Source organism: Hyaena hyaena, unplaced genomic scaffold (assembly GCF_003009895.1).
Source record: "Hyaena hyaena isolate Hyena2069 unplaced genomic scaffold, ASM300989v1 scaffold_224, whole genome shotgun sequence".
Taxonomy (NCBI): domain Eukaryota; kingdom Metazoa; phylum Chordata; class Mammalia; order Carnivora; family Hyaenidae; genus Hyaena; species Hyaena hyaena.
In genome coordinates, this window is record NW_024080854.1 from 424,007 (window position 1) to 567,678 (window position 143,672).

General features: G+C 43.6%; 3 protein-coding genes and 1 long non-coding RNA gene across 16 annotated transcripts; 2 read left to right on the top strand and 2 right to left on the bottom strand.

Annotated features, from left to right (window-relative positions):
- Positions 1-23,723: 23,723 nt before the first annotated feature.
- RAB1A (RAB1A, member RAS oncogene family) lies at positions 23,724-53,494 on the top strand. The gene is given in 7 exon segments (XM_039243145.1): positions 23,724-23,967; positions 41,088-41,160; positions 45,640-45,735; positions 49,604-49,699; positions 51,215-51,346; positions 51,825-52,008; positions 52,011-53,494. Coding segments are annotated over 7 exon segments (648 nt in total). The 5' UTR covers positions 23,724-23,944; the 3' UTR covers positions 52,055-53,494.
- On the bottom strand, positions 43,212-80,476 carry CEP68 (centrosomal protein 68). Of its 12 annotated transcripts, none has more exons than XR_005530352.1 (10): positions 80,356-80,476; positions 68,613-69,015; positions 67,397-67,486; positions 65,470-66,996; positions 63,412-63,534; positions 60,945-61,041; positions 57,510-57,682; positions 56,764-56,935; positions 56,547-56,616; positions 43,212-43,227 (listed from the first exon to the last, which is right to left on the bottom strand). XR_005530352.1 is itself a non-coding variant. In XM_039243141.1 (9 exons), the coding sequence occupies exons 2-8, from the start codon at positions 68,970-68,972 to the stop codon at positions 56,593-56,595; spliced, it is 2,394 nt and encodes a 797-aa protein (XP_039099072.1). In that variant the 5' UTR covers positions 68,973-69,015; positions 80,356-80,476; the 3' UTR covers positions 55,172-55,211; positions 56,547-56,592. The 12 variants fall into 12 exon arrangements, 4 of the variants coding, with proteins under 4 accessions (XP_039099072.1, XP_039099074.1, XP_039099071.1 ...); XR_005530351.1 differs by lacking the exon at positions 43,212-43,227 and adding an exon at positions 55,192-55,211; XM_039243141.1 differs by lacking the exons at positions 43,212-43,227; positions 56,764-56,935 and adding an exon at positions 55,172-55,211.
- A 29,358-nt stretch (positions 80,477-109,834) lies between these two features.
- SLC1A4 (solute carrier family 1 member 4) lies at positions 109,835-133,285 on the bottom strand. The gene is made up of 8 exons (XM_039243157.1): positions 132,452-133,285; positions 123,456-123,498; positions 120,969-121,031; positions 119,580-119,746; positions 116,672-116,905; positions 115,292-115,486; positions 114,851-114,985; positions 109,835-112,689 (listed from the first exon to the last, which is right to left on the bottom strand). The coding sequence occupies exons 1-8, from the start codon at positions 132,976-132,978 to the stop codon at positions 112,455-112,457; spliced, it is 1,599 nt and encodes a 532-aa protein (XP_039099088.1). The 5' UTR covers positions 132,979-133,285; the 3' UTR covers positions 109,835-112,454.
- A 210-nt stretch (positions 133,286-133,495) lies between these two features.
- Positions 133,496-137,069, top strand: LOC120239072. Of its 2 annotated transcripts, none has more exons than XR_005530360.1 (3): positions 133,496-133,773; positions 135,639-135,693; positions 136,626-137,069. It is a non-coding gene; the product is annotated as an uncharacterized LOC120239072 (long non-coding RNA). The 2 variants fall into 2 exon arrangements; XR_005530359.1 differs by lacking the exon at positions 133,496-133,773 and adding an exon at positions 133,783-133,957.
- Positions 137,070-143,672: the final 6,603 nt, after the last annotated feature.

Genomic DNA, 143,672 nt, shown 5'->3' on the forward strand with positions numbered 1-143,672 from the left:
TTTAATGTTAAAGAATGTAAGAAGGAATTCCCGCTTTTATATGGTTTTTCACTTATAAGAGACCTATTTTTTGTGAAATTGGGCAATATGAGATTTTGCCTTCCTAAGTTAGCCTTGTAGGGTGACGCTACTCAAGGTGGGACACATTGACAGGGACCATAGGCAAACTTATTTTGTCCATCCATGAAAACACACGCACAGAAATCAAGAGTAAGCATCTAGGAAGTTTCATAGCAAAGCAAGCATAATTATTTTTCTAATACTTTATTTCCATTTAGCAAAAGCCTCAGTTCATGTTGGATTGGAAATGAAAAACCCTCGTGCTTCACCACAGTTTGAGAAGTGCTGTCATAGGGAATTCTTTCAGCACTATACGCTCTTCTCTATAGCCTTCATACACTTTTCTTAAGCAACAGAATAGTACTGTTGTATCCTTCTTAGCTGCTCTGCTTCAAGTATGAGGACACAGGATAGCCAGTGTCTTCATCTGCAAACATCAGCGCTTTGATGGAAAATCAATTTCCATTCCTTCTGCCCTTCTAGTCTTCTGAAACCTTTCCAAACAGGACTCATTCCCTCCCAATCTTATGCAACATCAAAAGTGTCCCCCTTGTAAGGTGTTTGTGATGCTCTGGTTGGGTTCCTGTGTTTAGAGGGGTGTTACGGAAAATCTCTCTGTGCCTCCACATCCTTCCCTTCCATTCCAGAAGGGGTTGTGCTATTATCATCACTGCATTAGAGACAGAGTTAGGTCAGGTGGTAATAGGCTACGCAGTGACCTTCCTTCTTCATAGCTGACCCTCGACTGTGAAGGAAACGGAGCTGACTTAGGCACACTCCCAGTTTCTTTACTCTCCTGGCCCGTGGGTCCTTCTCCACACTTACAAGCACACTTGGGAACCTCTCAAACCTCCAGACCTCATCTGTCAGGCATTATAGCACTGATTAAACCCATTAGTTTTAGAGTCCATTTTATATACCTGCATCTCCTTTTTGGAGGTGTATATGTGTATCAGGGGGCAGAGGGACCAGGCAAACAATTTATTAAACACTTTCAAACATAGATTTAGCAAGTGCTAATTTTATCATCTTTTGTATGTAATTTTGGCATATAATTGTATTTAAAGAACTAACATATTAAGTCCTCTCCAGTGTCAATTTGCTTCCCTCCCTTCTCTGATTTATCTACTATCAAGTGATTGTCAGGTACACTTTCTGTCTGATTTTTTTTTTTAATGTTTTATTTATTTCTAGGAGAGAGACAGACAGCATGAGTAGGGGAGAGTCAGAGAGAGAGGGAGATACAGAATCTGAAATAGGCTCCAGGCTCTGAGCTGGCAGTCAGCACAGAGCCTGACGCAGGGCTTGAACCCACGAACCGCGAGATCATGACCTAAGCGAAAGTCGGATGCTTAACCGACTAAGCCACCCAGGCGCCCCTCTTTCTGTCTGTTTTTATTTATTTACCATTTTACCATTTTATTTATTTTAATAAACACTTATATAGCATGTACAGTTATCCACTGCTGCATTACAAATCACCCTAAAAATTCCTGTCTCAAAGTAACATCAAAAATTGTATTATTATCTCTCATGGTTCTGTGAGTTGACTGGGCTCAGCAAGGTGTCTCTCTCATAAGGTTGCAGTCAGGTGGTGGCTGGGGCTAGAGTCATCTTGGCTTCCTTACTCACTGGCCTGCCTGGAGGCAAATGCTGGCTGCTGGCTAAGAGCTCATCTGGGGCCACCAGCTGGAACACCTGCATGTGGCCTCTTCATGCAGCTTGGGCTTCTTTACAGCATGGTGGCTGGATTCTAGGAGAGATTGTTCTGATCTACCTTCAGAAGTCACATGGCATTATTTCAGTAATAGTCATAGACCCACCCAGATCCAAAAAGAGGAAACATAGACTCCCTCTTCTTCCTGATGGGAGAAATGTGAATATCACATTGTCGGAAGATCATTTAGTATGCAAAACATTGTTCTGGCCATCTTGGAAAATACAACCTACCACAAGCACTTATTATGTGCCAGGTACTATTATTCTAAGTGTTTTTCAAATAGTATACATCCATAATCAAGATGTGATGCTATCTTATATGTTTTTAATCTCAGGTTATGATCTCTCGGTCCTTGAGTTCGAGCCCAGCATCGGGCTCTGTGCCAACAGCTCAGAGCCTGGAGTCTGCTTTGGATTCTGTGTGTATGTCTCTCTCTCACCCCCTCCCTGCTCACTCTCAGTCTCTCTTTTGTCTCAAAAATAAATGAACATTAAAAAAAAAATTTTTTTTAAAGAAAGATAAAAAAGAAATAACAGAAGAAAACAAAGCTGCTTGGTCAGAAAAGAATAGGGAAACCAGTAAGGGTTATATTGATAGTCCTCAAATATAGGAAAAGCAAATTATGTTGGAAGGGGACTTGATTCATTGTCACCCCAGAGAACAGATTTACTTAGTGATTCCATTTCTGAGAGCTGGTCAAGCCGACGTGAATGGCCAGGTTTCAAGAACACGGTGGAGTACTGGCAACCTTGGTGGGGGAGGGTCAAGGATGGGCTTTGAGGTCCTAGAGAGTGATCCTCCTAGAGATGTTTGCAAGCTGTTGGTGGAAGTGCTGGTTCCTTGGGAGCAGAGTTCTTAGCTTTTTGTCTCAAAAGGGTATGACCTAGATATGACAGGCTGGATGAAGATCTTCCCCAGGGTTTATCTAACCAGTTTTAGGGTTTTGTTTTACTAGTGGGAGATGCTGAGTACTTGTTGATGGGGATATTAGAGGGGATGGAGGGGAGAGGAGGGGACAGACTGTAGAAAAAAACTGAGAACTGGTCGGTCAAGGTGGGAATGGTTAGGGAGAAAAAACAGAGATATCTAATGGGAACTTCTGGCTGTTAGGCTTAGTCTGCCCATGAAAATATCAGTAAATGGCACGTTGAGAATAATTTTTTAGGTATATGCGTGAGGAAATAAGTTCTTTGCCTGGTCTCAAGATGGAGCAAAGGGCCAGAGTAAGGTCTACCCAGTAAGCACTTTCGAGTTTCACATACATATGCACAATAAGAATATTTGCATTTGGCCTCCAAGCATCCATAAGTACCCAATCACAATGAGCTGATATTGATTCTTCCAGAAATGACTTCATTTTGAAAGAAGACCTTTAGAAAGTAAGCAATGCAAAACCCCATAGATGCCTCATTAGTCTTGGAATTTCAATCATTGGCTAGCATAGACAGATGGATGATTAATGTTGAGGAACTTCCTGGTTCCTCTCACATTGTACCACTATAGAAAACAGCCTCGAATCATAGAAATTGAGAGGCTAACCTTCTGCATTGCAAAGATTCAAACCAGAAACACAGAACTCCCTTTTTCGTGACTAGGGACCAGAATTAGCGACTAACTTCTAATAAATGGAGTATCAGGAAAAAGTAATAATCTTGTGATGGAGAAATCTGGCAGACACCACCTTCACCAACTGATCAAATTGACATCACCAGTAATAAGTCATGTTAATATTATGTGTCCCCTGATATGATAAGAAGGGCACATCTTTACTAATGTTCCCCCAAATCTGTAACCACAATCTAATCATGAGAAAACATCAGACATCCCAAAATGGAGAGGAATTCTACAAAACACTTCACCACTACTCTCCAAAAGTGTCAAGTTCATGAAAAAACAGGAAGAGACTAAGAAGCTGTCAAGATTGTGGAAAACATGATGAGTAAATGCAACGTGACTTCCTGAATTAGATCCTGGAACAGAACATGGATGTTAGTAGAAAAACTGGTAAAATCCAAATAAAAACTATAGTTTAGTATTGTACCAATGTTAGTTTCTGAGTTTTGATAAATGTGGCATGATCATGTACAATGTTATTAGGGAAAGGTATGTGGGAACTCTCTGTACTATATTTGAATTTTCTATAAATTTGAAATGATTTCAAGGTGAAAGTTAAAAAATACAATTTCAGTGAAAAAAGCACTAAAGCACAGAGAAGTTAACTGATGTTCAGGATCACACAACAGATAAGTTGTTTATCTGAAATTCAAGTGTAGATCTCTAGACCCAAACCTAAAATTATTTATCCTAAAAGGAGTCTCCATAAGGTGACCCTAACCCTGGGGTCCATCATTCTCTTGCTCATCTTGGTGAATGTATTTATGAATTAAATTTCTCTGGACTTTCTGAGTAGGACCTAGATAAAATTTTTATAACGACCGTCTTTTCTGTAATACAAGCCCATTCTCTGCAAGCCCATTCTCCCCTTGTAGGAAGCAACCATTTCAAACTTTTCCACTTCTTAATCTTCCACCCCAATCACTTTCTTCCTCACTCCTCAGACAGCCAGTCTACTTCACAGCAAGAGCAGAAGTTATCAGAGAACTCTCACAAGTTCCTATGAGCAAACCTACAAACCCACCTGCTTCCACACCTACCTACCTTTCTTCATCCCCTACCATTTCACCACAAGAGGTTGCCCCAAACTGTCTCCAATTGTACCCTGGATTTTTCCAACTGCTACTGCCTCAGGGGCCTCTACCTATCTGTCTCATCCTGTCTACTAACATTTTTAGACATCTTTTCCCAGCTTCAATCTAAAAACTGTATTTCCTCAGTACTATACCGCTTAGATATTTAGCTTGTCCTTCACAAATTTCCTGAGAGAGTCATCTAACTTGTTTTTTTCTTCATCTCCCTCTGCACTATTCTTTCCCCCATTTGATTTCTCTGAGCATTTAACACTATGAACCACAGTTTCCTTTTTTTTTTTTTTTTTCTTTTGGTTCACCCGTCTATAGTGTGCAGTTCAATGGCTTTTCGTATGTGAACAATTAGTTTTACATTTTCATCATCTCACAAAGAGACCTTGTGCTCTTTAGGTGTTATTCTCCTTTCTCCTCATCCTCCCTTACTAACCCTAGGCAACCATTAATATACCGTCTGTCTCTATGGATTTGCCTATCCTGGACTTTTGTATGAATAAAATCACCTAATATGTGGACTTTTACGATTGGCTTCTTTCACTTAGCATAATGTTTTTAAGGTTCATCCAAGTTATACCATGTATCAGTATTTCATTCCTTTTTGTGAATGCATAGTATCCCATTATATGGATATACCACAGTTTGTTTATCCATTCATCAGTTGATGAGCATTTGGGTTGTATCCACCTTTTAGCTATCATGAATAATGCTGCTATAAACATTTGTGTGCAAGTTTTACTGTGGACATATGTTTTCATTTTTCTTGGATCATTTTTCTTGGATATATACGTAGGAGTGGAATAGCTGGGTTAAGTGGCAGCTCTATGTTTAATCACTTGAAAAACCGCATGCTGTTTTCCAAAGCAGCTGCTCCATTTTATACTCCCACCAGCACTTTATAAGAGTTCTGATTTCTTCACATCCTTGTCAGCACTTATAATTATCTGACTTTTTGATCCAGCCATCTTGGTGGGTATGAAGTGGTTTCTCATTGGGACACACCATTCTTCTTGAAAATAAGTAATGCCTTGAGAATGAAAATACAATTTTCTAAAAAGTTTAGAACTCATGACTCTTTTTAAAAGATTTTTTTAATTTATTTTTTAGAAAGAGAGACAGAACATGAATGGGGGAGGGGCAGAGAGAGAGAGAGGGAGACAGACTCTGAAGCAGGCTCCAGGCTCTGAGCTGTCTGCATAGAGCCTGAGGCGGGGCTCGAACCCACGAACTGTGAAATCATGACCTGAGCCGAAGCCAGACGCTTAACCAACTGAGCCACCCAGGCAACCTAAAACTCTTGACTCTTATACAAATCTGAAATGAAAATGGGTCAATATTTAATCAAATAGGGGCACCTGCATGGCTTAGATGGTTGAGCACCTGATTATTGATTTCGGCTCAGGTCCTGATCTCAGGGTTGTGAGATTGAGCTCCATGTTGGGCTCTGTACTGAGCATGGAGCCTGCTTGAGATTCTCTCTCTTCTCTCTCTGCCCCTCCCTCACTTGTGCACATGAGCTCTCTCTCTAAAAAAATTTTTTTTAATTAATCAAATTATTAATTGGGAAAGCAGTTAGATGGCAAAGCTGGTTCAAAGAACATTTTGAGAAACCAGGGTTTATATAATCCTTAAAAAAAAAGAATCTTAGGGGTGTCTGGGTGGCTCAGTCAGTTGGGCGATGGACTTCGGCTCAGGTCATGACCTCACAGTTCATGGGTTCAAGCCCCGCATCAGACTCTGTGCTGACAACTAGCTCAGAGCCTGGAGCCTGTTTCAGATTCTATGTCTCCCTCTCTCTCTGACCCTCCCCTGCTCTCTCTCTCTCTCTCTCTCTTCCTCTCTCTCTCTCTCTCTCTCACACACACATACAAATAAATAAAAACGTTAAAAATTTTTAAAAAAAGAATCTTAATTAAGATTGCTAGGTTAGAGACAAAATTGGTTAATGTCCTACAGGATAACAAACCATAACTTTTTGAAGTTACCAAGTAGCATGCTGGGGCTGGTTCATACCACCTTATTATTACACATTCAGGAACTTTTCAAGCCAGTCTCTCTTCCTCCAGCCAGTTAACCAGCTTATCACTGATGCTACCATTTTCACCAGAAAAATATTATTCAAATCTCTACCAGGCACAAATGAATATGTTGGTAAGTAATTTTACAGTCTCAACCTTTAATTAATAATAAAGAGCAGGAGCACCTGGGTAGCTCAGTCAGTTAAGTGTTTGACTCTTGATTTCAGCTCAGGTCATGATCCCAGGGATGTGGAATCGAGCCCCATGGTGGGCTCCACACTGAGCGTGGAGCCTGCTTGAGATTCTCTGTCTCCCTCTGCCCCTCCCCCCTACTCACTCTCTCTCTAAAATTAAAAATAAAAATAAAAAAACAATAAAGAGCAAAGTCAAACAATGGTATATTCTCTTTGAAAACAGAATCACCCTTGGGTGGGCCTGTTAAATAGTGCTTGGCTGTAACATTTAAAGGTCGTGCAGTCACTATCTTCACCTTATTTCTAAGTTTTGGACAATTTTTCTTAATTCTTTTCAATCTTCTTTGTGGGTTTCTTTTCCTCTAGCTTCCCTTAAATAGTGGTGTTCTCTAAGGTTTTATCTTTAGGGATTTTCCTAGGCTTCCTCACTTTTCACTCCTTCCCATCTTTCTCCTTTACTGCCTAATTCACTACTATTCATCCTTCAAACTGTCTCTCAAGTAAGCCTTCCCAGACTCCCCAGGTAAGATCAGCTTTCCCTCTTTCAGAGAGCTTACCATAATTTTAGTAATCAATTCATTGTGCAATTAGTTGTTTAATGTTTATCTCTTCCACTAAACCATGAGCTCCATGACAGCACGGAACTTGACTATCTGTTTCACTTCTGTAATTCTCAAGGTCTATAATTACTTGTTGAATAAATGAATGAGTGAGTGCATGAACAGAAAAATAAACAGATGGCTACGTGGCGGTCTCATCATCCCTTTCCATGGCTTCAGTTTTCAGTGTATTGGTGACTGAAAAAAAATGCATATTATCAATTCTCTTTCTCTTTGGAAACTGAATGATAAAATAATATTGAGGGCAAGTCTCTCGTTATATTCTAAACACAAGTGCTAGATCATCAGAACTCCATGTAGATGTTTTGAAAATGCCAAATGTCAGGGCACCTGGGTGGCTCAGTTGGTTGAGCATCCAACTCTTGATTTTGGCTCAGGTCACGATCCCTGCATTGTGAGATCAAGCCCCATGATGGGCTCTGCACTGAGCATGGAGCCTGCTTGAGATTCTCTCTCTTTCCCTCAGCTCCTCTCTTCCCACAGTTGCTCTCACACACACTCTCTCGAAAATAAAGAAAGAGAGAGAAAGAGAAGAAAATATCAAATGTCAACAAAAGGGGCACACGATTCAGCTATTGCTTGATCTAGGATATAGGACTTACTGTCTGTCCGCAAAGTGTTGGGAGACAATTCTCCATGGGTCTCTCATGTTTCTTCAGGTCTTGTGAGCAGAGGCACCAAGTCTTTTGTTCTGTACTGTCTTTTCAAAGGTGGTATAGCCCAGGAAGATGGAGACAGTGTCTTTTTCCAGTTTTGTTTGCTATGCAATGTAATAATATCTCCCTCTAGAACAAAAGTTGAGCAATGGGTTGCTTGCTGTTCATTATACAAAACTGAAGTTTCCTAATCTTGGGGCTCCTCTCCTGGAATGCAACTAGCTGCATGTGCAGGTATCACCTGGCCACCTGGAGAAACTGGAGTCAGGGAACTAACATGAAAAAATAATAGTTCTCTGGCTACTGCTATTGCTGTGGTTAATAAACTGTTCTTTGTCAGTAACCCAGGAGATTTGTCTTTGGTTAGCATCCACAAAAGTGTGGCAGACTAACTTGTTAGCTTGCAAGTGGGATAAAAGTCTCAAATCCTTCATGGTTCTTGACACAAAGCAGTCATTTATAGACATTCATATTAATTGTTCAGTGATTGGGGAACAAATGTTTTAAGCATCTTATCTTAGCTTTCACTATATCTCTCTTGGGCCTGTTGATCTACCGATCACACCTTATATCCTCGCTACTATGCTTAGAGGGCATGATGCTGTCTCTATTCATTATAATGACTGTAGTAATCTTAAACAACCACTTTACACTAGCCAGCATGACTCCAATCATCCTCTTAGTATGCGCTGCCTGCGAATATAGTTGATTATCACTTATATATAGGTGCTTTGGAGTGTTTTACTTATGACTTAGAAAATTGATTGGGAGTCTGGGGTTGATGTTATACTTTTCTCCCTTTTTATACTACAAAAATAGGCTCCCAGTTTGGTTTTCACACATAGTTTCTACTCTTCAGAGAGCATTTCTGATATTGCATGGGAGAGGCCTGTGCATTTTGTCCATACTTATTGGCATGTGATTTTTGAAGTACCTTAACTAATTCTCTCAAGTGTGAGCTTACCATGGCCAAGTACTACCTCAAAGGCAAGAGTCATGCTTGTTACTCTTTTGCATCCTTCCCCTCCTCCTTGTAAGGTTTGGTAAAGTATCATCCAAATATCATCACTCTTCAAATATGGTAGATTGTACTTCCCTAACATTGCTGTGATGGTATCTTCTACCCCACCCGCATTGCTCTTTGCAATGTTAACTTGTCACTCCCTCATCAAGACGTGGCATCTATTTCTGCATCCCCTTGAATCTGGGAAGGCCCTGTGACTGCTCTGACCAATAGAATATGGTGGAAGTAACACAGGGGGGTCCTTGGCTTAGTCCTTACTAGTCCAGCAGCTCCTCCTCCTGCTTCTTGGAGTACTTGCTCTTCGGCTGTTTCTGGTCATGACTCAGCCTTCCTGTTGTGAGATGCAGGGACCAAGTGGAGAAACCACATGCAGGGGCTCTGGCTGATAGCCTCAACTATGGTCCTGACCAACATTTAGCATCAACTGCCAGCCAAGTAAGTGAGCCATCTTGGATGTCTAACTGAGTGGAGCCTTCAGGTGACCACAGTCCCAGGTGACTCCCGACTGCAATCACATGAGAGGCATCAAGGAAAGACTGTTGAGTTGAACCCAATCAACCCATGGCAGATAATAGTAAATTGCACACAGTGATAGAGAACCAGAGCAAAGGGGCCCCTGAATAAGAATTTCATTTGACCATGTGGCTCTAAACCCATCCTGGAATGCTTACAATCAACAGAAAGCAAGTTTCACTCAAGATTTACTATGGCAGCCTGTACCCAGGAGACAGTTTTGAAGTATTCTTATGATAAATGAATGATTGTATATAAAACAAATCACTATAAAGCAGAGGTCCTAACCCCAAGGCTTTTAAAAAATTATCAATTTGCTCACTTATAAATGAAACACTGGAAAATAACTCTAATTTAAATTTATCTAGCCTCTTGGGCATGGCCAAATCTTCAGGCCAGAATCAAAATAACCTGCTTGACCACAAGTTTGAGCACAAGGAGGAGGATATTCTAGAACTGGTTTTGTGATTGTTGGGCAACAATTTGAATCTGATGCTGTATAGAAGCCTAGAATGGAGGCTCATTCATCACCCTTTTTAAAGCTTTGAGAATGTTAGATTTTAATACTGGGGATATTGCTTTCAGATCTCAGAGCATTAAGTGTTTGGTTTTTTTTGGTTTTTTTTTTGTTTGTTTTTGTGGATTTTTTGGTCTCAAAAATAAAAAATCACTCTGAAGCATGGCAATGAACAGCAATCTCTTGCCCTCTCCTAGCCAATTAGTTTACACTGCCTCTTTCCTCTCACTCCTTATGCTCCCGCCCTGCAAATCTTTCAGCAAGTCCTCTTATACCATATTCCGTTCTGGCATGGGACCTTAGCACATACTATCTTATCTTCCTACCCCCACCTCTCCATTCATCTTGCTGAATTCATTATTTTGCCTGAGTTCAAACACAAATTCCTCAAAAATGTTTTTTTCTGACCTTTGCAGAGTAGGTGAGGTGCCCCAGCCATGTGTATAACACAACATAGCATCCCATCCATCACAGATTATTTGCAATTATAATTACATGTCCTTAATTGTGTAGTTACCTTATTTCTTTGAAGGGACATATTTTTCACACGTTGATGGCACTAAGTAGTTTACTCTACGCTTTAACTTGACTTTAGTCTTCTATTGTTATCATCGACATGACTCTACCATTCCAGGCAACTCTTAACCAGGAAGATTAAAGTTACAAATGACTTAATTGTTGATTCCAGGGCCTGCATGAAAGGCTCATCTACTCTTCAAAATAAAGCATCAAATGACAATTCCTATTTCAAAACTCATTGAGCTCCTTGCCTCAATTGCTGTGTCTACCAACCGTAAACTCTTATAAGATGATCCTTATCCAGTGCTTACCAAGATTTCCATCTCTCCCCAGCGAAAGACCCACCTTAAACCAGACAAAGTTCAATAAATAGCTCAGTTTTGCCCTTAACCTTCTTTGAGATGCTACAAAGCCTATCTAGATCATGCTTTCCCTTACCTAGGGAAGCAATAAACTGAGTTTTGTCATATCAACACATTGCTTTAATGATATTTTTGGAGAGGAATTTTTGACGGTGACATGGATTTGATGGTGCATATTTAATGTGGTAGCACTTCTTTTTTTCCCTGAAAAACTGTTATTAAATCCATGATGAAAATCAACTGTGCCTTAGATTTGAGGAAATACAGTAGTTAACATATATCTCTTATGAGAATTTACATTCTTCATAAGGGCATAGACCTGGTCAAGTTTTTTTTCATTGGTTTATCTTCATGTCAGAGCATAATATGTGCTTAATACATAATTATTGAATGAATGAGTGGATGACAGACCAAGATGGATTTCATGGAGTTCAAGGACAACTCTTACTGATGAGACATCCTGGCTGAAAATCTTGGGACAAAATGAGTCAGAGAAGATAGTGCCACTTTCTCACACTTCCACTCTAACCCAATTCCAGAGAACATCACACAACTAGAAGGGTTTTACAAGGAGCTCTGATAGTGACCTCATGTTGTCATACAGATGCTTATATACTGGTTCATGATTTTGATTTGCCCAGCCTAGTTATGTAACATGCAATCAGGTGAAATAGAAGTTGTCCACAGGGTTGCCATTGTTTGAGAAGTGAATGAAAATGAGCTCCTTGTGGCCCATAATATGTCAGTGTGGCTTGGCTAATTGAAGAGTGAGGGAGAGCAGAATATGCCACCCCAAAATATGTCACTTTCGCATAAGGATTATTTTGAGCTGAAGACAATTGAGAAGAAGCAGTTCTAAGAAAAACTCTCTCCTCCCCTATTTGCCTAAAAGCAAGATATAAATTTGTAAAGATGTACCCCTCTTTTTTTTCTATCTGTAAGGACAGGAGTTAATCATCAGAGACACCTCTAGACCCTTATTAGCCCAGAGATGACACCAGAGAAATCTATGTAACAAACTTTACTAACTAACCTTTGTCTTCCATTTGCTCCCTTCTCTACACTTTTCCTTTGTCTACACTTCTCTAGAAATTTATTATCCTTATGTTAAAATGCTGTATGAGCCAAGTTATTATTTATTTATTTATTTATTTATTTATTTAGAAAGAGAGAGAGAAAACACACATGCGTGAGCAAGGTAGGAGCAATGGGCAAGGAAGAGAGAATCCCAAGCAGGCTCTGTGAGATCATGACCTGAACTGAAATCAAGAATTGGATGCTCAACTCTCTGAGTCACCCAGGCACCCATGTAAGAGTCAATTTCTAAACACCCGTCTGACTTCTTCATCTCTGAGTGCTTCCGTGTGTACGCACGATGCACATGTTAATAAAGCTTCTTTTTTTTCTCTTGTTAATCTGTTTTTTGTCAGTTTAACTTACAGGGTCTAGCCAATGAACTTAAGATGAATAGAGGAAAAAATATGCTCTCCTAAAGTACCATCAACTGGAACTTGACTGATCCTGTGAAGATGAAACCATTATACTCACAGGTGGTGCCTTGGCAGCAGCCCTAGGACATAAGAGCCATTACTGAAGTTTGTCAATCAGTAGTGTGCCTGATACAAGCCCATCACTGTTTTGTTTTGGGGTTTTGTTTGTCTTTATTTTTTTAATGTTTACTTATTTAATGTTTGCTTGTTTGTTTGTTTGTTTAGAATCCCAAGCACCTCTGACAGCACAGAGCCCTGTGAGGGGCTAGATCTCTGAAACCATGATGAGATCATGAGCTGAGCCAAAATCAAGAGCCAGATCCTCAACCAACTGAGCCACCCAGGTTCCCCTTTTTGTTTTGAGAGAGAAAAAGAGAGAGAAAGAGAGAAAGAATCTTAGGCAGGCTCTATGCTCAGTGCAAAGCCCAATGTGGGACTCAATCCCATACCCCTGGCATCATGACTTGAGCCTAAATCAAGAGTTGGATGCTCAACCAACTGAGCCAGCCAGACATCCCAAGCCCATCACTGTTATACACATATTAGAATATTAAGGACCAGGGACTCCTGGGTGGCTCAGTTGGTTAAGTGTCCGACTTCAGATCAGGTCATGATCTTGGGGTCCATGAGTCTGAGACCTGCGTTGGGCTCTGTGCTGATAGCTCAGAGCCTGGAGCCTGTTTGGGATTCTATGTCTCCCTCTCGCTCTGCCCCACCACTGCTCACACTCTATCTCTCCCTCTGTCAAAAATAAACATTAAAAAATTATTTAAAAAAGGAATATAAGTTATCAGTAGACTGTGACTTGTTTTTCTATAAGGCTTATTTAAAAAAAATTTTTTTTTACATTTATTTATTGAGAAACAGAGAGAGACAGAGCATGAGCATGGAGTGGCAGAGAGAGACAAGACACAGAATCTGAAGCAGGATCCAGGCTCTGAGCTGTCAGCACAGAGCCTGAAGCAGGGCTCAAACTCACAAGTGGTGAGATCATACCGGAGCTGAAGTCATACATTCAACCGACTGAGCCACCCAGGCGCCCCTCTATAGGGCTTATTTACAAGCTCCACTCACCCAACATTAACTCAGTACTTAAAATATCTTGGACACTATGTAAAGTGCATTCAAATATGAATATTTTTGAAGAGCACTTTAAAATCTTTGTGCTGGAATGCTGGCTGGTTCAGTTGGTAGAGCATGTAATTCTTGATCTTGGGCTTGTGAGTTCAAGTCCCATGTTGGGTGCAGAAATTACTTAAAAAAAGAAAAAAAAAAGAAAAAGCAAAGCCTTATCCTGAGTATATTCTATTATGGAGCAAGATGACTGATGACTGTGTGCTAAATATAATTAACTATTAAAATATATTTTTTGATTTGAGGGCACCAGGATGGCTTAGTTAGTTAAGTGTCCAACTCTTGAATTTGGTTTAGGTCATGATCCTAGGGTCATAGGATCGGGCCCCACATGGGGTTCCACATTGCGTGTGAAGCCTGCGTAAGTTTCTCTCTCTGTCTCTCTGTCTCTCTCCCTCTGCCCCTCTCCCCTACACATGCCCTCTCTCTCTAAAATAAAAAAAAGTAAAAAAATATATGTTTGTTGATTTTATAAACAAACACTAGATATTTATAGAGAATTTGTTATGGGCTAAGCCCTGGAGGCACAATGTAAAAATGTTCTCAAGATGCATAATGGAAAAGTAACAACACTTATGCCAGCAGAGTGTTGAGGGTCCCAGCAGTGTATGATGGAAGTTCAGAGGTGAGAGGGATCGTTTCCTGGGTGGTCAGGAGAGAGTTCATGGAGATAAAGGAGATTTTAAAATGTACCCTGAGAATGGGCAAGACTTGGAGGAAGAAGAAAAAAAGCAGGTGTAGTTCAGGACAAGATGCCAGAAAGGGAGACAATTTTGAGGCCTCTTCCATAGCAGACATTCTCACAAACATCACCTTCTTTTATTCATCTTAAAAAATACGGGGGACAGGATGACAATGAGGTCTCTCCTCTCAAGGACATAAGTATTACAGTTGGAACAATCAGAAAACAATACAAGATGATAGGGAAGAAAAACACTGGACTGAATATAGTCAAGTGTGGTTCAGCTCTGGCTTGCTGGAGGGATTTCTGGGAGAGATTAGCCTTCAGTAACTAAATCCAAAAGCCCATCTTATTGAGATCAGGAAGGTAGGTGAGAGCTGGGGAAGGTCAAGTTGTGACAGGTGAGCTCTGAAGCAGGTTCAGATTGGCGCACTGAGCCCTTAGTCACTGGTGTTACACTTATCTGTAATGGTTCTGAGACCTACTTAGGGAATTTTTTTTAATCTGATTTTATTTGGCATACCTGTGGCCCCGCCCTGCCATTTGGAGAACATTGTGGTGGCCTTGGCAGCACCTTGATCTGAAAAATATTCCAAATTGGTGACAACTCCATGGGAGATAGAAGTCAGAGAACTAGGTGTGCAGAAAGAAGTTCTTTTTGGAGTATCAAAGGCCTGGAGTTCGATATCTCTGGCAGGCATAGCACATTTTAGCCAATCCTTTCCTTTACCCTTTTTCCTGCTGACCATGCCTGATGGACAGGAGTTTCTTCTCTATTAGGCTTTAACACATTGTTCTTCCTTCTGGGAAGTTGGGCTGAGATTTATTTTTGGCTGAGAATAAAAGAAAAAGATTTAAGTAATCCTAGAGCTTACAAATGAGGCAATTCTTTCCTGAGGACCCAATCAATGAATATGTTGGATATTTCTTAGGTATAAAGCACTGTGCTAAGTGCTGGTGAGGAGGGATATAGAGTTGATAAAGTGTGGTCCCTGCCCTCAAGGAGCTGTCTAGCTGGGAAAATAAAACATATACATACGAAATTATAGCTAAGGGCACCAGGGAGGGTTTCAGTCACCTGAGCTCCTAACTCTTGATTTTGGCTCCGGTCATGATCTCACAGTCATGAGATTGAGCCCTGCATTGGGCTCTACACTGAGCATGAAACCTGCTTCAGATTCTTTCTCTCCCTCTCCCTCCATACCCCCTACCCCGTGTGCATGTATGTACGTGTGCAATCTCTCTTTCTCTCAAAAGAAAATTATAATAGTATGTGTGCTGTCTAATAGAACCTTCTGTAATGATGGAAATGTTCTTTAATGTGTATTGTCTTATATGGTAGCCACTAGCCTCTTGTGGCTGTTTAGTACTTGAAATGTGGATAATGCAAATGAAGAACTGACCTGGATTTTTAACTTAATTTTAACTCATTTAAATAGCCATATGTGGATCATGGCTTCTGAATTGGACAGCTTTGTATGAGGCATTACATGAGCACTAACAAAAGAGCTAACTAAGGTAGATAAGAGAGGATGAAGATCGTCTATTTCAGGTTGATGTAGACAGGGAAGGCTTTCCAGAAAGGAGGGTGATTACAGTTGGTCCTTAGGAATATGTAGCATTCTGAGAGAAGAATATGTAGAAGATAGCACTAGATTCTGGGAACTTTCCCAGCACTGTTGGGGATACCAGAGAGTAAATATTGAACAGAGTAGAGTCCTATTTTGGTTTTCATTCAACTACTGTGTTAAGAAGATGGTTGGATTTGATGAGGCAATTATCTCTCGTTAGTGTCCTGTGACACTTCTTCTCCTGGGGTTTGAGCAAATAATCTGAAGTGCATGGGAAGAGCACTAGAATGGGAGTCAGGAGACATGGTGCTACTCCTGCTGTGTCATTAACTCACACACTAGCTTAAGGTTTGTTTTCGTTTTTGTTTTTGTTTTTATTTTTTTTGTCTAAAAAGAATCAAGGGTTCTTTACTAAATGTTCTCCAAGGTTCTGTTTCGTGCCAGTGCTCTCTCATTCCCATCATAATTTAGTGAAACAGAATGGTGCAGTCCAATGTCACCCAACTTAGTCTTGCTTTGGGTGGAGAATGGGACTCCTTGTGGGGGGTGGAGGGTATAAGGATGCAAGAGTCTACATCCTCTATACCCTTCTGTTTTGGAAGAACAAAGCAGAGGTAAAGGAGTGGTAATCTCACTTCTGAAGTATCTCTCACCCCTAAGGTAATAAGTGGGGAACGGTGGAATAGAAGAGGGAAGCACCTTAGATTGAAGTGGGGACGAGTTTAATGTGTATTGAGAGAATACATTTGGGGTAAGATTGGGAATGGAAAGGGGGTGTCTGGAAGAAGGGGGTGGTGTTAATTGGGAAGTTCACATCCTGGAAACATTTTCCAACTTTACAATTCCCTCTAAGATTTTTCACCATTTCTGCCTGCAGATCAAATGTGGTACGTTAGAGCCATTGACATAAAGGAATATAGGAATATTTCTTACACAATCACTAGACATCTAAAATACAGGATTCTGTCTTGACAAAGACTCTCTTTTACCAAACTCTAGTCAGGATCTTCTGAGCCCTCTTCTCAAACAGGCCTTAACCTTGGCTTTAAAAAGTGACTAACTCTCAGCATAAATGATTTTATCAGCTCCTATGCACTAAGTGAGGTGAACAAACACCAGGTTAGTTTCTAACAGCTGGAGGCCACATCTTTGAGAGAACCCAAGCCTGCCTGAGAGAGCTCAGTGCTACCTGAAGAATTCATTGTTTGTTCGAGCCAAAACACGGTGGCAGCCGTGACCGGCAGAGAAGTCCCCAAACCCCCTTTTAGAGTAGTTACTTTAGAAAGCTTGCAATTATAAATCCTTCCTTGCTTCCTGCCTCTTTGAAATGCAAACATTCAAGGAGATAACTTTCACTCTCAGCCCAGTGGGCACTCAGCACCTCGCTCTAACTTGCACTGCTACTTCCTGTCATAAAGATGCAAAAAGTTTGTCTTCTGGATAAGAGCCAGTTAACAAACCCAGACAGCCTAGACTCATGGACTAACCCTGCACACCTCTCAGTGCCTTTTCCTTAGCACATGCTGGCTTTAAAAGGTCTAGCTCTTATTTTAGTGATGGTGAGTTCAATTCACACTGGGCCTTCTTCAACTATTGCAATAGTTGTTATTGATGAAATCTATTCTTCTTACCACTTTAACTAGTGTCTAGTTTGTCTTTTTTGTTTTTTTTATAAGTCTGTACATTACTCAGTGCTCATGATGATGTGTACTCTTTAATCTCCATCACCTATTTCACCCATCCCCCAACCCCCTCCACTCTGGTAATCATTAATTTGTTCTCTATAGTTAGGAGTCTTGGGGACACCTGGGTGGCTTAGTCAGTTAAGTGTCTGAATATTGATTTTGGCTCAGGTCATACTCTCACAGTTTGTGGGATCAGGCCTGCATTGGACTCCATGTTGAGAGCATGGAAGCTGTTTGGAATTCTCCCCCCCCCCCTGCCCCTTTCTCACTAGCCCGCATGGGCGTGCTGTCTCTCTCTCTCTCTCTCAAAAATAAATTAACTTAAAAATATTCTTCAGAAAAGAGTCTGTTTCTTGGTTTCTCTCTCTCTTCCTTCCTTCTGCTCATTTGTTTCTTGAATTTCATTTGTGAGTGAGATCGTTTGGTATTTGTCTTTCTCTGGCTGACTTATTTTGCTGAGCATTATACTCTCTAGCTCCATTAATGTTGTTGCAAATGGGAAGCTTTCATTCTTTATATGGCTGAATAATATTCCATTGTATATTTATACCATCCCTTCTCTGCTCTTCTCCTCTCTTTTCTTATTTTAGGTAGGCTTCATGCCCAGCATGGAGCCCAATGGAGGGCTTGAACTCAATGCTCTGAGATCAAGACCTGAGCTGAGACCAAGAGTCAGATGCTTAACTGACAGAGACACCCAGGTGCCCCGATATACCACCTCTTCTTTATCTATTCATCTATCGATGGATAGTTGGGCTACTTCCGTAGTTTGGCTCTTGTAAATAATGCTGCAATAAACATAGGAATGCATGTATCCATTTAAATTAGTGTTTTGTATTTTTTGGGTAAATGTCCAGCAGTGGAATTACCAGATCATATGGTAATTCTATTTTTAATTGTTTGAGGAACCGCCATACTGTTTTCCACAGTGGCTGTACCAGTTAGCATTCCCACCAACAGTGCAAGAGGACTCCTTTTTCTCCACATCCTCACCAACATTTGTTTCTCCTGTTTTTTATTTTAACCATTCTGACAGGTGTGAGGTGATATCTCATTGAGGTTTTGATTCACATTTCCTTGATGATCAGTGATGTTAAGCATCTTTACATGCGTTTGTTGACTACCTGGATATCTTCTCTGGAGAAATGTCTGTTCATGTCTTTTCTCCATTTTTTTAATCGGATTGTTTGTTTTTTGGGTGTTGAGTTGTATCAGTTCTTTATATATTTTGGAAACTAACCCTTTATCAGATATATCATTTGCAAATACCTCTCCCATTCTATAGGTTGCCTTTTAGTTTTGTTGATTGTTTCCTTCACGGCGGAGAAGTTTTTTTATTTTGATTAGTCCCAAAAGTTTATTTTTGCTTTTGTTTCCCTTGCCTTAGGAGACATATCTAGAAAAATGTTGCTCACAGCCAAGGTAAGAGAAATTACTGCCTGTGCTCTCTTATAGGATTTTTATAGTTTCATATCTCATATTTAGGTCCTTAATCCATTTTGAGTTTATTTTTGTGTATGGTAAAAGAAAGTAGTCCAGTTTCATTCTGTCCAGTTTTCCCAACACCATTTGTTGAAGAGACTGTTTTTTTTCCCATTGGATACTCTTTCTTGCTTTGTTGAAGATTAACTGTGGGCTTATTTCTGGATTTCTATTCTGTTCCATTGAACTATGTGTTTACTTTTATACCAGAACCATATTGTTTTAATTACTGCTGCTTTGTGGGGCACTTGGCTTGCTCAGTCAGAAAAGCATGCGACTGTTGATCTCAAGGTTGTACATTCGAGCCCCATGCTGGGTGTAGAGATTACTTAAAAATACAATCTTAAAAGATATTACTTCAATTTTGTAATATAACTTGAAGTCTGGAATTGTGATTCCTCCAGCTTTGTTTTTCTTTTTTAAGATTGCTATGGCTAGGGGCAGCTGGTTGGCTCAGTCGGTAGAGCTTGTGATTCTTTTTTTTTAAACGTTTTTTCTTTATTTCTGAGAGAGAGAGAGAGAGAGAGAGGGACAGCGTGAGCAGGGGAGGATCAGAGAGAGAGGGAGATACAGAATCTGAAATAGGCTCCAGGCTCTGAGCTGGCAGTCAACACAGAGCCTGATGCGGGGCTCAAGCCCACGAACTGTGAGATCACCACCTGAGCTGAAGTCAGCCGCCCAACCGACTGAGCCACCCAGGTGCCCCTAGAGCATGTGATTCTTAAGCTTGTGAGTTCAAGCTCCACATTAAGTGTGGAGCCTACTTAAAATAAAAATAAAATAAAACATAATTCTATTTAAAAAATGCCTTAAAAAAGATTGCTTTGGCTATTCAGGGCCTTTTGTGGCTTCATACAAATTTCAGGGTTGCTCTAGTTATGTGAAAAATGTTGGTATTTTGATAAGGATTGCATTAAATCTGTAGATTGCTTTGGACAGTATGGACATTTTAACAATATTTCTTCTTCCAACCCAGGAGCATAGGATGTCTCTCCATTTCTTTGCATCATCTTGAATTTCATTCATCAGTGTTTTATAGTTTTCACTTAGATCTTTCACTTCTTTGGTTAAGTTTATTCCTAGATATTTTATTATTTTTGCTGCAATTGTAAATGGGATTAGTTTTTTCATTTCACTTTCTGCTGCTTCATTATTGGTGTATAGAAATGCAATATATTTCTGTAGATTGATTTTGGATCCTGTGACTATACTGAATTCACTTACATTTCTCGTAGTTTTTTTTGGTGGAGACTTTAGTGTTTTCTGGTTTTGTCTTTCTTTGACAATCTTCTCTGTGTGTGCGTGTGTGTGTGTTTGCTGATTCAGAAGGGAACAATTTCTGGTCGTTCTAGCACTTCTACGCCAGGGCAGCTTTAACTCTGCCCTCAAACTGCATAGCACTGCCCATCTTCCCCCTGCACCCCTCTCCAAGGCCCCTCTCTTCTGCTCTCTGGCTTTTACGGGGCCTTGGTTTCCATGCTGGCAGGTAAACTGGATGTCTCTGAGTCACTTTTAGCTCCTCTGCTTCCTCCACACCTTCAGGTTCAAGTCTCCTCTCTGGAATCTCTTCTCCTTTCCATTTTGGATGCAATTTGACCTAGGTCAGGATAAATCATCTCTTGCCTAAGTGAATCTAATTACCTTTTAACTAATCCCCCTATCTCCAGTCTCCACAGAACTCCAAAGTGCTCCTTTAAGAACACTGAGCTGGGAAAAAAAAAAGAAAGAAAGAAAGAAAAAAGAAATAATAAACAAATAAATAAATAAACTACTGAACTGATTACCTCACTTTCCTTCTCAGAACTTTTCTTGGCTCTCTCCATGACCTACCGAGCAAAGTTGAAACTCCTTAGCAGCCATTTGGGCCCTCCCTTTCTTGCCTTAACCTAGAAATCTCCTCCCTTTCCTACCATGGAAACTGTGATCTCTATTTCTTGAACATGTGCATCTTCACACTTCTAGGGTTATGCTCACATTCTTTTGTCATTCTGGGATAAATGGCTCCCTCTCCCCCATTTCTGCCACTGACCAATATTCTATTTTTTTACAGACCTAATTTAAATATCACCTCCTTCATGAAAGCATTCCTGATAGTCTGAGTCAGAGTAGTTTCCTTCCTCTGTACTTTCAGCCCAGATCATTTTTTGAAAGTCAGGTTCTTAAGTGAGACATAATTTATACACAGCAAACTTCACCCCTTTTAAAGTGTATAGTTCTATGAGTTTTGACAAGCATATATAGTTGAGTAACTTATCATTATAGAGTATTTTAGTGAAAGCCCAAAGATTCCTGTGTCTGTTTAGAGACAATTCGCTCCACCCAGTCCTAGATCCTGACAATCACTGGTCTTTTTTTTTTTTTTTTTTTTTTTGTCCCTGTACACCTCCTATCATTTAAATAGCATTTCCCCCTATAGGCTTCATTTGTGTATACATCTTTCTTTCACTGGGTTGTAATCTCCTTGCAGACGGAGAGCTGCAATCATTCACCTTTGCGTTGCTCGTGGCTCCAAGCACAAGTTCCAAACACATTCATTTTGTGCCAGGTCACAAATACTTGATAAATGAAAAAGGGAAGAAAAGGGAAAGAAAGGGAGGAAAGAAAGAAAAAAGAAAGGAGGCAAAGAATGAGCCAAAGAATAAATGGACAAATAGGCCTAGGAGAATTCTGATTCAGCACTGGGGCAGCTGACAGGGGACACTCTAGCTTAATGAATTATTCTGATTTATTAATCCGAGCTACAAAAGCAGTTACTCTTAAACACCTAAACATAAAATACATTGAATTTCGAATCAGCAAGATGGACACTCAACGTTTGGGAAGAAGTCTCAATGTAAGTGACCTAAGTTTTGTTACTGGGTGGGAAACAACCACCCCCCAATCCCAGGCTCTGATCTTGTATATCACACCATCATAACAAAGATACGAGACATTTTGCTCTTAGTGTACAGCACATGCACTTAAAACTTCCAGGGGAGTTAAAGAAAGGAGAAAGGTAATGTTGAGTAACCCATAGTCATAGTGTTATATGTTTTATACTATTTTATTTATTTCTCACAACTACTCTCTCACTGAAGTTAAAAGTAATCAGGACGTAACTCGTTGTTGGGAAAGGAAATAGATAATCAAAGGAAGTTTGGGGCTGTACTTCCAAGGGGAGGGACAGGTTAAAAACTGTTTTTAGTTCAGGATAAATTCTTCCGAGTTTTTCTTCTGTGAAATCACAATAAGCAAGAAAGGACAAGAGTCCAAGGTAATAAACTTTTTTTTTTTTTTTTGAGGTCTATCATTGATCCATTCAGAGTACTTCTGCTGGTGTGGTGACCAGGTTAATTTCTGAAGCCAGTATGATGTGAAGGAATCTAATGCGCTATTTGATGAGGTTGTCAGCTAAGGTACATGGTAGAATTTGGGGGTTAAGGGCTTTAGTTAGTAGGTGGCGTAATAATAAGAACTGCCTTCTTTCTGTATTTGTGGTGTCATGGAAATTTAAAATGATTTTGCAATCACTCTTGGGAGATAATTTTCTCGGTTCTTAGAACAAGTTGGAAGATAAACTTTGGACAATGTATTATACTATGCCCTTTGCAATTAAATAACCCAAGATAATGTGTTAAAGTTTAGCGGAGATTTAAATTCCTGAGCCGATTAAAGAGAGCTAAGACCATTAGGTTTTAAAGATGTTAATATTACTCCCAGAGTTTCTAGGCATTATGTAGTGATGAACTGCATGTTCATTTTTCAATCCTGCAGAACAGCTCAGCATTAAATAACAAGTAAAATTACAGTTCAACCTGAAGCCCTGGACCAGGGCAGGAAGACCTTGAATTTCTGGCTGACTTTGGGCTGCATCGCGTCCACGAAAAGTGGAACCATTGAAAATTGTGGGTTCGTAATGGACTGCTGCTTCAGGAAGATAAATCTGGTTGCGTGCGCAAATGGTCTGGGACAGAAAAGAGATAGAGGCAGTCCACTTGGAGGCTACCGTAATAGCCAGGCTAAGGAGATCAGAGCCGGGGTGTAAAGGAAATGGTAAGAAATGAAAAAAGAAAATAGTAGTGTCTGCAACCAACACTAGACGATGACCAGACCCTGTAAGGTTGGGTGAATGAGGAAGTGAACTGAAAGAACTGCCCGAAGTTGTGAACAGAGGCCCCTCAACTCCTCTTCCGTCGTTAGCGCGGACGTCCTGGGATCAGCTGGAAAGCTCCAGCCTCAGGCTGGTCAGGCCAGCAAAAGGCGCATAGGCGGAAGGACCGGCCAGGCGTGTCCTTCAGCCTGCCCGCCTTCGCTGCCTCCGCTCTGAAGCAGTCCCTCTGCTTCCTACGCCTCTCTCCTCACCCTTGGGAGTCCCCAGACCACCCCCAACCCTCATCCTCCAGCAGTAGGCGGCACCGCCCTCTGTCCCTCCCCTCCCCCTCCCCCTTGGGGCGCTGACTCGCCCGGCTGCCACGTCTCACTGATGACATCACCAGGGCCGCTCGGTCTTAGCCAATCCGCTAGGGGGAGTCCGAGCGAAGTCCTAGCCAGCGAGTCAGCGGGGCGGAGACCAGGGAGGGGCAAAGGGGGGGAGGTGAGAGAGTGGGGAATGGGGCGAGCGACAAGATCTTATGTACGCATGCGCCGGAGGCGCGGCTCTTCGCGGGAAGTTGAGTCCTGGTTGCCACACCGCACCATCAGTGTCCAGCTCCGGCTGTGGTATTCGAACTCTCTTTCCCGGCGTGCCACGCGGTGCGGCCACCCTCTGGGCTATGTAAAGATCCCTCGGTCTAAGGCTTTCCTATTTCCTGGTTCGCCGGCGGCCATTTTGGTGGAAGCGATAGCTGAGTGGCGGCGGCTGCTGATTGTGTTCTTAGGGGACGGAGTGGGGGAAGACGTTTGCTCTCCCGGAACAGCCTATCTCATTCCTTTCCCTCGATTACCCGTGGCGCGGAGAGTCAGGGCGGCGGCTGCAGCAGCAAGGGCGGCGGTGGCGGCGGCGGCAGCTGCAGTGACATGTCCAGCATGAATCCCGAATAGTGAGTGCAGGAGAGCACCGGTCGGCTGGGTCCGTGGGCCTGCTTGGAAAAGCTTAAGAGGGGCGAGGAGGACTGAGGCGGGAGTGAGGGCCTCGGCCAGGGTGAGGTGAGGGTGGTAAGGCAGGAGATGCTGGTGGCCCGGAGTGCGGCCCCATTGTCTGACGGAGGAGGGGCGGCCGCGGGGAGGGGTCGGGCCGGAGGGGTGAGCCGCCCGGGCCTGGGCCGTGTCTGGTTGGAGGCCCTGAGTGCCGGGCCGGTGCGGAGGAACAGTCTGTTGGGGGGGGGTTGGGGCGTTGGGGAGTCGGTGGTGGGGCGGTGAGAACGGGTAGTTTCTCGCAGAGGCAGTGACTTTTGAAGGAAGACTTATTTTTAAGGGGAGAGGATAGGGTGGGAGAGCTCTCCTAGAGGGCACTGTCTGACCCTGCGTCCGCATTCTGCGGAGCTGTCAGAATCGTCAGGGTGGAAACCAGCTTTACTTGTAAATCTTGAGCTTGTTGGCTCTATTCTTTCACCCTCCCGGCCAGGTTGCAGGTAATATGGATGCTTTTCAGGACTGCGTGGGATTGAGGGGTATGAGTAGATGGTGAGAAGAGATTTTTAAATTTTTCGTTTTTTTTTTTTTTTTTTTAAAGTTACTCCCTGTAGTCCTTCAGGAACTCGCGAGGCCTATTGCCTTTTTTTTTTTTTGAGGACACTAAAGTCATTTTGTCTTGTGTAGGTCGAGGGAAAAAACCAGAACTAAGACGTAGGAACATTTTTCTGATGTTATCAAACTAAAGGAAGACTGCTGTCAAGTTGAAAGAGAAACGAATGGGCTCTATGATCTGTAGGTTTTGGATTACCTACTTGAATGCTGGAAGATAGGGAATGAGGTTCCATGACGTGTCATGAAAAGTTAATGCATTTCTTTTTCTTGCTTACTTAAGTCACCACAGCATATGTGACACACCTGGCACCTTTCCTGGGAACTGGTGTTCACTTTTCCTGGGAAGACTTCATTGGGCTCTCCTTAATGGTCCTTAAAAAAAAATTCTCCAGTTTACATATATAAGTTAATGAATGATTGAAGGAGATTTAATTGGTATTCCTCTTAAGCATTAGAAGGCTTTGGGAGATACAGGGAAATTTTTTTTTAAGCAAAAATCAGTACTTTAAAAGTTGACTTTATTTGCTGCTTTGGTTGGTTACTGCTAAACAGTTCCCCTAAAAGGTCCACCCATCAGTTTAGCTGACTGTCATGTGTGTGTCACATGATTCTTGCAAAATGCATTCTGACTTCAGGTTTTGTAATGCGGTGGTTTGATGCTGAAATGTCCCCTTTTGCGCTAAGCAGAAGCCATACTATTTCATTAAAATTTTATATACTTTAAGAAGTTGAGGATCGTGCTCCTGCAGTGCTGTGTGTGCTATGTTGGCAGTTTTTAATTTCTTTATCAAAGACTCCTAGGACAAAGTTGGTTTTGCACTTAGGGAGAGTTGAACTTGAGGTTCCTAATTTGGTGGTTTTCCTGGCAACAGTAAAAGTATATGGATTTGCCACTTTACGGAGACTTGTAAACCTCGTCTCTTTGGGGAGTTTCTTCTATTTGCAGCATTATTTAGTATTCTGAACAGATTTTGAAGATTAGTTCAACAGAACCATGACAAATTTAGTTTCTGAATTGTTTCTCCTTTTATAAAATAGAATAGTAGGAGTCAGCATTCCTTATCAGGGTTGTCATGAGATTCAGGTGTATACAAAAGAAGAGCTCTCCAGGTGGTGTGTGTCATTATCATGTATGACATTCTAGTAGTGCTAGGATTCAAAAGTGTAATCCTTACCCTTAATTAGTTTATAATGGAATATAGAAAATAGTTTGGTAAAGACCGGTAGAGTTCATTTCAGGTATGCAGCATGGATATGAGCAACAAGAGTTCAAAGGAGGGTGGAGGGTGGTGGTTGGCCAGTTGGTTCAGGAAAAGTTTATAGAAAAGAGGCTTGTGAGGGAATTATTAGCAGTAGATTGAGAGAAACAGTAGGGAGTGTGGAGGATTTTTCAAGGGGAAAGAAGGAAAAATGGTTACTAAATGGCAGTGATAGTATTTCTTAAGTAAATGCCAAACCATCCGTTAGAATAATGACCTCAACAGAATCAATCAAACCCAGAAATTTTCTGCTATCGAGTATGCCAGCACCTGGCCATTTATACGTATATTCTAGACTGTGTCTAATAAAATAGCAGTTGGGAAAACCTTTGGAAGAGCATTAGTGAAAATTACTTGGGGAGGAGGTGATGGGTAGTTTATTAGGGAAGATCACAAGGGCAGCCAGCAAGCAGATTTTTAACAGTGTGACTTCAGCAGTTTTTTCTTGTTGTTCTTAATGAAGTTACCATCTTAAAAGTAGTGAAAAATTGGGGCGCCTGGGTGGCTCAGTCGGTTGAGCGTCTGACTTCAGCTCAGGTCATGATCTTAGTTTGTGGGTTTGGGCCCTATGTCGGGCTCTGTGCTGGCAGCTAGCTTAGAGACTGGAACCTGTCTTTGGATTCTATGTCTCTCTCTCTGACCCTCCCCTGCTTACGCTGTCTCTCTCTCTCAGAAATAAATTAAAAAAAAAAAAAAAAGTAGTGAAAAGTTGGAAAAGAGAACAAAAGAAATTCTTACAAGTCCATTTACTTTAATACCTGTTCTAAACTTTTAAATCTTATATTTTTTCTTAAATTAAAACTTTTAATAGGTGAGTGCCTTTCATAATTCTATGTCTTAACAGCTAACATAGCCATATGTGTTAGGTATAATAATAAACATTATAATACATGTGTATTATGGCATACACATATGCTGATGTGAAGGGGTAGTATACTAGATAATGTTTAAAAGTGCTCTCTAAATACTCCTTGTTTTTGGTTTATAATCTACTAATTTATCTTACTCCTTTTAGAAACTTTTAAAATCTGCCTCATGGGTGCCACTGAATTTGGTAAACTGAAAATGGATTCTTGATAAAAAAAAGGTTGGTTCTGTCAGAAGGAACAGGATTTTAGATTATTGGTCGACATAAGATTACCTGTTGGTAGCTTTTTAAATGCTTTTACTTTATGATCTTTAAGTTGTAAGCTTGGTTTGGGAGGAGGAGAATAAGAAATACAGCAGCCAAAGATTAAATTTTAAGCTGTCCCTTTGACTACTTTCTATGTTATTTGGCTAATATGGGAGAAATGGCAACCCTGAGTTATCTTTATGGCAGAAATTAAGGGTAATGACTGATTTGTGAATTTCAAGTACAGACAAAAAGAAAGCGAGGAAGTGGAATCTGAATTGTGGAAACAGTAGGTGGAAAAGATCTTTTTCAGGAGATCTGAAGTAAGATTTTCTGAATTAGGTGGTGAAGCAGGCCGTGATTATTTCAGCACACTGGTTAAGAAATACTTGGCATTATTGTCATACCAGAAACCTTTTTTCTAATCCATTAGCTTTGGTGGATTTTTTAGTGTCAAGAAAATCATTTTGGCTACTTCATCTATAAGGAGTGTGTTAATAAAGTGTGTTTACTTATGGATATACCAGTTAACTACAGTAGGAAGGACTATAGATGTCTACTTGGATCACCTATAGTTCTTTAATGCAGAAAGATTTTATAGTAAATGCCTTGTTTTTGTTTTGTTCTATTCTAATACGGCTTAGGAGTGATGTTTGAGATCATGGCTCAGGATTTAATCAGTTTTTCAAACTTTGCTCTTCTAATAGACTAATAGACTTAAGGAACATTTGCCTTCTTTCTTTCTTTTATTTATTTTTGCCAGCACTGTCTTTTAACATAAGCGTTTGAAAGTAAAAGAAAATCAGTTTTGTTATCTGACAGTAATAAGTATGTCATAATTGGCTTTCATATACTTTTTTTTATTAGAAAAGAAACATAAATCAACTCAAAGTAAGTTGACTTCTTGTTGGTTGTCTTGAGTTTTGGGTGGTGTTGATAGTGGCTTGAAAAATTCAGAAAAGTTCGAAGAAAAATAATCCGTATTCTCACCATCCAAAATGTTTTCTTAATTTCTGTAGAGAATCAGCATATGTGATTTTTTGGGGGAGTATAAGTTTCTGGGAGCTATATAGAAATCTAATCCCTACAGAATGAATCTTAAGAGTTATCTGAATATGTGATCTTGTCATGTCATTTGAAAAGTACTGAAATTTGGCATTAAAAATTTTTTTCATAATTAAGTTAAAATGAGAATTGTTGACAGCTTCTTAGATATTCCAAATAAGAATTTTAAAGTTTAAAATATTAAAAGATGCAAGAGCTTCAGAATCAAGTGTTCTCTTGAAAACTCTTCAGTTGACTTTTAAAGAGAATTTTGCTTTCTGAGTAATTTTATTTCTTGGATATTTCAGTCTTTTTTATTCTGGAAGTAATCTTAGTAATTTATCTGTGTGCTACCATTTTGTTATATTCACATCCTACTAGCAATCCTTTGTGTATGTGTGTTTTCTTTCCTTGGCAACTTTTGACTATACGTTTATGATAGTTTTACTATTTGCCATTGTAGTAAAGTTTCATTTTTGATATTTAAGAATGGCTTTTTTTTTTTTTTTGCTAATGTTATGTATTCTTGTCTCTTTCTAATATATGAAAATGTTTAAGGTCAAGTAAAATGCTTTTTAAGGTTTCTGAGATTTAAGGTTTGGTAAGAAATACTTTGAGTGTTTTAAGATGAAAATAAACTAAAAATGGGTATAGGATGCCAATGCATTGGGTATTTTGGATGTGTAGCTTATCTTTTTACCACTGTCTGAGCTCAACTCTGGAGGTTTAGTAAGAGTTGGGCAAAATGCCTGCCCCCCCCCTTTTTTTTAATCTTTCAAGGAGAGAGGAGTGGTCAGACTATTCCACTGTTTTCCTGTAGAAGGTGAAGCTGAGATTGCTTTTTTGATGTCTAGAATAGTATTTAAGGAAGAACACCTAGGTCTTGGCTTTTCCTTGGAACTGCTCTGTGAGTGTTTCTGATAATAAAAGGGTAATGTGGGGGTGATATTTGGAAAAAAAAATAGTAGTCCTAGGAGCGAGAGAGAACAAGTATTGGTCTATTAACTAACTGACTTAAATATTTAAAGAAATGGGGTACAAAGGAGAAGTTGGAAATGAAGTTTTCCTTGGTAGTTTTGTGACTGGTTGGTTCAGGTGCTGGGAACACTCTGCTTTATTAAATCCGTGGTTGTGATAGGTTCCGATTAGGTTTACACTGTTCCCTGTTGGTAGATTTCCTAATTCTAACAGGTAGTGATCATGTAAGTGCCTTTGCTTATAAGGGTGGGCCATTTTTTGGGAATATCTTTTTTTTTTTTTCATAGTAGCTACTATCGAGTGAGTACTTACTATGTGCTAGCCACTTGGCTTAAGGTCTTTACACAGGGCATTTTATGCAGTCTGTGTTTCAAACTAGTGAGCTTTAGGGGTGAATCTGAATAAATTATGTAATTGAGGTTTTCTGTGAACAGTGATAGATTCAACTTGTCTGAATATATTTCCTTTGAAGAACAATAGTACTTAAATGAAATTATTTGTCTTTTTCACTGTGCCTGTAGATATTTTCCAATAACTTGATTTAGGGTACTTTTTGTTTTAAGTTCTTAGTTTAATTCCAGTTACGTATAGTATTATATTAGTTTCAGGTGTACAATATAGTAATTCAGCACTTCCATACATCACCTGGTGCTCATCACGACAAATTCACTCCTTGATCGCCACCCCCCCCATAGTTATGTAAACCATGCCCCATCATCCTCCCATCTGGTAACCATCAGTTCTCTCTAATTGAGACCCCTGTTTCTTGATTTTGTCTCTCTCATTTTTCTCTCTGCTTGTTTTGTTTCTTACGTTCCAAATATGAGTGAAGTAAGGTATTTGTCTTTCTCTGACTTATTTTCCTTAGCATTATATGCTTTAGCTCCATCCATGTTGTTACAAATGGCAAGATTTTATTCTTTTTTATGTCTGAATAATATTCCATTGTGCATATATACAACACATCTTTTTTGTCCATGGATCAATTGATGGACACTTGGACTGCTTTCATATCTTGGCTCTGGTAGATAGTGTTGGTATAAACATAGGGATGCATGTATCCATTTGAACTAGTGTTCTTGTCTTCTTTGGGTAAATACAGGGCAGTTTTTCTTAGCTCATTTATGGTCCTGTACCCTAGGAGCATTTGATGAACTCTGTGGACCTGCTCCCTTTGGGCATACAGGCTTATAACGTTTTGCATAAAAGTGCATGCTGTTTATACTCACTTTAGCTTAAAATGTGGTATTTTTTTTTATTAATATTTTTATTTATTTCTAGGAGAGAGAGAGAGACAGCATGAGCAGGGGAGGGTCAGAGAGAGAGGGAGACACAGACTCCGAAATAGGCTCCAGGCTCTGAGCTGGCAGTCAGCACAAAGCCCGACGCGGGGCTCGAACCCACGAACTGCGAGATCATGACCCAAGCGAAAGTCGGACGCTTAACCGACTAAGCCACCCAGGCGCCCCTAAAATCTGGTATTCTGAACTAATTATTTTAAAATGTGAGATTTGTTTGGGCATGCTTTATTTTGATGAACTATTGTGGTTTTTTTCCTTTTTTTTTTTTTTTTTAAATGCTACCTTTCTGTTTCTCATTAAGTTACTAATATATGAATTGTTTCTGAGAGCCTTGAAACAGGCACGCCAAGGCTAAGTTCACAGAACACTAGTGTTCGGATTAAGAACAGGTCATCTCTGTAGTATCTTTACTACCTCAGTAAAGGATGTAGTTGGGATAAAAGCCTAGCCAAGTATGATACAGTCTTAAGTGTTTGATGGAACTTATAAAAATAGCCAAATAGCTAGGTTTATAAAAGGACATTTGCAGGAACTTTGTGAAATACACACTGGATAATCATTTAGTGCCTTATTTGTAGATTGATGGCTAGCACCTGTCTTCATAAAGGCCAGTTGGGTTCATCACTTCCTAAAGCTAATGAAGTCTGAACTGTAAAATTTACCATGTTTTTTGAGCTAAGCTGACTTACTCTCTACCATCACAAATGTTCTAAGTTAATTTAAGCAGTGAATCACACTTTTCTCTATATTTGGTCAAGTCCTGTGTACTAGTTCATAATGATTTGACTCATTCTGATAGGTTTTATATGTGTGACTTATGTTTTTATCACCTGAGTATGTAAAATACATCATTGAAGGAATATGGTATGATTAAAAAAAACACCAGCATTTGGAGTTACATACCCTAGGTTTAAGTTCAGACTGATACTTAGCTCTGCAAGTAATTTATGCATTTTTAGCCTGTTTCCCTAGGTTTAAGTTCAGACTGATACTTAGCTCTGCAAGTAATTTATGCATTTTTAGCCTGTTTCTTTATCTATAAAATGATTAGTACCACCTCACTTCTGAGTCTCAAGAGCAAACTGTTCAGTGTTATGCAGATGATATTTGACATGTATATTCTAATAAGGGTTATTAGACTATTATGTAAATGGCCAGTGGTTTCAATTTTAAAGCTTTTCTCACATGTGATTACTCATCATACAATTAGTCTGTTTTTGTCCACTTGAACAATTTTCTTAATACAAATTTTTAAAAATTTTATAGTAAATGCATACCTGTGTGTGTATATACACACACATGTATACACACACATGCGTGCGCACATACACACATAAACACAAGGGGTAATTTCAACCTTACAAGAAAGTTTGTTAAAAAACAACAACAACAACAACAACAGCCAGCCCTCTCTGTCATCAGTTAGAGTATGCTAGGAGTTGGGGCTGGGGGGGTGATGGGGGCGAGATTGTGAAAGATGGACTCGGCTCGCAGGTGCGTGCTAATTTGTTAAGAAGATGACTCATGAGGGCACCTGTGTGGCTCGGTAGGTTAAGTGTCCAGCTCTTGATCTTGGTTCTGGTCTTGATCTCTTCATGGGATGGAGGCCTGTGTTGGGCTCTGTGCTAGTGGCATGGAGCCTGCTTGGGAGTCTCTCTCTTCCCCTCCCCGACTTGTGCTTTTTGCTTTTACAAAATAAATAAATTTAAAAAACAACACCATGGCACATGCTCAAACAAGAATAACTGGTATCACAGTATTAGCACCGATTAAATCTTGCGATACTTTTAAAGAATAGAATCGCAGATTAAATGCAGAAGATTTAGAGAAAGGGCCTATGATTTGTCATTAACAGGAAGTTTTACTTCTGTTTTATTTAGCTGGAGAGTAACACATCACTGAAGAGGGCTCTCCAGAACCCTTGATGCTAGCTAGTCTTGGGATGTAGTCAGCAAGTAACAATTTGAGTTGTCATCAATAGCCAGAAGTTTTGTTTATGTACATTGTTTCCCTCAATCCTGTGAAGAAATAGTGTCCCAGTTTTACAGATGAGGAAACAGGCAGAGAAGACTTTAATGGCTTGCCTAAGGGCATTTAGTAAACAGCAGAATTGGAATTTTAACTCAAGGGCCTGTGATTTCACAGTCCTAGTATGTGGTTTCCAACTTACTATGTGTGGTTAAGTCTAGGAATTTAAAATTTGAGCCAGTTAATTAGGCGACTAACATTTTTGTGGTCAGTTTCTTTTAAAATTTATGATTAGTGAGGTCATTTTAGAAATGGTAAAGTTTGTGAAATACATGTTATGAGGTACATATTATGTTCTTTGACGCTCTCCTTCACATCTTAGGTTGGTATTTTAAAGCTTCGTTAGGCTTGAAGTTAATTATTGTATCCATTTTCAGTTTTCTTACCCTCGTGACTATTCTTGAATATTTTTACTTGGGGCCTTAGAAGTCATAGAGGTCTTTTGTGAGTAAAGCAAGTGAAGCAGAGAACTGCCTTTCTTTTTGCTGGAGAGAGCACACTTGCTGCAGACCGTGTTACTGTATCATGTGTTGTAGGCTTTGGGAGTTGTGACTCATGTGAACATAGTACTTATAACTTTTAGTTGGTAATTTTTAAACTGTTAGATTATATCAGTAAACTCCTGTGGTATTTTGTCACCCATCATCTGAACAGAGGCTTTGCTATAGATAAATAGCTTTAAAATTTTTGTCAAAACTCTTTAAGGTTTTCATCAAGTTACCTAGCTGTTTGGAGCGAGGAAGGAAAAATAACAACTGCCACTTACTGTGCTTCTGTAATGTGTCATATACTGTGCTGCAAGTTTAAAGGCATTATTTCTAAACCTGACAAGAAGCCTAATTGGGTGGTAGAGAGTGCTAATTGTACATGGCTAGCATGTGGTGGGGCTTGAATTCAAATACAGGTCTTTCCAGCTCTAAAACCCATGCAGGCTTTGAAAGGTAAAAGAAGTAGAGGATATTTACACCTCCTTCCTAGTATAATTTTCAGCAAATAATTGTCACATAGGTTGTAAGACCATCTATTTCATTTTGTCTTCTTACATGACTTGCCGCACTTCCTTTAAGACTACCAAAGTTGCCTTCATTTTCAGAATTCCAACTTTGAATTTTTGGAACATTGTTCTAAACAGAGCTGAAATGGAACCTGGAAAATTAATTTATTGTCTCTCAATGTCAAAAATATCAAATGCTTAATGGGGACAGCTTTTTAAAAATTGGCTATTTCGTTAAATTTGGAAGAAAGACTTGTACTCTCAGATTCTTGATGATTACTTTGACCAACAGAGTGCTTTTGTCCATAGTTGAAAATTTATTTTTTTTATTTTTAAGTTTATTTATTTATTTTGAGAAAGAGAGCAAGCAAGCATGGGAGGGCAGGGAGAGGGAGAGAAGCCTAAGCAGGGAACGCACCCTATGCGGAACCCAATGCAGGGCTTGAATTCCATAACTGTGAGACCATGATCCAGCTGAAACCAAGAGTCGGACCCAGGTGTCCCTATTTTGTTTTTTATTTAGTTTAATCTTCAAAGTAATATGTGCTTCGTAAAATTCAAACAATATGAAAATATGTGAAGGAACTAAAAGTTCTTCCCTCTTTCCTCCAGCCTGATGGCCACTTTAGAATTGTTTTCTGTGGAGCATACTTAAAATGAGTGAAGGGGACATCTAGGTGGTTCAGTTGGTTGAGCGTCGACTTCAGCTCAGGTCATGATCTCACACTTCATGGGTTCTAGCCCCACATGGAGCTGTCTGCTGTCAGCACAGGGCCTGCTTTAGATCTTGTTCCTCCCTTTCTCTCTTCCCCTCCCCTGTTCAAGCACGTGTGCACTCGCTCACTCTCTCAAAAGTAAAACATTAAAAAAAAAAGGTGAAGAAGAATAGTTGATGTCAGACAGTTAACTGCAGCCCAAGTTTTTATTATAATCATTCTATACTCCAAAATCTAATAGAATAGTGTATCTCTTAAAAGTGAATTAAAATTTGGCCACTGTGTCATAATATTATAGTTATAATTTTGTTTTCAATTTTATATGTGAGCTTAGGTTATTTTCAAGTATGACATTTATAAAAAGTAAAATAACATGAGTTCTGTCATGCAAGAGAATTTGTTCTAGATGAAAAACACATTTATTTTGCACTGAACTTTTTAGGATAGTAGGCATATTTTCTAAGGTGACATTATGAAGTTTGTATTTTGGGAGTACGGTGTGGATGAAAACAACTTTACATTATATCCATTGTTTTACTTTTGTCTTTTCTTCCTTGGTATATGTTTCCGGAAGGTGGAATATTGAAAGTTGTGTTAATGTAAGCTTTCTCTTACATATGACCTATGTTTGATCATCTAAATTTTATTTCATAAAAGAAAAATGTTTATTCTTATTTAATCCAAAAAAATGACTTCATATACTTGTGGCTATATTGGGAATGTGCCAATGCTATCTTGACTCTGCTCTACCTACTTAGAAATCACTTATGTTATGACAGTAATGCTGAATGAACTTGCAGAGGTATTAAGTCTTTGAAAAAACCCTCCAATTAAAACTTTTTCCTCTTCTCAAATAATCTGTTTTTTGGTTATAAGAGTAATATGCACTTATTGCAGACTGAAAAAAGTGAAGAAAATATCAATTGTAATCCTAAAATTTAGAAGTGTCCATTTTCCCCCAAATCTTTTATGTATGTGAACATTTTTAAAAACCAAAAATGGGAAATGAAGTATACTAAACAAAATGTAATCTTTTCACATAAAAGTGTTTCACATAAACAGTCTCTAGAGATTTTAGAATTCCTAGTAGTATTTTATTTTATTTTTATTTTTTAATATTTGTTTATTTTTGAAAGAGAGTGAGGTGAGGGGCAGAGAGCAAGGGAGACACAGAAACTGAAGCAGGATGTGGGGCTTGAACTCCGGAACAGTAAGATCTTGACATAGGCCAAAGTTGGATGCTTAACCAACTAAGCCACCCAGGCGCCCTTCCCAGTGGCATTTTAGATTCAGACATAAGTGGATTCATCTCTTACTACATATTTTGTGTATGCAGTTTGGTAACTTCGTGAAGAGGAAACTATTTTATCTAAGTAGAATTTCGAACCAAAGTTTGTTTTTGTAACTTGTGTAAAGTATAATATTTTATGCTCTCACGATAGGGACTTTTTTAAAGATACAGAAAATTTTGTTAGTGCTTACATGCAAAAATGGCAGAGGTATCAAGATTATGTTCAGATCATAAATAATGGAAATAGAGAATTTCCAATATTGCTGAAGTAAACCATGAATTGACTTACAGGAGATAGTGAAAATAATTTTTTTTTTACTCACTTTTATTTTTGATGCCCCACTACCCAACTGTTAAAGGCTGTTAATTTCCCTGAAGCTACCTTTTTCTAGCCTTAATCTGTGTCAGTCTACCTTAACTGTTTTTGCTTACTCATTGAATTATCTCGTCTAAATTAAAATGTAATCTCTGCTCATGTTAATATAAATTTGAGCAGTTCAAAAGAATTTTCTCTAATACTTGTGCCTCAAAAACAGCTTTTTAAGCCTTTATTTTATAGATTCCAGCATGATTTATGATTTGTTGATTTAACTTGAGAAAACACAAAGTATGTCTCTCTTATGCTTAAAAAGTATCAGGAGCTAGCTTTTCTTTTTCTTTAAAAATTTATTTTAATGTTTATTTTTGAGAGAGAGGAGAGAGAGAGAGAGTTAGCAAAGGAGGAACAGAGAGGGAGAAACAGAATCCAAAGGAGGCTCTAAGCTGTCAGCAGAAAGCCTGGCGCAGAGCTCAAACCCACAAGCTGGGAGATCGTCTGACCTCAGCTGAAGTTGGACACATGAGTGACTGAGCCACACAGGCGCCCCAGGAGATAGCTGAATGTCCTCATACTTAATGGTTGTTGGGTTTTTTTTTTTTTTTTTTACTCCTTCCATCTTTATATTTATCCTTTTTTTTTTGTATTATGTTAATTTTTAATGTTTATTTTTGAGAGAGAGAGCACACTTACACAGGGGAGGGGTGGGGGTGGGGGTAAGGGTACAGAGGATTTAAAGTGGGCTCTGTGCTGACAACAGAGAGCCCAGTGTGGGGCTCAAAGTCACAAACTGAGATCATAATCTGAGCTGAAACCCAGCGCTATCCAACTGAGCCATCTAAGCACTCCTACTTCATGGGTTTAAATTTAGATTTTTAGGGGTGCCTGGGTGGCTCAATCAGTTAAGCGTATGAATTAGGCTCAGGTTATGATCTCACATCCGTGAGTTCGAGCCCCGCATCAGGATCTGTGTTGACAGCTCAGAGCCTGGAGCCTGCTTCAGAGTTAGTCTGTCTGTCTCTCCCTCTCTCCCTCTCTCCCTCTCTCCCTCTCTCCCTCTCTCTCTGCCCCTCCCCTGCTCACTCGTTTTCTCTCTCTCTCTCGAAAATAAACATTAAAAATTTTAAATAAATATAGATTTATAGAGTTGTAAGAATAGTGCAGAGAATTCCTGTATACCCTTCACTTAAATTCTCCTATTATTAAGATCTTATATACCAAAGTACATTTACCAAAATTAAGAAATTTACATTGGCACATTATTAACTAAACTAACTTTTATTACAGTTTCTCCAGTTTTTCTGTTAATGTCAGTTTTGTATTGTAGAATCCAGTCCAGGATACCATGTTGTATTTACTTGTTACATGTTAGCCTCCTTCAGTCTGTGAGTTTCTCAGTCTCCTGTTTTTCATGATCTTGACACATTTGAAGAGCGCTATTAGGTACTTTGTAGAATGTCCTTCAGTCTGTATTTGTCTGATGTTTTCTCATGATTCAACTGGGGCTATGGACTGTGGGGAAGATACCGTAGAGGTGAAGCACTCTACTCATCACATCGTATCAGAGGGTACATGAAATCAGTGTGACTTATTACGGATGATAGTGTAATCAGTTAAGATGGTATCTGTCTGGTTCCTCCATTGTAAAGTTATTATATTTCCCTTTCCATACCCTTAGAAAGCAGTCATTAAGAGCCCACACTCAACAGAAGGGAATTAAGTCCATCTCCTAGAAGGAGTAGTAGTCAAAGAATTTGTGGACTAAAGCTAAGCCACCACAGTAATAAGAATTTGAGGGGACATACTTTGACGCCATATAAATATCCTGTTTCTCCTTAAAGTTTACCCACAAATTTTGGAATTCATTGTTGCCTGCAGCAGTTACTACTGTGGTGATCTACTGATGATCTTCTATTTCTCTTATTCCTTCTACATGTATTATTTGGACTCCTGTAAGGAAGATTGGTCTCTTCTCCCAGTTTATTTAATAATTGATACCAGCATGAACTTGTGGTTTATTTTGTTCGTTGGCTTATAACCCAATACATGGTTTATTTTGTGGCTTAAGTTATTCTGCCTTGGCCAGTGAGAGAACTTTCAGGCTGGTTCCTGTGTCCTTTTAACATGCTATATCTCCATCCATTTTTTTACCCCTAGGTAAATTTACTTAAAATGTTAATCAAGGATGGCCATAGATCTTCTTTAGTTGTGTCTCATAATGAAAGAGATCTCTTTAAAAATGCAAAATTAAAATGTTCTCTGATCTCTTAGCACATGCCTTGTAAAAGGTACAATACTAGATTTTGGATACACAAATAAGTTTATCTACACACTGACAGGTATGTGTGACATAAGAGTAGGGAAATTAAGGAAATGGATTTTCTTTCTTTTTTTTTTTTTTTTTTTTGAGAGAGAGTGTCTGAGCAGGGGAGGGGCAAAGGGAGAGAGAGAATTTTAATCAGGGTCCACGCCCAGTGCAGAGCCAACCAGGAACCAGGGACTTGATCTCAGGACCCTGAGATCATGACCTGAGCCAAAATCAAGAATCTGATGCTTAATGGATTGAGCCACGTAGCTGCCCCTAGAAGATCTAATTTAGAAGAGTGTAGTGATTACACTTGTTAACGCTATAGATTTCTGAACTAGAATAATCCATTTTTTTCACTCTAGTCAATATTGTAGATTGAAAATCCAAATTCTTGAGGAATAAAGGATAAATACATTTAAAGTCTCACCATTTCCTAAATTGTTCTTGACTCTACCAGAATTCTCACCTTGTGCTTTCTAATTTTAGATTTGCATATTTTTGTCAACATTTTTATTGTGTTCTGTTTTGTAAATTATAGTTAGAGAAATATCTTTAAGCACTCTCAAATCTCTGAGTTCTCTTGAACATTTGGATATTAATAATTTAGAAAGAAGCTACTACAGTAGTAGGTAATTTTAAATGCCCCAGTGCAAATAACATCCTGTTGCTCGCACTCTCCAGGTGTGTGTATTCAGTAAGAGGAAGAAGTTTGAGTTTTTGTTTGCCATTCTCCTCCAGGTCTCATGTTAGTAAAACTGAAAAGAGTAGTCTTTAGAAATGATTAGTTGGTTGCAGAGAAGAGTGCCCAACTGTTCATAATTATTTATAATACTTGTGAGCTTTATCAGAAACTCATAAATTAACTGTTTTAAAATAACACTTTAAAAGTGAAAAAATGTGATAATTGAAAAAGTTGATTTTTAGATAATTATTAATTTCTTTTAACCAGCATGTAATTTGTAATACACTTAGAAAGTATTCTTGTTTTTTTCCAGCCTTATGTTTACCCTGAAATGAGAAAGTTGATCTTTAAGATAACGAACAACATTCAGCAACATTGTGGTCCAGTCCTGTCTTTTATTGTAACAGGGTCCCGTACAGCTGATTCAGAGGGTGTTAATTGAGTGTTCACTGGATGCCTGGCACTGTGCTCTGGGAGATTGGTGATTTCAGGGCATTTGTTGTGTCTAAATTTCTGTTAAAAGTAACTAAAGTAGTATCAATGGTAATGTAAATTGTTAACATGTACTCATTGCTAATGTCCATCATTCTTTTTTTTTTTTTTTTTTAAATTTTTATTTATTTCTAGGAAAGAGAGAGAGAGACAGAGTGAGCAGGGGAGGGTCAGAGAGATAGGGAGACACAGACTCCGAAACAGGCTCCAGGCTCCGAGCTGGCAGTCAGCACAGAGCCCGACGCGGGGCTCAAACCCACGAACCTTGAGACCATGACCTAAGCGAAAGTCGGACGCTCAACCGACTAAGCCACCCAGGCGCCCCATCATTCTTAAGAATTTAGTGGGTAGCTCAGTCAGTTAAGTGTCCAACTCTTGATTTCAACTCAGGATATGATCTTGTGGTTCGTGGGTTTGAGCCCTGCTTTGGGCTCTGTGTTGACTGTGCAGAACCTGCTGGTGATACTCTCCCTCCCCCTGCTTGTGCTCTCCCTCTCTCAAAATGAGTAAACTTTAAAAAATTGTTATTAGGTCTAAGCAGGATGTCAGTAGTACTAACGTCAGTCAGTAACTGTACAGGCCAATAAAAGTTATTTGGTGTTCAGTATTATTTATTATGGGTAAATTTTAGTTATTATTCCCTTCCCCTCCTTTTTTCTTTAGGATCTCAAACTGGAAAGGATGTTAGTTAATTATTAGTTCATCCTTTGCCTAAATCCCCTTTATGACTTCTTTAAGAGCTTCTTGTTTCCTTCTCTAATTTTTATTTTGCTGACTAGGGCACTTTGGATTTTTTTAATTTTTTTCCAAATATAATTAAGGACGATAAGTGTACTATGATGACTTGGTAAAACTAGAAGAAAATTTTAATACATGATCACTGTGTAAACCTAGGTAGCAGTTGATGAATATTCACAGAGATAATCATTTCTGAAAGTTTTACATATTGCTTACATTTAAATAATGATTATAATCTAAATTTAAATTGTGATTTTTGGGTTTCATCTTAAGTATCATTTTTTTAAATCACAAAGGAAAAAACTGAAAATCATGAATACATATCCTTTAAAAAATGTATAAATTCTGGGGGCATCTCGGTGGCTTAGTTGGCTCAGTGCCCAACTTCTCAGGTCATGATCTCACATTTCAAGGGTTCAAGCCCCGCATCAGGCTCTGTGCTGACAGCTCAGAGCCTGGAGCCTGCTTCAGATTCTGTGTCTCCCTCTCTTTCTCTACCGCTCTGTCTCTGTCTCTCAAAAATAAAGAAACATTTAAAAAAATGGATAAATTCTGGATTTTTTTTGAAATTACTTAAAAAAACACAGAACTAGTCTCAGGTGGAAAAGATCTATGAGGGACTCGGCAGTATAGAGGCCATGGGCAGTAGTATATTTTCTTCTGGTCCAGGAAAGGATCTTGCTCCATAAAGGAATCCCTGGGACTGGTTTTTTAGTTAGTCCTGGTAGTTTAATGTACAGAAATAGTGCCTAACTTTCAGTGTTTTCTGAAGGAAACACTTTAATAGCAAGCTTAGAATGTTGTTAAAGTTGTGTGTTGACATAAGCAGCATATGATTTTATCACATCTCTAGTCTAAAATATTTTTTATTTTTCTTAAAGCTTATTTATTTTGAGAGAGAGACCAGGGGAGGGACAGAGACGAAGAAGGAGACAGCTGATAGAGCAGAGCCTGATGCGAGGCGCGAACTCACATCATGAGATCATGACCTGAGCCAAAACCAAGACTCAGACGCTTAACCAATTGAGCCACTCAGGCGTCCCTATTCTAAAATAATTTTAATACAGGCCTCAGGAGTTAAATGGCTTCTGAAGCCATTCATGGCCTTTTCAGGAGTCCTCAAGTGAGCTGTTATTCTTGGCTTATATTTTTGTTGTAGAACTTACAGTGTGGTATGCATTTTTTAATGTGATTTTTCTTTTTCTTTTTGCAGTGATTATTTATTCAAGTTACTTCTGATTGGCGACTCTGGGGTTGGAAAGTCTTGCCTCCTTCTTAGGTTTGCAGTAAGTTGAAATTGAAATGCCTTTAAAGAAATTTGTGCTGTGTGTGTTTTCTAGATAGTCAAAGGATTAAACAATTTCATTCAGAAAAAAATAGTTCTTCCAGAATTTATATATTTAAAAGTCTCCAAGTGTACCTTCCCAGTGATATGTTGACTTAAGTAGAAGAAATGCTATCGAGTTTAAGAAATTCAGCAAAGTGTGATTATAAAGTTAGAATGTCTAACACTCTTGGTAGAGTTCAAAGAGTTGGCTTGTGTTTAAGTGACTTGATGAAAAATGAATCTTTAAGTAAAATTTTAGTAGAATAAAAGAGAAAGTGGAGCCTGGTACAGACTTTTTTTTGACATTGGCATAGTGTTCTGTATGCTGCACCTTACAGATATGTAACTTTGAACCCACTGAATAGAATCCACAGTCTCCATAGTCTTTATCAATGGCCTTCAAGTTGAACATGTTTTCCTTCTCATGTCTAGGTCATTGGTTCTCAGAGTATGGTCTAAAGACCTCTGGGGATCATCAAGACTTTCTCCAAGGGTCCATGAGGTTAAAGCTTTTATCCTAATAATACTAAGCCATTAGTATTTTACTAAGTAAGTACTTACTTAGTATTAACGCAAAAGACATTTGCCTTTTTCAGTGTGTTGACATTTGCTCTGATGGTGCACATGCAGTGGTGGGTAAAACGGCTGGTGCCTTAGCGCCCCATCAAGGCAGTGCTAAGTGCCAAACTGTACTCAGAGTCCTAGTATTTACCTGTATTGGTGAGGGGAAGGGGGGGGATTGTCACTTAAGAGTGTCTTTGATGAAAACAGTAAAAATGAATAATTTTTAAAAATCTTGATCCTTGAGTGTTCTTTAAGTATTTTGTGTGAAAAACATGTAAAGCACTTGTTACTGCATACTGAATGGAGTATGTTGGTTGTCTTGAGGAAAATAAAAACACTTGGATAGTTGTTTGAGTTGTGAGCTGAACTAGCTCCTTTTTTCTCTTTTTTTTCTTTTTGTTTTACTTGAAAGAACAGCTGACAAACTGTAGTGATGTGGAATTTGGTGGTATTGGGCAGATTTTCTCCAGTGAACTGAGACTGTCATTTCAAGGAAAATAACTGATAGCATTTGGTACATGTAATAAAATTCAAGCTCTTAGGGGAAAATTAGAAGTTTAGAAAACTTAAAATTCACTGTGAACTTGACAGCATGTCATTCTTAATATGACTTTTCTGATTGACAGTATTATCATTTAAAATGTATATAATTTTACATTGTGTGTGTGTATATATAAAAGTTAATGAAACCAAGGAACTACTAGGGTAAAATTCTTTATCTTATGTGAAAATATTTCCTAATACGGAAACAAATCGGGAAAGAAAAGATTGTTAATTTGCATTAAAATTAATGTTACACACATAAAAGTGTTAGGAAACCAGTGATACTAGCAAAAAAATAACAGGAAGAGATGATATTCTCAATATATAAAGCACACTTACATATTAATATGAAAAGTATATTTGTCATGATGGAAATATGGGCACATACATGAGTGAGCAGTTCACAAAAGAAGAAATACAGATTGACAATAAGTATGAAAAGTTCGATCTTATTTGTAGTTAAAGGACTTTAAAATTAGGTAGTACTTAATTTTTATTAAATTGGCAAATATTAAAATCAGGAATCATCTGTAATAGTAAATCAGCAATCTTGGGTATCTGACATCTCTTGAGAATGGTTATAGCCTGAGGTGTTTGTGTTTCAAGGAAAATCCTCTCTGGATGCCTGTTGATCTAAGCCACAGGTTTCAGTACTGCCTACCTACACATTAGAATTGAAGCATTTAAAAGACTCCTGGGCCCCTAGAATAGAGATGAGCTGCAAAATGTATAATAAATGTACAGACACAGGGGTGGTTCAGTCAGTTAAGCATCGGATTCTTGATTTCGGCTCAGGTCATGGTCTCTGCAGTTTGTGAGTTTGAGCTCTGCACTGGACTCTGCACTGACAATGTGGAGCCTGCTTGGGATTCTTCTTTGTCCCTCCCCTGCTCTTGCACACTTGCTCTCTCCAAATAAACTAAAAAATAAAAAAGAAAGAAAGAAAGAAATGTGTAATAAGCTGTAGGACCACAGAGGTAAGAAACTCTGAGAATTGGCCAAGGAAGTTAAAGAATGTTTGGACAGTCAGTATTGCCTGAGCTCAAAATTGAAGAATAAATAAAAATTGTGACCCAGGGGCTGGGGGTTAGGAAGTATGCAGAAAGAGATGTTGAGAACTTGGACAGAAAGAAGAACATGTGCAGTGGCTCAGAGGCATACGAATAAGGCACATGTAGGGATTTATAAGAATTCTAACAAAGCATTCATTAAGTATTTCCAAAAAAGCACCTATCTTGTAGGAGTGTGAAGTGAATGTTTGTTGTACTCATTTTGTTCTCTATTTTCTGTAGTATCTGATATTTATTAGACACTCAATTAAAAACAGTAAATAAGTAAGTTTTTAAAATGTTTATTTTGAAAGAGTGTGCACGAGCTGTGGAGGGGCAGAGAGAGGGGGAGAAAGAATCCCAAGGAGACTCCGTGTGGTCAGCGTGAGCCCGACGTGGGGCTCGATCTCACAAACCGTGCATTTCTAAAAACTGGACATTCTGGGGGCGCCTGGCTGACTCAGTTGGTGGACCATGCAACTCGATCTCGGGGTTGTGAGTTGGAGCCCCACGTTGGGTGTGGAAATTACTTAAAAGTAAAATCTTAAAGAAGAAAAACTGGACATTTTATAAAATAACAGTGCCCTTGTCAGCTTACAAAATACATATCTCGGATTCTCAGAAATGTGATATCACAGTTGGTTTGAATCAGGATACAGACATGGTCTATACATTCCATTTGGTTGTTTGCTGCTTAATCTAAGTTTTTCCAATCTCCTTTTTCATTTATGTCTTTTACTTTTTGCAGAACCTAGGTAGTTGTCATATAGATTTTCCAACATTTTAGATTTGTCACTTTGCTTCTTTATGGTGTCTTTAAACTTGTTCCTTTATCTCTCTTGTTATAGTAACTGGAAGCCCCAGAACTGTGCTGTTTTTATGGTAGCTACTAGCCCCATGTGGCTACTTGAATTTAAATTAATTAAATTTGAATAAAATCTAAAATTCACTTCCTTGTTTCCCATTAGCTTAGTGGTAACTGTATTGACTAGTTTATAGAACCTTTCCATCATCACAGAAAGTTTTGTTTGACAGGGATCCTCTTAATAGATTTAGGCCCATCTTTGTTGGCAGAATACTTCATAGGAGTTGCCTTGTGCTTGCTAAGATTATTCAGTGGGTTTAGGTGGTGATAGCCTGATCTCTCCTTTCACATATCTTTTCACGAACATTTTCACTGAAAGAAAAAGTTTTTTTTCCGTTCTAAATAAAATGTCATGGCAGATACTTGAGAAAAATAGGTGTAATTTTAAAAGTTTGAGTTAAACATTGTTCACGCAAAAACTTGTGCACAGATGTTCATAAAGCAACATTATTCATAGTAGCCAAAAAGTGGAAACAACCCAAATGTCCATCAACTGATTGATGGAGGACAAAATGTGTTGTATCCATACAAAGTACTGTATGAGCTGTAGCATGAACAAACCTTGAAAGCTATACTGAGCGAAGGAAGCCAGACATAAAAAAGCCATATACGTGATTCCATTCACATGAGTGTTCAGAATACACAAAGCCATAGGGACGTAAAGTGGATTCGTGTGGTTTCTGGAGTCTGTGGGGAGAGGAGGAAATGAAGAGTGACTGCTACTGGGACAGCGTTTCTTTCTGGGGAGATAAAAATGTTCTGCAGTTAAATAATGGTGATGGTTGCACAAGCTTTTAAAAGTCATAACTGGGGTGGGGGGCGGGGTGCACCTGGGTGGCTCAGTCGGTTGAGCATCCGACTTTGGCTTAGGTCATGATCTCACCGCTCGTGGATTCAAGCCCTGTTTCGGGCTCTGTGCTGACAGCTTGGAGCCTGGAGCCTGCTTTGGATTCTGTGTCTCCCTCCTATGCTCACACTCTGTATCTCTGTTTCTCAATAATAAAACAAACAGCAAAAAAAAGTCATAACTAGTGTAAAATTGACCTCCAAAAAAAATGGAAGAGGAGAATGACATCATTCCTTTATGGTGAATATATTGGATGGAGGGTCAGGGAGGGGAACAAGAGTTTTGCTGATTCACAGAAAAGTCATTTGTAATCATTGAAAATATAAAACCTTTTTCTATATGATGTATGTAAAGAATTTGCAAACAGATGTTTGATAAAATTAACAGCTAGTAAAAAAATCCTAAGAAGAATCTACTATTAAATAGTGCATTGTAATCAGAACATGAACTGAATATTGGAATGGAGTAGCTGTTCTCAACACATTATGCCTTATAAACATTATCGACTTTATAGATAAAAGTTGACATATTTTCTTTATTGAACATTAATTTTATTTTTTTTCCCTTTAGGATGATACATATACAGAAAGCTACATCAGCACAATTGGTGTGGATTTCAAAATAAGAACTATAGAGTTAGATGGGAAAACAATCAAGCTTCAAATAGTAAGTCATTTTTAGACTAGAATTTGCTTTGGAAATTATTTTGGTAAATTTAGAATGTACTTCTTATGATCTTCAGAATCTCCTATACCTATGATAGAGTGGTAGAATAAGAATTGTTTAAATTAAAAACATTTTCTCTAAGATTACCTTCCTAATTGAATTTTTTGTTCACAAAGCAGAGAAATACATGTTTGAAGTTAAACTTGGTCCTAGTTCTTTTCCTTGTGCTTTCATCAGGGGGTAGGGGGAGGATCTAAGTTGAGGTTTACCTTGTCCTAATAGTGCAGGCAGTTTGAGCATTTTCTGATGTCCTACTGTGCTGAATACTGTGGAAAATTAAAAGAAACCTAGGAGAAGGGTCTTCATAGGTGGCTAAGATGAAGGGTTTTATTTAATTCTTTTGTATTTATTAGTTTGTACCAACTGTATAGAAACAATTTTATTGCAAAGGAACTTAGCTTTTCTAACATGTTTTATAGCTCAGAAAATTAATGCCAAGAGATTTAATGATGTGCCCACAGTTACTGACAGAACCAAGTTACTCATAGCTCCCTTTTTTCAGTATTTTGTGTCCCTGTGGCATCCTAGCCTGCTTATCCATCTTTCCATCCCCAACCCCAAATTTCAAGTAGGCATTTGCAGTAGCTCAGTTGTATCAGCTTTGTATGGGTCTGGATACTGCCAGTGGGCACATATCGGCAGTCTTTAAAAACATTAATTTCTGGGATCTTTTGGGGTTGGTGTAGAAAACCAGTGACTGCTGGAAGGAGTTCTAGATTGGGAGTCAGAAAGAAACTTGATTTGTTGTCTTCTTCAGGTATCTACTAGTCAGTCATGTGTTTAACTCACTTCAGCCTTTTTCCTGGGACTCCATTTCCTATCTCTTCTAAGACCATGATGATACTTGATTTACTAACTCATAAGGTAGTTGTAAGAACCAGATCTAGTACTATGTGGATACAATAATGTGTGTGAAAGACCTTTGTAAACTGTTGGGCATTATGTAAGTGTTACTGGTGATGTGATATACCCAGATAAATGGATGTTTGGTCGCTTTTCGTTTTTTTAGTTGCTCCCTTTTATTATCTGCCTATGATAAGAAAAAGGAAGGTACGTTACAAAAGAACTGTCAGTTTTGGTACAAGCGAACAAACTTGATACTACAAATTAGGACTTGCAAGGATAAAGTCACCAGAGATAGCTTGAAATACTTTCAACCAGTGAACAGATTACCTTCTGTATTGATTCTTCCCATTATATGAGTGCCAGCTTTATACTTGGTACCACAAAGAATATTTCAAAAGAGAAGTGCCCAAGCCTCTAACCTAATTACTGATGTGAAGTGATTATGTTATATGCTATTACTGGTCTCAGTAAGCTTTGAGTGTCTATGAAAAATTCATTTATTACTGCTTTCCTGGCTAGACGGCATCTTACAAGTTTTTCAGTCTTCTTTCATCTTCAGTAGGAATTTCCTTTTGCTATCTGGTGCCCCTTTTTTTGAACACTTCCGGGAAGCAGCTAGTTCTGTTAATAAATGACTTCTGATTGTTAATTCTTTATGTTGAGCTGAAGCCAGCTTCCTTTGATTTCTCTTATTCCTCTGCCTTTTGGAGATACCTAAACAGGATTAATTCATTTTCTGTTGGAAGCCTGCCCTCTTTAGATTGGTCTTCCCACAACCTTCTACCTCCAAAGTCAGTCATTCTTTTCTGGAAGCATGCTTCCATAACCTTTCACAATTTGGGTCACTCTTGCATTAAAGAAGTGACTTTTTTTTAAGACGGGATTCCTAAAATCATTAAATATGACATAGAATCCAGCCAGTATGGACTACATGGGGTAAGTTTTCTCTCGACTTGGACTTTGAATTTTTTTTCCCCTCTCCTGCACTTCAGGACTCCTGCCGTTTTCTCCTAATTAATCCATTCAAAGATAGATATGAGGTTACAGAGACCAGGAAATAGAGCTCCACAGGAGGAGATTCCACTTCAGTGGGAGAGACAAACATGGAAAAATCAGTTACCCTGTGCTTAGGAGGGGTAATGATTATTATATACAAAAGTGATTAGAGAGGAAGGTAGTTAACTGTCAGAATGAAAACTTGGGGGTTTTCAGAGTGGCAAGGAGACCTAGGAAATTTCACTCTTTGGATGCCATTGCTTAGTCAGCTACAGTTCTTTGTTAGCATTTATTCAGAAACAATGACTTCCTTTTCTTGTCTAACTTTGTTATTCTTAGTGAAAGGGTTGGGTAGAGAAGGGAGCTAATATTTTATTGAGCAGCTTCTATAGTCAGGTGAGGCATTTTATAAACATGAATTCATTTAAACCCTTTAGCAGGTCTATAAAGTGACACCTAGGATCTATAGATGAGGAAACTGTCAGGTGACTCTCCCTAGTGTTAAATAACCAGGAACCTAGATTTTGAAGATTCGAAGTCAGGTTGGTGTGACTCCAAAGCTCTTGTTTCTCCATGGATATCCTGAAAGACTTTGAGGCCCCCTATACTTAGACAGCAGATCTAAATAGTCTGCTGCACTCTCAAGCTTCGTACTTTGGACAAAAAGTAATGAAGCTATGGTGACTTTTTTTGGTTTGCTTTAGATTAACAGTTAACATATAATCTTACTTGCCTTTTTTTTTTTTTTTTTTAACTGGAGCATGCTAAATTACAGACATTATATTTACTCCAAAAATACTTAAGTATGCATGTTACCATTTTCACATTTAACAAAACTGACACTAATGCCATAATCTCTCAACACCCAGTCTGTATTCAAATTTCCCCCAAATTGCAGCTTGTTTTCAGCAGCCTTATTTGTGCTGGCTCTTTAACAAAGGAAGTAATTTCACTGAGTGCTCCAGAACCTTTAGTTTTGCCATGTAAGACATTATTAGTAGGGATGGGCATAAAGTTCAGGAGCCATAATCCTGAATTTTACAGTTCTCTCCCTTTAAAGGCTGTTGCATCTTAATCTCCATTTGCCTTAGGCATCAAGTGCTTTTTTGGGTTTGGCTTTGTTTTTTTAATGGTAACACTTCCCATTTTACTATTTCCCCATCAGTCAAGGTATAATTTTTACCAGGTTCTTTTAGTGGGGTAGTTAGCTATTCTAAATACACATTTTAAGAAGATGTCATTGACTAGGAGCAATTTAAGCCAACTTCTCATTGCTTTGCTTAAAACCAAGTTTTTAAAAATCTAATAATTGAGTTTGCCTCTTGATATTTTTAAGTTTTTTAGACCCAGAATCTTAATGTAACAACATAAGCATTTGCTTTCATTGTCTGAGCCTATATGGTTGAAGTGTGGTAAATGGCTCTTGAGTTTTCTGAAAGTATTTAGAATCATCTTTGCATTGTTTTTCCTAAGAGTGAGATAGTATCTTCCTGAGATGGTTAAAATGTTATCTTCACTAGTAGTTATCTGATTTAGGACCTTTCAGTGCTTTTCCAATAAAGGTAAAATGTCCTAGCTAGTGATTTTGTCTTATTTGTGAGAGTATACTGTGTTAAAGGGTGTTAGGCAAGTAGCTGTCCTAATCAAGTCGACCCATCTCTGCCTTCATACTGAATGCGTTGCAGTGCTAAGGCTATAGGGAAGAAATATCAAGAGTATGACATAGTTCCTGGCTCATTGGAAGCGTTACCGCAAGCTGTATAGGCACAACCTTTTTATCCTGAACCTTCAGGTATTTGGCAATTACCATGCAATTTAGTAGTGTGAGCATTGAGGGTTAATGTTCCTATGTCAAATCTTGATACTCTCCGAAGCTATGTAAATGAAACTGTTCTCCTTCCTTCTGCCCTTTCCCCCAACTCTCATTTAATGGAATTGTGTGGATTTCTTGATTGTTTTGTAATAGTGGGACACAGCAGGCCAAGAAAGATTTCGAACAATCACCTCCAGTTATTACAGAGGAGCCCATGGCATCATAGTCGTGTATGATGTGACAGATCAGGTAAGTTCCAGGAGGAAATCATGTTGCAATGAGAAAGGAGGTTACTAATGGATAAATAACAGGTTCTTTTACTTTGTGTATTTGGCATCAGTATTATTTACAGGGCAAAATACATTGTCCAGTCCCAAATAAATGAGTCACATAAAAAGCATTTATTTTAGAGACGCCTGGGTGGCTTGGTTGGTTATATGTCCAACTTTACATCAGATCATGATCTCACAGTTCGTGAGTTAGAGGTCCACGTCAGGCTCTCTGCTGCCAGTGTGGAGCCTGCTTTGGATCTTCTGTGCCACCCCCCCTTCCCTGCTCAAGCTCTTTCCCTCTCTCAAAAATAAAATAAGTACTAAAAAAAAATTATTTTAAGGCAATTTACTTTATAAAAACAGGTATATTCTTTTTTTCACCTCCATTATACCTAATAAAGTGACCAACCAAAATTTTGTATTATTTTCCTTTAGTAAATAGAAAATTTAGTAATTGGTTGTACATTTGCTTGCAAGGGACTCTGCTTACATTTATTATCAACTAATAACTGATCATTTCAACAAGAGTTCATAGGGAGCTATGGATTATTTGGTGTATACGGTGTTCTTAGTTTTAAATATTAGCAGCAGTTTGCTGGTAATTAGATCTCTCAGAGTTGCCAAAGGCGAGATTAGTGGTCTTTGTGTATGAAGGATGTGGTTCACAAATAGGATGAGCTGGAAGAAGATTTTAAGAGGACAATGAGTATTTAAAAATTAGCTGTTAGAAGAAGGTAGGGAGGAGGGTGTAGAGATGGTGTGAATAATGTGGTCCAGGGGCCATCAGTGTTTTCTTTTTGATCAGAAAGAAAATTTCAGGATCTTTTTTTTCTGTCAAAGAATGAAAGATAAACTGAAAATTAGAATTTTTTTCTTGTGTCAAATGTTAAGTCTCAACTATGAAAGCGTAGCTAATTAGGAGATAACTAGAATCATAGACTTTAGAGTCCGTGCCATGAGAAATATTAGGTAAGTGATATCATTAGGAAAAAAAGAAATGCTAATTTAAAAAATCTTAAGTCATTACCATGAAATACTTAAATAAGAAAATTTCCCTCCTTTAAATAGGTCTGTGGAAAACAAGCATCTTTACTTTGGACTTATTTAATAATACATTTTGACAATTCTAGTACTAACATTTTAGATAGGCTCTCTTGTTCATAAAGTTTTATCAGATTTCAAAAAACAGGTTTTTATAGGTACATTTAAGTTGCTTATTCCAGAACAGATTTGACTGAACTGTAGTTTAATGATAAACTGTATTTCCCTCCCTTAAGCTTTCAAATATTAATGTCTTACTCCTGTAAGTATGTACAGTCATTGTAATATATCACTTCACTTTCTTCCTGGCACTGTAGTTACTGTTTTGTAGCTAGACTTGTCTCACTAGAACTTCTCAGGCCAGGAAAGACACTTCTGTTTTTATGTGCTAATATTTAGAGCAGCTGTGTCCAGACTGTATGATCATTCTTAAAAATGTCTGTCTTCTTAGGAGTCCTTCAATAATGTTAAACAGTGGCTGCAGGAAATAGACCGTTATGCCAGTGAAAATGTCAACAAGTTGTTGGTAGGGAACAAATGTGATCTGACCACAAAGAAAGTAGTAGACTACACAACAGCAAAGGTAGGTTTCAAGTTTGATTTTTCAGACTGAATCTGAAGGTGTTCAGTTTGAATTATGTATGGGTATGGAGTCACACAACAGCCACAACCATCTTACGGCTTTTAAAATATGTGCACTAGAGAGGCAACTGGGTGGCTCAGTCGGTTAAGCACCTGACTTTTGATTTCTGCTCAGGTCATGATCTCACGTTTTGTGAAATTGAGTCCTGCGTCAGGCTCTGCACTGATAGAGCAGAGCCTGCTCGGGATTCTCTTTCTCCTCTTCTCTCCTGCCCCTCCCATGCTTGTCTCTCAAAAAAAAAAAAAAAACTTAAAAAAAATATTAAAATATGTGCAGTAGAATATGCTGATAGTGGCTATTTGTGTAGTGTCTGTCTGGATTCAGTAAACTTAGTCCTTCCTTGGCTTCCCATTTCAGAGGACAGAAATGCACTAAGTGGAAGAAACTCTGTGTTAATTAAGCCTTACTGTTCTCTTAGGAATTTGCTGATTCCCTTGGAATTCCATTTTTGGAAACCAGTGCTAAGAACGCAACGAATGTAGAACAGTCTTTCATGACGATGGCAGCTGAGATTAAAAAGCGAATGGGTCCTGGAGCAACAGCTGGTGGTGCAGAGAAGTCCAATGTTAAAATTCAGAGCACTCCGGTCAAGCAGTCAGGTGGAGGTTGCTGCTAAAATTTGCCTCCGTCCTTCTCTCACAGCAATGAATTTGCAATCTGAACCCAAGTGAAAAAACAAAATTGCCTGAATTGTACTGTATGTAGCTGCACTACAACAGATTCTTACCGTCTCCACAAAGGTCAGAGATTGTAAATGGTCAATACTGACTTTTTTTTTATTCCCTTGACTCAAGACAGCTAACTTCATTTTCAGAACTGTTTTAAACCTTTGTGTGCTGGTTTATAAAATAATGTGTGTAATCCTTGTTGCTTTCCTGATACCAGACTGTTTCCCGTGGTTGGTTAGAATATATTTTGTTTTGACGTTTATATTGGCATGTTTAGATGTCAGGTTTAGTCTTCTGAAGATGAAGTTCAGCCATTTTGTATCAAACAGCACAACCAGTGTCTGTCACTTTCCATGCATAAAGTTTAGTGAGATGTTCTATGTAAGATCTGATTTGCTAGTTTTTCCTTGTAGAGTTATAAACGGAAAGATTACACTATCTGATTAATAGTTTCTTCATACTCTGCATATAATTTGTGGCTGCAGAATATTGTAATTTGTTGCACACTATGTAACAAAACAACTGAAGATATGTTTAATAAATATTGTACTTATTGGAAGTAATATCAAACTGTATGGTGATAAGTATTGTTTTAATTCTTATGGTTAAAGGGAAATAGAGCCTCGCATTATACTCAAAACAGCCTTTTGTGTGTGCAACAAGGTCACTGTAGACCTGTCTTAGAACAGCGTCCAATATGCTTTCCGGACACTATATCCAGTCAATGACCTAGGGAGGCTTCTGTGCTGTGTAGGGATTTAAGCAGGCTTAGTGGTTCAGGGAGACTAAATTGTATGGAAAATAAGTTTAGAATGTATGCTATCTAGTCTCTTATCTCTTATCCTTCTCTAAAACCATCTGAAATGGCTTCATCGATCAACATTTTGTTAATTCTTCTGTGGTAGAGGTGAAAAGCAGCGCACCTTTCCTGCTTGGCAAGTGATCAGACTAATGTGTGTGCTGGTACGGGTTCTTCTGTGCTGAGTCAAATGTCAGCGATCTTATCCTCCACAATTGTATAATTTAGGTCGGAGGAGAGTTAAAGCATTAAAGTAGAAAGCAGTAAATTTACTATTGATTCCCTAATTTTAGGAATTCTATCCCTAAAAATTAACTGAAAACACAATGCTAGGTGGGAATGATAAATGAAAAAAAATGTATTTATTTCCGTGGAATTTTGCACATGTGAAAAATTTTGTTGAATAGGACCTTGAAGATCCTAAGGTTTGTTTTTATTGCGGGGAAACAAAAATCTTTTGCTAACGATGGCATTTTGAGGTGGTAGAAGTCAGAGATTGTTTACTTGGGGTTGAAATAGCAGCCAAAACATTCTTTTACTTAGGCTCTTGGGATGTGACTGTTGGCAACACATTTTACGGTGGGATCTTTAATCCAATGATAAAATTTAAACTAAAAACAAGCCAAAAATGATAGGTTTCTTTATTTTCACTAAACAGGCAATTGAAATACATGGTACAAAAATAAGTGGTAAGATTATTGTAAAATGAAATGGACAGAATAAATATTCAATTTAATTTTCCATCTATGAGAATTTCACAATAAAATCATAGTTTACTTTGTATTATAGATGTGCTTGTTGGATCTATTCATCCTCACATAAGGCAACTGAAAAATCCCTCAAGATACCAACAGTTATGTGGGTGAAGTTGGTTTTGTTTCCAAAGTTTTTTTGCCTTACTGATCCGTATAAAGGGGGAAAGAATTCAGAAGCTATTTCCTAAAACAGAAGAATAATACAAATGCTAGTGTGATGCTGTACACTTCGGTTTTATGCAAGCTGTTCCACTGTCAGCTTAGTGGTGAGCTAGCAAGAAACATTCCATGAGTTTAAGATGTAAACATATTTACATTCTTACTTAGTTTTGAAGATCTAGTGTTCTTTCCCCCACAGCAGTCAAGCAAGATGTCAGAGTACAAACACTTCAAGCTACTATGGGCCTTAATAATTTCTTCATTTACTAAGGGGAATTCCCACTGGTCATATTTTAATGTCAGTGGCTTCCATGAATTAGCTTACATAAGGGAAGTGTCCTAAGCCTGACTGGTCACAATCTCTGGGAAGTCCTTGCAGAGTGATAGCCATTCTAGCCTGAGCAGAAATGTCCCGTTCTTTGACCTGTGACTTAAAATTTCCTTTAGCGTACATGTTGCCATTGCAGCATATTTTATGTCAACCCTACTTGATGTTCCAGCTTAAGCTGCAAAACAGCCCTGTATTGATATTGTTTCCTATCTGCAGATGAGCCTAGCCATGGAGCTGCAACACGAACCCAGGTCTGGAAACTGCCAGTCCAGCTCTTAGTACTACTTCCCTGTGGACTTCACTTCTACTAATTTAAAGGGACTACTAGGCAATTTTACTACAGGTAACTATGGCTATGTCAGTGCAAGCCACTGCCGTCCTTCAGGCTAAAGTGCAGCTGCCAGCCGGACTCTTGGGGTCCGACCCCGCTGTGTTTGCCCATGGAAATGCTGCTTGCTAGCAGCATCTTCCTGGGATGAAACAATTTCAACTGGAGTCTGCAAGGGGGTCTTAAACTGCTATAAGCACTGCTACAGTCCGATGTTGATACTCTTAAGTGTCACTCACAGCTAGGTCCACAGTATCTTTAGTCACACCTTATTTCAAAGGAGATAAACAAAAATATCTTAGAGCCTATCTCTAAGTAAAGTAATATTTCCTGGGAAATGGGTTATTCTGAAATAAAATACTCTGAAAATTCCTGTCAGTTGAAGGGGGTAGTTACTAGGCTGGATGGGAATAGAACGGCACGTTCAGCACTCAGTTGCTGTAACATTGGCCAATTTTGCTGTAGGGTTGTCATCTTCAGTTTTTTGGTGAACTTAATAGAAACCTGTCTATCATATATTAGCAAATAAATGGGTTTAACTCCTCAGGGCTATCCCAAAACACTCAGTAGAAAGGCACATACCAACTTATAGCCACATCAAAGAGAAGAGGAAATAGATCAATTTAAGAACAGGGGCCACTAGGGGCACCTGGTTTGGCTCAGTTCATGAGATCAAGGCCCACGCCGGGCTCTGTGCTGACGGTGCGGAGCTTGCTTGGAATTCTCTCTGCACCTCTCCGGCTTGCGCGCATACACTCAGTCTCTCTTTCTCAAAATAAACATCAAAAAAATTAAAAGAACAAAGGCCATTAGACAGATCTGCCATTTCTATGGAAATATAACTATCTGCTCTGGAGGGATTTTATTTTCTTAAATCTCACTGTGGAACCAAGATTCAAGTCCTAACCTTCTTTTGAAGAAGGTAATTTTCTATCAAATGTTCTGTTCTGAGGGGATATCAGAAGTCTGCTCATGAAAATAGTTGTTGTAATGTCACCTTTCGATTTAAAATGATTTGTGCATTTTTTACAAACATAGGATCTTTATGTCTTAAAAGAACCCTTGTCAAATGAGAATCTGGAAGGAGTTTGAAAAAAAGATGTTTAAGTGCTGACCTCACCTACATTTAAGTGTGAAGAATCCTTTCCAGAAGTCCTAGCCCACCGTAATACTACAGGCCAATTAATGCTACTACGTTTCTTGCTTCCATGTTCATGGCACATAAGAGATGTTTTAAAGGTCTTTTTAACCAGACTCTCTGGTTACCAGAAATAGCTGATCATTTTGCCTTAAAAAGCTATATAACTGAGGCTTTAAATGGTTGATCCATAGACTCCCCCCCATCGTTTTTGTGGTTAGTCAACGAGGCTGTGTGATCCTATCCATACCCTTTTCTTCCCTGATCTTGGACTGCTCTTCCGAGACAGTAGGAATGGATGGATGCGTCCTCCTAATGATGCCCTTTAGGTGTGGATAATCAGGCCCATAGTTTCACAAAGTTTAGCGGCAGTTCCTTATGTCTCTGACACATTTTTTCCTTTAAGATCTGAGACAGGCAGATGGAGTCTTACTAAGCCCCTAAGAGAACTTAAAAGATGTCCTAACAACCCAAAATAATTTGAGAACTTTCTGTTGGAGATTTAAAGTCTCTTCTAAAATCTTCAAGGGGGATTTATAAACCTAAGCTTAAGTTTAGGAAAAGACCCAAGTTCCTGGCGAGCCATTCAGTTTTTTCAGTCTCTCGGGTCTTCTGGCATGCCTGAGAATAGCACGTATTTGGTACCTTCTCTCATACAAACCTTCTTCAAATGACCTTTATAGCAGGTAGACTATTTTAGGAGCTCTGCTCTTTTTAGCTGGATTGAAGGGGATGAAAGGCCTGTAAGCCTTATTAGCATTATTTTATCAAAACCTGCAAAGCCACATGCTTTTGTAGAGAAGCACCAAAAGGAAAACCTTAGTTTGGAAGGATTCATTTTAAATAAAGATGGTAACTCAAGCAAGAGCCCTTACTTCAGGGAAGAGAAAGGCATTTTAAAACTTGTTAGTACATTAGAGTTAAGTTTCCCCCTTGATTTCAGTGTTATAAATGGCTCTTACAAGGGCTTCCTGAAAGTTTCCCACCAGCCAGGTTTTAGCCGACACATTACATCTCTGCCTGAGAAGATGCCTGAAAGAGAAAGAGAAACTTTTTTACAGGCAGAATGCTGCAGAGGAAGAGATGACGCCTGCAGTCACTGTGTTCATTTTAGAACTACAGTGACTGTTGCTCAGATTTCCTTGATGCAAGTACAGGGTCTCCCTGCCCTGGGCATACCTTTATCCTTAACTTTCGGCTCCAGTGAAGTCTCACCTAGAAGGTCTGTGAGTGACGCACCGTATTTTGGTGGCAGGAGAGGAAGTCTCAGGGAAAGTATGTTAGGCAGTGGCGGCCCCACGCTGGGCACGAACCCCCTCTGCTCTCAGCTCCTTTTCCCTATCATTCCCTGCTGGACTTTCCCGAAGATGAAAAGAAAGTTGTACTGTTAAATCGCCCAAGGCACGTTCCCCCACCTATCCCCTAGCCCTTTCTGGAAGGGAGCTCACAGAGATCGTTGATGGGAAGGGAGGGGTGAGGACTTAACAATAAGCTGCGTGAAGATGGGCCAGAAGAGCCTCCAGAACAGGTGGCCTGACAATGACCCTCTACTGGAGACGCAGACCTAAAAAAGCAGGTATAGAGGAATTTTGCCACTGTTGTCTTGAGGGGTGGAGGTGAGGGCACTGCCACGGAAGTGCGAGCACGGGGCACCCTAGTCCTCAGCAGGCAGCAGGGCTAAAAAGAGTAATGGAAAGCAGCTCGGGGAGTCAGCTTGCCACGGGGAGATCCCCAGCCTCCTTTCTGGCAACGGCAGCATCTCCCTTTTTCATGTCCGGGTCTTCTCCTAGCATCTCATTGCTTTCAGGAACTCCTGGTTCAATAAGCTTCCAAGAGCTCGCCAACTGTTAGAGCAGGGGCCCTGCACCCTCATCTGGCCCTGGGGTCCAGTGGACACGGTGTCTTCCCTCAGGCTGCCTACTCACCAGGCTAATCCCCTTCACGTCGGTGCTCCCGTGTGCCGCCGTCGTGTGGTCAGGGATGAGGGTGCAGCCAGCCAGCATGTCCAGGGAAGCTAAGATGGCATCATACAGGCGATCTGCGTGGCTCTCCAGCTCGCTGGGCTGCTTCGAGATCCTCCCGAGAACATCCTTTAACACTAACAAACAAGGTTCAAAGCATTTAGGCCAAAAAACAAATCCAACATGTATTTTCAGAAGAATCCTAGAAGGGTTTAGTGTTTTACACAAAATAGGAACATGGCAATGGCAACAGTTTCAGGACATTCACTCTCTAATAGTGACTGTCTAGGGACTCCTGTTGCACTGGAGGGTCTGTGTTAACTTAGGATTAAAGCTGAGCGAAGAATCTCGATGGCTTCACTCTGGATTTATCTAATTCACAAAAAGGCACAGAAACATGGCTCTCTGGTGACTGGCATCATGTGACTTTCAGAGTTAAGACACAGGGCACACCCAGACCGTATGGGGCAGGAGGCTTAAATGAAACGAAACAAGAAGCCAAGATTAGGACATTGGGCCCCACTGCAGGTTCCTAACAGATTCTGTCGGCTGGGGAACTGTTACTTGGCATGTACACAGCTAGTCTGGGAGTGGATTTGGGAATGCTGTGAACCCTTTTTGTGGGCCCTAAATCAGCAGATTTCCAAATTACCTCAAAGCAGGCTAAGACAAGAGGTTAGCAAAGCCAAGATTTCCTCCTGTGGGCCGAGTGTTGCGGAAGGGATGGGCTACGTTCAGAGAGCATCACACATGGCAGGCTTGTTTTTCTCTGAAAAACCTTACTTCCTTTGTGAAACACAAAAGGCTGCTTTAGCTTCCTGAGCCTTTATCAGCTGTGTTAACACTCTCTCTAGTTTCCTGCTACAGCTGCAGCGTCTGCCAGCAGCGGAAGGGAAAGGGGAAGCTGCGTATCTGCAGAAGATGCTGACGGACGAACGGGCGGCAGGAGAAGGGACACGGGCTCGCTGGGCCCAGATCAGGTCCCTGGGGAAGGCACACAGATGCTGAGTCATCTGGGCAGCGCCGTCCTGGCGAGGCCCGGAGGAGGAGGGCGGCCAGGTGCATGGCACAGCTCGTCTGTGAGCACGATGGCTGCGGTTTTCCCTCCAGACCTTTGCTCGGTCCTCCTGTGTTTGTCAGAATTCAGGAACCTTTATTTTTTTTTCTAAACATTTATTTTAGGATATTAGAATGCTTGGTTGGGGCCAAGTAAAAGGAAAGGTTGGGGCCAAGTAAAAGGAAAGCTGGGAGTAAGAATGAAATCATCTTTCCCAGTAAGACTTTCCTCTTTTAATTGAATACATATGTACAGAACTGGATCACGTGACCAGTTCAGTAAGGAGCGTGGGGTCAAGAAAGGACTGGCGACTCGGGCACCGAAGCACTGGGCCAAAGTGCCCAGAGAAGCCCGCTGCCCACGGGGAGGCCGCGGCAGGAGGCTGAGATGGACATGTGGGAGGGGAGTTAGTTTGGTTCTTGTCCCTACAGCTGCACTTGCGACCGCAAAGCTGGCAGGGAGTGCTAGTGCTCAGGCTCTACGGACTGGCTGGCGGTGCACCCTGCAGGGAGCTGAGCTGTCCTGCATCTAGCCGGAGGCCAGGGGAACTTGTGATGACCACACAACACCAAAGTTCCTGATGAGTCCAAGCAGAGGACAGGAGGGGCAGGTGTCAGTCAAAGAGCCTGCATACATATCTGAGAATCACAGATAGGGCTCTTTGGCAGTGAAACCTTCAGACTCCTTTTGAGACAAGGGCCAAGTGGGAAGTTATTACAGATTAAGCACTGACAAGTATTACTGGATTGGTTTTTAAATGAAGGTCAAAGAACCGGTAGCCTGTAAGAGGCCCACTGTTCCATGTGGCCCGCAGGAAGAGTCTCCTGGTATGAAGGGCTTTCCCGTCCTGCTCAGGCCTCTGCCCCTCCAGACACAGCAGCGGGGGAGTGGGCAGAAAGGGGCGTGAGCCAGGCTGCCGCTCCTTGTGTGGTCCCAGGCCAGTTCACAGCTCCGAGGGGACAGTGACAACAGTACCTATCTCACGAGGCTGTCATTAAATGGGAAAAAACCAACACTGGTACGTTAACTACTTGCACACAGCGTCTGGCACAGTGTTCGGTATGACGCCGACGTAACTACACGCAGCAGGGGAGCCTGACATACTGAATTTCTGCCCCAGTAAACCCAAGAGCCAAAACAAAGGCCTCCTGAAGGCAGGGGACTGCAAAGGGCTCACGAAATTCACACTGGATAATCCCTGCCCTGCTAAAACTCCTTCAGTAAGTCCCTGTCCTACTGAAACCCTTCTGCCTGCTCATGGTTCTCAACCCTGGTCACTTTTCTTCCCAGGGGATCTTGGCAATGTCTGGAGATGTTCTGGGTTGTCACAATTGGAGAGGAGGCACTACTGGTATCTGATGGTTGACGTTGCCACACATCCTGCAACACATAGGACAACCCTCCTCACACAGCATCATGTGGCCCAAAATGCTGAGGACGCCCAGGTTGAGAAACTGCCCTATCCCACCTGCCTAACACACGCCCACACTGCTGGTCAGGACAGCGCCACCTCACTGGCCCTCGAGCCCGAGGGCCCTGTCCAGCTTTGACTGGTTTCCTTCCAGCATAGCCCACGCCTCACTCCAAAACTGACGCATACTACAGATGGGCTCTTTTAGCTCTTGGTTGTTTAGTCGTCCAGGAAATGAGGGGCTCTTTGGCGATCCACCAGTTCTCCGCTCTAAACCTAGCATTCCCCCCACCTCACCCTCCATACCCCACCTGCCCTTGGCAAGGGCAACGCCGCCTTAAATCCTTGCACCTTGCAGGCTTAGGCACACTCTTAACATCTGTGACTTTACGTTTTCCTAAATGGGGAGCCCATCCTACAGAATGAACGTGAGCTTATTTTGTTGTACCACTGTCCCTGTCATCAGTTCACTCCTTCTCTTAGCCTGCTCCCTTAGAATAGACTGACTGCTCTCGGGTGCTGAAACAAATCTCCTTCAAGGCAGAACACAAAGCAGATAACCAGAGAGGGGCCCAGCCTGTGCTGGGATAGGAGGGGAGGGGAGTCCTCTGGGGTTCCCACTGCGAACGTCCTGTCAGAGAACCAAAGACCACTGGATTAAAACCAGCAGCGCGGCACAGGTCACTACCATGAAAAGGTAAAAGTGTGTCACTCTCGCAAGCTCCAGGCCTTCTAACTCAGCTTACCTTCCTGACCGTGACCAGATCCCCGTGTGGCCACGGGGGCAGTGACAGTGGGAGGGCCGGAGCCACAGCAATCTATGGCAGTGGGTGGAGTGGGGAGGGGTCTTTACCAGTGACAGCGTGGCTCCCTGGACTTGCTGCCGAGAGGGAGGGAGCACTGGCTCAATTCAGAACTTGCTGCGTCTCACCTGGAGTGCTGTCCAAGAGGCACTGAAGAAGAATCTCCCCTTTCTGTAAGACGCTCTCTGTCAGGGACTGGTGTTCATCTATATCTTTCTTAAATTGCTAAAGCATGGGAGAAAAAAAAAAAAAAAAAAAAGCTTCGTTACCAATGTTCTGTAAGTTACTCAAAAGGATCCCTTGCAGGGTAGCTTGATTCCCCTCTAACCTGGAAGCAAACCCACTCAATCTTCAGAATTCCCCCAGTAAACAGTATATTAGTTTAACTTTCCCTTCTTGATCCTTTGAGCCCAAAATAGAGTCAATCTTTGTTGTTGTTGTTGTTTACAGTCTAACAAAACAGTTTTCTTTTCCCTGGCAGAGCCTGGTTCATGAACAGCCTGGGGGTTGCAGGTTCTTTCTTTTAGACCTCACTGGGTTTTCTTTAAACTCACAAGGCTATGGGATTCTCAAAACACAATGTCTTCTATCCTGACAGACCCGAGAAGTAACAGCCACATGAGAGGTGCCTCGACCCACTTCTTCCCTGAACGTCCAGCTCTGTGCAGACCTTGGGCCTCGGGAAGGCATCGGGGAAGCTGAGTCTCCCAAGTAGCTGATCTGTTTTCCCCTCACGGATACCAAGCCTTACAGCTGACTGTTTTGATGTTCCTTTAGATGCTAAGATGTGTCAAGTCAAATCCATGATGACTTTTAGTACAGGGTACAAAACTTGGTGGTTCACATTCTCAAGTTTTAATTTTACTCTTGGACTTAACTATATTCTTGTCTTTAGTTTTCCTCTGCCCTAATACCTGTGCTTTTTATTTTATTCTTTAGTATTCTCTGTAGTTTATATGCTGCCATAAAGCTACAGTGTTAAGACAAAGAGTATGAGACAGTCACAGTCAACAATTCGTGGACACAAACACACCTGCTTATATTAGGTATCTACACAGGGGTCAAGGTAGCTCACACTTATTTGTAAGTCATGCACCATTATGTGTGGGAAAGGGGCTGACAGTGGTCCCGCTTTATGATACAGCTGTATAGGTGACACAAGAGGGCTAGTCTTCACTGACTTGTGAGGGTTAACTCCCAGCTCAGGTCTCAGTTCTACCCACAAAGCAAGACAGCTGCTCTGGCCAGCCTGGAAGGTGAGGCAGAGAAGGACAGGGAGGGGTAAAATGGAGGAAATGGACTCGTTCTACTTGGCACTTGCTCTGATGGGGATGGGGCCGAGGCACTCTGGAGAGACCACCCAGGTAATTCTGAGGGCAACTTCCAGGCAGTTTCCTCTCCCCACAGTGGTACTGCCCCTAGACCCCCAAGGGGCGGGCCCTGCCCAGCTACACACACATACTCAGGAGCTGCGCACAGAGAGCGCTGTCACACTCAGCCTTCCCCTCCTCCCTCCAGCACACTCTGGGCAAGGAACTCCAGGTGACCTCTGTCTACACAGCAGGAAGTAGCACTCCCACTAAGGTGGGACAGCTGGCCACCCAGGTGATGCCCCTCCCTAAATCTGACTTGGCTCCAAGCTGGAAAACAAAAGGCCCATCTCCATCCTGCCCACCAGGATGTGCTGGGGGCTGGGTGGGTGCTGCTCTGGCTCAGGGACAGTCAATAACCTCCTCTGAAGGCACTTGATTAGGTGGCAGAAATGCAAAGAACTGTCTCAGAAAACCCTGTCAAGACTAGCATCAGGCTCACACCACAACTCCTAACTACCTCTGCTCCTTCAGAGGTTGGAAATGCTTGGCCAACCAGACATGCTACAGGCCTGTGGGTAGTTCAGTCAAGGTTAATATTATGCTTAGGGTAACTGTATAATTTATCCTCCGATTCAGAACACGTCTGAGAATGAAGGGGGACCTATTGATGGTTATTCTAGAACAACAGGCAAAAACTATCACTTCAGATACTAAAGTCAAATGAACCAGAACACACAAAGAGATGTTAGAAATAACAAAACCTTAATGAAGAAGAGGCAAAAACCCCCCAAAAGAAAACACAGAAGCAAATTCCAGTCAGGGCTTTCCAAAAGAACTTTTTGTGATGATGGAAGTGTTCTAGCTACGCTACTCAATACGGTTGCCACTAGACAAATGTGATGCCTGACATTTGGGACTGTATCTAGTGTTAACAGAAATAGGAATCTTGAATTCTACTTCAGCTGAAGAGCCACATGTGAATAGGCACCCGGTGACTACTTTATCCAAGACATTTGGAAAATTACATCGCAAATCATCCTTAAGGATATTAGACTGAGGATAATAGATTTTCTCCAAACTCTTCTTGGCCTGGGACATAACTCCTACATTTTACAGTGTTGCAACAGTAAGAATCTGGAAAGGACCACTGATTAGATTTCAGATACAACGGTCCACTGTGCCCTAACATACTGAGTATCGGGTATTTGAGCTTTTACTTGTAATCAAGTACTTAGCCACCACTCTGGTGAGTGAGCAGCCAGAAGCCAGGATCACATATTACCCGGTAAAGCTGCAGAGAAGACTTGAGACCTGTAAGATTGGACTTGGATGGAATCAAGTGGTCGGTAACGTCGGCTATGTTATACAGCCAGCCGATCAGCTCTTCCAGCTGACAGCAGAACGTCTGTGGAGACAAATAGAGGACACATGGTGTTACAGACCAAACTGCTGTCTGCACTTTCAATCCAGGGGATTCTAGGAGAGAGACTGCGCTTTTCTGGAGTGTTCCCTCACTTGAGGGGTCAGTTTCCACGCTCCTCCCCTGCCTGTTCCCACCCTGACTCCAGACCTCCACCGGGGCAATATGACGAGCCCCACCTTGGCGGTCTCCCCTCAGCCTTTGTGACAGCAAAAATGACAGGCTGAAAAAAGCCTGCCCTGCACGTAGGAAGAGAGCAGCTAGGGGGAGGGGCCACGGGCAGGGAACAGCCCAAAAGCATGCCAACCGTGGAAACCAACTGTTGGGTGACACCAGTGCGAGCTTTGGGAACTGTCCCTGAGGAAAACAGGAGATAAATGGCTATGATTGTGACTAACTTGAACGTATGGCAGGAAACAAGTGAATTACAACTGCTTGTCCCTGTTCTGTTCCTGCACTGCCCAGGGCACCGGGCCCCTAGACTCCCACTGGCCACTCACCCTGGGGAGGCTCTGACCCAAGCACTTTGCCTCGCAGTATTTCAGTCTTTTATCACAAAAGAGGTACCTGCTAATATCTGTCCTACCTGCTTCATGGGACAAAATAAAGTCATCCACAGGCCATCACGAGGCAGACCAAAGGCATCAGTGCTAGAAAACATCTGCTGCGCCGGCTCATGGGTTCCAGGTTCTCCAGCCACCTGCGCTGCTATGTGTGTGCAGTGTCCGTGCACTCACCCAGGACACGAGGCCTTATGTGGGACTCTCCACATGCAGAGAGCCACATACCTGAAAATCCTTGTGTCAGGGACTATGCAAAGCCTTCAACAAGAATGATTTCATGTAGAGGCGCCTGGGTGGCTCAATCGGTTAAGCATCTGACTATGGCTCAGGTCATGATCTAGCTGTTTTTGAGTTCAAGCCCTGTGTCAGGGTCTGTGCTGACAGCTCAGAGCCTGGAGCCAGCTTCAGATTCTATGTGTGTGTGTGTCTCTCTGCCCCTTCCACACTTGTACTGTCTCTCTCTCTCTCTCTCTCAAAAATAAACATTAAATGGGGTGCCTGGGTGGCTCAGTCGGTTAAGCGCCCAACTTCGGCTCAGGTCAGATCTCATGGTTCGTGGGTTCAAGCCCTGCATCAGGCTCTGTGCTGACAGTTCAGAGCCTGGAGCCTGTTTCGGATCCTGTGTCTCCCTCTCTCTCTCTGACCCTCCCCCACTCATGCTCTCTCTGTCTCAAAAATAAACTATAAAAATTTTTTTTAAAAACATTAAAAAAAAAAAAAAATTTCATGTAATCCATACTACATCTCCAAGAGGAAAGGCTCTGCATTTTATAAATGAGCAAACTCAAAAGACTAAGCTGAAATTCTAAATATGGCAGTGCCATGATTGAAATTCAGATCTGCCTGATGCTAATGACCCCATTCCACAGAGTATTAATCCTATCTCCAGAGAGTCACGAGTCCACAAGATGTTTGGTGACCAAAATGTCTTAGGACACGGTACATGAAATGACTTAACTGTGAAGCGCCACCACTTTATCAAACTGAAGCTCTGAGAAGTCCCGCAGTCAAGAAACCATTTACCATTGTTTAGTTTAGTATTTCCTAAAGGCATGCGAGCACAGATCTTTCTCGGCAGAATCATCTTAATCCTCAAGGTTAAGAACTCTAGGAAGCAGCCAGGAGTAATGGTTAAGCTTAGGCTCTTGCCTTGGGTGGGCAAGTTACCTAATCCTTGAAGGCCTTTTCTCCCAACTGTGAAAGAACAGTCGTCCTTATCAGACAGGTGTGAGAATCAAGTAAGCTAAAGCACAGCACAGCGCCTGGCACATGTAAAGTGCTCAAGGTTACTACATTTGATTCCATGCGCTGGGAGAAGAGATCCCTCTAGGCAAAGCCTCCTGAACGGGGAGTTTACCTCCACACACTGCACGAGTGATTCTTTTCCGGGCTCTCCTTTCCCAGGAGGCTGCCCATCACCATCTGGGGCTAAGAATGCACGCTGATCCCACACAGCTGGCAAAGAAGAGTGTGCTGTCAGGGGTCCAGAGGAGACTCCCAGGGCCTGGCTGCTCCCCAGACCGCCTTCCCCCGCAGAGCCCCTTGCACGGACGAAGGAGCAGAGCAAACGGTGGTTCTGGCCCTCAGGGCCCCTGGACCCCCTGAGGGCGGCCCCAGAAGGAAGATGGCTCTGGCTGGAGTCCGACGGGAGGGAGGCAGGCCCATCGCTGTCTGACACGTTGAGGGAGGTCTGCCCTTCAGCAGACCCAGTGGGCAGGGTCACCAAGGTAGGACTAGAACCTAGACATGAAACCAAACTAGAAACCTGTGTCAGCCGAGCGGGCAGGGCGAGATACTCGTCATCACTTTCCACCTCCTCTTCTGGTTTCCATCTAGACTCTGTGCAGGCCGGGTGCCCGCCACCCTGGCTGGCCCCCTTCTCTCTCTCTGTCCTGGGCAAGGGCCAGCCTCTGTCGCATGTCCTCAGCTGGGGAGAGCCCTCCTCAGGGCGCTTGTCCATCGGCAGCCAGTCCTTCACATACCTCTGGGCTGGCTCTCTGCTCTCCCAAGGAGCGTCTCTGCCGCCCGAGGCTCTGGGGGTAGAAGTGAGCTGGTTACAAGATGCCAACCCCACACTGCACTGCTTCTGGGGTGCTCCAGAGGGCCACCGCATAAGGCTCGGCTCTCTGGGCCTAGAGAATGGCAGGGCAGAGGCCTCTGCTGATGGGCAATTCTGGGAGCCATTAGTAGGGAACTTCAGGGTACTTGCGGGGGAAACAGAAAAGCTATCCAGGTCTACACCCGAGTCCTGCAAGATAGGATCAGCCAGCTTGTGGCTGTCAAGGTGCTTTGGGAGGTGAGGCTTGGGCCTGAGCGGGTAAGTATAGTCCAGCAGGTCTTCATACTCCTTATTCGGATTCCAGAGTGGGGAGTGGCGGTCGGGGGAAGGAGGCAAGGAGTCCGGCAGCACACAGGCCCAGTACTCGGCCTGGAAGGAGAGGTGCCTCCTGCCCAGCCCAGGAGCATCAACCCCGGAGGACGCAGGCTGTGGTGGCCACTGGAGCCGTGGCCCTGGCCCCACCACGGAGGGGGCCGACTGGGGCACGACCAGCTCCAGGGAGGATGAGACCTTGGCAATGGAGCAACTCTGAGCTTCTGCCTCATCCTGGTGACCCTGGAGACTGCTGCCCGGGGAGGAGGCAGAGACGCTGCAGCTGGAGAACGGAGGAGCAGCAGCGCCTTGGCTCACTACAGACCTCCATCTTGTTGGGAAAGGGAAACCTGAGCGCTGAGGCTGCTGGCTGAGGTCCAGCACCCGTGGTGACTCAACTGGGGATGGGTCATCTTCGGTATCGGCCTCATGTCCTGAGCAGAGATCTGTGGCTCTGGGATCCGTGAGGGTCTGAGGTAGCTCCTCTGAGGCAGAAAGCCTGGTCTCCTCCATCTGTTATGAGAGGGAAGAAAACCCACTCAAGTAAAAACAAGCAAACCAAATTTCGTTCTTAGAGGACAACTTTGGAATTTCCTTGGGGGCCTAGATGATATTCAGGAAAGGTCTTGAAATAAGAGTCTGCTATCTGATGCGAGAACCAGACAGTGTGCGGCTAGTTTCCAGCACCGACACCCAGCATGCTCCGGGAAGCCGACGGCCTTCCCTAAACTGATCACACCCTCAGGTCTTCGTGCAGGCAGAGCGCGCATGCAATCCGACAGCTCTGTCGTGCAAGGCTGGAGCGCCCCACTAACTTCTGAGACGCACGTCCTGGGTGGAAGAAACCTCCGACTGGAAACACATCGAAACCAGCAGGCAGCTGATCCACGAAGCCACATCCTGCTCGGCTCACCTCGGTAGGAACTGAACGCTGGCAAAGCAAGTCACTCATTTTAGCCTCTTCCCTCTGAGTTTTTAATCTGCTCAGGGAAGAACCTGCGCCCCGAGGGAGGTGGGACAGCACACTGGTTAAAGGCGTGGGCTCGGAACCGGACAGACTCAATGCCCCTAACTGCCACCTTCCAGATGTAGGACATTGGGCCTCAGTTCCCTCGTCTGTGAAACAGGGATGGTAACAGTACCACTTACTTAGGACATGAGGATTAAAGGAGCTCACACGTGAAAAGCACAGGTAAGAGCTCAAAAAACAACAGGTACTACAATAAGCAGCCCATTTTTAGTAAGCTCCTAAAACAGCCTATTTCTATGTTTGCTCATGAGCTCCCTGCCTCACTAAATCTCTCACAGGTGCCCTGAACCTTCCGCCACCCCTGGCTCCCAGGCAGATGGGTACAGCTTCAGTTTTCTCCCAGACAGGCCTATGCAGCACCCTCCCAGGACAGAACCACATGGGGGCAGTTTTCAGCAGCCAAGGCCACAAGGACACTGAAGACATCAAAGCCATTCCATGGAAGGCCTTGGCAAGCAGAACATAATAGGATGCCAGAGCTGGGAAGGACAGCGCATTCCGGTCACCTTCCCAACTGTACCGAGGGCCTGAAAGACTCGGTGACATTCCTGAGGTCACAGAGCCAAGCAGGACGCCTTGCTCCACGTGACTCACACTAGGTAAGGCTTCCCTGCAGTCAGGGAGGCCCAAGAAATTCTTCTTCCCCGAGGACCGTGCCGCCTACTACGGGGCCTCCAAGCCTCTGCCAGGTTCCTTGGGTCCCAAGGGGATGCAGTCTCAGAGCCTTCAGGAGCCCACAGCCCTGGACCCAAGTCTCCTAAGGACTCCCCCTAAAGACTTCAGATCACCAAGTCAGAAACAGGACGCAGCCCCCTGGGCTAGCCCACCGGGCAACAAACAATGTCTTGACGACAGCATCCTCAGTCTCTACAAGATCACCAGTCACACTCTTGAGGAACAGGAGATGCTGTGGACAGAGTCCCCAGGGCCCAACTCTCCAGGTGAGCCTGTAACTCAGAAGCCATCACGCCCACATTCCCTTAACTCCTCCCCTTGTACAGACGCTGGGAAACCAGGTAAGATGGTGAGAAAATGCTAGAACATACCGCCAAAATACCACATTAGTTAAATCTACAGTCCCATTTGCCTTATTACCTACCTGGCTTTCCACAGAGTGCAAACGGTGTCCAGTCGCTGCAGGAGGAGGAGGCAGGCAGCCAAGAGCGGGCTTAGATCTACCAGCTACCGACTCCCTCCTGGTGCTGTTAGCCTGCGGCTGGTAGGCTCCAGAGGGGCTGGGGCCAGCCCCATCACAGCAGGCTGGGGCAGGGGGCCCCTCTGTTCCCCACCCCGGGGATGCGAACCCTCCCTCAGGTTCCGGGAGTGCTGGCTGCTCCTGCTCCCCACTCGTGAGGCCTGGGGTGTCCGCTTCCTGCTCCCTGCAGCTCCACTGCCCATAGGACAGGGCCTTTGCGGCTGCGGATGCCTCCACCTCTGCCTTTTCTTCTCCCAAGGCCATTGAGATGTCACTAGGTCAGTGTTCCCCCGAAGCCGTCGGCCTTCTACAAGATGGCAAAAGGAAAAAAAAAGATATATTTACTGCATCTGTGTCCCAGAAACCTTGCTTTTTAATGACCAAGACAGACATTTGCATAGCGAAGGAAACCACCAACAAAAGAAAAGGTAAACTACTGAATGGGAGAAGATATTTGTAAATTATGTATCTGATAAGGGTTCAATAGCCAAATATATAAAGAACTCATACAACACCAAAAAATCAAATAATCGGGTTTAAAAAATGGGTAGAGGACCTGAAGAGACATTTTTCCAAAAAAGACAGTCAATGGACACATAAAAAGATGCTCAACATCACTAATCAGAGAAATGCACATCAAAGCTCCATGACAGGGCCGCCTGGGTGGCTCAGTCAGTTAAGCGTCTGAATCTTGATTTCAGCTCAGACCATCATCTCACGGTTCCTGAGATCGAGCCTTATGTTGGGCTCTGCACTGACACCAAGGAGCCTGCGAGGGATCCTCTCTCTCTCTCTCTCTCTCAAAATAAATAAATAAAACATTAAAAAAAAATCCCCACCATGACACATCACCTCACACCAGTCAGAACGGCTAGAATAGAATAAGAAGGACAAGAAATAACAAGTGTCGGCGACAAGGTGAAGAAAAGGGAACCCTGTGCAGTGTGTGTAAATTACTGAAAGTGAGGTAGCTCCTGGGAAAATCGTACGGAGGCTCCTCAAAAAACTAAAAATAGAAGTACTGTATGATCCAGTTATTCCATTTCTGGATGTTTACCAAGGAGAACTGAAAACATTAATTTGAAAAGATACACGCACCCCCATGTTTACTGCAGCATTACTTACAATAACCAAGACATGGAAACAACGTTAAGTGTCCATCCACAGTGAATGGACAGAGAAGGTATGGTGCATATATACGACGGAATATTACTAAGAATATTCAGCCATAAACAAAGAATGAGATCGTTCCATTCGTGAAAACACGAATGGACCTAGAGGGTATTATGCTCAGTGAAATAAGACAGAGAAAAGACAAATACTGTATGTTTTCATTTATATATAGAGTCTAAACAACAACAAAAAGAAACAGACTCATAAATATAGAGAACTGGTGGTTGCCAGAGAGGAAGGGGGTGGGGGAGATGGGTAAACTAGATAAAGGGGACTAAGAAGTACAAACTTCCGGCTATAAAGTCAGTCAGTTACAGGGATGAAAAGCACAGCATGGGGAATATAGTGTATAATATTGTAATATAATCTATATACTGAAATAATGTCGTGTGGTGACTATACTTACCCACTTACCATGGTGAGCATTTTGTAAAGTATGCAATTGTTGAATCATTATGTTGTACACCTAAAACTAGTACGTCAACTATATTTCATTAAAAAAAACTAAGGACAGCCTTTTTCTTTTTTCTGTTGTTTTCTTTTTTCTTTTCTTCTCGCCAAAGAAAAGAAAGATCAAATGTTGACTTCCTCAGAAGAGAACACCGGTCTGGCTTTCCTTGGCCCCAGGGCCTTCCAAAGGGGAAGCAGAAGGGTCAATACAAGTCCAAATCAGAGACCAGGCTCAAAGCCCCATTGTCATCCCCGTCCCTTCGGCCTAGTGCCACAGGGTCAGGGGCCGGGGCTGCGCCCTCCCGGGGCCAGGCCACAGCAGTGCTGTCGCCGCAACACTCCCACCGGCAGGCAGCCGCGGCCTGGCTCCGACCGCTCTGCCCCGGGCTTGTGCCCGGGCGAGCTCAGGCCCTGGCCGTGCCCGGCGGCTTCCCACAGTGCCTGCCCGGGCCTGGCGGAGGAGGCGGGACCCTCCCTCAGAAACCGCAGCCCAGGCGGCAGGGCAGGTGGCGACTTACTCCCGCCAGAGAGCGAGCGAGCAGCACTCTTCTCCCACTAGCTTGGGTTATGATGAACTTGCACCCAGGGAAATCCAGGTGGTAACGGCCCCAGAGCACGCGTGCGTTGGACAGTGAAAGCGAGAGCCCTGGGCCGGCTGGTGGGTGGGCAGGTGAGGGAGAACCAGGGCGAGCACTCAGGGAAGGAAGACGGAACAATCTGGGAGCTGAATCTGAAAATAGGACTGTTCCAGTAAGAGCGTCAGGGATTACAGAGAGACTCCCACCCCTCAGCCTAACAGTTCAGGCCCCACTGCCACCGGGGACACCGGTGGACGGGGCTGGGGCTGACAAGCTGAAGGAGGGGAACAACTCCCGGAAGATCTGGAAGGGGAACGAGGGAAGCAAGTGCCCAGGACTTTGGCGGCCACCTGGAATGCACTGGGCCAACCTCAAAGCTAGAAGCTAGACAAAAATAGCCTCGTTTCCTCAGAGACCAGGAGAAGCAGTGACAGCAAGAGGAGGTGCGGGAGGGAGCGGTGGGGAGGGGGGAGGCCCTAGACTGGGCTCCTCCTGCTCACGTGCTCACTGGGAAGCTGGGTGCGGCACAGCTAGGTCTTGTAAACACCCGCCCTGTACTGCAAAAGGGTCCTCCTCTGCTTGCCGGGGCACCCGAGGCTCCAGACCCATTCGGAGGTGCCCCTAAAGGGCACACGATTCACACCGACTCTCTTACTTCTCACAACTGCTGCATGGGGCAGAACAATTTTTTTGACAGGTAATATGTGGATGAAATACAAAATGCACTGCAGATGGAAGTCTCCCTCTGTCCTTGTCCCCATTCGTCACTGTAACAGGCTCCTGCATGATGCAGGGCATTAAGACAGTGCCTGGCGCACAGCGCGTGCTGTGGATCAGCTGGTGCCAACAGTGTCATGGGGGGAGTGTAGGGCACAGAATCAGTGTAGAAAGTCACCTTGCAGGCAACAAAGGAGTCCAACAGAGGGAGAAAAAAGCAGCCAATTTCTCATATAACTGAAGCAAAATATTTACTACTAGCTACTCCCATAAAAACAGGTAAATAGTCTCATTAATTCTGTGCATAGGGCTCTCCCTCAGCTCTTGAAGTACATGCAAACAACAATCTATTTCAACCTTTTCCCTCTTTACATAAAAGTAGCACACTGTACAGGACACCCGTTCAGTAATGCTTTCTTTCCTCTTTTTTCTCTAAAACACACACACATACACACACACACAGACACACACACACACAACAAAGTATCTTGGACATCTTTTCTCAGCAATACCCAGAGAGCTTCCTCTTTCTTTGACATCACTGCCCAGTACCGTATTCCACCGTAAAAGTGTCCCCCAGTTTATGTCACTGTCTCTCTATTTGCGAATACTGGGGTCATTTCCAGTCTTTCCTTACTACGACCAATGCTGCAACAAAGCACAACTGACCAAACAAAACCACCAACGGCACACATCCCTTGCATGCACACTAGCATGTGCATAGCAGAAACATCCAGCAGAAGAGGTGCTGAGGTGAAGGGTACCTGCACATACTTGAGCCTACGTTGCCAAGTGGCCCTCTAAAGGGGTGGCATCAATTTACACAACTGCTAGCAGCAGGCCAGAGGGAGTTTCCCATGGGAGGCAAGTCCTCTTCTCTTCGCTCACGGAGGGGGAAACCAAGGCTCAGAGAGATTTAAACACAGGACTGCGTCACTCCAGAATCCAAGCTCTGTATCAACCATCAAGGCAACAAGTCAGAAGGCAGAGAAGCACATGAAGAAGAGGGAAGAGAATGACAGGACACAGAGCTGAGTGACCAAGTCCTGCTGCGACATGTTCATGGAGCCACATCCTCACCTTGTGGCTATTTACAAAACTGCATGTGAAGTTGTTTCCAGGCAAATTCTGTTCACTACAGGAATAAGTTGAACCCACGAGCTGGAAAAAATCTAACCTGGCACCCCGAATTTCTCCTCCTTGCTCCATTCCTAGAAACTCTCAGTGGCCAGAGTCAGGCCTCGATGGGTGGCTAATGCTCCCTCCATTAAAGGGTGTGGTCTGGCGACAAGGGCTGGAATAAGATGCTGCTGGGGCAGGAAAAGGGTGCAAACAAATGATCTTTGTTTTGATGATATGTCTTGTCTGGATCTCATTATTCAAAAAAGCAGCTATCCATTTATCCTGGGGGTTGGGCGGGTGAGCTAGAATTACAACGTACTGAGGGAGCCACCCTAGGTAACCTTCAAGTGTACACACAAACCTGAACTAGGTTAACGTCGTCGCCAGAGGCCCTTCAGCAACCAGGTCAGATGGTCTGAAATGGAATGATTCCCATGGAAAAAGTACCTCAGAAAAGGCAGGTTATTTCCTCAGTCTGGATAAACAGTCCTTTCATAATCTTACTTATGAATCTGCCTGACAAGTCATGCTCTCCCCTCAGCTCCACAAGTTGTGAGAAGAAAAGATTTAAAATGTCCATGAGAGTGCATTTCAAGTTGTATGTAAGATGCTACAGGACACAAGGGCAGATATCAATGGGGGTAGAAATAATAAGGGAAAACTGACTATCAAATGTGATGAAGTGGCCTAGCAAGTGCGCAGGGTTTAGATTTCTGAGCCTCGACTCCATCTGCGCTTGCCAGGTGGACATCTCTAATACTGCATGAAGGTCCAGCCCTCGTTTCTACAGCTTCATGACACATCATTCCTTCTACCTTTCTGGGGGGAGGGCGAGGTAGAGGTTCCACTCAGACACTTCTAATGAGAAGAAGCTTAGCTACTTTTCAAAGCACCCAATGGTGCGCTCCGGACGATGAAAATGACCTGTGGTGTTGGACCAACACTGTCTCCCAGGTCGACAGCTTTACACAACCTACGACTAACTCTGTGGGGGGCCTCCTTGCTCTGAGACCAGGTGCCTTACAGAGCTCCTGCTAGCCAGCAGCTCTGCGCTAGACAGAGGCCTCCGCCGGCCTCCTCTCTACCAGGGAAAACCACAAGATCGAAACGGGGGCCCAGACCTCTCGGAGCATAGACAACGAGCAATGAATTCAACACTCTATCTGAAAAATCTGTACGCCCCACAACTGCCCTGTCCTTGGCCGAACCAAGAGACAAACCACATAAGCTTCAGGATATGGCAGCAACCACCTGGACTCTGGTATTAAAATTCGTCATTAGTCTCCGACAGAGGCCATATGACCTACCAGATGTGTATAATTAGGAGCGATGTAGGCTTGGCATCCGCTTGCCCTACAGTAAAAATATGCTCACACGTCACGTATGTGGCCACGCTAACTCTGTAAGCCTGGACATCTGACCCTTCTCATGCAGCCCTGTCACAGCTGCCAGGCCTTCCTCCCACTCGCTCCCATCCAGGATGGAGAAAGGAGGGCTGGGAATTAGGGGGGAATTAGGGGGGAGGGATGATGCTCCTTTCTTAACTAAACCATTCTGACAGAGGAATGATCAACCAGGGACCAAGCCTCCTCTGATCAAAAAAGGACTCCTCTGGGGGCGCCTGGGTGGCTCAGTTGGTTAAGCGTCCGACTTTGGCTCAGGTCATGATCTCATAGTTCGTGGGTTCGAGCCCCGCATCGGGCTCTGTGCTGACAGCTAGCTCAGAGCCTGGAGCCTGTCTTTGGATTCTATGTCTCCCTCTCTCTGACCCTCCCCTGCTCACGCTGTTTCTCTCTGGCTCTCAAAAATAAATAAAACACAAACATTTAAAATAGGACTCCTCTATCTCCCCCTGCCAAAAAAAAGGACTATCTCCAGGACTCATTAAATCACAATCTCCCTCTGAGATAATCTGATTCATCCCAACTTTGCCAGGAAGGCCGTGAAAGGGCAAGACCCATCCCTGTACCCGAGCACACGGCCAGCCACCTGTACCAGCCACACAGGCCAGGCATCACTTGACAGAGCAAGCCCTACCAGCTCAGGGGCCAAAGGCTTCAAAGTCCTTGTGTTTTCACGGGAGGCCACAGGTTTATGTGGTAAACGCCATGCACACATTGTGGCAGAATCTGGCCAGAGAACCAGACAAAGAGGCTCTTGGTGCTACTGCTCTTTCTCTAAAAACATAAAAACTGACCACAACGAACAGTGGAGGGGGCAGGGTAGGACCCAACACTGTCAGGTTTCTGGAAAGCTTCTGGGGGAAGTAGATTTATGGGAGAAAGAAGCTTTAAGGCAGAAGCCAATCCAGGCGGGGGAAGCAGCACGTTGGGGCTAAATACATATGTGGGGGAGGCCAATGAAAGGGGCAGTCACAAGAGGCCAGGGCCTGCCTCAGAGCGGGGTGGGTGCCAGGAATGCTGTGGTTGGAGGTTTGAGACTGGAGGTCAACAGCCAAGAGCAACCGCCATTCTACCTACTCCTTCCCCAGCAGTGGAACACCCCAAGGCCCTTAGTCCTCCACACCGACCCTGCCTTTGCCTGTGGGGCAGGTCACCCTGAGCGCTGTGTCCACCTCCTTTGAAGGTTCAAGCCAAGTGAAAGGGAGGAAAAAGTTCAAAGCTATGGGTGGTAGACGCGCTTCCCGTGGCTTGGTAATGGGCCACTACCATCCCCAGGATGCTCGGGCACCGGCAGCCCCTTTCCTTTTCCTCCTAGGGCTGTCTCCCTATGTTCTGCTGAGTTACAGGGAGTCCTCAGAGCCGAGAAGGCACCACCGGCTCCCTCTAACTCAGTATGGTGGGAGGGCTGTGGCCAGGCTGCTCCCCTCGCTTCCTCACTGGCTCACTCACAGGCTGGTGACCAACCGGGACTGCCAGACAGCCTTGCAGCAAGGCCAGTCTTTTAACTCACCAAGCAGGTCTTGAGAAGGCCTCATAAGAGATACAAGTACCACGTATACAAGGAGCTTGGCTGAGCTCCCAGCCTCCTGTCCACTTGACTGCACGCTCCCTGGCCTCCTCCACAAATTATCCCCTCCAACAAAACTCAAACTACAAGGATGCGGAGGACTCAACTTGTTAATAACCTTACCCTTTGTTCCCAGCACAGAGCAGGCAGAGAAACAGCTTTCCTGTAACAAAAATCTCTCCTGCTGTCTAAGGAAGCTGGCCCTGGGATAAAGGGTTGTGGATCCATAGTCCACAGCTTTTACTGTCCTGGGCATTTTCTGTGAGGGGGTCAGGTCACAAGTATGAAGACTGATAAGAATCTTACTGATGAGAATGTCACTCACTGTAGCAAAGGATCCTCTTTTGGAGAATCCATTGGAGAATTCTCTGGTCTCAGTAACAAAAAATACTGTTTCACTAAACAGCTAGTTTGTTTTCACTTTATAGGTATTGGCAAAACTGATAAAATTTTCCTCTTTGCACTGACTACTAGGAAGCTCAGGGCCAAATCTGAAAGCCCCCTCAAGCAAAAAGCTTAGGACAGAAAGGCACTCACCTTTTGTACTGTTCCCACCCTTGACTTCCTTACTTTTCTTTCAACCTGTCTCAATTACTTTTATTGAAAAATCCTGTTATACTGAAAGTAGCCTGGAATGATTTCTCAAATCATTTTTTGGAATAAAATACAACAACTGTTAAAAACAGGGGTGCCTGGGTGGCTCAGTTGGTTTAGCATCCTCCAACTCTTGATTTTGGCTCAGGTCATGATTTCATAGTTGTGAGATGGAGCCCCGCATCGGGCTCCACACTGAGCATGGAGCCTGATTAAGATTCTTTCTCTCCCTCTGCTTCTTTCCCCAACTTGCATGCGTCCTCTCACTCTCTCTCCTCAAATAAATTAAAATTGAAAATTAAAACAGAGAATTGTTGGGGCGCCTGGGTGGCTTAGTCGGTTAAGCGTCCGACTTTCGCTTAGGTCATGATCTCGCGGTTCGTGGGTTCGGGCCCCGCATCGGGCTCTGTGCTGACTGCCAGCTCAGAGCCTGGAGCCTGTTTCAGTCTGTGACTCCCTCTCTCTCTGACCCTCCCCTGCTCACGCTGTCTCTCTCTCTCCTAGAAATAAATAAAACATTAAAAAAAAAATTAAAAAAAAAACAAACAAAAAAAACAGAGAATTGTTAAAAATAGAGTAACATAATAGGAAAAAAAGATCATAAATCCAAGACTTTATCCCAAACCCATAAGAAATCCTAATCTGTTTTTAGCAATACTTCTAAAAGCCAAATGCAGATACTTACTTATGTTAGTACCTTTTTACTCAAGTGCAGTCTACAGACAAGCAGTATGTGCATCACCTCAGAGCTTGTTGGGAATGTAGATGTTAAGGCTCCACCCCAGGGTCTTGGAATCAGAACTTGCATTTGAGCAAGATCTCAAGTGGTTGGTAATGTTTTGAAGAACCAAACCAGCGCCATGACAGGCTTCATTCAGAAGGCCCCAGAAATTAGAAGACCCAAGTCTCTGAGGCCTGACTCAGCAGGCTTGAGCCACCGCCCTTCCCTGTGTCCGAACCAATCACTGGAGGTTGGGAGGTATCGGACGTTCTGGCCACTATTCTGGCCCGCCTTGCTCTAAACTCACCAGTCCCTCTGCGCCATAACCACCTCTGCTGTCACCTTGTCCTATCACGTTGTAGTCCCTGTCCATCACCCCTTTCCTGCCCTAGAGTTAATAAAAACCCTACTCCTCCTTTGTTCGGGGCTCTCAGCATGGATTCATTGCGTTGGTGAGGTCTGGGAGCCCGAGCTTAAGCCCGTAACAAAGCCCTTTGCCTTTGCATACGTGACTCGGACTCCTTGGTGGTCTTGGGATTTTGGGGAGATCGCGATCTGGGCATAACAGTTTCAGAAGCACAAGGTTAATCAGTAAGCCTATTTCAGCCTAGAAAGGAATCACTACAAGTGGCTTTACAACCATTCGTTGAGTACTTATCTTTTTTTCTTTTTAAAGACTTTATATTTAAGTAATCTCTACAACAAACACCGAGCTCGAAATTACAATCCCAAGGTCAAGAGTTGCATGCTCTACTGACTGAGGCAATGAGGTGCTCCAGTGATTGCCTATCTTATGCCGGGTACACTTAAGAAGGAAATTTATGGTCCATGTCCTTAAAGTCTTTGCAGTAGGACACTAGAAAAAGTTCACATCTTGTGGCAGGTTTTTAAGAGCTAATTATAAGTATGTTACAGCTGGAAGGGAGTCCCCAGAAAGAACTGTATTTCCTAGAAACGCTTCAAGATCCATTATGCCTACATTAAAAACAGAATCAGAGACCAGAATTCTCCTGTGATAGTTACAAGCGAAAAAGAGACGGTATTTGTTTTGCCAACTCCAAACAATTTAGGAGAAAACGACATGGACACGTCAAGGGGACCTCCAGCTGGAAGGAAATGTACAACTTAGCCTGTTTCCTGCCCCCAGAAAGTGGTACAGGAAAACCTGGAAGTGAGCAATAGCCCCTAGGGGTGATACCTGCCACATCTAAGTCTGGCAAACAGGTCTAAAGCCAACAAGATGACTTCTTCCACTTTTCACAATGTTTGTGGACAGGAGACAGTTTTTTCATGCGAGCAAAGTTCTAAGATGAGAAACCACCCCAAGGCCATTTCCACAAGCTCTGCCACTCTCTCTGGCTGAACCAATCATCCCGAAGGTTTCCCGTTAGCCACAACAGGCCCCATCTGTTTTACTCCTCTGCTCTTATAGGACCATTTTGAGTATCAGAGCACATTAAGAGTATATCAACTACTACTTGGCCAAATAGTGGGTGGTAAGGCTATAAATGAATAAAAGATAGTCTTCTATGGAATACTTCTGCTGTGGGGGGAAAATCGCGAAAGGCTTAAGGAGTTTTTAAAATCAAGCCACGGATAAGGACTAAAAGGCAGAGAGACTCTGAAGGGTCAAGTACTACACAGATACTTAATACTAGTAAATCTATTCAAGTATCTGTTTATTTTTATCCTAACAACTGCCAACAGCTCCTGAACATTTTCTTTGAGCCATGAACTATGCTAAGCACTTTATATGAATATTTTTTTTTTGTATTATTTTTTGAGAGAGGGAGAGAGAGCGAGCAAGGGAGTCTGGGAGGGGCGGAGGTAAAGAGAGAATCTTAAGCAGGCTCCACACTCATTGTTGAGCCCTAGGCACAGTTTGATCCCTGGACCCTGGGATCGTGACCTGAGAAGTAACCAAGAGTCAGATGTTCAACCGACTGAGCCACCTAGGCACCCCAATGTCCGTATCTTATTTAATCCTCAGAACCCAAGGAGTATGTACCATTATAACTCCCATCTTACAGATAAGGAAGCTAAGGCACAAAGAAGTTAAATAACGTATCCATAGTAATTTAGCGGATAAAACCTGATTTGACTTAAGAGAGCCAGAAACCAACAGCTTCCCTAACCAATAATATAACTGGTCCAACAAATTAAAGAAATGAAAATTTTTGTTTTGTCAACTTTTGGCTACACTGTCTTTCTGTTTTCTTTTGGTTTCAATCACTGAGTGCCTTTTCTGTTCCAAGCGCTGTGCTAGGAGCTGAGGAAACCACACAACTCGATGCTTGTAAAAACAGAGGCAACAGAAGGTAGCCTAAAGGACCAAGTGATTATTAGCTGTGGGGTGGGGAAAAGCTTTAAAACCTTTTCAGAAGAGGTGAAACGGAGTTCTTGGCTCTCTTCAGTACTGAGTGGCCTAGAACTGACCCAGGTGATGGGAAAAAAGGATTACAAGTGGTGACCTCTACTTCTTTTAACCAAACCCTAGGCAACCTAATCTAGTACATTTCACCTGGCATTTTAACAACATCCTTCCCACCCTAGATCCGGGAGCTTTCAGGCCTCACTCCACATCCCTCAAATAATTTCCAATCTGCTCCCGCACTGGCAGGTTTCCGCTCATTTTTATTACAAACAATACACAGAATCCAACCAAATAATTATGAAGGACCTGAGCATGTGTCCCCCAAGCTGCCGAGAACAGTTCTAGTGATGACAGCTGAAAAGGGTAGCCCTTCTAGGCTAAAAAAAAAAAAAAAGCAAGGCATTTTGCCCTTTCCCGTCGGCAGCCGGGAGCTGCTGCATTCACGGCACCAAGAAAGCGTCGTTCGTCTCCATCTTTCCCGTGGGAAGGGCCCTGAGCCAGTGAGAGAGGGTCTCTGCGTCAGCCCCGACCGGGAGCAGCGCAAGCCCTTTACTCCCTGGCCCCGGCGGGCGCACAGGGTATTCAGCAACGCCCGGGAGAGGCCGCGAGGGAAAGTGAGTTTGCCAGGGGCCGACCAGACGCGCAGCTGCTCGGACCGGAGGATACGTGGACACGCGCGCCCCCTCGGCTCGGCCTCGCCGCGCTCAGGCTCTTCCAAGCCGGGCCTCCCGCCGCCCCGCCCCACACCCGCCGACCCGCCTGGAAAATGGAGGCGAAGGCGCGAGGCGCCTCTGCCCCCAGGGGGCCTTTGTGCCCTTCCCGGCGGGGGACGCGGAGCCCGGCGACGCGCCCGGCCCGGCCTCGCAGAGCAGGAGCCACCGCTGGGCAGAAGGGGCCGGGGCGGGCGGGAGCTGTAGAACCCCGACCTCCGTGCCGGAAGCTGCCTACCTCGCCTCAAGCGCTTCGGACGCCCAGACCCGGCCTGCGGCGCCAGCCACCCGACGCTGCGGCCCGGACGCGGGGGTCCCAGGCGGAGAGCGCGGCCCTCACGCCCGAGCCCGCTACGCCAGGGGCGGGACCGAGCCCCAGCCACGCCCTTCGAGGCCGCCCCTTCTCCGCGCGGAGCCATCCTTTGGCGCGGCGCGGCCAATCCCAGCCCTAAGGCTTGAGGCTCAATCAATAAACGACCCGTTCGCAAAAGAGCCCGCCCCTCGTGCCGTCCTGGCCTATGGGAGGCCTAGTCTTCTTGGACCAACCTTCTTCCCTCGCCTTCCGCGCTCACGGGTCAGCTTCGCCTGTTTTGGGCGAGCCGGGTGTTGCGAGGGCGTGTTGTCGCCGAGCTGTGTGGAAGGGCTCTCTTTCCCTGCGTGTAGGTTGAACCCTGAGTCACGTCTTCATTCATTTTGCGCAGGGCACGCGGCTGTTTCAGGAGCGTCGCCGCGCGGTCTCATGGGAGGCGGTCTCATGGTCTTTTACAGCGCGTGTTCGCATTCGTATCTGAACACGCAGGCGTGTGACCGAGGCCCAAACAGGTGCCACCCGGCACAAGCGTGGAGGTTGGGGGGAAGGGGTGCGGTCTCAGCAGTGAGGTGGGGCTTACACAGGCTCGGAAAGGATGGGAAGGGTGTGGATAATGAGCCGGGAGACACTTAGAGGCTCTGGGAGCAGACAGGTCTGATGGGAAATGGGTGATGCAGTCCGAGGGGAAGGGAGAGCCTGTGGAAGGCTATGATGCGCGGCCCTTTCCACCATCACCCCCGTCAGCAGGGACACCTAGATGACCCAGCTCTTCAGCGTCTACTGCCCGGCGGAATCTTGGGGCATAGAGGAACTACCACCGTGGGGTAGGGAAGGGGGTCATATAGTAACCCATAGACTTGTTCCTCCTTTCTGATCCTTTTGCTTCAGCAGCACTTTCGGTAATACGGCTTACACTGAAAGCATCACTAGTTTATAAAACAGGTCTGTAAATGTCTGAACCTCGGCTGTGGACAGCCTAATAAGTTCCTTATCGTGGAGCTCCTGGGCCGCAGGCAGTTTAGGACAAAGACTTGTTGGGTTTTTCTGAACCTGCCCTGATAGCTACAGGTTTTGTCTGAACCAGGAGTCAGCAAAAGTAGAAACTTGCCCACAGATGGTTTTGTTTGGGCAGCACGTTAATTTTATTTGCTTTTGGCTTTTAATAAAAATTTAAACCCCATGAGCACCACTTGTGTATTAAACAGTCAGCCACTTCACACATTTGTTACCTGCTTGAAACCAGAAGGCATTTGCATTTGTGACCCTTGGTCTTCTCTGAGTCACCTAAGACCTCTGGGGGAGTCCCCTAACCCTAGGGACTGAGACTCGGGTCTTTTCCAGCCAAGACATGCAGCTGGAAAGAGAACAGGGCCAAGTCCAAACAGGCAACCAGGTCAAGGACACCAAAATCAAAATGAAGGGAATGTGAGGGAGGCAAAGGGGGGAAAGGCCAAATAAATAAGATCTCAAAAAGCCAAGGAAGTTATAGGTGGAGGAATTTAAGAGAAGCAGACTATGAGCAGAAAAGGACTTCAGAGTTTAGCAAAAGACCAGTATATTCCACCCACTGTGTGTCAGGTCCGAGCTTAAGTCTCCCTCCCTTCATCAAGCCCACCCTTAATCTCAACCAGACCTGCACTGTCCCTCCTTTGAACTTTGCAGCATTTGGTGTGTACCTTTCCCATGGCCTTTATCATTTTCTACCCTGTATGGTTTTCTCATCAATAAGAGGGGATAGAATGGATGACTCCCAAGGTTTTTTCAGCTCTGACATTTTGTAATTTTCTGTTCAGCATCTTTGGTTTTTGCCTGACAAGTAATCTTTCCTTTGAGGAACCACCTGAAATCCCCTGAAAGTTAGGGAAAGAATGGATCATCACCTACAGATGTGGACTTGGGGGCAGATAAAATAATTCATGAGACTGAGCTATCCTCTTCTGAGGAGCAGATGAGTGCCTTTTTTGTTGTTGTAGGAGAGATGGTTGCATCGGGCAGACTTAAGGATGGATTGTCATGAAGCTCCTGTTGGCTACCCAGCATCTGAATATCCAATGTGGAGGGAGCCTCCCCTACTCTTGGTCTTGGAAGGAGTTTGGGCCTCTCCTCCCACACTAGAAGCCAGTGGGTCTAGTAGAAGCCGCAAGAGAAACCAGAACTCTCCTTGCCTATTGGTAGCTAGAACACTGCCGCATGACCTACAGTAGAGAAGCCAATGGTCCTGCCCAAAACTGAAACTTGAGTGAATAACTATTATCACAAGAATTGAAAAACAATTCATGGTGGCATTAAAAGTGCAAGCACACACCCTCACCAGAGTGCTGGAGCAGCACGGCCTTGGCTCCCTGCCCCCAAGTCCACATCTGTGGCTGAACGTCTGTTCTTCCCCTAACTTTCATTGTCACCCTATCTCAGTGTTGTAGTATGTAAACTAAAATTAAAAACTAACCATCACCAATATACGTTAAACACAATAATGAAAGGAGATGAAAGTAAAGGACAATAGGTTAAAAAAAAAAAAATCTACATTTGTACATGACACAGCAAGAAAGGAAACACACCACTAAAGGCTACAATCCTCATTTTTGCAACTCATCATAAGGCTTTATTGACATTGATGATTTCCCATGTCCATTACCCATTCCAGGTTCCCCTTACCTTCAAGCTGGCCAGGATTCTTTACCTGATGCGGTGAACCAAATCTTCATTCCCGAGGAGTCTGCCCTGGTGGGCCTGCCTGCATGTGGTGCAGTACCTTTCCATTAGCGGGTATCTCTGGCACGGGAGTGATGAGGTGTCCTAGGAGATCTCCTGGGCTCCAGTCATACTTTTCCTGCCTCTGTCCCCTTGCCGGTCAGGACAGGTCAGTAGTCAACACTGTAGTGGCAGAGAGGACCATATCAATCTCAGCTTCCAGTCAGTAGGAACCACTGTTGTAGGCTCTGGTGTGATTATTGCACTTAAATATCTAAACCAACTCATGTGGAGGAAAGGGAAGCATGCATTTCGGAGGAGAATCATTAGGTATAATTTGAGAGGTGCCACACCTACTTTCACCAGCTAGTTCATTGACATCTGGTTCACGAACACCTGCCTCCTGTGGGGGAAACTTGGGAAACCAAGCGGTCCTTGGCTCAGAGTGTGTACGTCACCCAGAGGGACAAACCTATAAACTCTCAGGGTACTATCTCCCAGCTGGCAGTTCAACTCATCTTTTTTAAAATTAAACTTTTATGTTATTAAAGTAATATGTACACATATTCCTTTTTTTTTTTTTTAAATCATGTAGTACTCGGTTAAGCCTCTGACTATTGGTTTTGGCTCAGGTTATAATCTCCTGGTTTGTGAGTTCGAGCCCCGTGTTGGGCTCTGCACTGACAGTGCGGAGCCTGCTTGGAATATTCTCTCTCTCTGCCCTTCCCTGGCTTGCTTTCTCTCTCTTTCTCAAAATAAATAAATAAACTTAAAAAAAAAATCAGTAGCGCTAAAAGACTCATAAGACAAAGGAGTCTATGACCCATTCAATCCCCATAATCCCTTTTATTAGAGGCTTTCATGTTCAAATTTTTACCTTTATCTTATGTTATTTACATATTTTCAAATAATATACTTGCACTGTTATTTTTGATTTATGAATATGGGATCTGATCTGCTGACTTTTTACTGCGTTTGATGAGGATTTAGCCCTGTTATAGCCCCTTTCCTATTTTCTCTCATCCACCTTATATTTGCTATAATACAGGTTTCATAATTTAAGTCAATAGACAGTATTTATATCATTATGACCTGGTGAATATTGTTTACTAATGAGTTCTATACAATGGTGTGTTTCCTTTCTCTTAGAGCTTTCTGTTTTTCCTGGAGCTAAAGAATTTTATTTTTTACCTGCACAGATTTCATTGTATCTGTCCTTACTTTTTCCACTAAATGTGTCATATTTCTACCAGCACTTTGTTTTAAAATGCTCAGTCATCTACGATTACCATTTTCACCAGAGTTGTCCTTCCTAAGAAATCATCCTTACTTGCTTCCTTCTGAGCTCTGGCTCCTACCTTGACCTATTACTTAGATCTCCTGAACTGCTGTCTCCCCTCAGTTGAAACACCTGTTATTTCTGGTTTAGGAGGATCCAAGACTTTTGGAATAAACAGAAATGGCAACTGACATCCATATAAGGTAACTACAGAACAATAATAAGCAAACCTTTTTAGCTAATGCAAATACAACCAAAATGCAGAGGAAAACTGCAGCAGAGTTCTCTTAACATGAATTAAATATCATTTAGGGAGCAAAAGCAGCTGTAAGGAATATTTAAAAATCAGATACTGAAAAGCTCAAAATAGTAAGTGGCAAAATGAGGGCTGACTGAACTCAGGAAAGAAAAACACAACCTTGAGATACGAAAACTAAATTATATGGTGTCTAAGGGAAAATAGAGTAGACAAAGAATTCAAAAAAGGACAGTGAGGAAATAAATTTCAACAGTCAGGAGAACCAAGAGTAAATTTGGAAAGGAAGTAAAAATATCAGAGAAAAAGTGAGAAACACGGAAGACACACAAAGAGCCAACATATGTACCATCAGGGTCCCCCCAAAGAAAAACCTAACAGTAAAACAAAGCTATAATACAAGAACATTTTCTGGAAATAAGACATGAACTTTTGAAAGGGACTGAAGGTACCAGGGCAAAAATGGATTCAATATCATTTGCCTGAGGGAAATACATATCAAAACCAAAATGAGACATCATTTCACATCCACCAGGATGGCTATCATCAAAAAGACAGGTAATGACAGGTGTTGGTGAGGATATGGAGAAATGGGAGTCCCCATACACTGCTACTAGGAATGTAATGTGTGGCAGCCACTTGAACACTTTGGAAAAGCCTGGCAGCTCTTCAAAAGGTTAAACATAGACTTACCATATGACCCAGCAATTCTACTCCTACGTATATCCTAAGATTAAAATGGGAGTTCACACAAATACCAGTACATGAATGTTCCTAGCAGAATTGTTTATAATAGTCCCAAAGTGGGAACAACTGTAATATATCAGCCGATGAAGAGATGCATGAAATGTGGCCTATCCATAAGATGGAACGTTGTCTGGCAATAACAAGGAAAGAAGTACTGATGCAAGCTGACACAACATGGATGAACCTTGAAAACAAACATAATTCTAAGTGAAAGAAGCAATTCATGACAGATATACTATGTGAACCCATTGATAGGGACAGAGAATGGATTGATGGTTGCTTAGGCCAGAGGGAGTCGGGGGAATGGAAAGGGACCACTAAATGGGTAATAGGGTTTTTTGGGGGGGTGGGTGATGACATGTTCTAAAATTGATTTTGACAGGGCAGCTGGATGGCTCAGTCAGTTGAGCATCGGACTCTTGATTTCAGCTCAGGTCGTGACCTCACCTGAGACTGAGCCCCACATAAGTCTCTAAGCTGAGTGAGCATGGAGCCTGCTTAAGATTCTCTCTCTTTCTCTCTCTCTCAAAAAATAAATAAATAAATACATAAATAAAAATTGATTTTGCTGATGTTTGCACAACTCTGAATACACTAAAGATCATGGAATTGTATGCTCTAAATGAGTGAATTGTACAGAAGGTGTGTTCTATCCCAGTAAAGCTTTAAAAGAAAAAAACCCATAAGGATACCAGAGTCAACCTGAAAGGGTTTCTCACTGGCCAAATTTGGGACAATTTTCACATCAAAAGAAATAATGCTAATTGATTATAATGAAATAATTTTTTAAACATGAATTCATCATGATTCTAAAACGAAGAAACCAAGCATGAGAAAAAGAGGGAACAAAAGCAAAGTTCACCCTTACAGAGTGACACCTATAGAAGGAATGATAGATTAGACACTCAGCATTTGCAACCCCAAATGTAGTGATTAAGCGAGTCAAGGGTTACTCCTGGATGCTAATGGGCTGGGAGGAAGGTTGCTGGGGAGCACAGACTCCCAGTTCCAACCCACAGATGACTAATGACAGCAGTGAAGTTAGGCATTTATAAAAGAGAAACCAAACAGTCATTGAACATCACTGATAGTGGTTCTACCAGACATGGGCCACGTAAGTATTCTTTCCAGAATTGTTTAACCTAACTTCCTGCTCACAAAAGCCACAGTGGACACAGGGAGAAGTTAAACACCACCATCAGCAGGAGCGCCTGGGTGGCTCAGTGGGTTGAACACCTGACTCTGATTTCAGCTCAGGTCGTGATCTCACAGTCCCTGCTTAGGATTCTCTCTCTCCCTTGCTCTCTGCCCCTCCCCCGCTTGCGCATGTGCCTGTACACACACACACCCTCTCTTGTCTATCCCACATTTAAAAAGAAAACCCACCAGGAGATAATCATCTGCAGAATATGGGGCATTCTACAGAACAATTCTCCTGGACGTGCCAAAAATGTCAACAGAATGAGAAACTAGAAACAGATGCTGTTGGGGAACACTGTTTTAGATGAAAAGGGACCAAACAGACATAGATAAAACAATCAAAAACAATATCAGGACCTTGGCTGCATACTGGGACAGGAGGAAGAAAAAAGAGCTTTAAAAAATATTTCAGGGAAATTTGGGGAGAGGTGAGTTTGGGCTTATCCCACATATTGTAGCACTAATGTTAAATAGTGTGGAATGTTGTGGTTATGGAAAACGTCCTCATTCCTAGGAGATGCATGCTGAAGTAATCAGAGGTGTAATGTCTTGATAACTGTAACTTATTTTTGGCTGTTTTACCAAAAAGTAGGTATGTGTGTATGTGAATATGTATGTATACATGTATACACGTACACACACACACATACATATCTACAGTTGATCTTTGGACAGGTTTGAAATGCATGCATCTGTTTATACACGTAGACTTTTTTTGATACAGTACTATAAATATTGTCTTAAATAACATTCTTGTCTCTAGCTTACTTTATTTTAATAATACCATATAAAATATAGGTAACATACAAAATATATGTTAATCGACTGTTTATGTTATCTTTAAGGCTTCTGATCAACAGTAGGCTATTAGTTAAGTTATGGGGGAGTCAAAGTTATAGGTGGAGGTGCACCTGGCAGGCTCAGTTGATAGAGCATGCAACTCCAGATCTTGGGGTTATAAGTTCGAACCCCATGTTGGGTGTAGGGATTCCTTAAAATCAAGAAAAAAAAGTTAAACATGGATTTTCAACTGTGGGGTGGGGCTGGGGATTGGCGTTCCTAAGCCCCACCTTATTCATAGGTCAATTGTATATCTGTATCTGTAGCTATGGCTACGTAAAGGGGAGAAGGAGCAAATGCGGCAAAATGTCAACAATCCATGAATCTGTGGTTTGCAGCTTCTGAGATGGCCCTCAGTGAGCCCCGCCCTTCCCTCCTACCATTCATACCCTTGTGTAATCCCTTTCCCTTGAGTGTGAGCTAGATTAGTGACTGGCTTCTAGCAAACGGCATGTGGTAGAGATGATGGGATGTCACTTGTGTGGCTTCCATCTTGGACTTTCTGTCTCCCTCACTGACTGGCTCAGATGGAAGCCTGCTGCTGTGAACTTCCCCATGAAGGAGGGGGCCACGTGACAAGGAACTGAGCCAATAGCTAGGGAGGAACGGAGACCCTCAGTCTAACAGCCTGTGGGGCTCTGAATCCTGCCACCCACCGCGGGAGCGCGCTTAGAAGCAGATGTCCTCCCCAAGACCTACCTCCACATGAGACCACAACCCCGTGAACACCCAGACTGCAGCCCACGGGAGGCCCTGAGCCAGCGTGGGCCTGGGTTCTTGAGCCACAGAAGCTGCGGCGCAATAAATGTGTGTTCCTCGACCCTGCTGTGTTTTGGGGTCCTTGGTTTCACAGCAATAGATGGCGAGTTCGCTACATAAAGGGTATATCCCTTGTACCCTTTCACGGTTCCTGGAGATCTGCAGTTTTTCTCACTACTGGGACAGTCGGCACCAAGGCTGCTGTATTCTCTCTCAATACTGCCACTGTTGACATTTGATGTGGCTGCAATTATTCCTCAACTGATTCCGAGTGTCTGATTCAGTAGCAGGATCCGCATGTGTCCAAATTCCAGTTTCCGGGGTGCGGGGCAGAAAGTACCCAACAACGTCAGCTTCCAGAGCGGGTACTCTGACCTGTGTTCTCCCAGAGCTCAGGCAATAGGGGAGTCCCTTCAGACCGGGGGTTATTCAGATGCTGGGTAGGCCAGAGAAGAAGAAGAGGAGGGGAGGGAAAGGGGAAAGAAAAGGTGAAAGGAAAAGAAAAAGGATGGGAGGAAGAGAGGGAGGAGAGAGAGCAAACATCTACATCTTCTCTACTCCCCAGCTGTCTGGAAAGTTCACCTGCTATAGGAGGAAGAACGTCTACAGAGGTCCCGATGCCCTAATTTAAATGCATGAGTACTCACTAAGGTAACTACTATCTCCATCTCCACTTTTACTCTCCTGCCGTCTCAACTCCCTCTGTCTGCATCTCCTTGAAGCCCCCAGAGAGATGATAGGAGTTATTGGGCATCATGTAATAAAGGATGTTCTAGCTGGCCAGCATTTTCACTCCACGCTGAGAGGGTCCAGATTGGCCACTAGCCCGGATGCTCTTGTGACGGGGGTCCCTCCAGTCCATTCATTTGCCTTTGAGATGGTACCAGACAGAACAACTTCTGCAGAGAAGCCCCAAAATGAGGACCTTTGGGAGCCATTTAGAGGCTTCCAGAAGAGGACAGTGTAGAGAGGAACGCTGCTTGGCCTATACACTCCCGTCTCATGGGCAGGAATCAGGCATGTGCAGAGGAAGCTGGCTCAGGGAGGCGACAGCAAGGTTGGTTTGGGACATGAAGTGACAGGAGGCGTGCTTTTCTCTGTCAGCTGGAGACACAGAGTCAAGGTTTAGAAGCAAGGCAGGAGATGAACATGGGGTAGTTAGTTGGTCATAGGGCTGAGAGAATGAAAGCTACAGGCAGGAGAGAGATTTCCATAGGCATGGAAGAGACTGGAAAGTTACATAAGTCAAGTGCAGTGGTTGTGAAAATATCTGTTCTTTCAACCATCTTCACCAAAACTTCAGAAATTTGCATCTGGAATAAATGAGTGGGCTGAATGAGTTAATGCCCAGACTACATTAGCATCTCCGCGCAGCCCACAGACTTCATGGTTAATATTCAACCTTTGACATTGCCTGGTCCAGCTTCTCAAGGTAGGATAAATTTTTAAGATACTAATGTGGGATTTGCCCCTATTTTGCTTCCTTCCTCCTCAAGCAAGTAGCGAGCTTTGTATTTCCTTTCCTCCAGGGAGATTTGTGGTTAAGCTGAAAGAAGTTGCCTACAAAACACTTCCCTTCCTGGCTTTGTTTTCCAAAGCCTAAACCCCTGGAGGTGGTTTGGTGACCAGCAGGGGAGGAGACAGGAAGTGGCTCTGAGGGAGACCTGAACAGGCAGGAATTGGTGAACCTTCCCCAGGCAAGGGGTCCTCAGGCTGGGGGAGGCGTCCAGGGTCCAGTGCAAGTCTCCCAGATAACACCCCCGGGAGGTGGCCAAACCTTGGAAAGGAACAGCAAGGAATAGCCCCACCAAATATCCATGTGTCCCCAAGGGTGGCATGTAAACTAGTGAGATATTAGACCTGAGGGAACCAGGCAAACTGAGACAGTGGTGGCCTCCACAGTTGCAAAGGATGATGACTTACACTTCAGGGGCTTCCAAGGACCTCCCCAGGATGGCCTGGGGCACAATTTCCTGTTGGTTTGGGGTTGAAATGAACTATGTTTTAAAGTTTATTTATTTTTGAGAGAGAAGAGAGAGCGTGGGGGAGGGGCAGAGAAGGAGAGGGGAAGAGAGTATGAAAGAGAATCCCAAGCGGGCTTAAACCCCCGAACCTAAAGATCACGACCTGAACCAACCAAGAGTTGGATACTTAACCAAATGAGCCACCCAGACGCCCTGAAATGAACTAATTTAGACAATGTATTGTGTAATGGAGCTTTTAAAAAGTTGTAGAGAACTGGGGCGCCTAGGTGGCTCAGTCGGTTAAGCATCTGACTTCGGCTCAGATCAGATCTTATGGTTCATGGGTTTGAGTCTTGCATCGAGCTCTGTGCTGACAGCTCAGAGCCTGGAGCCTGTTTCGGATTCTGTGTCTCCCTCTCTCTCTGCCCCTCCCCCACTCATGCTCTGTCTCTCTCTCTCTGCCTCAAAAATAAATAAACTATATAAAAAAAAATTTTTTTTAAAGTTGTAGAGGATGAGCATACCAAATACTGCCCCTGATGTGGGAAATGAAGGCAGAAGGAAATGGCAGATAGAACTAAATTTCCTTATAACCTGCAGCCCATTGACAAATACTTGAGGCTGGCAGAGTAAAATGTTTCTCCAGGAGCTCCATACTGTCTTAATGTGAATGCTTTGCTAGACGGAAAAACAACCTTAGCTTGACAATAGCGAGACCTCCAGTATCCTGTGAGTCTTCTTTAGCATATGGAAATCTCACTGGAAACTTGCCTGGACTGTACCTCCCCCAACCCCATAGTATAAAACCAGTCTCTCCTCACCTGTCTGGGGAAGCTCTTCCTGCCCACGGGTCCTGTCCCGGTGCTTCAATAAAATCACCCTTTTGCACCAAAGACATCTTCAAGAATTCTTTCTTTGGCCATTGGCTCCAGACCCCATGGACCCCACTAGCACCCCTAAAACCTCATCACCCTCACAGTCTTTGTGATGAGGGAGCATAAGGCAAGCTGACATGGCACTCTACCCCACCCCACCCCCAGGGGGAATATATGTGCTATTCCTCAGGCACTCCTGGCTGCCGAAGGACAAAGGAAAGGAAAGAAAACAAATGGTTAACTGATAGAGATCACAGTCATGCAAGACGTGAGTCACCATCAGTTTAGAAACATTTTACTAAATTACAAGAAAAAGGCAATCTTATCAATAGCCTAATCTCCAAAAACCTGTAGACTCAGTTTCTAGGAGCCCCCAAAATCATTGTCCTCTCCATAGTGATGTGGGGAACAAAGGCAAAAAGGAAATAGCAGGTGAAGTTGAATTTCCTTATAAGCTGCAGCCCACTGACAAATACTCAGGCAAGCACAGAGCATATCTTTTCTCCAGGAAGCCCCAAGTGTCGCAATGTTAATGCATTACTAGAGGGAAAACTACCCTAGCTTGACAATGGCAAGGCCCCTGGCATCTTCTGAGTCCTCCTTAGCACCTGAAAGTCTTTCTGGGGGCCTCCCTTTTGCCTTTACCTCCCCCAACTCCATAGTATATAACCAGTCACTCTTCCCGACGCCCAGCACAGCTCTTTCTGCCCATGGGTCCTGGCCCCATGCTTTAATAGAATCACCATGTTTGCACCAAAGACGTCTCAAGAATTCTTTCTTGAGATCAGCTTCTAATTCCCCCCCATTCCAAAACCCCATCATTTGTGCATTTAGCTTTTTCTATTCACACAGATTCTTTTCTGTAGGTAGATTCACAGAAATAGAATTACTGATTGAAAGGGTATAGACATTGTTAAGGCTCTTGATACATGTCCGCAAATGTCCTCTGGAAGGGTTGTGCCTTTTCGGATTTAGATTTTAAAACTAGGACCTCTCTTCACTGGGGTAGAGTGCCAGACAGACAGGGACCCTGTTAGGGGGCTCTTGCAGTATTTCATAGGAGAGACAGGAAAGGCCATAGTAAGAAGATGACAGTGGGAAAGAGGAAAGGACAAGTTCCAGTGTCAATTAGGAGGTGGTGTCAGTAAGCCATATTCACATGTGGGTGAAGGAGAGAGGGCAATCAAGAACACCTCACTAATGTCCAGCTTCCAAACCTGAGTAGATGAAAATCCTATCAACCAAGAGGCAGCGTGGCTTGATGGAAAGAGCCTGGTTGTCAATCCAGGTGACCTAGTTCAAATCCTCCTCCCCCACTAGTTAATCGTGTGGCCTTGGGCAAGTTATTGAAACTCTCTGAGCCCATCTGCCTTGATTTCTTCATTTGTGAAATAGTCACGGTAACGTTTGTCAGTCTCTCAGGTTATTGTCGGATTAAATGTGAAAAAGTTTTTAACGCACCTGGCCTATTGTGGTGTTGAAGAAATCAAAGAAAATGGATAATACTGACAGAAGAGGATGTATAGACTTGGAGAATAAAGAATATAGGTGGTTTTGATGAGGGATAGAAGCAGAAAAATGTTTGCCTTTGACCCAGAAGGCCAGCCTAGAACCTGCGTAGTTCTGACAAGGATCAATTACCTACTGGTTGCTACATTTTGTTTAAAGTAGGCTCCACACCCAGTATGAGCCCAACATGGGGCCTGAACTCACAACCCTGAGATCAAGACCTGAGCTGAGATCAAGAGTCAGATGCTTAACCGACTGAGCCACCCAAGTGCCCCTTATTGCTATATTCTTAAAGGGTCTCATGACTGCCAGCATGTCTCACCGATAGAATAGCAAGCTGAATGATTAGCATCAGAGAACTCTTTCGAAAGTGGATTTACGAATAGAAATTTGAAGAAAACATGTATGATCTAATACTCCCTGCACATCCCCTCCCCCTAGAGCACTAAGCATATAACCACCAGCTTCATATAGTAAAAGTGCAGCTCATTTGGCCAACAGGTCCTGTCCCCATGCTACTTAAATGTACTAAATTGCACCATACAACATCTTAAGAAGTCTTTCTTGACTGTTGTGCTTAATGATCCCACAACAGTTTGAGGCAAATTGTGTTTAAGATGCCTGCGTGATATTTACTTTGGTATACTTGGGTTTTTTTTTTTATTTTATTTATTTTGAGAGGGGGAGATGTGTGTACACATGCACATGTGAGTGGGGGAAGGGCAGAGAGAGAAGGAGAGAATCCCAAGAAGGCTCCGTGCTGTCAGCGCAGAGCCTGATGTGGGGCTTGAACTCACAATTGTGAGAGCATGACCTGAGCTGAAATTAAAAATTGGATGCTCAACCAACTGGGCCACACAGGCACCCCCAGTATACTTTTCCTTTTTTAAGAGACCTAGAGGTATGAAGGGACTAGGAAAAAGGCGATGGCGATCCTGTTGTCCTTGGGGAAACCAGAGGGCAGTGGTGCAGTTCACAAGTACGACCACAAGGTGGAGTCCATTTTGTCACAAAGAGTTTCTCAGACAGACTGGATGTGAGTGCGGTGTTTGTTCAGCAAAGTATCTGCAGAGCATCTTCTCTATGCCGGAGTCTGTCTTCTGGAAGCTCCCTGATATGTATGGTGGGAGGGCAGTCAGTTCTATTTACACCCTTGACCTGATCAGGAAAATTTTCCTTCCCGGGCGGCCACTGCTATGTCTGTCCAGGTTCAGAGTCAACTGCAAAATTTATTTCCCTAAGAGCTAAAAGTACTTTTCTATTTCTGAAAATGTACTGAGAAAAAAAGGGAAAATTAAACAGAACTCAAGAGATTTCCTGGGGCTTTATACTAAAACTCTTCCCTACTCTTCATAAGAAAAGAGAGAGAGAACATGGACACATTTGAACAGGGCAAATCTGACTGAAGGCACATATCTTTCCTGCAGAGAGTGGTGGGGGACAAACATCTCTGCTATCTAGAGAACATAAGATGACTTATTAATAGGAATGACACTGCAGTCGGCATTATTAACCTGACTGTAAGTTGAAAAAGCTGGATGTGTGACTTATAATCCTAACAGCAACTTTATTTATTTTTTAAATGTTTATTTGAGAGAGAGAGGGAAAGAGAGAGTCCCAAGTGGGCTCTACACTGGGACTCAGTCTCACAACTGTGAGATCGTGACCAGAGTCAAAATCAAGAGCCAAATACTTAGCCTACTGGGCCACCCAGGTGCCCCAGGATTAATGTCCTTATAAGAGATGCCAGTGAGCTTTGTCTCTAGGCATGCATGGTGGAAGGGCCTTGTGTGCACACAGCATGAAGGTGGTTGGCTGTCTGCCATCCAGGAAGACAATCCTTACCAGAAACCAAATTGACCAGTACTTGGAGCTTGGATTTTCCCATTTCCAAAACTGAGAAAATAAATTTCTGTTGTTTAAGCCACCTAATCTGTGATAGTTCGTTATAGCAGCCTGAGTAGACTAATACGGACTGATCATTGTATTAGGTAGCTTGAACATATTGGTTTCTAAGGGAATAATTGTATTGGAAATAATGCATCAATAATAGTTCCCAACTAATTTCATTTCTCTTATATTTTGATGGTCAGACTATCCTTTCAATCCTAGAAGTAAGCAGTTGAATCGCTACTAGGAGAAAGGTAGTGTGAGATGAGGTTTTGTCCAAACTCATATGACAGCCTGTTAGGAGCACCCAGCTTCCTGAGCGTCAGAGGCAGCTCTCAGGCAAGCTAATTTTGCAGTGGTTATTACAGTCAGGTGGGCAACCATTTGATGCCTTTGGGAGGACACAATATGTGAGGATGGATTAGCCTGAGTAAGAGAGGTGGTTAGCAGGGACCAGGATCAGATTGTCATGGCAGCCAAGAAGCCCTCAGTATAGCTCTGCAGCTGGGTCCCATCTAGCCCCTTTCTCCTGCCCGGTAGTGACTGATTTTTCATGCTATCAAGTTATTCACAATTACATGTACCAGCTCTAGTGGCTCTTCCCAAGAATCCCCTAAAAGCCATAAAGAAAATAGCAATTATAAGCACAATTCAACTTTTCACGGATCACCATTGTCAACTGCAGGAGCTCCCGGATCCTCAGACTTGAAGTTAGAGGACCTCCATTTTATAGACCCAATTCACCTTTCCTGTATCTTCTCCTACTACTTCTCTACTTGGCTTGTATGTTCTGGTTAACTGCCTACCCAAATATGGATCCCTAATCATGCCCCCATTTGTCCACTTTTGCCTTGCTTATCCTGTTCCCTATTTCTGGAAAGTTCTTTCTCTATTTTTGCTTATTGAAAGCTCAATCACACTTGAAGACTTCTTACATCTATGAGGTTTCTTTATGTTTCAGGTAATACTCAAACAACAAAAAGAATCTATTAGCTCATAGAACTGAGAAAAATAGAAGGATCTAACTTCAAGTGATACCTGATCCAGCAACTCAGCACCGCAAGTGGTCTGGTTTTGTTCCATTTTCCTATTTTACCTTTTGTAGTGTCAGCTTGTCTTCACACACCCTCCTGCCCCTTTGGGCTCCCTCTCCCTTCTCCTGACATCAGTAGGTGTGCTTCATATCTTCTTTTTGCCTCTTCATGTCTTTCTATTCTTCTGCATGCTGTTCAGTGACCTTGGAGGCCAACTGGATTACATTTGTGCACTCCCTTGCCCTTTGCCTTCTCCTTGGGTTTGGCCAGTGTGGAGCACCAGAAGAGCTCAGAGGATGGGGGTGGGGATATTTACTAAATGTCTGTCTTTGTTGGGGCACACAACAGATTGCTGTCAGCCCTCACCTGTGAGGTGACTGCCTCCACTGAGCTCTTGCTGTCTCTGTATTCCAGTCACCACCCTCTGCAGATCTAGAGTGGTAATAGCTCCAAGATACCTCACTATTCTGGAGTTTTGCCTACACCTTGCTCATAACTATGAATAGACCTCGTATATATTTATATATATTAATTGCTCCTCAAATTGCCCAGTTTAGCTGTGCCACCTATTTCCTGCTGGGACATTGATGGGCTTTCCCCTTGCACAGTAGCAAAATGGTTTGTAGCAGTCCCAGATCATACAACTTCACACCACACAGGGAAGGAAGAAGTTCTCATTTAGCAAATTAAAAGTTTTAAAGGGCACAGGTGGGGTGGCACGGGGGGAAATATGGACTAAGACATACCAATCAACTGCAGTGTGGACCTGACATAGATCCTAATTCAATAAACCTTTTAACAGTTACAACTTGTTTGAGGAGGCAAGTTAATGCTCAGGGACTGAGTAGGACTTTGCCATCAATTTATAGTTAACCCTTGAACAGCATGGGGGTTAGGAGCACCAACCTCCCACATAAGTCAAAAACTCATGTATAGGGGCGCCTGAGTGGCTCAGTCAGTTAAGCGTCCAACTTCGGCTTAGGTTGTGATCTCACGGTTTGTGGGTTCGGGGCCCACGTCGGGCTCTGTGCTGACAGCTAGCTCAGAGCCTGTTTCAGATTCTGTGTCTCCCTCTCTCTCTGACCCTCTCCTTCTCATGCTGTCTCTCTCTCAGAAATAAATAAAACAAAAAAAAACAAACTCATGTATAACTTTGACTCCCCCCAAACTCAACCACTAATAGCCTACTGCTGACTGTAGCCTTCCTGATAACAAATAACCAATGAACACATTTTTTGTATGTCATATATATAAATAATATACTGTATTCTTACAATAAGTAAACTGAAGAAAATGTTGTTAAGGAAGAAAAATACATTTACAGTACTGTATCAAAAAAAAAAAATGTGCATAGAAGTGGACCTGGGCACTTCAAACCCATGTTGTTCAAGAGTCAGCTGTGTTTAACACAAGTTCACTGTGGGAATTTCACAAGCCAATACTACATAGGATAATGTCTCAAGCCAGTAAAGAAATAACAACCTCTCAACCAATGATAGATTAATCACATAATTGTTCCAGGCAAGGAGAGATGAAAGGAGTGAAGTCTAAATTTAATTGAAGTAGATGATTATACTCAGGAGAGATGGTTTAACTAACCTAGAGCTGATGTCCAGCTGCCAGTGCAAAAATAAAAATCTCCAGTTGCTAGGGCACGTTGCTGGGGACGCTGGCCGGGCTAGAGGAATTCCTTTACGGCTGCTGCTCAGCTTTCACAACTGGGGGAAAGAGTCACCTTTATTGCAGCCTTTACTAAGGCAGGAGCTAATTGCCCTAAGGTCTTCGGAGAGCTATTTAGATCAGCAAAGTACAGGTGTGCTTCAACACTCTCTGATGGCCTCACAAACTCTCGGTATTTACAGTCTAACTGTCCCCTTGCCATAGTTGTTTCTTATGTCTTTATTTATAAGCCCCACAGGGCCCCTCAGCACTGAGCTCTAGAGCGCTTCTTGGTGAGAACAGAAGCGATGATGGTATCTTGACACAACTTACCTCAGTCTTATAGCAAAACTACTAAAAACAACTTGTTTTTGTCTTTGTCACAAGCAAATGATGAACACTTCACTTAAGTCATAAACAAGTGGATGTGTAATCATAGCAGACAAATACACAATGTAACTTTATGAAGCAAATGGAAACTTGAACTGACCAGAGTTTGATTATATTAAAGAATTACTGTTAATTTTTTTTAGATATGGCCATGGAATTTTGGGGATTAAAAAAAAAAAGCCTTTACCTGTTAGGAATAAGTATTGACACAATCATGGATAAAATTATATGATGTCTGGGATTTGCTTCAAAATACTGCAGGAGGGGGGCGCCTGGGTGGCTCAACTGGGTAAGTGTCCAATTCTTTTTTTTTATTTTTTTTTAATGTTTTATTTATTTCTAGGAGAGAGAGAGAGAGAGAGAGAGAGAGAGAGAGCGTGAGCAGGGGAGGGTCAGAGAGAGAGGGAGACACAGACTCTGAAATAGGCTCCAGGCTCTGAGCTGGCAGTCAGCACAGAGCCCAACGCGGGGCTCGAACCCACGAACCGCGAGATCGTGACCTAAGCGAAAGTCGGACGCTTAACCGACTAAGCCACCCAGGCGCCCCAATAAGTGTCCAACTCTTGATTTTGGCTTAGGTTGTGACCTTATGGTTTGTGGGATGAAGCCCTGCATTGGGCTCTGTGCTGGCAGCAATGAATGAAGCCTGCTTCCAATTCTCTCTCTTCTCTCTCCCCTTTCTCTGCTCACTCTCTGTCTCTTTTTCTCTTTCTCTCCTAAAATAAATAAACTTTAAAAAAAGTAATCAGGAGGGAGATGGGGGGTGGGTATAGATGAAATGAGATTTACCAATGGGTCAACCACTGGGTCAAAAATATGGAGGTTCTTTATGCTATTCTATGTATGTATTAAAAAAAAAACCTTTTATTGTCTGTATGTATTATGTATTAAATTTATTTTGTATGTATGTATTAAAAAACCTTTTATTATAGAAAATCTGAAGGAAAGGAAAGAACCCAAGGTAACAACAACAAGCTAGCAATTCTTCCCCATTCCCTGTCCCAGCATTCAGCTAGCCTGGAGCCCATTAATGTGAAAAGATCCAAACTCGCAGTCTATTTGGCAGGTCAAGATTCAGTTTTCAAGCTCTTCCTTAACAGAACTTTCTGGTACATTTACAATACATTTATACTTAATTGACATCCTATTAATTCTAATGGAAATGAGATAGTCCAAATTTAATTAATCATTTAGACAACTAGAGAAGACCCCTTGAAGTTAAATGCTAATTATTTTGGTTAAATATTTTCTAAAATATCTCTGTTATTTCCCAATCAGAAATTGAGTTACTAACAATTGTTTTTCTTTTTAACTTTATGACACGTTGTCATTATTAGGAAGGCTCAGACACTGAGCTGTTTGTAATCTAGCCTAGGGAGCTCTTTAATCATCTGGTGTTAATAGTGCTAATTCAGAAGCTCTGAGACTCCTTTTTTCGTAGATGGTGGTCTCCCCGTGTCCTCCCTCCTCGCAGCAGCCAGCTGGTCGGCGCCCCTGTCCCCCATGTGATTGTAATCCACTCTCTGCTGTCTCTTTTACATTCCTCACTGCAGCCTAATAGGGTGCCCAGCTCACAGTAGGCAGTCAATAACCATTCATTGAATTAGATTAAACCTGGGAAGAATGGAAGGTTGCCAGAGGAAATCAAATAATTAAGCTTATTAAATCATTAACCTTCATTTTAGATACATCACTTAAGCTGCTGAGTATAGTTTGGGATTTCATACCTGAGTTCCAAATGGTTGAGGTTGCCAGCTATCTGACTGCTATGTTGAATAGGGGAGGGTATGGCTGGCTCAATTATATATTAAAATAGATGTTTGCAGACATGCATAATTGCTGCTAATTTGTACCGCAGGAAGAACAAAAGTAGCAAATTGGTAAAGGAATTCTGTTTCTACTTCTAATGTGAAGAATAGCCCTTGATTACCTTAAGTACAACCCCTGTATTCATTGTAGATACCACTGTATGAAAATATGGTCTGTGAAATTCCACCAAGCTGCTCACTGAAATTAAAGCAAGTTTTTATAAAAGATGAACTATTTTGACTAAAACAAAGAATTATATGCAAAGGAAAACAACCCATAATCTTCATTTAATTGGTCTTGCCTGCTTAGATATTTGATCTGTATGCAATACACCTTAAGAATATCTTTAGTAGGCACTTAATTATTTCTCCTTAAATATAGCTTTGCTCAGGCATAAAATTTTGGAGTCAACTTCGATTCCATCCTCCCCTCCCCTCCCCCCAGTCTCATCTCACATCCAATTCATCCGTAAATCTTACTGGCTCTACCATCCAGAATCCAGCCATCTCAACCCCTCTAACTTCCACACCCTATCCAAGTGCCCACTCCCCCTCTCCCAAGCTTTGTTCTAGCTTCTTATCTGTTCTGCTTCCACCATGGTCTGCTCTCCACCCATAGCTAAAGGGCTCATTTGTAAGACAGTCTTGTATTTCTTCCCTGCTTAGTTTCTTCCAGGGGCTCCCAGGATGCATCAGTCCTTATCAAGATCTACGTGTCTACACAACCTGGCCCCTGTCTGCCTCTCAAAACTCCTTTCCCTCATTCCCCTTCAGCCACTCTGCTCCAATCACATAGACTTTCTTGCCACACACTGGATATAAGTTGAATGAATGAAATACAACGGTTGCTGAATGAACGAGTGCCACAGTGATTATAATCAGTGACCATCAGTACAGTTGCTGTGCAAGCTTAGCTCAGTGAGATGCTCTTTTACCCAGTGGTTCTACACTGGTGGCTTTCAGACTTTACCTGGTATCAGAATTACTTGGAGGCTTATGAAAACTCAGATGGCTGGCCCCGTCTCTAGTTTCTGATTCAGTGGGTCTGGGGTGGACCCCAAAATCTGCATTTCTCAAAAGTTCCTGTGATACTGGTGGTGCTGGTCTAGGCACATACTTGGCCTAAATAGTCTAGCCAGGATAACCAATAGAACATTCTGAGCAGAAATTCAGCAAATATCCTGGTGTTCCTAACCGCTCTTGGGATGAAAAGGTTAATTGCAGAAATGTAGGGGGCATCGGGGTGGGGAGGGAAACCCTGGACCTCATTTTCTGACACTTAGCCACAGGGTGGCCCCCTAGCTCCAGTAATGACTCCAGTGGTCCCCAATGAAACTGGCTTTGGTTATTTGGGGAAATTCCAAAGCATTTTTTATTAAAAAGAAAGAGAAGGAGAAAAAGAAGAGAAAGCAGAAAATCTAGCTTTAGGACCAGTCGTTTGCTGTTCACAAAAGAATGCCTATGAGCATGCTGGAGGCTTCCTCAGCAATGAGGAACTCTGTGCTCTGTTGGAAGTCCCCAGCACCCTCAGGAGGAAATGACCCAGGGGAGAGTGTGTAAGTGTGAGAGGACATCAGAGCAGAAGGTGAAAGATTTCACTGTAGCCAACAAGGCAGCATCATACACAAGACAAGTGTTGAGCTCCACGCAGCGCATGCGGCCATGCCCACAATAGACCCTGAGAGGCCCCTCCCGCCCCTTCAAACCCCTTGCTGCTGTGGTGAGAAGGGCACCTTTCCGTCAGCTGCTCTTCCCTGATGTCTTCACTTCACTCTCACCCAGATAAGCAGGCCTGAGGCCAGCAGGGGTGGGAGGAAAGGACGGAAGATTGAGGGCCTGGGGACCTCAGGAGGATGATCCCGGCTGGCAGCTAAGGGGGCACGGTGGTGAGGGTCGGCAGGGGGCAGGACATGAGTAAGCTCGGTGTACAACTCCTCCTTCCCCCTGCACACCTGTTCTTGGCTTCCCTTTCTTTGTAGACTGAAACCCAACTGATATATTAATGGAGTCTTGAAAGCACATCCAAGTGAGAATGTGCAAAAGTTAAAAACAGTCCTCCAAATTGCAAGGGGGTTTCCACTCCCAGAAAGGTAAACAAGACTGTCAAATTTCTAATGACACTTTGTCCATCAGACATGTTCTTCAACGATATAGTTTTAGCATAGGTGTGGTGTGGTGGGCGGTGGCATTGGTGGATCTTCTGTTAGACCAGTTCTTACAGAACTCAGAACTCTTTTTTTTTTTAATGTTTATTATTATTGAGACAGAGAAACACACAACACGAGTGGGGGAGGGGCAGAGAGAGACAGAGGGAGACACAGAATCCTAAACAGGCTCCAGGCTCTGAGCTGTCAGCACAGAGCCCGATGTGGGGCTCGAACCCACGGACTGTGAGATCACAACCTGAGCTGAAGTCGGACGCTCAACTGACTGAAAACTCAGAACTCTTAGCTGCATTGTTCCTGGCCACTAGTAGCCCACCTGCCTCCTTACCCTCAGAAATGCTGTGTGCTGCCCACGAATACCACATAATCAGTGCTTTTTTGCTTTTTGTTAACTACAGTAGATTCTGTTGTCTATAGCATGGAATCCTTACACATAGATCACTCTATCTAGATCAAAGCTATCCAGCCTGGGCTCAAGGAGATACGCTGTGATATCATGCTCTTCAAACCCACTGAGGTTGTGACAAGTCTGTTACCCTTTCTTCTAGTTATTGTTCACAGTTTCCATCCCTTCCTCTCATGTGCTCTGATGTTATCAGTCAGAGGGGCTCCAGAACTCCATACCTGACTGCTGATTTTTGTCCTGTTTCTTCATTGGTTCCTTAAAGGTGTTTATTTGGACATCCAGCCAGACACTCTTCTTTGGTACTTTTGTGGCACCTCCAGCACTGTTGTTTGGACATGTTTTGATAGCTATTGCGATGAGAACACAGGCACCATGGAGAAATAAACACATTGGCTTACACGTCTCAAAATGAAAAAAATAAACAAAGTGCTCCTTGATCCAGAACTCACAATAGGGCCTGCCATGAGAGCTCTCGCTGGCTGAGGACACAGGATAATTCTCCAAATACTGGCTAACAGGTATTGTGAAAGAGAGAGAGAGAGAGAGAGAGAGAGAGAGAAAGAAAGAAAGAAAGAAAGAAAGAAAGAAAGAAAGAAAGAAAGAAAGAAGGCAAAAAGGAAAAAGAAAGAAAGAAGGAAGGAAAGAGAAAAGGAAAGAAAATCTATGTTGAGTCTATTCTTCAGTACTGCAATTCCTCATGTGAATGCCACCATTAGCTTTGCATAGAACTAAATGTAGTATATTTTTATTTATTTTTTTATTTTATTATTTTTTAATTTTTTTAAACATTTATTTACTTCTGAAAGAAAGCACATGAGCGGGGAGGGGCAGAGAGAGAGGGCAACAGAGGATCCAAACCAGGCTCTGTGCTATAGGTGCAGAGCCCAATGTGGGGCTTGAACTCTCAAACCGTGAGATCGTGACCTGAGCTGAAGTCAGATGCTTAACTGACTGGGTCCCTGAGGTGCTTCAATGTAGTATACTTTCATTGTACAAAAAGGTAGATGGCAGAAATGTTGAATATAGGTACTAAAAGTCGCCTAGAGATGCTTCATATCAATAGCACTAATGAGATAGTGAAGGAAGGCACATTTGCTAAGAAAAGACATAAAGAGGCTAGTTCTGATTCTGATACCAAATTCCAGTGTGTCTGTGTGTATACGTATGTGGAGTGGTTCCCTATGCCACCAAGCAATTCTCCAACACCAGCAAGGTATCCTACAAATCGACTCAATTCTGACACCATCTACCCAGAGGCAGCATCCGATACCATAGGTTAAGGGTTCAGTTCCACAAGACTGCCTCCCCCTCCCCCCATTTCAGAATGCTAGTGCAAGCCTAGGTTGTTACCTGTGCTTCCAACCAACTGACTATAAATCAGAGATTCCCACGACCCCCTCCTTGGGTTTGATGAATTTGCTAGAGCAGGTCACAGAACTCAGGAAAACATTTCCTTAGTAGATCATCAGTTTATAATAAAAGCACATAACTCAGGAACAGCTGGATGGAAGAGACGCATAGGGCAAGGTTTGGGGGAGGAGCACAGAGGCTCTGTGTCCTTTCCAGCAGTGCCACGCCCCCAGCACCTCGAGTTCACCTACCTGAAAGCTCTCCAAACCTTGTTCTCCTGGGCTTTTATGCAGGCTTCATTACATAGGCATGATTGATTAAATCTTTGTCCATTGGGGATCAATTCAACCTCCAGCACCCTCTCTCCTCCTGGGAAATCAGGGGAGGGACTGAAAGTTCATGATTGCTTTCCCTGGCAGCCGGCCCCCATTCTTAGGCACTTTCCAAAAGTTACCTCACCAACATGAACTCAGTTGTGTTGGAAAGGGGCATATTATGAATAACAAGATGCTTGGTTTACCTCCATGGCTCTGAAGTTATTTCAGGAACTGAGGATAAGAGACCAAATATGATGACAAAAGATGCTCCCATTGTTCTTACCATTCAGGAAATTCCAAGGTTTTGGGGAACTGTGAGCCAGGAACTGTGGACAAAGACTAAAGACAAAGACTATATATTTCTTATAAATCACAATATTGCACTAACCCAGTGGTTTGTAGCCTTGGCTGCACATTAGAATCACCTGGGACTCTTTAAAAATGTATCTATTTGTTTATGTTGAGAGAGACAGAGACAGCACAAGTGGGGGGAAGCAGAGAGAGAGGGACAGAGAATCCCAAGCAGGATCTGCACTGTCAGCACAGAGCCCGACATGGGGCTTGAACCCATGAAACTGTGAGGTCATGACTTGAGCTGAAAGCAAGAGTCAGATGCTTAACCACCTGAGCCACCCAGGTGCCCCTCATTTGGAACTTTTTTAAAAATGTAAATAATCAGGCCCAAACCTAGACCAAATTGAATCAATCCCTGTGGGTGGGGCTTAGACAGTTCCTTTTAAAGCTCAGGTGATTCTAATAAGCCTCCGAGATTGAGAACCGCTGGGTAGGGCTTTCTACTTTGCCATAGTTATCCTTGTGAATGTGACTTCTTCTTCTCTCTCCAAAGAGAGAAGGTGTCTGAGGATTTTTTTAAAAAATATTTTTATTTGTTTCTAGGGGAGAGAGAGAGAGAGACAGCGTGAGCAGGGGAGGGTCAGAGAGAGAGGGAGACACAGACTCCGAAATAGGCTCCAGGCTCTGAGCTGGCAGTCAGCACAGAGCCCGACGCGGGGCTCGAACCCACGAACTGCGAGATCATGACCCAAGAGAATGTCGGATGCTCAACCGACTAAGCCACCCAGGTGCCCCAGGTGTCTGAGGATTTTAAGATGACATAATCACATAGGGTTTTCTAGTAAGTACCATTTTTGAATAGGGGCCAGCTTCCTATTCAAAGACTATCTGTCTTACACAGATCGGACCTATCTGGTGTGGACAAGGCCCAGACAAGGGCAGGAGGACCAGCAGGCAGGAATCATTGGACATTTTAGAGTCTCCCTTAAAAGTGCACCTTAGAGGGGCACCCGGGTGGCTCAGTTGGTTAAGCGTCCGACTTCAGCTCAGGTCATGATCTCATGGTTCGTGGGTTCAAGCCCCGCATCGGGCTCTGTGCTGACAGCTCAGAGCCTGGAGGCTGTTTCAGAGAGGGGCTGTGTCTCCCTCTCTCTCTGACCCTCCCCTGCTCAAGCTGTCTCTCTCTCTCTCTCAAAATTTAAAAAAAAAAAAAAAGTGCACCTTAGTTTGTCTTCCAGTTAATAAAAATTTCAATTAGCCAACTAACAAACCCTCAGGTTACTGGCTTAGGATTGGAATGGCTGAGCCTTCTTTCCTGGGCTGAACATTACAGCACAGTTTACACGGCTTTCCAGTTTCCACCAAATGATACCAGGGACAGATGGTAGGGAAGGAGGGAACTTTCTTCTTTTTTCTTTTCTTTTTTGGAAATATTTTCTTTAGAGCAAGAGTCGGCAAACTTTCTCCATAAAGATCCAGATAGCAAGTTATTTAGGCCTTTTGGGACAAGAGGCAAAATATGCCATATAGGTGCTTCTATAGCAGAAGAGAAAATTCCCACCTGGTCCTGCCCCATTTGCCTGCAGTGGGCCATCCCCAAGGCTGGATATGCTTGATGCCCAGCTACCAGTAGTGGGAGACATTCTCAGGTCAAAGAGCCACTGGCCTGATGGGGAGGGGCTTGGCGAACAGTGTGGGTTGGGTGGCTGCTAGACCCTGGCGTGGGAGTCTGGTCACCTCAGCTTGGGCCGCTGGTCAGGAGGGAGGCAGTTTGCCAAGTTGCCAGTGCTTGGACTGGGATTCCACTGCTTGGTCCCTGACATGTAGGCGGTGAGCACTGTGGGCTCTGGGCAGGGGCAAGGTTTGGCCACCAACCAGGGAGGCTGGTGCTGGGAGTAGAGGGGGGATCAGGGGCCAGGGCCACGTATGAATTCTGTGGGTCCTTGGTACTTTTGCCTTCATGGGCCCTTCCTCCATAAAGACATATTAAAGATTATGTTTTATAATTGTGTTTGTATAAAAAAGGCATAATGCAGGCTTAGATTAGGTTCTTTCTTTCTGGTTTTAAAATAAAATAGGCCCTTAAAAGTATTGTGGGCCACAGGCCCTGTGTGTACTGGGCCTAATGGGTAGGTCAGCCCTGACTCTGGCAGAGGGAGCCACCTGACGTAGGCCTCTGTGGCCCACAGTGCTAGTCTGCTGGAGCAGTGCCTGCGGGCTGTACAATGACAAGCAGTGGGCTGGATTTCACCTGTGGGTCATGGTTAGCTGCCCTTTGCTCTAGATGGCCGAAAGGCAGTTAGCTGAGAGAATTTCCAGTGGCCTGTAGGACAACTAAGAAAGGATGTGATCACCCAAAGTGACTGGTAACCACTACAGAGAGTTAGGTCTCCTGCCAGGTCCTGTCCCCCCACCTTTATATTTTTCTTAATGAAGTAGTACTCATTAACAGAAAGGTACATGAAACGTATGTGTACGACTAAACGAGCTATTGCAAAGCAGACAGCCATCCGGTCAAGAAATAGACTACTGCCAGCACTTCTAGAGGCCCCTCTTTCCCCCTCCCAATCACCACCCCCTCTCTCCACCTATAGGAGGCTACTAACGCATCAATTATATATCAGTTTTGTTGGTATAAATGTAATAATACCACATACGGCATTTCACTCTTTGGTGTCTGTTCTTTTTCAGTCCGGGGACCACCCTTCTGTCTTGAGATTGGTTTTCTTAGAGGGGCTTGGCTGGAGGTAAGCGGGGGTGGGGAGGGGGGCTGGGAATAATCCAGCCAGCCGGCCCCAGGGTGCTCTGCAGACAAGAGATGAAGGTACATTGATGCTACAAAATGCCTAGCGACAGACCCAGATGCCTGACGGGAACACCAGCCATTGGGAAAACCAACCTCACCGCCAAAGTTGATGAAACAGGTCCTCCAGACTGCAGCCTGAAAACCTCTTAGATTCATTTGCCTTCACTTATTAAAAAGATTTATTTTTAATAGGCCATTCAACATCCCTTGAGTGTAAGATGGTAGTTTAACTGCAGCTCACCTCCAGAACACAGGGCTACCACGTGTACCCAGGAGGCCTACACTAGCAACTCCAGGGAGCATCGTTTACGTGGCATACAAGGGAACCACACAGTGCAGTGAGCAGAACGTGGGCGGAACCAGTTGCCTGAATCCAGACCACAGTTTAACTTAGCTTGTGGACGAGGGCCTTCATCAGTTATACATGTCTGGAGACAGGTGCTTCAAATTAGTTAAGTGTTCCGGTTAGCCAGATAGCCTGTTTTCTTCCTCTTCTTCTTTTTCTTCTTTATTAACAACATGCTAAAATGATTGAGTCTGTAGTTGATGATTAAGAAGATCTGACAGGATCTCCTTTGGGTATAAGTGGGGAGAGTGGAGTATAGTGGGAATGTGGGCAGTGATTATGTTTTGAAATCAATTTTCTTTATCTGAGATGTATCTATGAAAGGAAACATCCCTATCTATAAATACAAAGTGTCCAGAACAGGCAAATCCATAGAGACAGAAAGCTGATTTGTGGACACCATAGGTCCCTTTTGGGGTGATGGAAGTGTTCTGGAATTAGAATGTGGTGGTGGGTGCACGACTGTGAAAATACTAAAAATTCACTGGATCATATACTTTAAAAAGGATGAATTTTATGGTATGTGGACTAAATCTCAACACAACTATTATATATATTTTTTTAAAGCAAAGAGATATTGAATCTTACTGAACTCAGGACACCCCTGAAACTATTTTTTCAGAGAATGAACACTTCTCAGCTTTGGGCATGATATTCTTTTTCCCCTAAAGAGAGACCCTGGGGACAGTTGTGCCCTAGAACCTGGGGCAAGTTCACCTGTTACAAACCACTGGAGGAATCCCAAAGCTATCACCTCAATCTTGTGTCTTGCTCCAAAGAATCCTACATCTCTTAAAAAATTCAGCCCAGTACTCTTTTATATATTGTTTCTAAGACAATTCAGTTTTGAGATTCTGACTTGAAAAATTCTAGGATACTCATTTCCAATTCTCTGAAAAGACCAACAGCCAGTGAGGACTCAGGGTTGTCTTCCTTGGAAAGGGGGAAGTTTTCTTTCAAATAACTTAAGATTCTTCCTCATGCCCTGTGCTCGCTCACTCATCAATGGCCCCAAGTAAAGGGGGCTGTAGGTCAAAGGCCCTGAGATTCCAGGCAGACCAGAGCCCCCACACCACAACCTGGCTTTGCCTCTCCTGAGCATGATGCACAGGGGTTGAGCTTGACCAGGAAAGCAAATTCCTGTTGGCAGGGAATCCCCCGGAGCTGGCGGCATCCTGAGTTGCAACTTGGGACGATGTAGCTTAAGAGAGAAAGCATGAGTGGAGGGCTTCTTTTGTGAGTAAGAGACATTTGAATACATCCTGACAGCTGTTTACAAGGCCTGGTCTCTTTTAAGCAGCTATCCAAATATTTTTAGAACCCATGTTCAAAATGGGCACATTCCTATACTATACAGTCAGAGACCCACCAGTGAGGAGATCTTTCTGTCTCCTCAAGAGAACAAGGGATCAAACAAGAACATGTTGGGCCCGCACATAAAGGGACACGGGCTGGTTGGGAACCTTTCCTGCCACTGTGTGTCTGATTTGAGAGCCAACACTGCCAAAGCACGTTCTATGTGCCAGGCACCTTTCTGAGCACTTTACATATTTGAGCTCCTACGCTTCACAATAGCTTATGCAGTGGTAAGAATATTATCCCCACTTGGAGGCACCTAGGTGGTTGGCTCAGTTGGTTATTGTCCGACTGTGGCTCAGGTCATGATCTCATAGCTTGTGGGTTTGACCCCTGGGTTGGGCTCTGTGCTAACAGCACAGAGCCTGGAGCCTGCTTTGGATCCTGTGTCTCACTCTTTCTTTGCCCTTCCTCCGCTTGCACTCTATTTCTCTCTCTTAAATAAATAATAAAATATTACATAAATTAAAAAAAATGTTATCCCCATTTTAAAGAGAAGGAAGCTGAGGCACGGAGGGGTTATTGTGCCCGGAGTCACAGAGAAAGCAGACAGTGCACACCTCTCCTTGCTACATGGCTCATATCCTTCATTGATGCTGTTGGAAGCCAGCTCAGATGACCCAACAAATCAGCACACTTTCTGCTCCCCTGGGAAGAGGCGGCCTATGGAATTTCTCCTGACTTGATATCTTGAAAAGCAGAAGCACTGAGTACTAATCTCAACCTTCAAACACGCTTCAAAACCAAGAAACAAGACAGCCGCACTCCAAGGTGGGCATCCAAATTGTCCTTAGTGCAGCCTCCATCAGGCACTTGGTCTGTGTAAACTCTGTTCTCATCCTTTTGGGCCTTGCCCAGAAATGAAAACTGGTGTCTGTATGATACGAAGAGCGGGAAATGGCCAGGTGAGAACGGGACCTGTTTCTTCAGAGGCCCCAGGGTCCGGAAACGAAGGCTTCCAGTGTGAGCTTGTAGGATAATCTTTTATAAAAGGCTTCTAAATTCCCTAAGTGTGCTGGAATGTGGTATCATTGAAACTGAGATGGTATAAAAGAATGGGCGGGGTGTGGTGCGGATGATGGTGGAGGCCCGGGCCAGTGCCTCATGGAGGGGCTGTCAGTAATTCCACGGACTGGGGCATCCTTCCGGCATGGCTCAGGGCTCACAGGTGCTTAGTTATGGCCCGTTGACCCAGCTGTTCTGACAAGCCTTCATTTTATGGAGGTTTGCGGCAAAACCACTCAGTTTTTCAGGCAGTCAGAAGTAGCTGCACGTTCACCGCCTGCAAGCCACATCGGTGACCGCCCTGCAGGCGTCTGCCCCCCTGAGCCAGCCTACCCTGCCTCACCGGGTCAGGCTCTGGCTAAAAGCTGCTAGAACAAAAATCAATTCACTCCCCCTCAGGCGATACCCTAGCCAGTAAATGCCACTTCAAAACCCAAGAAAGGAATAAAGGAACATGCAGATCCTAGCAGAAACACTGTATTCATTTTGAGGACGGCTATGTTTTAAGGCAAATGTCACACATATAAAACAGGCAAAGATTAATGGTATTTGAACAGTATTTACGACAACATGTTAGAACAGCAGGGGACACAGCTTCGGACAATGAGAAAGAGGGATTTTCCCCAGCCAGGTCACTCTGCTCTGATTTCTCTTGTGGACTGCAAACCGGGGAGAAACGCGGTGCCCTCTTCCTCCCAGGGGACGGTGGGGCGGTCATCGGGATTTCACACAGAAGCACTCTTCTCCGGGCCACGGCACTCTACCTACTGCATTGCCAGGTTCAGGACAGAGCATGTGCCAGTCACTGGATGGACAGCTTTGATGCTTATGTTTTGTGAAGTAATTCACTTTTAGAAACAGGAGAATCAGTTTACAGAAGCCATAAAACTTGTGGTTAGTTCATCTCTATCCAAACTCAAACGTGCTTGGATTGGAGCTAAAACAATGTGTCAAACACACATGCACAGAGGCACTCGTGTGCACACACAACACATGGATATACGTGCGAGAGAAGGAAAGATAAGATCTATCAAAGGCAGAAAAATAGTGAATGTTCATTTGCGATTTGGGATCAAATGATGTGATTGTCTCCCCTTTAAAAACAGAAGGGGACCAGCAACCAGCCAGAGGGTACAGGTTTCCAGGCACCGCTCAGTTCCGTTCCTGGTCACTCCTGGCTTCCCAGGGGATGGGAATGGCATAGCTGGTTTAAAGAGATTTGGAGGGAGCTGGGCTTCCCACTGGCCGGGCCAGCTCTGTGTACCATGGCTCTTCCCCGCTCCTTCCACTCAGGTGCACACCCCCAGCTGTCAATGCAGAAGCTTGCCTGCTTCCATTCTGCACACCCACTCCCAGCACAACGGGACACACATCCTAAGGTGTGTGTGTTCCCCTTCTGCAGGGCCTGGGTGACAGCAATGCCACGGCAACAGGGAAAACAAGAAAATGAAGGAGGCTGACAGTCGGGGAGCTGTTAGTGGCCTGTTGTGAGTGGCAGGGCCACTGCCTGGGTCTTGGAGTCACACGGAAGTCAGGGACGCGGAAATGTGGTGGAAAGTGCGGGTCGCTGAATCAGGAACACTTGAATGACATCAGGAGGTGGCACTTGATGCTACCAAATAACCACAAAGAGAACGAGGGGCGTGACAGAAGTTGCTAGTGCACACAGAGAACAAAGCCCCACTCATAAAAGCTATCTTTACCAGAGAGCAAGGCCTCCGTGGAGAAAGGTATCACTTAGGTAAAAAATAAGAGCATAGGGGTGTCAGCACTTGATACCCAAGAACTGAAATGGTTGTTTTCACCGATTCACTAAGTTTGCCCCACCAAATCCCTCTGAGGTAGGGAAGAGGCAGGTGACATCAGCCCCATTTTACAAATGGGGTGAAGTGAGGCCCAGGACCTGCTGCAGGTCACACCATGGATTCACAGCCACAGCCACAGCCAAAGAGCAGTCTTGTGCCATTCAGCCTTCCCTGTCCCTGCCAACACTGGCGTTCTTTACGAAGCCCCCTCACCTACATTCAAACCCAGTCAGCAGGCATCTGGAAGAATGCAGACATTTGACTTATAATTGAAACTTTGATGTACTGGCAGGAAAAGAAACCAAGCCCACGGAAATCAGCCAAAGCTGGGGGTCTGAGGACCTGGGAATGGGGGTCCCACACCCCAATTAATGAGTGGGTTTTTTGTTTTTGTTTTGCTGCAGTGCAGCATTTTAGGGGTCTAGTTCAATTATAATAATAGACTGATAAACCAACAAGGGTCCTGAATGTGATGACCATGGAGGAAGAGGTCCCTCTCTGCCTATTGCCACGTCGGAGTGGATGGGAATAAAGCTACCAGGTGTCAGAGGCCAGGCCACAGAGGCAGCAAACTTCCCCCCCAGGCCGGGAGGTGAATAAGGATGACTGTCTGTGTGTCCCCTTGCAGGCTGCACACCCCCTCCTTTCTCTGACCTAGTGCCCCTGACCAGAGCCCCCGCAGTGCTAACGCCATCTAGAGTACTTCTAACTTGACAACGAGCAGCGCCTCCAAGCCCCCCAGCCCCTGGTGACTCAGAAGCCAGCTGCACCTCGCGACAGTACGAAATCTTACACCTCGAGTCCCAGCTCAGTGAATTCCAGCCAAGGGTAAGAATTTGGGAATTTTTCCAATTACTCCAGCTCATGAGGCAATGCAACAGATGACTGTAAACCCCCTGGGTTAGCCCAGAAAGCGCCCTGTGCAGAGCTGACCGGACGCAAGGCAGAGTACGTGCGCACCGTTCCACGCTTTGACTGCCAGGACCCGTGAGCCTGCTGCCCAGCCCGCGCCCGGCCAGGCAGCTGGAGGCCGTGTTTCCAAACAGCACACGCAGTGGCACCTGGATGCGGATCAAGCCGAATGTCAGAGTGTTCTGGTCTTCAGTAACCAGTTCCCAGGGGGAAGCCCAATGCCTGTGCCGAGAGGTAATCCTCAAACCGGTGACTGGGCCAAAGCATTGCTCGGAGGCTACAAGTCGGAGAGCGAGCGCGGTGCCCGGCGGCCGCACTAACAGGCCGGGCACCGCCGCTGCAGGCAAGCCCGAAGCGAGCCCCGTCACAGAACCGACTCCTTGGATTCCAGTTCCGGGGCGCTGGCCGCAGGGCCGGGGGGGTTCTGGTGTGTCACCAGGGGCGACGTCTCCTCCTCCGATTTGTAGTTGGGGACGGCCTCCACCTTCACCTCGCTCAGTTCCTGCTCCCCTTTCTTCATCGCCTTCTGATTCAGGTGGTGGAGGATGCCTGCACCCAGGGCGTCCCCTTCCACGTTCACCACGGTGGTGGTGCGGTCCCTGTGGGAAAAGGCAAGGCGGACCTTACCCGGATGCGGCGGGGCAGGGCGCCGTCACAGCAGCCTGCAGGCCCCGCTGTTTCCGGGACAGCCGGCTACGAAGGGCACAGGCCTCACTTTATTCTAAGCTGATTTTTTTTTCTCTTTTTAAAAATTTTCTTAACGTTTATTTATTTTTGAGAGACAGAGACAGAGTGTGAGCAGGGGAGGGGCAGAGAGAGAGAGGGAGACACAGAATCTGAAGCAGGCTCCGGGCTCTGAACTGTCAGCACAGAGCCCAACGCGGGGCTTGAAACCAGGAACCGTGAGATCATGACCTGGGCTGAAGTCGGACGCTTAACTGACTGAGCCACTCAGGTGCCTGGGCTGATTTTCTTTCAATATTTCTTTTTTCATGAAAGTAACAGACCCTGATTGTGGAAAACCTGGAAGAAAGAAGTATAAAGAAGAAAACAAAAGCCAGCAACCCTTCACAACTCTGAGAGAGTCTAGTAACATTGGATCTGCTTCTTGCCAGTCATCTTTCTGGGTATGTATTTTCTGGGGAATAGATACCATCATATGAAAATCACATATAACTGGGATGGAGAGTAGTATCCAGCTTCTCTCCCACTTACAGTACACTGTGGGAACGCCCCTTCTTTTTCTCACTTCAACACTGCATCTCTGCTGAATGTTAATCTTTGATGTATTCCCTGGCAGTTGGCAAACACCACCTCACAGCACTGAACTTTCCAGAAGCTTGGCTTCCCATACATTAGCCCAATAACCATCCTGTCTCCTGAGGCTCAGAGTAAGTACAGTGCTCACTTAGAAGGGGGGGAGGGGAGATGTGAACTTGCCTGACGGCCCCGGAGAAGCTGAGGGCTGTGGAAGCAGAGGCCACATGGTAGTGGAGGGCTCACGTGACTTTAGGGCTCTACTGGGCGGCCCGCCTGGTGACCTATTTCCGTGTTTGTGACTAAGTGCCTTCCCCAGGCAGAGGCAGCTGAGTGAGGAAGCAGACAGGGCCTCTGACACACTGCTCTGGTCCTGTCCCACTCACCAGCTCAGGGGTCAAGCTCCATCTGATGAGCTGTCGGGATGATGCGGGTTTCTGCTGCACATCTCACCCTCACTGTTGTGAGGAGCCATAAGGATTCTGAGAGGCTCCTTCAAACTTCCAGGGCTTATACGAAAGGCTGGAGACCACCGTTAACCAATCATGATGGGCAGAGCCACGGCCCAGTGCCCGGCTCCGGCGTTTAGGTTATATGCCATGCCTGGCTCTGGCTAGCCTGGCCAGGAGGGTCTGTCTTCATTCACTAAAGTACTTGTTCACTGCAGTCCTGGAACTCTTCTATGCACTGTGGAGGTGCTACCTCATTTCATCTTCAACACAGCTCTGACGTACGTTGTACAGTTATTCCCATTTAAGAGGTGAGCCCATCAAAGCACAGAACAGTTCCAATCACACCACTAATAAATGGCAAAGCTGAGATGTGAACCCAGGTACCTGGGCTCCAAAGTTCATTTTCTTATCCGTATGCTGCTACTGTACAACATTAGTACCTCAGGTGAACTTCCCTGTAAAACAAGTATTGTTTATACCCAGACAAGGTATCACTTGGCTCAAGAAATCGGCACTCAGAATCAACACACTGTCCTGTACCTTTACAGGAGCCCTGGCAATGGTGGTCTGAATCATACCTTCTACCTCACTCCATTTCCCCTGAGCCCAAGCCACTCACAACAGCTGGTTTCATCTTCACTTCCCTCTCAGAAATCACTCCTTGGAAGTTCCAGGCCAAGGGTGATCATTCCCAAAGGCTCCCTGCTCCAATGGCTATGACTCCTTGCAGCCAACAATCTCCATTAGACCCTTGTGCCCCCTTTACCTGCACTGGGGGTCCAGCTTGGGCCTTGGACACCTGCTTTCCTGGACGCTCTGACCACCCTCTCAGTAAGGACACTTCACGGTCATTCATGGGCCATTGCCTCTTATATTGTTACATTTTTCCTAGCACTAAATTTTGTCTTGCCAGCTCAACTGTCGGCTCCTTCACAAGGCAGGGGGCCTGTTAGAAGTTTCTCCACATGCCCAGGCCCTGCAGGGTGCCACGCTCCCAGGGAAGTCAGCACAGACTTTCTTTTATTCTGTGCCCTTAGGACGTGCTACTTACACAATCCAGTCCACAGCCAGGATCAGAGAAAGGTCATGAGTGGGCAGCCCAATGGCCTCCAGGATAATGGCGATGGTGAGGACCCCCCCAGCGGGCACGCCAGCGGCTCCAACGCTGGAGGCTGTGGCTGTCACCCTAGGGGGTGGCACAGAAGATGAGTCATTAACACAAACCATGGTGTGGGCACAGAGAAATGCAAACTATGGCAGCTATGGCTTAGAAACCAAAAAACCCTACAACCCTAGATTCTGCCAGCTGAGCCCTCGAGAGGTGATTCGCTCTCTTCGAGTAATGAATTCACACTGTCGTTTTCCTAATGAGACATCCCCAAGTCATGGTGAGACTGGTATTTGTGAGGTTTTCTGGAGGAAATCACACATGCGCAAAACCCCTCGAGTTTAGACACAGGCCTAGAGATGAAGAAAAGAATAGTGCACTTACAGAATCGTGAAAATCTGTCCTGCTCTCAGCTCAATGTTGTTGAGCTGGGCGATGAACACGGTGGCCACACACTGGAAGATGGCTGCTCCGTCCATGTTCACGGTGGCCCCAATGGGGAGGATGAACCTGCTGATCCTCTTGTCCACACCGTTGTTCTCCTCAATGCACTTCATCATGGAGGGAAGGGTTGCTGAGCTGGAAACGGAAGAACAGCCGATCGTGAGAACAGTTCTTCCCAGCTAGGCTAATAGATCACTCAGCTCAGACCCGGGAACAGAGCAGTGGGCCTCACCCTAGTTTCTGGTTTCTCTCCTCTGAAATCAGAGAAGAGTCGGAATTGTTTCAAAGTTTCTGTCGTAATGTGGGGTTTTGTCAGTTCCCGAAGTATTCCAAATCTGACTGCCTAGATTTACCTGTTACGTTATTTCCCTGGATACACCTGCTCCGAATATTTCAAGAAACCATACGTTACCTCATGGTGCAAAATGTTCTCAAGAGAACAAGGAACCATTTATTCTATATGCAAATCTCCTCCCTTGAATTTTTCCCCCCAAAAAGTAAAAGGCAAGCTATGATTTTTTTTTTCCTTTTAGGCCAGGAAGTAGCAGTGGCTATGAGTCTAGAGAATGACTGTGTTCCTAGAAAACTTGAAGGTCAAGCCCTGCTCTCTCCAGCCTGCTCCCAGGCTCCACGGAGGGCGGCTGGCACAGCTGAGAGGCAGACTTGTTTTTGTCTAAGCCAGAGAATTTACCGTCCTAATTCTTTTTACCTCTATTACCGTGTCATATAAATAGCCAGTCAGGATGGGAGGAAACATGCAGCAGGGAGGCAAAAACCAAATGTATAAGTGCAATGTGCTGCCAGCCTTTGAACGTCTTCTTTAACACATTTGGAAAGCCCAATTGTTTCTGAAGGATTTCCAATCATGACAAGGTGCATCTTTTGTACTAAATTAGATAATCCCACAATACTGTGGACGACCCATCCCTCACCATGATGCCTTGGTCTTACTTTCTAATTCACGTATCCAGAGGTAGAATTGGGCAGCTGTCATTCTGGAAACGTCCCTGCAGTGCGTTCTAAGTGGTTCCCTTCTTTTACTCAGGCAAAGGTCTCACTAATTAGGGTGAAGACCCACTATGAGGTTAAACAATGATCCGACCTCTAGGGAACAAGAAGGAGGAGGGAATGAGGCAATCCCAGAAACTCACTTCCATAAAAGTGTGGGACTGGTAATTTAAAAAAAGCAGAGAAGACCAACTTTGAGTTTTCAAGAACTGTCAAGAAATGTCAAGAAATCGGCTGTGTATCCACGACCGGGCTCACTGATGGCACAGTAATATGGCTGCGGGCAGCCAAGGCCGCTGGAAACGGACTCACCTGGAGCACGTGGCAAATGCTGTGGCAAACGGTGTGAGGAGGCCCAGGAGGAACCTGAACGGGTTTTTTCGTGTGAAAACAAAATAAATAAGGGGCAGAACAATTCCTCCATGAATAAAATGGCCCAATATAGATGTGAAGATATATTTTCCAAGGCTAGTCACCAGCACGATGATGTCTTTCATCTCCAAAATCTTGCTTCCAACCAGGAACATGATGCCCACAGGCACATACCTAGGGCATGAGCATAGGGCACTTGTCAGTAAGAGTGACGTAATGACGGCGCTGGGAGATGCAGACCCTTCCTCCTGATATACAACACAGAGGCTCTCAACTAAGTGCTCGTCGTTGCTCCTTAGGATAATCCTAGGGGCTCCTGACTGGCTCAGTCGATAGAGCATGCAACTCTTGATCTCAGGGTTGTGAGTTCAAGCCCCACATTGAGTGTGGCACCTGCTTAAAAATAAATAAATAAACAAATAAATAAATAAGGGAAGCTCTCCCTAGTATGATTCTGAGGAATAGAAAAGGATGGGCCCATTTCATAGGCTGTGAAACTAAGTAAAATTAACATGATAAATCACCACGGATAATAGAGTCAGGACCAGAACCCAGGCTTCCTTCTCCTTGGGTATGTTATGTTCTTAACGGAGGGATGCTACCAACCACATGGGCTCCTAAGTGGAAAGCCAAGGAACTCCTCAAGATCAAAGCCTCTGGGACTGAGAACTTGATTTTCAGCCTTGGTCAGGCTTGTTCTGAGAACTTAGAAACACAAAAGACTAACACCTATTTTGCAGAATTACTGTGATACAGAAAGTGAGCCAAAGCTGGGACTTTTGTTAAGTTTCAAATTCCTTGTGGTTTGGGAAACATGATTCCGTGGGAAAAAGTCATTAACAATGACCCTCAGGGAACATTCCTCGAACGTGAAGATTTTTTTAATGGCAAGATGGGAAGAAAAAGGGAAGAAATGAACTATGGGAGCAACAGAAAACAGAAGTCAGCTGTTTTGAAGTTAATATACATTTTGGAAGAATTGTATAACCACTGGCTTTGTGAATTTCAATTACATAGATATAATGCCACATAGTTCAAATGTAAAAGAGTTCAAAAGGATGAACAAAGTCTCCCTCTCACCTCTGTCCCCCAAGTACTCAGTTTCCTTCCCTGGAGATAGCCAATGTCATTGGTTTCTTGAATTTTCTTTACAGAGATAATCTAAGCAGTATTATTAATTTTAAACTCCATAGCAACTCATGAATGCACTGTCCTTTCAAAGAATTAAAACACAGATTAGGCCAAAATCCTCTTTAGGCACCATAGTCACACCAGACCCCTCCTCAGAGAACTACTTTGCTTGTTATACATTTAGATACATAGGTATGCACTTAAGACTTTTAAAAGTATTTTTTATTTATTTTGAGAGAGAGAGAGAGAGAGAGAGAGAGAGGGAGAGGAGGGGGGAGGGGTAGATAGAGGCAGAGATTCCCAAGAAGGCTCTACACTGTCAGCACAGAGCCTGACGTGGGGCTTGAACTCACAAACCATGAGATTATGACCTCAGCCAAAATCAAGAGTTGGACACTTAACCGACTGAGCCACCCGGGTGCCCCCAGGTAAGGCGTTTTAAACCCTAATTCTGGTGAGATGCACTTACTGGGCAACAGATCGCCACTGGTGGCGACACACAGCAGGCTCTGCCTTATGGAACACCTGCTTGTGTAACTAGTATATTGAACTGCAGGAATGACTGTATATTGCTTTCCAGATTGAAAAGGTCTTAATCTAAGAACATCACTTTCTTGCATAATTTCCTGGAATCTAAACTTTGAGAAGATTTTAGACTGAAAAAATAAGCCAGGAAAAGAACCTGACGTGTGATGAAAACACTTTTTCCTTTCTGAAAACATTTTTCTCTCCAGAACAACAACAGTCATGTGAAGGGTCATGTTTGCAGGGGTAGAGTCAGACTCTGGAATTTTTGGTTGGCGAACATAAACACTACCAGTGGGGGCTCTGGACTCGGCCTCCCATTCAACGATAAACTTCGCTACCCAATTCCAGGCTTCTGTCCTAAAATGTGCCACCCCGATGCCATCTGAGAGAAGTTTTGGGCGATTTAAGGGTTGACAATAAGGAAGATGCTTTGTGTCTGAAGGGATAAACTAAGCTTCTCAACAATATATGAGTAGCAGTTAAAACCCACGGAAGTCTGACTTGAGCAAAACAGCAAGATAAAGCTTGTCGATAGGTGCTAGAAGTGGCAGGGTTTCTGGGAAGTCACTTGGAGAGATCTGGTCCAAATTTTCCTTGTTAGCCAGAAATCAATCAAATGGTTTTTTATTAAACAATTGTCCTTTTAATGATGTCACCTAAAGAAACATTTACGTAGAAAGAGACCATTCCAAGTTTATATATGCATGGGGTGCAAGTTTATATATGCATGGGGTGCAAATGAATTTGTCCTCCATGCTGTGCAATATTATACTAAGGGGCCCCTTTGAAGCCTCAAGCGTATGGTTTTAAGATAAATAAGCCTTACACAGCAGATAGCAAATGTATGGAGTTGGTTGCCCCACAAGATGATACTGGCATCCTATATGATATGGATAATGGCAGAAACCCAGAAATAAATCACCAGTAGTGGAACCATAAGGGGTCACTGTGGGTGCTACAGAAGGCACAGGGAGCTGTGGCGCAGGCCTGATTCTCTGAGATGCTGGGCAAAAGGAGAAGCCGCTCCATCTCCACCACCCCCTCTACCAAGCCGGGCCTATGGTACACCAACCACAGATGGAGCACTGAGCCAGGCTGGCCTTGCAGGGCTGACCTCGGACAGGAGACGGGATTCTTTTCTGGACAGCAGGAGGAATGAGAGGGAGACTAATGGGCGGGCCAAACTCACCACATAATCCATGACACCAGCACCATCGTCGCTTCATTGAAGGCATTGAAGAAACGGATGAGCTCTTCTCCTTCAGAGCCGAGTTTCTTTAGGGCCACTCCTAATACCAGGGCAAAGAGGACCAGCCCTAAAATGTTCATCCCTTCGATCTCGGTGCCGATGGGGATCTGTGGGATGAGAGGGGATGGAGGACCTAAGTTTACACCTGATGAGTTAGACCATCACTTCAAAGGGTTACTTTTAGAAGGAGATCCGGTTAATATAACATTGTATGTTAACTGTGCTTTGGTGATAAATACAAAAAAAAATTTTTTTTAAATTAAAAGAAGAGCTGGTTGGTGAAAAGTTTCTTCAGATCGAGAGTCAATGATTGTAACTGTGTCTCCCAAATGTCCACAAATTCTTTGTGGCTAGACTGTTGCAGTGGCCCTCCTAGCTGACAAATCTCACAAAAGATTTTCAGGGTCAACATGGATATTTTCAGGATATTCTTTCCTAAGTCAGTGACTTAAAATATATACATATACTGTGTTCCTTATTTTTTACCATAATGCTCAATCTCACTACTACAAGCATATGCTGGAGTTATGTTTATTCCATCAAAATGCATCATAAAATTCTGAACAGCATGTCAGAATGATAAAAATAAAAAGAGTATTTTTACCATAGATCTGAGTTCTAGTCCCAGGTCTGATAATAAATAACTTCTCAGACTTTCAAATTCTTCATCTGCAAGATGAAGTAAATGGGACTACTTGTAGCTTTCAACCTTTTTTTTTTTTTTTTTTTAAACGTAGAACTTTTCCTCAATCAAAGAAAGACTAGGACAACTCAGAGCCCCTGAGCCCTCAGAAGCTGTATGTGTAGGGTAAGGAAAGGGCAAAGTACCTCCTTCTTCCCATGACAGCTCTGTAGAAGCACTGAATAATCTTCAAGGTCCCCTGTCCCATCCAGCTCTATCATGAAGACTGGAACCTTACCTAGTGTCTGGCCAATAATAGCCACTCCAAAAACATGTGTGAATGAATGATGGCAATAGTGAGTTAAGCCCCTAAGACAAGTTCTATGTGTAGAGGTAGGTTAAATCACCTATTAGTTATATTTCAGGATAGCAGAAGGGGTGTTATAAAATATGTTTTGAAGAAAGGGGATATTTGTTCCAATTCGATGAAATGGATCTGCTAAATATTCTAATCCTACAGATGCTGGGCTTTGACCATGTTGGTAAATAACCTAAGGAGCAAAGCTGATCTGTTCTTCGGATAGTTCTTTCAACACCCAGAGTTTTGAACCCCGCTGAGAAAAAAATGCATCACATAACCTCCTGCAATTAACAGCACTATTTGCTTTGTAAGTCATTTGCCACAGTGATCTTATAAAAAGCTTTACCTTTTCATAGGTTACATTTCCAGAGCTCGTGTTGTGGGTCACCTCTCTATAATCAGTTGCATACTAGGAACAAGAGAAAGAAAAATCCACTGTTAGTTCACAGGTGAAGACCGACCAGAGGAAGGGAGAAGACTGGGGGGCCTCTTCCTCATTATTCACTCTGAGTGCTCTCAGAATTCCTCACTCGGTTGGCCTGACAAGCGCCTGTGAGTACTGTACAAAAGTTACTTAAGACCATGGCAGCATACACCCCACGAGGCCACTGTATTACTTAGGACCCACAGCATTAGGGACAATGGTTTGGAGGAGAAGGTCTGCACAATTTCAGACTGATAGTTTGCTATTTCCAACAGCTGACACTTTGTATTACTTGGAGAACTTTGGTATTAATTCCATAATGTTGAAGTTCACTTTTCAATGTGTCATGAATGAGGGGAGAGGCAGAGAGAGAGGGAGGCAGAGGATCCGAAGCAGGCTCTGCGCTGACAACAGTGAACCTGACACAGGGCTCTAACTCACAAACCGCAAGATCATGACCTGAGCCAAAGTCGGAAGCTCAACTGACTGAGCCACTCAGGTGCCCCTATTTTCATTCAGATATTTATGCTCCACTTTGTTCCAGGATTTACTTGAGCTTGACTGCTTTTCAACATCTACTTCTAATTTGCCTTGGCCTCTACTCTCCAAAGCAAAGGATGTGAGGCAAGGTGGCATTTTCTGGCTAAGTCATCTGGGAGTCTCACTTATCATAAGTGCAATGACTCTCCAAACCCTGGTCCTAGAGTTGGCTTCATGAACTTCTGCCCAATGCACACGGCTGTCTCCCTGTGGCAGTATGCACTACTGAATGGGATCTGTTATAAAATGCCTTTCCTGAGCTCTTCTAAGGACACCTGGCTCTGAACTGTCATGAGGAGCCCATTAGAATATACTGCTTTGTGCCTGCCTTTGATGAGGTCTGCTTTCTTTCAGCTTTGATTTATCAAGCTTTCAGACAGGCAGAGGTGTTCAGCTGTCCTGTGATTAAGGGTGACAGTGGAAACAAAACCCACCCTACGCCTTCTGTGACCAGCACTGAAAACTCCATAAACCTTTTACTTTTTTCCTACCTCACATTATAAATACAAGCCACAGCTGTGTTTACATGCAGTTCTTTTTTTTTTTTTTTTTTTTTTTTTTAAAGAGAGAGAGGGGCACCTGGGTGGCTCAGTGTCTGACTCTTGATTTCGGTTCAGGTCATGATCTCACGATCCGTGAGACTGAACCCCGCAGTGGGCTGCACGTTGACAGTACGGACTCTGCTTGGGATTCTCTCCCTATCTCTCTGTTTCTCCCTGGATCATATGCAAGCTCTCTCTCTCTCTCTCAAAAATAAACAAATAAACTTTAAAAATAAATAAAATAAAAATAACAGAGCAGGGGCTGTGAATAGAAAAGTTTGCTTGGAAACGGCAATGAGATTAGTCTACCTCATCTAGACCTTTATATTCCTTCTCCTCATAAAGCATGGCTATAGGGATGTTACTTGCAGCCTTGCAAACATTAGAGAAAAATAGAAACAACCTGAATGTCTATCAATAAGGGACTGACAGAATGAACTTAAGATGCTCATACAGTGGAATATGACCATTAACATTATATGGAAGGATATCTGCTGACATGAAAAATGTTTACCAGATGCTGCCTTAAAACAGAGGTTAAAAACAATATGTGTAGTATGTGTACATACTACCAAAATATGTAGTATACGTATTTTTTATTTTTATTTATTTTAAAAAAAATTTTTTTAATGTTTTATTTATTTCTAGGAGACAGAGAGAGAGACAGCGTGAGCAGGGGAGGGTCAGAGAGAGAGGGAGTCACAGACTCTAAAACAGGCTCCAGGCTCTGAGCTGGCAGTCAGCACAGAGCCCGACGCGGGGCTCGAACCCACGAACCGCGAGATCATGGACGCTTAACCGACTAAGCCACCCAGGCGCCCCAAGTATTTTTTATTTTTAAAATGTGTGTGTATGTGCGCCTGCAGAGAAAAAAACGTATCTGAAAGATGTATACCAAAATGTTAATGGCTATCTCTAGGTAGTGATTATGGGTGATTTTTAATTTCTTCCCTATTTTTGCACGTTATTTATTATTTTTCTGCATAAGCATATATGACCTTTATAATCAGAAAAAAATACAAGTATATATTTTTTAAAATTGCAAAATATTTAAGAGAGCCCCAAGATGTTATCTGGGGATATTTCCCAGGTGACACAAAAAGATGACGGAACCAGGGGGATATTTTAGAAAGCCTTTCAGTTTTTTGTGTGGTTTGGTTTGGTTTGTTTGTTTTTATTCCAGGGTCCCTTTATAAAAATGTAGGCCAGCGTACCAAGTTTTGTTAACAATAGTACCCTGCCCTGTCCCACCTTACCTAACTCTATAGCACGATTTATACACCATCCCCATCAAAGTTTCCCGTTCTTAGCAAAGCATCAAGCTTACCGTGCGGAAAGTGGCAACCACAAGATTTGAGGGAAACAGGTTTCTGTTGGAAAAGAAAGCACTTTGTCAGTGTTTTTAAGATTCAGCGTTCAAAGGACCTGCTCCAAGATGCCCATTCCTGACAGCTCAACACACGTCGTTCCCCCTCTCTCCACCTCCAGAGGTTACTGTGGCCCCTGCTGGACCCACACACCCAACTGTGCCTTGGTTGCTGGGCCACAATTGATACTCTGAGCGCAGGAGTCTTATGCTCATCTCCCTCATGGTACTCCAGGAAAACCATAGCACTTTCCTCTCCCCAAGAAGTTAAGCCCTATTGCAGAGGTTTTTAGCAAGAGTGGTACAGCCCACCGGTGAAATCCAAGGGAGTGTTTTCATTGTCGAAATAATTGGGGGGCATTCCTGCAATAAACGGGGGAGTGTTTATAGTAGAAGGTGCCAAGTCCCAGCCATTCATTCTACTGAGTGTGGCCCTCACGCTGTCCAAATGTCCTATATGACATGCCTGTAGGTGAAAACCTTATTTATAATTACCTCAGCCTAAACCAACTCCAAAACAAGATGGGTTTTTTTGCACAATTTGAACATACACTGACTTTTCTAGAAATGCAACTACTGTATAAAATGTGGAATAATTCTTTGCTTTATTCAGAATGTTGCTGAAAATTGTTCATCTTTCTGGAAAATCACATCATCAATGGCAAATTGTAGGATCTGAGTCCTCAATTACACACACCAGTATCAAGTACCAGCTTGCATTTATAGCTCTCATTCGCGGCGAATGTAAGCTGAGAAGCAAGCACCTAACCACTTTGTTCTAGGATTTTTATGTATTAAAACATATTATTTTTATTATAAACTGCTCTCCTTTTATCTTTTGTATTACTATTGAGTCATACTGATGCTTTGAAGTATGTGTGTAGGTAAATTCTATTTATGGATTTCACTTCAGGATGAAGCGTTTTATAAAATATTTGTCATAAAAGGAGGACAAAAGAACTGATTAAGTTAAGCTAGAGTTTGAAACCAAAATCTGTTCATGCAAACAGTTTTACTGAGAGCCTCCTTTGGATCAGGCTCTATGCAGGATACTGGTCTTGATCTATAACAAAATCCCAGTGACGTTTCCCTGCCCGTTGGTTGTACCCACCTCCTGTAAGAATAAGGATAGAAAAGTAAAAGGCTCCGAATCATCTTTACACCGTATGCCAACTTATCCAGTAATTCTGACTTCTGTGGTTGTTTACCTAGCACTAGAATCGCTAGGCAACTATTTGCAGTGCATTTGGTTTCAGAGGTAGGCAGGTCTGACTGCAACCCAGCTTGGCAAGCAGTCTAAGATAGGTTCCTTGTAGTCACATCTTGTGCAATGCCCTTCCCCTTGAGTGTGGGCGGGGCCTAGCACTTCCTTCTAGCCCGTAGGATACAGCAAAGGTGATGGGATGTCATTATCAAGATTCGGTTACATAAAATCGTGGTTTCCTTCTCACTAGACTTGCTTTTACTGCAACTCATTCTTTATTAAAACTCGTTGAAGTGTACACCTAAAATGGGTGCATTTTATTGTCCTTAAATCATATCTCAAAATTGCTTAAAAAGCTAAAAACAAATATACAGTGCTTACTGCAAAGAAGATTTTATAACCATAAAAATACATACTTTCAATGGGATGACTGAACTTTCTATAGCTCAGCGCTCAGTTACAAATCACTGGGAAGGCACCCCCTGGGGGCAGTGAGATGGAGCTCAGGCATCCACAAAATTATCCTCCTTTCCCTCGGTCCCTCTGGTTGCCACAGAACATGTACAATCCCTCTTGCCCACACCAAGGGCAAGGAGCTGAGGCTGTGGGAGTAAAGCCAAATGCTTGACAGATTGTGCCTTTGGTGTTGTAGCTAGGTCATCGCCATACTGAAGGTCACTTAGGTTTTCTACATCGTCTTCCAGGAGTTTTATACTTTTGCGTTTTTCATTTAGGTCTGTGACCCATTTTGAGCCAATTTTTGTAAACAGTGCAAAGTCTGTGTCTAGGTGTGGATGTCCAGCTGTTCCAGCACAATTTGTTGAAAAGATGACCTTTGAGCCATTGTATTGCCTTCACTTCTTTGTCAAAGATCAGTTGATTATATTTACATGGATTCTCTATTCTGTCCCACTGATGTATTTGACTGTTCTTTTGCCAACACCACACTGTCTTGATTACTGTTGCTTTATGGTAAATCTTATAGTCAGGTAGTGTCAGCCCTCCACCTTTGATCTTGTCCTCTCTGCACCCTTCTCACCCCTCTTCCCTTTGGCGTTTAAACACAGATGCTGCTGTGAACTCCGGCTTCCTTACTCCCGGGCTCTCCTGCATTCAGGGCTCAGTTGCCGGTCATGCAAGCAGATTTGCTCCTCAAGGCTTTGACTTCAGGCACTTTTCCTAACTCCTCACATTCACACGATAACTCCACATGCTTTCAAAATAAGAAGCCTTAAAGCTAGAAGAGATTTTAGAGGTGGTCAAGTTCAGCCCCCTCATTTAGCACATGGAGACACCAAGAACCCAGAGATATTAAGTTGGTACATCTCCCACTCATGCTCCATCTAGACCAACACTAATCAATATGGCAGCCATGTGGTTACCGGACACTCGAAATATGGCTGGTGCTATAGAGAATCTGAATTTTTAAAAATTTATTTACATTTAAACTAGTTGAATTTAAATAGCCACTTGTGGCTACTGTCTATCATACTGGACGCTGCAGATGTAGAGTTTTGAGATCCAGAGTCTGGAAATAAGGAGGAACAATTGGTCCTCTCATGCTGTACCTCTGCACAGTACTCAATTTCACTGGGGACTAGAGTGCTTCGAACCACTGAGTTCTTCATTTTATTCAAACTCTCAAAGATTTCCTTTTTCTGTTATTTGATCCTTAGAAACACACTTAAATTCCATAATAACCAGATTTACATCAGACCAAAGTTTCTCCAACATGAGTAGGCCATGAAAGCAATTTATTATACATAACCAGCATTTTATAAACTATGTGATACATTAGACAGAATAGAAGATACCAGCAGGTGGCACCTTTAAAATGCTGTTTTGTGGAACTTGTGTTTCGTGCTGGGAGGGGTAGGCATATAGGTACAGGTACCATAATTTAAAAACGTCAAGTCCATACTAAATTCAGAGAGCCACGTCAGACCAAATCAGACAGAGTGAATGGACAAGCCTTTCCAGTGCTATAGGATCTCTGGATATGCTACTTAAACAGAGAAACCAGTGTGGGCTGAGGCTGAACTGCCAGAAGGAGAGCTTCCGTCCATGGTAGCGGACGCTCCCGCAGCTCATACAGTGAAAAACTTCAAAACAGTTTCTTCTTTATACATCGGGTACCGTTCGCTCTTCTGATCCTATTCGTCAAGGGTGGTCTGCATTTCCCTATGCTATATGAGAATGGAAAACAATGTACTTTCGCATATTTTTTGTTCCAGAAATATTTCCTTTTATTTAAGTTCAAAAATTCTTTACCGAATTTATGAAAATTTCAAAGACTCTTCAGAACAGGATATGGCATGGTATGTGCGCCTGCTAAATATTTATTATCCTCAGTGTTTATTGTTACAGAGTCCGTTAACAGAGACATGCCCTTTCAGATCTTGGTACCCCCTACAAGGCTGGGAGCAGAGGAAGGGATGGGGGTCGTGGGCTCACACTATGGTGACAGTGGGGGGTGGGGGAGTAATCTATCTTCTTCTCAAGGGCCATATCCAGTTTTAGATTTCAGCTAGAAAGATACTGCTGGGCCCCTGGGGTGGGGGACTTTTGGGGAAAGGAGGCTAAGAACAGCACTAATTCTCTGTAGCAAGTAACCTGAGAGCTGTCCCTGAGGGGCTGGGACACTGGAGAATATTAGCAAGGCCCTCCAATATTCACTCATTAATACTCATAACAAGTGTAAGCAGTAGATACTATTATTAGCGTCACTTTATAGATAAGTAAACTGAGGCACAGAGAGGCTAACTGACTTGTCCCTTCAGCTAGTAAATGGTAGAACTAGATTCAAACCCAGGTAGTTGACTTCAGTGTCTGCTTTAAAAAAAAAAAAAAAAAAAAAAGAAAACTTTTTTAATGTTTATTCTTGAGAGAGCGAAAGACTGAGCATGAGCCTGGGAGGGACAGAGAGAGAGGGAGGCACAGAATCTGAAGGAGACTCCAGGCTCCGAGCTGTCAGCACAGAGCCAGACACAGTGCTTGAACTCACAAATCACAAGATCATGACCTGAGCCAAAGTCGGACACTCAACCAACTGAGCCATCCAGGCGCTCCTTCAGTGTCTGCTTTTAATCACCACCCATGTGGCCCCTCCGGGTGCTCTTTTCAGTCTCTCAACTATCCAGGTAGCCTCCTGGGTGGCAGAAGGAAAGATGTCGGGTCAAAACCTTTTATTGTTTTGTTTTGTTTTTTTTTTTAAATAACAAGCTGCTGCCTTTTCCCTTTAGTGACTCATTAGGCTGAGAGCCCTCCATTAATTTGGATCCTTTTTAGATTTGCTAAGAGTCTCCATCTTGCCTATGGAAGAGAGACATAGCACACAGGTCAAATGACCTGCCATGGCCAACAGTTAAAAAAAATTATTCACTACTCATTCCCTTGACTGCAATCTCAGGGCTAACAATAGAGCTCAGTCTCTGATAGGTTTCTTTGCAGCTATTAAAGAAACGTGTTCTTTGCAGGTTGAGAGGCATCGTATTCACACCAGTCCTTGAGAAGGAAAGTAAGTCCCTTACGCCTCCCTCTGTGAAGGGAAAGGCTCGTAGCACTGTGCACTGTTGAGAAAATGAGCACGAGGAAGAAAAAAAAGCCTAGAAAAGTGAGCAACAGGCAAAATCTCACTTGTGTTTACCAAGCACATGGCTGCACCCTTTTACGCTTCTGCAAACGACAGTGGCCCAGGGCCATTTTTCTGGCTGCCAGTGTAGACAGAGCCCTGTGCCCAGGAGCTGTTCCTACCTGCCACCTTTGCGGGTAAGCCTCTGGCTTTCCATTTGAAATCTACAAATTTTAGCACCCAAAGGAATGTTAGAAGCCAGTTGTCTCAATCCTTTCCACTTATAGCTGAAGAAAATTGAGGTCAGCTTTGGAGATCACAAACCTATAATGCAGGCAGGAACGACACTGGAATGTCAGGGAGGATATGTGAAGATTTCTGCTCCTCTTTAGAATGGAAGGCTCTTCTGTGTTTAGTTTTGACTTGTCCACGTTCTCCAAATTTCCCATAGTGTGGATTCTATTATTCCAAAACACAGTAAACGTTCACCTCTTTTTCTCCAAGCTCCTGTGGTTCCCAATACACTTAGACTACATTAGCTTCAATTCATCCTCAACTGCCCCCTTCCTTTTACTCTCGTTTCTTTCAGACTATGAAAAATCCTCATACGTTCACGCGAAAAGAACAAACAAAAATCCCGATCGCTCTGTAATACTGCTCTGTTTGTAACAAGAGCAAGCATATACTGGGAGAGCCCTGTTCGAAGAGCTTTACAGACATAACTCATTTAACCCTCAGAACAATCTTTTGAGGGAGGTACTTTCATGATGGCCGTTATGAAGATGAGGGAGCTAAGACACAGAGGTTAGGGACATGCTCTAGCATTCACAATCAGTAAGTGGTCCTTGCCAGGGACCAAGAAGTTCCATAATGACTGAGTTCCTGATAACCTGTTTCTGTCTTTTTGGTGCCAACACCATTTCATTGGGGATGAAAAGTCACAGCTCAATCACCTGGGTCACACCCAGTTCTGAGAGTCCGGTACAGCTCTGGGGCCCTGGGCACAGGGCTCTGGGCCGCTCAGGAGGAGACTGGGACTTACCCACCTGCCAGGTGCCATCCACCAACTCTATCCCTTCTCAGCTATCAAAGGGCCTGCTTCTAGCACCAGTGCCTCACGCCCACTCCCCAGATGGTTCTTTCTTTCTTTTTTTTTTTTTAATTTTTTAATGTTTTATTTATTTCTAGGAGAGAGAGAGAGAGAGACAGCGTGAGCAGGGGAGGGTCAGAGAGAGAGGGAGTCACAGACTCTGAAACAGGCTCCAGGCTCTGAGCTGGCAGTCAGCACAGAGCCCGACGCAGGGCTCGAACCCACGAACCGTGAGATCATGACCTAAGCGAAAGTCGGACGCTTAGCCAACTAAGCCACCCAGGTGCCCCCCCAGATGGTTATTTCTAATCCACTGTGCGTTGGAAAATCAAACCACTCCGTAATGGCATTCTGAAAATATTCTAAAAGTTATAATGAATGTCTATTAGCTTCATTTCTTTCGGACTTGCAGTTCCATCTTGAGAAAAATTCGAAATCATTGGAGAGAGACCCTGGGGGAGGTGTGAGGCACTCGCCACCAGGAAAGATCAGCCTCAGCAGCAGCTGCACGAAGTCATCCGGGGCTTCTCTCACTTGCGTCTGGTATTTAAGTTCTGGGCACTCAACCCGCAAGGGCCTGCTGGATAACTGAGGTGTGTCTGCTGGCAGTCTCGTTTCATTCACTGCCCACAGGCGGACAGGACCACGCCCTGCCTTTGCCAAGGAACATGCCCAGAGTCCCATTAGATCAGCATCTTCGGGGTTTCTTTGAAGGAAGCAAATTTAAAACTTTTACCCAGAGACCCAGGAAGCATTTAGACATGGCTCAGAACTCAGTTTCCTCTCACAAGCTGCTCAATGTCAAAGCTAAATCTGAGCAGCAGTAAACAGGCTTTTCTTTGCTGAAGAGGCTCGGATCCTCTGTTTAGAGGAAGTTGGCATCTGCCCTGACCCAAATCATATTCTTACCTGATTCCCATTTGGCCCAGAGCAAACATTTCTGAGATGATCAGACTAGACCAGCAGCATGACATCATTTCTACGGCATACAGACTTGGGGGAGGGGAAGGTGGGAGAAAGAGAGCCCTGAACTGGGGTACTGTGGTATACAAGACCCAGAGTTTTTCTTTTTCTTTCATTCCTTTTTTTGGTAATAGTTTTTTAAAAGTAATATCCATACCCAACATGGGGCTCGAACTCCCAACCCTGAGATCAAGAGTCACATGCTCTACTGAGTGATCCAGCCTGGTGTCCCAACCCAGAGTTTTTCTAATCCCTCTTTTGATAAACCACCCTGTGACCTTGAGCAAATCACTTAATCTCTCTAGTCTCAAGCTTTCTCACAGGATTTCTTGTAAAATAGGATCATACCACCTGCCCTACCTTTCTTGGAGAGCTGCTAGATTAAATGAGGTTGGCTGTTGGAAGCATTATGAAATGCAACCTACTCCCAACAAGCCACAACAAACATTCTCTTAGTCTTTTCCTGCATCTGCAACACAAGTCACTGAAAAGTCTGCACCAAGACTGGTCAAGAAGCCATGATGCTGGGTCACACCATTCACTTCAGAAGCAGCTGCTGTAGGGGCTTGGATCTAAAACTACAAAACCACGATCAGGAAATAAGATGTTCCTTCTGGGATGGGTGGTAATAAAGTAACCGCTCACCTTAACTTGCTCCATTTTGGGGCCACTCTCCCTCTTTTGGAGAGAAAAGAGTGCTACTGAGTCTCCCTATGGGGCACTGCCGGCAGGTAAGGGCTAGGCATTCACACTCCCTTCCCTGGTCTATGGATCCCTACGAAAAAAAAAAATCCTTCACCCCCCTAACCACCTTCCCTCCGGGGGAAAGCGGACTGATAGAATACCGAATGTTAAGAGCCAAAGGCACTCTCAACCTCAGCAGACTTTGTTTTCAGTGCCCATTTAAAAGTCCCAAACTTTAAGACTCTTTAAAGACTCTAAATATCAAGCTGCCAGATACCATAGACTGCGATCACATCAAAGTCCCAACGGGCCACCTCCTCCTGCCCTTTTGGTAAGAATTTTACGGTCCCTCTCAGAGGATTTTTTCCCCCAATACAAGTCCTTGACTTTCTGTTGTTATAGTTTCAAATGAACACACTCTATTAAGTGGCAGACAGTCATCACATTTTCCAGAGGGAGAAAAGGAAATAGCAGGAAGTCAAGTCACTTTGCCTGGGGTTTGCTGTTTTTCACAGCCTCGGCACCGAGGAGCTTTGCCTCAGTGACTCAAGACAAAACACACCTCCAAGGCTCTGAATCTAGAATTATCGGAAACCTGGAGAACGAGCCAGCTGAGCCACTTACTCAGGTGAACCTGGCCAGGACAGTAAACATCTCCAGGCTGCAGTTTTCCCATCTGTGAGCGCCAGGCTAACAGAGAAACCAAGAGAGGCTGAGGCTTTGGATAATCCACAGGAACACTGCATCTCAAGGGATAAAATGCAACCTCTAAGGGTCACAAAAAGCAGGCAAAACTCCCTTCCCTCTAGAACTCACCCCTCCAGAAATAAATACAGGGGTCCTGGCCACGAGGTGGACAGCAGACTGTCCGAAGCTCCCAGGAGAGTCAGGTTTCGGGGCAATGGGCCTCATGCAACTAACCCCAGCCTTGCTATCCTTGGGTCCACTGACAACTCTTCAAAAATTGTCACCTTACTCTCAGTCAAAGGGCTGAAACAGGGATCGCCAGAGATTACAAGTGAGGATGACCCTACAAGCACAATTTAACCAATGCGCCCAGATGTTTTCAGGCACTGTGTAGATAAAATAGGGTGAAGGTATCCAGTCTTACTGGAACGTTTTTACTGGTGAGGACGGCCAGAGAGTTTAAGGATTACAGTACTGGTGAGACAGCTGCCTCTGCCCTAACACACACTCCCACTTAACGGGTAGGGCTGATTCTTGGCTCTAAGATGCAGAAGGTATTTTGATATCTAAAAATATGTTAAAGTCCACCTGCAGCCAATTAAGAATGAACTCTTAGCAGTATATGAGGGTGATGGGGGTGACGAGTGTGTGTGTGTGTGTGTGTGTACGCGCGCGCACAGACACACACACACACACTGGAATGTATTTGAGAGCTGGCATCTCTCACTGTGCACTTGGCGAGATGGGGGGAGCGTTACCTGGCCAGATCGAGGAAAGAGTCCACTGTCTCTTTGGGGACCGGAGGGGACCCCGAGTCTTCCAGCCCCAGGTCGCTGGACTGAAGTGTCTGCGCGCCAGACCCAGGCTTGATGATGAACGCCAAAGCGACAGCGAGCGCCGAGGCGCCAAGGGTGGTGAGGCCGAAGTAAGCGATGGCGATGCCGCCCAGGCGCCCAAGAGAGCTGGCGTCGAGGGAGGCGGCGCCCGACACCAGGCTGCAGACCACCAGCGGCAGGATGATCATGCGGAGCATGCGGAGCAGCATCTCGCCGGGGAAGGCCAGGTAGGCTACCTGCGTGCGGCTGAGGCCGAGCCCGCGCAGCGCCGCGCCCAGGCCGGCGCCCGCCACCACTCCGGACACCGTGAACAGCACCAGCGCGTGCCGCCGTAGGAAGCCGGCGCAGCGCCGCGTGCGTACCGCCGCGGACCCGGGCGCGCCAGGCCCAGCCGCAGGCCCCGCCTGGGTGCTGTCCAGGTAGCCGTTGGTCTCGCCGCTCTTCTCCATGGCGCTGCCCGCGGCCCCGAGCTGTGGGGGAGGAGGGGGGGGACTTTGCTCTGGGATAAGACGGGGCTCTCAATGAACGGGTCAGGCGGAGCTGGCGATGTCTGCCAGCTGTGTCCCGCGGGCTCTCGGAGGCGGCCAGCAGGGAGCTCCCGGCCTGGGTGCAGAAGCAGGTGTGGAGAGGGCCAGGAGAGGCGCGGAAGAGCGGGCTGGAGCACCGGCCCGAGTGGATCGCGCCGCGCCCAACCTTCCCACAGCGGTCGCGGGCTGGAGATGATGCAACGCGGGAGCCGCGAGAGCCGACGGGGATGGCAAGAACAGAGGGAGCTGGGAGCCGCCCGAGCCCGCCCGCTTCACACCCGCCGCCCCGCCCCCCGGGCTTCGGCCAATCAGCGTCCGGGAGCCGCCCCCGCGCGCCCCTCGCCTGGAAGCCGGAGCGGGGGGGAGGGGCGGCCGGGCCGGGGGCGCTGCTGAGGCCGCTGGGGCGCCCGCGGAGCTGGCCAATCCGGGCGCCGGCTGCCGCCGCCCGGCCCCGCTAACTGGGGCCGTCTCCGGGTGACCTCGGCAGAGCGCGGCCTGAGGGACGGCCGGAGCTCGTTGGCACCTGCCGGAGCCGCTCGTGCCGACCGAGGTCTGGGCCCTTGGGGTCAGAGGGCCCGGGAGAATGTGGAACGCAGAGGCATTCCCTGCGGAGGGGAAGAGGGGAGGGGTTCCCTCCACAGTTGGTGCTTTCGCCCCCGCGCGGCCCGCGGTCTGCGGGAGAAACTGACAGCCTCTCTTGCAACGGGGCTGCGCGCGGTCAGGAGACCACTGACCGTTCTCCCGCGCTCCGGCTTAAAACCCCCTCCTCCAGGAGTCCTGTACGATAAAGCACGCCGGGGTGTCCAGCGCAGGCCTGGCCCCGAGAAAGAAGATGGATGGATAGATAGATTTAGAAAAGCCTTATCCCAAGTCCATTAAAGGCTCTAACAAAGATTCACCTGTAAGTGAAACGGAGTCCCGGGTGGCACCAAACCCAGCGCCCGGGTGTGCCCCTGAGCGCGCTAGCGCTCTCGGAGGCATGGGGCTTAAAGCCTCCGGGATAGGTCCTGTGTTACCGGCAGCTGTCTGCCGTATATGCGCTGAAGACGCAAAACTCTTCTAGAATCAACAGCTCTCTCACCCTGGCTTCCAGCTGCATTTCTACCACGTAGTACACTAGCCACTAGATTTTAACCTCTTCCATCTCACGGCAGTCGCAGGAAAACAGTACGTATAGTGGTTTAGCCTGCCTGCTCAGATGGCTTCTTAATGTTAACATTCGATTCATTTCCTTTTTATTTTAACTTTTATTTAATAGCTGCTCTAGTCATGGCAAATATCAGACCTCTGCAGAGTCGTTTTACTGTGTCACATTGGTTACTTTTTAAATATTTTCTCATTCTGCTTTTGAAAGGAATTGTTCTTTTAAGATCAGTAGAAAGGAAGTCGTCTTGCATGTGGCTAACCTGAGTTAAGGAGGAAAGCAGTTTCCTATAATCTCGTGCTGAAAAGGAGTTATCTTAAAACATGTCCACACGGACATTTGTGCAAATCAAAACGCCTCCGGGAGGAACTTTAAGGAGCTGTCCAAAATTTGAGACATTGAGGATTCCCTCGCCTGAAGCCAGCCAGCCAAACCATTGGCTGGACTTTGTAGGGTTTCTTGCTGCAAGGAGGGAGGTGTGTGTCAGGTGACCAGCTGAACATGTTTTTCTGTTTTCAGAACAGTCTATTTCTGTGTGCCCTGAAGGAAGGACTTTCCCCAGACACACTGTTTTGCCACCCAGCCCTTCCCTTTGTTTTGACTACCACGTTTATGCAAAGGACTCTCAAATCATGCTCCAGAAATGACTTTTTCTGTCTTTTCTTAAATGTTTATTTTGAGAGACAGCACGTGCACAGGAGGAGGCAGAAAGAAAGAGAACCCTGAGTGCATGAACCATAAGATCATGACCTGAGCCGAAATCAAAAGTCAGACCCTTAACCCACTGAGCCACTCAGGTGCCCCAGAAATGAATTTTCAGTTAACCTGCTTTATATCTCCACTTGAATATCGTGCAGGCATACCGACACAATATGTCCAAAATCAACCCATGTCTGCATTTCTCAAGGCTACTCATCCTTCTGAACCCCCTACTTCTGTTACCCACACTACTGCCTGCCCAGTCACCTCTGTCTGAAGCCTCAGAATAACCTTTGGTTTTTCCTTCTCTAGGGTCTCCTCTCATCTGATCAATTGCCAACTCCCACGGACACTCTTTTCACAATGTTTATCACATCCACCCCCGTACCCAGCATATCCATTCCCACTGCTACCATTCTGGCTCTGTTCTTATTTCCTCACTTCTTATTTTGACTATCAAAATGTTCTCCTAATTAGTCTTTCCACCTCCAATGCTCTTCTTGTTCCACCCATCCTATATTTTGCCTTCCCCCAGACCAATCTTCCTAATGAATAATATACAGGTTAGGATTAGGTTCAGCTTCTATCCAGCAGGAAAAAAAGAAATGTTCTCTCCCTTTAAGAACATCTCCTAAAAGTTGTTCACATGATGTGCTTTATATTTCCTTGACCAGAATTTAGTACATGACCTTGCCTAGCTGCAAGAGAAGTTAAGAAGTGTAATCTTTGTTTTGCACAGGCATATCCCCAGTTAAGAGCCAGTGCTCCTGATGAATAAATCATGAGGGTGAAAGGTATGGCATAGGAAATATAGAACGGTTTGATAATAGGTGGTACAGTGACAGATGGTAGCTACATGTGTGGGGCGCACAGCACAAGGTACTGCCTTGTCAAATCCTTGTGTCGTACACTTGAAGCTAATGTAACATTGTGCATCAAGTATATATACTTCCATAAATACATTTCTTTTAGGACTTAGTGCTTCTGTTACGAAAGAAGCAGGAAAGAATGGTGTTCTAGGGCCTCTCCTTCATACCACTTCTTGTTCAAAAGCTTGCAGGGCCACCCACTGAATTAAGAATATGCTCCTCATCCTGGCATTCAAGACCTAGCACGATGTGGCCTCAGCTTACTCACTGTCTATGCATACTACAAAAACAGGGCTGTGTGCTTCTTCCACATTTTCTTGCCTCTCCCTGCAGTCCCAGTTAACCTCTCTCGAAAAGTCTTTCTTAATCCCCCTCCCTCCAGCTGTGCTTGCTCTGTGTACCCCAGAGGTGTGTTAATAGTTAACCCTCAGTTGGGAGTGAGGAACTCCCTGCCCTGCTGGCACTTTCATTGGACATAAGTGTGGTGTGGTGTTGGGGGTGCCTTATGCCATGCCTAGTGTTTGAACTAGCAAAACCTCTAAGTAGGAGCTGGTGCTTTGGGGCTTCTTCCAGGGACTGGCTGCTCCCTAGCTGCTCTGCCCACATGTGAAGCAAACCAAACAATAGGTTATCTGCTCCCAGCCTCCCCAACAGTTGGTAAAGTGCTTAACTTTCTGCTTTCTTTTTCTCTCCTTTTTTCCCCTTAATTCCTCTCCTTCTGCTCTACCATTACATTTCTTTGCTCTTTTCATAATTTTACACGCCTCTTCCTTGGCAGTATGTAGTACAAAAATTATTGATTCTTGTATTTAGATACCTTCCCCTACAACACTTAATGTGTTTTCTCTGGATTCTAGATATGTAAGTACCAAATTACAAAATACCTTAAAAGTGGTCCACTCTGATACCATTCACCAGCACCAGCACCACCGTCATCTGATGCTTGAAACTCTCAAATAGGTTGGAGTATTGTTCAGCAAGAATTTCCTCCCTTCTTCCTCCCACTTGGATGGGAGTATATTTACTCACCTTTTAGATTTTGAGCTTGACCATGTGACCTACTTGGCCAGTGAAACAAGTGGATGTGAATCAAGCGAGGCATCAACATGTTTTACGGAGTTGCCCTTGGACTCCGGCTTCCGTGTGACTCAGCCCAGGTAGATGTTGCCCCGTTAGCCTGGTATCAGAACAAAGATGAGAAATGTGTCTGAAGCCAGCCTGCAACTGCAAACCCATCTGCCTTGCTGCCTAAAGAAGACATCCCAGGCCACCCACGGACCTATAAGTGAGAAAAATAAATGCTGCTGTTAAAACCTACTGAGTCTTGGAGTCACGTGTTATGCTATATCATTGTGGCAGTAGTTGAATAATATAAATCCTCTCTTCCACATCTGTTCCAGTTATCTATCTTTATATAACAAGCCACTCCAAAACATAGTGGCATAAAATTACAACCATTTTTTTATGCTCATGACTTTGTAGGCCAGAAATTCAGACTAGTTCTCTGGCTGGGATGCTTAATGACTGGAGCTGGCTGGGGTAGCTCAACCAAGGCCATGTTCCTGTGGCCTCACTTCTGGCTATCTGCTGGGATCCTTGGTTCTTTACCACATTTCATTGACTCAGGCTAGAATGTCTAAGATAGCTCTTTCATTCACACCACTGGTGCCTGGGCTAGTGTGGCTGGAATGACTGGGGCTGGCTGGGCATCTGTCTCTCTCCTGTCTGTCTCTCTGTCTCTCCGTGTGGCTAGCTTGGACTTCCTCACAACATAGTGATCGATCTCTGTGTAGTCAGACTTCTCATAGTGGTTGACTCTTCTCAGATGGAGTGTTCTAAGAAATCTCATTTAGAAGCTGCAAGACTTCTTCTGACCTAGCCTCAAAAGTTCCAGAACATCACTTATCTCACACTTTGGTGGCCAAGAAAGTCACTAAAGCCAGTCCTGATTCAAGGAGGAGAGTTAGGCTCCACCTCTAAAAGGGGAAGTAGCAAAGAATTTGCTGCCATCTTTGATTCACAGTAACATCCTTAACCCTCAACTATGCATGCATTCTAGAACAGCGCTACACACCTATGTCGCTCTTCCCGAACATGCCCTCGCTCTGACGTCTCTTTGGACACCTCTGTTAGAAAGTTCCTTTGGGATCATTTAGCCATGTTTTTAAAACCATGACTGCATCCTCTATCATCAAGAAGAATTTGTTTCCCTCACTAAATCAACGCTATAGATTTTTTTACTTATGAAGTGGTAAGAATGGCGGTTTTCCTACATTGTCAAAGTGATTGTTTTTCACTCCCAATATACTCATGTATTGGTGAATCATTTGTATTATACACATTTCCAGGCTTCTGCTAGTAAAGTAATCTCAGTTCGAATTTCACATCTGATACCAGTTGAGTATTTTCCACATTATTTCACTAGAATGATAATGGCATCACTAGAATCACAAAGCAGGAATTATTTTCTGCCATGAATGGACTGAAAAAGGAAAATGTATCACTCACAGGCAAATTTGGATTCTAGAGTACTTCCTTACCTTTACAGAGAGATACTAGGTAGTTTAACGATTATAGCTAATAATACTATTTAAAAAGTTAAACTTTAGTCTAATTCTTTCCATGTCAGCAAAACACAGCCCTGTAGAGGATGCAATGTGATTTTTTAAAAAAAGGAATATTTGCCTTTCAAATAGATCAGATTACTTAACCAACAAAGCAAGCAAGGTGAAAATCCAAAATAATGAATAGTGACTTTTCTTCCATGGTGGATACCTTAGTGTGCTATGACATTGTGGAGTCAAAGTACTGGTGACTTCATAATCTGTAATCCTCCTTCAAGGTTCCCCCCCAGTATCATCTCTATCCACAGAAAAGAAGGAAAAGCAAAAAGGGGGTCGTAAAAATGCCCCTAGAACCAAAAGTTCAGGCTCAGACTCAGATAAACACAGTGAGTCAACACTAAAAGGGAATTTGGTCAGAGTAGGAGTAAAACGTAGGATGAAACAGAAATGTCTCTATGGTTTTAGTGAATACCTAAAGCTGTGTTAACTCACACGTTCCTCTTAAACAGAACAGTGAAATAAAAGCATCAGAAGAAATGAGTTACATGATGGGAATATAAGTTAGTTTGGTGTCTGTGTTTTGTGGACAAAGTTTCTAAGGGGAGAGATTTAATTCAATGATACAACCAGACGTCTATTGAGTTGCTTACTAAATATAAATCACTCTGCAAGGTCCATAGAGTGAAATACAAGAAAAAGAAGTATGGGTTACTTGGGGACCTGATCAAAATGCATATTCCTCAGCCTGGAGGATGGCCTAGGAGCCTGCATTTCAACAAGCCAATCCTCCTCTCCTGTATTACACTGCCGCACGATTCAATTAAAAAGTATTTACAAGGGTATTGAGTGAACAGAGGGTTTTTTGTTTGTTTTGTTTTGTATTGTTTTTGTATTGAGTGAACAGAGTTTAGAATGAAAGGGAAATTCAAGAAAAGATATAGGGCTAGGCTTTTGAAGCCTATAAACCAAGTCCTTTTTACTGAGTACGGATCTTTCTTGACTTAAAGGGTTACATCCCCAAATTGAAAATATTGTAAGTTGAACATGCATTTAAAATACCAAAACTATGGCCCGTCATAGCTTAGCTTAGCCTACCTTAAGTGTACTCAGAACACTTGCATTAACCTACAGCTGGGCAAAATCACCTATCCATGTCATTAATTGAATACTGTACTGAAGGTGAAAAAAACCAGAATGATTGCAAGGTACAGAATGGTTGTAAAGTGTATTGGCTATTGACTCTCTTGACTGTGTGGTTGACTGAGAGCTGGGGCTGCCACTGCCCCAGCATCATGAGAGAGGGTCTTACTGCATTGCTAGCCCAGAAAAGATCCACATTTAAAATTTGAAGTACTATTTCTACTGAATGCATATCAGTTTCACACTATGGCAAAGTAAAAAAATAATAAGTTGAACCATCATAAGCCACACCACCTGTACAATGCTAAGAAGAGAAGCAGATGGGATTAGAGGGGAGGGTAGAAAACAGATATCAATTAGAATGAGTTATGGCTCTCCCAAGAACTTATTAAGCCAGGAGCTAGGACTTTCTGAGGTCTGGTTGGGAAACAGTGGTGGACTTTTGAAAAGATAACTAACCTTACAAGTAGAACTCAATGGTGTTCAAACTTGACTCTCAACAGAATCATCTAGAAAGAGTTTAGAAAGGATAGATTCCAGGGCTCCAACCCTGGAAATTTTATTTTTGTAGTTCTGGGGTAGGACCCATGTATCTGTATATTTTTTTATTCTTCCAGTTAACATATAAATCAGATATAACAACCAAATCCAATGGTATCTTAATTAAAAGAAAAGCAAAGCATAATTTTGAGACCATTAGGGAAAGTTCATGTATGTCAAACCTAATGTTGAGTTTCTTAGATGTGGCAGCTATGTTCTGGGTAATAGGACAATGGCCTCATTCTTGGGAGAGTGAGGACAAGTATTTAGGGATAATGTCATGGTGTCTGCACACTATTCTCAGGTGGCTCGGCAAAGGGCAAGTATGTGTACATATACAGAGAGCAAGGCAGTGAGGGAGGTAAGATGTTAACGCCTTATAAAACTAGGTGAGGAGTATATGGATGTTAACTGTTTTGTTCTTGAGACTTTTCTTCAGGCTAAAAGATTTTCAAAATTATAAAACGTTAATTTTTTATAAGAGAGCATAAATGAAGGGGGAGGGGTAGTGCATGGGAAAGGAAGGCTCCCATTCTTGATTTTGTTGCACAAGAGATTTGAGTACCATTACTGGAAGGTATCGGTTACAAAAACTTGAAGCAGTGAGGGAGAGGTCACTGTGGGCTACAACTGAGGTTCTCCACTCATTTTCCTCTAGGACACACATGACAAATGATGCTTACACGCAGTGCCCACAGCTACAGGTGAACCTAGGCTTAGATGTAATTCCTGGCCATTGACCTGTAACGCAACAGATTTTCCTCCTACTTCAGAAAGAATGTTTGCCTGCAAGTAGGTGATGTTATCATATGGATAACTTTGAGTTCATTCAAATTTATTGTTTTATTTTTTAAGTTGATTTATGTATTTTGAGAGTATGCCTGCATGAGAGCGAGAGAGGAGCAGAGAGAGAGAGAGAGAGAGAGAGAGAGAATCCCAAGCAGTTACCACGCTGTCAGTACAGAGCCCAATCAGCAGAGTTGTCTAGTCGCCTGCCCCCCACCACTCTGAGAAATTTGAGCAATAAACACCATCATTGTGTGCCATGGAGGTTTTGTGGTTCTTTGTTACAGTGTTAGTCCAAATCAGCTAAGAAGCAGATGCCAAGATGGAATGAAACGTACGAGGATTTTATTCAGGGAATACCAATGGGAGAGAAAATAGGGAGGGAACTGTGACTGTCAGAAGGCAATGCAAGTCTGACCCAGATGAAGGAAAGACGGAAGGAAAGTTGGGTAGAAATGTCTGCCATGCAGTCTAAAGAAAGTTCAACAAGGCTATTGGGGAGCTCAGCCAAAGTCAGCTGTTAGAGAAGTCTCGAGCTTCCCAGAAACAGTTCTGCCTTAGAATCCCCACTACACGCAGCCATTGGCTGGGAGAAACCTGTGGGAAGCATGGCCTTGGCACAAAATTGGTAGTGTGATGTTGTGGGTTTTAGAGCACACTAATTGGCCAACTAGACTCATAAGTCTGCTAGGTGTTTCTTTCATGGCTGCCAAAGCTACATAGCATTATTGTGGTGAGATTTAACAGACAGAGGCATCGAGAAGCTACTTACTTATAGAAGAGCAGTTCTTAACACGGATGATATTGCCTCCTAGGGAGAGTTTTGGAAATGAATGGGGGGGCATTTCTTGGCTGTCATCATGATTGAGGGGGTGCTATTGGCATTGAGCGGGCATTGGCCAAAGATGCTTGATGTCCTGTAAATCCCTGGACCATTCTGCACAACAAATCATTGTGTTCTTCATGAAGTTTCAATGTCCTAGATGATATCCACAAGGGGAATAATCTGTTTAAAATGAACTGAGCCAGGGGCGCTTGGGTGGCTCAGTCAGTTAAGTGTCCGACTTCGGCTCAGGTCATGATCTCACAGTTCATAGGTTTGAGCCCCACGTTGGGCTCTGTGCTGACAGCTAGCTCAGATACTGGAGCCTGCTTTGGATTCTGTGTCTCCCTCTCTCTCTGACCCTCCCCTGCTCACACTGCCTTTCTCTCTCTCTCAGAAATAAATAAAACATTAAAAAAAGTTTTTAATTAAAAAAATAAAATGAACTGAGCCAGTGGGGCACCTAGGTGGCTCAGTCAGTTGAGTGTCCAACTTCAGCTTTAGGTCATGGTCTCACAGTTTATGAGTTCCAGCCCTGGATTGACCTGTGTGCTAATGAATAGCTCAGAGCCTGGAGCCTGCTTCAGATTCTGTGTCTCCCTCTCTCTCTCTCCCCCTCCCCTGCTCATGCTCTGTCTCTCTTTGTCTCTCAAAAATAAATAAATGTTAAAAAAAAATTTTAAATTGAACTTACTCAAGGATATAACTCTGTTTTAGACAGAAGCATCATTTTTTTTTACCCAATACAAATATGCACTGTATTTCTATGATTACAATTATCTTGGACATTGAAGAAAGATTGCTCCGTTTCAAATGTTACCGTGTTGGTGACCCATGTTAGGAAATCATGCCACCAACCAACCTTACTTCCAGTATTTGAATTGCCAATACGATGCTCCTGAGACAGTCTACACTTATGTGCAATGTGCAAATATTTGATTATTGCATTATATACCCTGTGGGGTCATTCCCAGGTATTTATTCACAATAAAATATATATTATCTCATTACATTGATTTTTCTGAATTATGTGGTTGGTAAGCTATATTATTTTTAAACTTCATTTTTGAATGAAAGAACGTGTTATGTCTGACAGTGTTAAAAACCACTCCTGTAGAATGAGGGTCAAAAAGCTATATACGGATTATAAAAGCAAAAGGAAATGTACACCCATGTTCATAGCAGCGTTATTCACAGTAGCCAAAAAGGTAGAAGCAACCCAAGTATCTGTTGACAGATGAATGGATAAACAAAATGTGGAGTATAGACACATATACATAACAGAATATTAAAAAGCCTTAAGGGGTGCCTGGTTGGCACAGTTGGAAGAGCATGTGACTCTTGATCTCTGGGTCATGAGTTTGAGCCCCACTTGGGGTGTAGAGATTACTTAAAAATAAAATCTTTAAAAAAAGGGGGAAGGAAATTCTGATACATGAAACAACATAGATGAACCTTGAAGATATTATGCTAAGTGAAATAAGCCCAGTCACAAAAGGGCAAATATTCTATGACTCTACCAGTATCACTTACCTATGATAGGCAAATTCATAGACAGGAAGTAGAATGGTGGTTGCCATTGGCTGAGGAGAGGGGAAGGGAGATTATAAATTACTGTTTAATGGGTACAGAGTTTCAGTTTTGCAAGACGAAAAGAGCTCTGGAGAGGAGTTGCATAACAATATGAATATACTTAATGCTACTAAACTTAACATTAAGATGGTAAATTTTATATTATATATATTTTACCACAATGAAAGAGAGAGAAAGGGAATGTAATTCCAGCCCAGGTCAGACTCTAAGAAAAGCAGAAATGGATACTAGTGTGTAATAGTGCCCATTAATGTTAGATTGATATTTAAATACATAGCATCATACAAATGTGTGTATATGTATATTTGATCTCATATTAAAATCGATGAGACATAAGACACTTGGAGAACTAGTAACTCAGGAAATATTTCACCCCATAACAAGATTTTTTAAAATGGACTTTAAAAAAGATTTTTAAAAATTTAAAAAACTGAAAGAATTTGGAGTTTAACCAGAAA

Excerpts from the sequence above, each read along its gene's own strand:
- CEP68 (XM_039243141.1), bottom strand. The coding sequence starts at position 68,972 with ATGGCCTTGGGAGAAGAAAAGGCAGAGGTGGAGGCATCCGCAGCCGCA. Across the intron at positions 57,683-60,944 it reads CCTCTTGGACAGCACTCCAG|TGTTAAAGGATGTTCTCGGG; the intron begins GTGAGACGCAGC and ends CTTGTTTGTTAG. Across the intron at positions 56,617-57,509 it reads ACGTGAAGGGGATTAGCCTG|GCATCTTCTCAGGCAGAGAT; the intron begins GTGAGTAGGCAG and ends TTTCTCTTTCAG.
- SLC1A4 (XM_039243157.1), bottom strand. The coding sequence starts at position 132,978 with ATGGAGAAGAGCGGCGAGACCAACGGCTACCTGGACAGCACCCAGGCG. Across the intron at positions 123,499-132,451 it reads TCTTTCCTCGATCTGGCCAG|AAACCTGTTTCCCTCAAATC; the intron begins GTAACGCTCCCC and ends CTTTTCCAACAG. Across the intron at positions 119,747-120,968 it reads GAAATGTAACCTATGAAAAG|ATCCCCATCGGCACCGAGAT; the intron begins GTAAAGCTTTTT and ends CTCATCCCACAG.